Below are 125,931 nucleotides of genomic sequence, written 5' to 3'. Positions count from 1 at the left end.
GCCATCCCCTTTACCCTCCAGAAAAGGGAGGAGAGAAAAACTTAATTTCTTTGAGACGTGTTGGAAAGGATCTTAGATTCTCGTCCTAGAGTTTTGGAATATACACACCTAGGGAGATAGAGCTCTAGTCTTCTGGCATCTTAGGGGTTTAACCTAGGAACCCTGACCTGACTATAACCTTTTGGCCCTCTTGGGGAGATAAGAGAAGTTATATTATCCCTTTTAAAAATTGTGGTAAAATAACCCTTAACATATAATTTGCCATCTTAGTCATTCTAAGTGCACGGTTCAGTGACTCAGCACATCCACATTATGGTGCAATGATTACCACTGTCCACTTCCAGAACTCTTATCTGGCAGGCCTGAACCTCTGTGCCCATTAAACAATGTCCCACTCTCTCCTCCCCTCAGCCCTTGGCAACCACATTCTACTTTCTGTCTCTATGAATTTGACTACTCTAGGTGTCTCATGTAAGTGGCCTCATATTTGCCTTTTATTTCACTTAGCATAATTTTCTTAAGGTTTACCCATGCAGTAGCATGTGTCAGAATGCCCTTCATTTTTAAGGCTGTGTAATGTTCCATTGTGTGGATAGACCACGTTTTGCTTATCGTTCATCTGTCAATGGAAGCTTAAGTTACTTCCATGTTTGGCTCTTGCAAATAATGTTGCTATGAACACGGGTGTACAGATATCTTGAGACTCTGTTTTCAATTATTTTGGACATATGCCCACAAGGAATTGCTGGATACATCTTATTATCCTTTTGGATAAGAGCAATTATCCAGACAAATGGCTACAGATCTAATGGTCAGGGTATATGAAGAGTAAAGCATTTCCAGGGAAAGCGAAAACAAAAGTTCCCTATCTTTAGCTCTTATTCTCTTATACATTTGCAAGGATCGGGAGGGTAGGGTATTTCATAAGAGCACTGAGAAATTCAAGGGATTGCCGTTCCCCCCGGTCCACACGCTGGTCACAAGTGGGCACACCACAGACTTTCTCAGCGAGCATCATGGGCAAGCAACGAAGACAGTCCCCTCAGAGGAAGCAGAGTTGCACCTCTCTGCCTGTGTGCTGAGAGCTGGTCACTCTGCCCACAGACTCTTTTTCTGTCGAGGATGATCCTAAAACCAGAAAGTCAGCCTAGACTCCACTGTTCAGGCCCCATCATTCACAGACAGATACCATGGAGCAAAATTCTACCTGACGTGGCCCCAAACCCTCAGCGCAATCTGACAGACACCCAGCCAGCAGCCACCTCCGGCCCATGGTTGCTGACTCGGGAGGCACAGATGGATTTAGGGAGAGGTCATAAACCCCAGCATTTGAATCCCCTCTTGAAACAGTGCTCCAAAGATTTTACCCAATTTTCAAAATTATCTCTGACTCAAAAGAGGTTAAATCCACTCTCATAAAAGGGTGACAGTGAAAACAAGGAACTTGGTAGCAAGTTGTTAGGAACTGCCAAAAGACTGAACAGTGAGCTCCTTTGGTTGTCAGCCCTGTTTTCACTACTGTATCTCCAGCAGTCAGTAGGGTGCTCAATAAAGATATGCCAACCAATTAATGAAGAATCTGCCAAAAACAAAGAAAATGCACCTTAACAATGTAACGTAAGTCAATGAGAAAGTTCAATCCCGTTTATAGACATCAGTCTTTTAGCAAGGTGAGCCAGCATACAGCTGTTATGCCCATGGGTAAAATTACCACTGATTGATTCGTTCACTCATTCATCTACCCATTCATTCAATTATCAGATATTTATTGAGACTGAGCACCTGCTCTGTGCCAGAATCAAAGCTCCCATAAGAATTAGTCTCAGATCTTAAGCAGCTCCCAGCCCGCTGGGGCAGACAGACCGCAAATGAACCCTCAAGTCACTGGGTGGCAAGGGCAGTGACAGCGAAGGTACAAAAGACCCAAGGGAGGGACCTTAAAGTGACTCAGCTTGGAGAGGCTCAGGGAAGTCTTCAGCAAGGAAGTAACATTTAAGCCCCGTGCTGAAAGCTGAGAAGCAGGTCATGAGTGAGAGAGCCTGGTTTTAGCTTCCATTGCCCAGTGCTGGACACACACAACAGGTGCACCCTAAAGGTGGGTTGTCAAATGAAGAGTGGTCATCTGTAGGGCAGAATCTAAGTAGGGATCTCCTTAGCTGAAAATTCCAGAGCACTAGCAATCCAGGCCCCATGATTTTCCATGACTCTTCTCAATGTTTCCTATCCCAGAAAGACTGACTTATTCATTCCTGGAATTTGGAACATCATATTCCAGCCTCCCCACCTTTAAACGCTGATATCCCTCCCCAGCCAGTCTCCCTCCTTCTTCACCTGTACAGGCTGGGCCATCGCTCAAGAACCTTTAACCCCCAAAGTTTCCAGCAGTCTACCTCTCCACGGTCAGTCACCTTTCTTTAAAAAAAAAAAAAAAAAAAAAAAGTGTTTATCTTATTTCACAGCCAGATTGTAGGCTCCTGAAGACAGAGACAATCTGTTATTTCTTTATCAGGAGACAATGTGGTAGAAAGCAATGGTTCTCAAATGCTGCATGCTTCAGAATCACACAGAAGACTTGCTAAAATAGATTTCTAAGCTTTACTTCCAGAATTTCAAGATTTAGTAGATTTCTAACAAATTCCCAGGTGATGCTGCTGGTCCAGGGACCACACTTAGAGAACCTCTGGGATGGGAAACACATGGGTTCCAGACCCAACTGAACCCATATTTCAATCTAGGCTATGCATCTCACTGGCTGTGAGAGCTAAGGCAGGTCCCTTAGCCTCTCTGGGCCTCGGTTTCCCAAGGACACAATAATACTCACTTTGCAGTGTTACAAGGGAACCCAGCTGTCACCAGATGGATATTTAATAAATGTCTGTTAATTTATTGGTTAATTGCCTCAGTTACAAGCCTACACATCCATTTTTGAACCAGGTTATTTCTCCCAATTAAGGGAGCAACAACACTTCAACATTCTCTTCCCCAACCCTCTCCCACCAGGGTGCTGACAAGCAGAATTTGATTTGAGTTCTCCAGCTCCAAAGGAAAAGGTGATGCTTCTCTCCAAACCACTGGGCTCACTTTTTTTTTTTAAGATTTTTATTTACTTATTTGACAGAAAGAGAGATCATAAGTAGGAGAGAGGCAGGCAGAGAGAGAGGGGGAAACAGGCTCCCTGCTGAGCAGAGAACCCGATGCGGGGCTCGATGTGGGGCTTGGTCCCAGGACCCTGAGATCATGACCTGAGCTGAAGGCAGAGGCTCAACCCACTGAACCACCCAGGTGCCCCAGGCTCACTTTTTTTAAACAAAACTTCTCCAGGCTCTATCCTTTGCCCAAGCCCCAGATCACCCACATCATTAAACGATTGTCTTCTCAAGGGTACATCTGGCTATCCAAAAAGTTTAAAATGAAACATATTTACAATTTGAATTTTTGATGTACTCATTTTAGCTAAAAATAGATTTTTTTTAAATTTTATTTATTTGACAGACAGAGATCACAAGTAGACAGAGAGAGAGGAGGAAGCAGGCTCCCCGCTGAGCAGAGAGCCCGATGTGGAGCTCGATCCCAGGACCCTGGGATCATGACCCGAGCCTAAGGCAGAGGCTTTAATCCACTGAGCCACCCAGGCGCCCCTAAAAATAGATTTTGACTATGTGGGGCATGAGGGGAGTACTTTGGCAATGTTTCCTTCAGGCAGGTAAATGTTAGGTAGTGGCTGTGAGTCTCTTTCTCGTCCCCAATTCTCTGTCCCTCCTACCCTGCCTCCTTTCCAGGTCTCTGCTCGCCTAAATGGCAAGCTCTTTCCCTGCCCAAGCAGCAGAGAGAAGGGTCTTGTTCCTTTCTACCCAGCAGAATCACAGTCGCTGACACAGTCGCTGACATGCCCCACACTTACTTCCATTGATGTGCTAAGTTTCACCTGTACACAAGGAAGTCAGCCATATACATGAAATGCAGGCACAGGCTCAAGCAGCGAGTCTTAATAAGGACCCTGGACTGGCTCTGCAGATACCACTGCCCGACAGGTCCCCATGCACTGCCTCACACCCTCTTCCAACTAGATCACTTCTAATACCCTTCTTTGCCTTTCTCGTTTACCCCACCCCTACTCCCAGCTCACCCATTTCTCAGTAGGATGCTCCAAGTGGTAACTTGGTTCTGCTACCTAATTTGCTGGGAGTCCTTGGGCAAGTGTATTTTCCTCTTTGCTTTTTTCTCACCTGTGTAATGACAAATATACCACCTGCCTTAAAGGACAATCAAGCCAGATAATGCAATAAAGGGCTTGGCACTTTGTTCTGGGCCATTTAAGTTTTAGGTAGGAACTCAATCAATTGTTAAAAATCAGTAAGTGTTGGGGTGCCTGGGTGGCTCAGTGGGTTGGGCCTCTGCCTTCAGCTCAGGTCATGATCTCAGAGTCCTGGGATTGAGCCCCGCATCGGGCTCTCTGCTCTGGCTCGGAGCCTGCTTCCCCCTCTCTCTCTCTGCCTGCCTCTCTGCCTACTTGCCATCTCTGTCTGTCAAATAAATAAATAAAATGTTTAAAAAAAATCAGTAAGTGTTGCAGAATTATTTATAATAGCCAAGACACGGAAACAACTTAAGTGTCCATTGATGTGTGAATAGATGAAGAGAATGTGGTATATATACACAATGGAACATCATTGGGCCATGAAAAGAAGGAAATCCTGCCCTTTGTGACAACTTGGATGAAACTTGAGGAATCATCCTAAATTAAATAAGTCAGAGAAAAGACAAGTACTGTGTGATCTCACCCACATGTGGTATCTAAAAAAGCTGAACTCATAGAAACAGAGAACACACTGAGGGTCACCAGAGGTAGGGGGTAGGAGTCAGGGATGGAGGAAGGGGGTAAAGGTAGTCAAAAGGTACAAGCTGCCAGTTATAAAAAAAATTAGTTTGGGGGATGTAATGTGTAGCATAATGACTATAATTAACAACACTGTATTATATATTTGAAAGTTGCTAAGAGAATACGTTCTAAAAATTCCCATCATAAGGAAAAGAATCATAAGTATATGAGTTAATGGGTTTTAACTGAACTTATATGGTGCATGTGTATGTGTGTGTGTGTGTGTGTGTGTGTGTGTGTAATCAATATGTTGTACCTTAAATGCAAACAATGTTATATATCAGTTATACCTCAATAAAACCAGGATGGGAGGGAAGGGGGAAGAAATCAGTGTCTTGGGATTTGGGGCAAGAAGACCTCATGATCCATGAGGGGGGAATTATTCTTCCTCTTCCTCAGTTGAGGGTCAAGGAGGAAAGGCTGGTCAGGGGTAGAGCTGGGACCTGAACTTCCCCAGCACAGAGCTGGGTCCAGGAGCCTCTGCTCAGGGAACAGGAGCTGAGATCCCTCTGGGGGGAGGGGAGGAAGCTGCGACAGTTTGTCCTACAGAACCTGCCTCACCTGGCCTCAGCCCCAGCTCTGGCAGGGCCTCCAGGCCCAGGCAGCGGAGGCCCGTGGTGTCTGCCAGAGGCACCTGTCAGGAGCCAGGCTGTGCCAGAAAGAGGCATCCTTTTTGGCTGAGCCCAGATGGAGGTTCTGCCACAGTGTGGCCTCAGGTGGGGACGGGGCAGGCCAGTGAACCTCATGAGATCACTGGGCCGCTCACATGCAGTCATTCTCGTTGTCACTAATGGAAGTTGTCTCCAAAGCAAATCAGTGCAGGGTCATTTGTGTGCCTGATTCTCCCACACAAAGAGGCCCCAGTCCACGGGCCCCCCCCACACTCAAGTCCTCCCATTCAGTGCCCGTGACTGATGCTATGACTGGGCAGTTCCTTTGGTCTCCAACACGGAGAAAAGGCAAGACGTGTGGATGGACAGGGAGGGTTCCCCAAAGGTCAGTTCTTTGCGGTCTGCACTCCCTCCTCAGGAGATAAAGTCTCAGGGACAGAAGAATCCCATGTAGCCCCAGCATTCCTTTGAGAACTGGTTAACAGCTCAGTCTTTGAAGCCGAGAAACTGGATTTGGATCCTTTCTCTACCAATTCCCAGCTGTGTGATCCTGGGAAAAGATCCCCTGAGCCCTGGTTTTCTCAGCTAATGGTAACTACTAGGCAGTTAGTCTGTGACATAAAATAGGTAAAGTGTGTGGCACACAATACACACTCAGCAAATGTTGGTGAAACGAAAGGGAGACCATCTTATTCTCTTGTCCTCCCCCACCCCCCAACTCCATCTGTCCGGAAAAACGCAGGTTTGGGAAGGGAAATGAGGCATGCTTGAGAAACCCCAAGTGGGTATGCAAGCAGAAGACAAATGCAGAATCATTCTGGAAAAAAATTAGGAACGTGTTTTTTCGGAAAGGCTGTGTGAAAGAAAGGAAGAGGAGACATAAGACATACACAAGGGACAAGACCTTTAGGGGGTAAAGAAACGATGGAATTTTACTAAGTTCCTTCTGTGAGGTATGAGAATCATGTCTTTCCACCTCCCCATGGAGAGTCCGGTAAAGCCTCCGTTTCTAATCCATGCAGTGGGGAGCTGGGCCTTTTGGGGGATGCTATGAGAGAATGAGTTTGACCACATGTGGCCTCAAGGATATAGAGCAATCAGGAGGACACCCATGGAGTCACCCTTCTGGGCTAAGTTGCTATGGTGTGATCCTGGACCAAACCTTCAGTGGGCAAGAACAAGAACTTGATTAAATTTCTATTTCAAGCCCCCACTCCACCAGGCAGGCAGTAAATATGAACATGGGGCTTTCTAGAAGTTTTTTCCACACTTCCCCAGTTATGTGGTGCCAAGAGACTTGAGGAGACTCCATCCTGTGTCTGCAGCAAACACCCATGCAAGAATCTGATGGCCCTGCCCTGGGGCAAGGGAAACTTTCTTCAAAATAGGCCTGGTATGGATTTTCTGGCACAACCTACACATAGCCGTCCCCTTGCTGGGAAGCTTCCCCACTCCCTGCCTTGCCCAATATACACACATGCACAGCAGGCAGGCAGGGGGGCTGGGCACAGGTTTATTCTCGAGAACTCCCTCCCCTTCTCTCCTCCTGACGTGGAGGAGATAAAATGGAGATAAAAGGGGACGTGACTTTTCCCTCCCAGGTTCCAGGCATGGCATTTTGTCTAAAATTCAATTCTCTCTTTTAGCAATTTTGCAGTCTTCTATGCTCCCCTGTGGACACTGGCTTTGACACAGCAATTGTCTGCTTTCCACTTGGCCCCTGTTTCACAGTCACCTGTCTGACGGGGAGAGGGTAGGGGTTGGTGGAGAAGAAATCTTTTCCAGTCTGTACAGATATGCCTACTTTATTCTGCATACTTGTTGCATAGTGTGGATGTTACCATAATTTTTGGTTTTGTTTTTAATGAGCTCACTGTTGATTGGAGCTATTGAAAGGGTTAATTTCTTGAAATGCCACCCCACTCTATTCTGTCACCATTATCATCCTAATGTCCCCCTCTACCATGGTCAGGGACACACCTGACTGGCCAGATAAAGAGAGGACACTGGAGCACCTGGGTGTCTCAGTCGATTAAGCCCCGACTTTTAATTTCATGTCCTGTCATGATTTCAAGGTCCTGAGATCAAGCCCCACCACAGGCTCCATTCTAAGCCTGGAATCTGCTTGTCACCTTTTCCTTCTGCCCCTCCCTCTGCGCGCGCGCGCGCGCTCTCTCTATCTCTCTCAAATAAACAAACAAATAAATAGTTTGGGGGTGGGGGGGAAAGACAGGGCTCTAAAGCCTGAACAACCTCATGGCTGGAAGGGAGTTTTTCTCAAGATTTGCTCCAACCCTTCCCCTGCACAAAGAAAGGGAGGAGCCCTGCCTACGACCACACCCATCCAGTAGACACGTGGGTGGAAGAATCCAGGTCTCTTAAAGCCATCCCAGGTTTTCCATTTTGCCGGGAGGAAGGCGGAGCATTCTCAAAGGGGAATACTTTTGCTTGGTGCTAGGTCTTTGGTGCCTGCGGTTCTTCTGATCCCTTGCATCAGAAGCGTGCAGGCTTGTTGGAAGTGGGAAAGCGTGAGGCCAGCGCCTCCCCACAGACATGTGTAGCTCCGTGCCTCCTGCTGTAAAAATAAATGGTTTCATACTACGGAGGCTCCTCCACGTCCATGCCTTGGACATCTTTCCATGTCAAGATATATAACCCTAGTTTATTCTCTGTACTATCTCAGTATTTCACAGTATGGATATTACCATGTTTTTTGTTTGGTTTCTTTTAACCAGCCCTCTACCAATGAATATTTGAATTGTTGCCAAGATTATAATACATGCTATAGCGGAAGTCTTTCCATGCCTGCTTGTGCACCTGACTCCACACTTTCCAAAATAACTCTAGCACCCACATGCTGGGCAGTGTGATGAGTATCCTCTCTATAAAGCTAGGTATAGGAAGGTTGGAATTTGGTAACAGTCACACAGCAGGTTTGTGCTGGAGATAGCAAACGTGGTGCCCCCTCCAGTCTACAGAACTAACACTCCTAGTTAGTCCCGGCTGATGATCTCTTAAGTCCTTTACACAGGGATCCAGCTTGGGTTGAACTTGGCCTTTTGTTCATGTCAAATGGCCCTGAAGAGCAAAGTGTGTGGGCTGTGCCAAGCTTAATGTCAAGGAAAGGAGAGACCACTAGATAACCTTCAGTGACTAAGGGTGTCCCAGACGTGGGATACATCATTTGATGAAGAAGCCTGGGCTATCTTCCTGGTTTACAAAGCATATTTATGGGGTGCCTGGGTGGCTCAGCGGGTTAAAGCCTCTGCCTTCCGCTCAGGTCATGATCCCAGGGTTCTGGGATTGAGCCCCGCATCAGCCCCGCACCGCATCGGGCTCTCTGCTCAGCGGGGAGCCTGCTTCCTCCTCTCTCTCTGCCTGCTTCTCTGCCTGCTTGTGATCTCTCTCTGTCAAATAAATAAATAAAATCTTTAAAAAAAAAACACAAAGCATATTTATACCTGTGATTTCATTTTGCTCCTCTGGGGTGTGTATTATTATCTTCCTCATTTAGAAAGGAGGAAATTGATGCACAGAATAAGAACTTGTCCCACATCACACAGACTCGTAGTGGTAGAGCCAGGCCTGGGAATTTGTTCTTTAAAAATACATGTATCATCACCACTAAAAGGAAAAATAGCATTCCTGAACGTGTGAAAAACTGAAATTGCAGCTACAAAAATAAAATGGCAGCCTCACAGAAAGTTTGAAGAAAAAACGTGGAACGACAACAAAAAACTTTAAAAAAAAAAAAATCTTATTAGGTAACCATGGGCACATTATCTCCTGTCTCTGAATCATGGTCATCTCGTTCTTACAGAAAGAGAATGGTAATAACAGTAGTAATAACACGGCAATGGTAGCTAGTATATACCACACTCTTTTCTTTTAACCAGAGTTAAATGCAACAGCCATTTCCGTTTCTGAGCTCCCCCTGAAGACTTGCATTCAAACATACATATTTAATGCATCTATAATCGCAGGAAACACACAATTTTGTTTCCTGGGTTTTCACCCGACATTATCTCGTAACTTTTCCTGACTTGTCTACACGGATTCAGCAATCACCTTTTCAGAGGCTGTATCCCCCAGATTGATTAACTTCTGCTGCCGGTGCTGGACAATTTGCTGTCACCAAGTTTTCATTATTCTGACAGATACTGGGGGAAGCATCTTGTGACTTCAGAGACATTCCAGAGTCAGAGACTAACAGAGGCCCTCGGACCCTGAGCTCTGCTCTCCCTAGGCTGTTCACCAAACCCCACCTGCCCCTTGCTAGGGTGCTGAGTTCTGCTCTCCCCTCTCCCAGAGCCTGAGGCAGAGCTGAGACCTTGCCTGAGAGCGTTCTGTAAAGGCTAGGAGCCTCAAAGCGGCCTCAGAACTAGAAGCTCCTAAGGAAAAAGGCTGAAAAGAGCTTCCCTTGGTGTCCCCCTACCCCTCTTGAGGACATGTGTATTTATTCTCCATATCTCTAACTCAGGGAATTCTTCTAAAATCCAACCTAAAATCCCATTTATCCCTTCTTTCTTCATAGGATGTAAACTTTTTTTTTTTTTTTTTTTTTTTTTTTTTTTTTTTTTTTTGGCCAGGGACCTGTGAGAATCTCTCGGAAGGTGTAGGAATTCATTACATTGTCTTTATAATTCCACCAGGTCCTGCCGCTCCTCAAGCCTGTTGGCATCAGATTAAGAATACAGCTGAGGGTGACATTCTCTTTTTCCACCCCTCCTGGCTGCCTCCCTTTGTTTTCCCTGGGTTTAATTCCATAAGTGCCTCTTTTTCAGCCTTGGGCAGGGACCCATTCTACCCATTCACCTGACAGTCGTTGGAAAGTTCTTATGTATTACATGCATGCCTGAGGGAGACGGGTTGGGGTGGAAGAGGGGTTCTGAGGGGTTGGGTTCAGTTATGCTTCCCCACTTGTTGGCGGTGAGACCTTGGGTCAGTACAGGTAACCTCCCTGAGCCTCACTGCCTCATCAGAAATGTGGGAGAAATTATAACCTGTACTTAGCAGGAGTGTTGAGAGATCCCCTTTGAGAAAGCGCTGGATACACCGTAAAGCACCTATGAGCGCCCCGCACGTGGGATCGCTTTTGAAAAATATGCCAAGTGTTCCCCGAGGCAATGATCTTCACTGCTTTTCTTATCCATGTGGGGTGAGGGCTTGCCCCACCCCTGCCCCCACTTGGACCCTCTGATCTACTACATCCACCCTCGCCAAGTCCAAGTGAGCCCACCTCTCAGCCCGAGGCGGTGAGCAGCTCGTACTCCCAATCCGAACGCCCTCACTCAGGAGCCCACTCGGACCGCTCCTCTCTTCTGTCCACCCTCTCCCACCCAGACTCGAGCGTGCCCACCCACCCAGCCTGCCTTCCCTCTTTCCTCCAGCACACGCGCGCAACGGGGCACTCAGAGCGTCCTCAAGCACATCTGGGCGCACAGGCCGCCACAGCTGGAACGCGGGGGGTGCCCGCGCAGCCGGGGCGCTCGGGCTCCTGGCTTCCGCCCCCCACCCCCCACCGTCCACCCCACCCCCACCCCCACCCCTGGGCCCAGCAGGTAGCGGAGCGAGGGCGGGGTGGGGGGGGTGCAGCCCGAGCGCCCGCGGGGCGGGGCGGGGCTGCGGGGGGGGGGGTGGCGGGGGCCTGACTGCCGGGCCCTGCGCCGAGCGGCGAGGGACAGAGGCGCGGGAGGCGCGTGGAGCCAGCCGCAGCCGCAGCCGGAGCCCAAGCCCGCGCCGGCGCCGCCATGCCCTTGGCCTTCTGCGGCAGCGAGAACCACTCGGCCGCCTACCGGGTGGACAAGGGCGTCCTCAACAACGGTTGCTTCGTGGACGCTCTCAACGTGGTGCCGCATGTCTTCCTGCTCTTCATCACTTTCCCCATCCTCTTCATCGGTGAGCGCGCGGGGAGCGGCGGAGGAAGGGAGGGCACAGGAGCGGAGGGAGGAGGAGGAGGAGGCGCCGCGCGGCACTGCTCTCTGCCCCCCTCCGAGCCGGCGACCGCCGCTCGCCACTCTCCCGGGGTCCCCTCACTGGCACACCCGCGCATCCCTCAACCCCGAAAGGCCCCTGAACCCACCAAACACAGCGGACGCTCCGGAACCAGGGAACCCCCAAGTTTGCTACCACAGAGCCAGAGCTGAAATGTAGAACCGGAAAAGCAGAGGTTTTTGTAGGCGCTGGAAAGGTGGGGAGGGTCTCGGGCTGTACCCACAGTAGTGCTGGGTAGGGAGCCAGGACACCCTTCCCCCAAGGCACCCTCGCTGTCAGCCGCAGCTGGGCCCAAGGAGGAGAGCCGCCTGACCTCAGAAGCCAGGATGGAGGCCCCGCGAGCCCCTGTGTTTCCCGGGGCTGAGCCAGACAGTGGTGAGCAGCTTCTGAGGCCCCCTGGGGGGTCCCACGGGGCCCCTGGGCGAGGAGAGGCGGGATCGAGGGACTTGGTCCCCTTCCTCTGCTACCCTACCTGGGTCAGCATCCCTGCCTGGAAGCCCTCTGCAAAGTTGGGCGCCACTGTCAGGACCGTCCTGCAAGCCTCTTCAGTCTCACCTCTCTTTCAGACCTTGAATCTCCCAAGCTGGCTAGAGCTCTGTCAACTCCTATGGGTTCCCCGCCTCTGCAAAACTTATTCTCTCTAATTAAGAAAAAAAAGAAAGAATGAAAGAAAGAAAGAAAACACATTTTAAAAGTCATATACAATTTTTGGGAAGAAAGGAAAGATTGTCACAAAATTAAAAAGGAAAGGCTGCTGCACAAGCAGAGAGGCTAGTAGTTATTGACAAAGACAAAGTCAGAACTTGGGAGGAAGCAAATGTAACTTATGCTTATATGTGTATCAAAAATTGTACCAGCATTTACACTTCTGTTCTCAAACAAATGGTTCAGTGACATGATGATTTGTCATATGCGAAGTCAGCACTGACAATGAGTACGTGCGAAGGTGGGCCTGCATGGATCCGGGCTTCGTGCTGGGACATTTAGGTCCTGTGTACCAGACCCGGGCATTCTCATGCACAGGTGTACAAATGGATACCCTCCCCACTGAAGGCCCCGTACCTCAGCACCCTCCCAGGGTGCAGGCACCCCCTCCTGCTGAGCCAGGCTTCCCACCTCTTCCTGCCTCTGCTTGCAGGATGGGGCAGTCAGAGCTCCAAAGTACACATCCACCATAGCACATGGCTCCACTTCCCTGGGCACAACCTGCGTTGGATCCTGACCTTCATGCTGCTCTTCGTCCTGGTGTGTGAAATCGCGGAGGGCATCCTGTCTGATGGGTGAGTGTCTCAGGAGAGGGCATCTATCCCTGAGTGCTTCCTGGAAGGCCAGAGGAGACCCCAGCTCACCGGCTTTCCATGAGACAGTGACATTTGCTCCTAAATCCAGCCACTGTTGATCTGATATCTCCGGTGTGCCAGGTTCTCTGTGCCAGGTGCTGGACACAGGTGAGACCCAGGCCCTGGCCTCAGTGTAGCAGGGGAGAGGGAATAGGGATCTCACGCTAAGACCCAGTGAAGCAGTCCTGCAGCCTATTAGAATGCCCCAACTCCTAGAGCTCCCTTCTTGGAAAGAATAAAGATTACTCTTGCCGAAGACATTTCCTTGGTTCCCAGTTGTTTTGAGGGTCCCAGATCCTCAGCCTGGGATATGGGGTCCTTAAAGTCAGCATCCTCCACTGTCTCTAGCCTCATTCCCAAGGCCTCCCCTTACCTACCTTTCCTCCCGGCCTCACAGCACACTCTTCACACCCCTGCCACGACACAGATCATACTGTATTTAAAGTTTATGTCTGTTTAGTTTACCAAACTGTCTCCCCCTGAGTGAGCAAGTCCTTAGAGTTGGGTTTAATTCATCTTTGTCGTCACTGCCCAAAGCACACAGCAAAGCTCCATAGACATTCACTGGCTCCGTAACAGCCCAAGTGAAATCATGGTACAAGCAAGAATTCTGGGGGGAGGCAGGAAGGCAGGGCTGGTTATGTTCATGGTTGAGGGGGCTTCTGGGAGCTGAGTCTGAAGGGCTGACAAGGGTTCTGACAGCAGGGGAGTCCAGAGAGGGAGGGCCAAGGAGGCAGGAGGGAGGAGGAATAAAGGCACAGGGAGGAAAACAGGTTGGGGTGGGAGTGGTGCGTGGGGGCTGGAGCATGAAACACAGGCAGGGGAGTGATGGGGGCTGGCACTTGGAGATAGGGTTGGGGCATCTCTAGGAGGGTTTCGAATGCTGGGCTGTGTCTGGGTTGGATTTTGTCATCGGTTTGGAACAGAAGGGACACGTGGTCAGCACAGCACGGTGGGGCGGGGGTGGGGGTGGGGGTTGTCCGGGACAGACTGGAGGCAGGGAGAGGCCGGAGGTAGAAGCGACACTTAGGAGGTGATTGCTGTCGTCTATGTGAGAGATAACTGCAGCGGAAATGGTTTGTCAGCAATCGGGGTGCGGAGGAGGAGACGAAGCCGCCCTCTCACAGAGGAAGGCTCAGTGACTGCCCGGGTGAGAGGGTAGTGGAGGGTGGCGTGCATTTGGCTCAAATATCAGAGGTCCCACCACTCTGAACTTGAATCAGACTATGCCCAGATTCCCTTCCTGCCAGCTGGACAGCAGGGGGATAGGATCTCTCAGCCCAGACACGGTACCTCCCCCTCCCACCACTCAGTGTCCCTGCACGCTGGCTCCAGCAGTAATCTCTGTGACAGTGGTTTGCCTTGGGGCTCCTCCTGCTTATCAAAGTCCCCCAGAACAGCAAGACCAGAATGCACGCTGCCACATAACTAGTAGGTGACAAGTCCACTTCCCACCCCTCCTCCCATCTAGACACCCCTTCCAAAGCAGCACAAATGCTCAAAAGGAGAAGGATGCTTATGAGTTCTTAGACCAGAAATTCTCACTGGGTTATAATTAGCAGGGTGGCAGAGAGGAAAACACCCCCATCTGTGGAGAAGGTAGACCTGGGTCATCTGCTGGGCTTCTAGGATCTTGGACCAGACACTCAGCTTTTCTGGGCCTTACTTTCTCTGCCTGTGAAATGATCATCATCATCCCTGCCTTGTCCATAACACAGGGCCATGGAGGATGAAATTAGAGCACAGACGGGGTGCAGAAATGGAATGGCAGAGCCCTGGGCAGAGAGTACTTTTCCAGAATGTGGGAGACTGGAATAAATCAGGTCAGGGACTCCCTTCTGTCTGCAGTCAGCAACCCCTCTTGTGGGGGGCTGCCTCTGTATCCCACACCTCCCCCAGCTCAGTGCAAACTGGCATTCCCTCCCCAGCAGGCAGGTTGGCCCTTGAACTGGACACTTGTCACCTGGTCTTTATTGGTCTTCATCTGTAGGGACACACCCCTGGGCAGGCAAGCATAAGGAAAGGACATAGGAAGGGAGCAGACAGGAAAAGAAACCATAGATCCTGCCCTTTGGCCCTCCCAGTCCACCCTGGCCTTGGTTTGCAGACCTACCTGGATAGGTAGGGGCAGGAGGCAGTGGGGACTTGTTAAAGCAGTGGTCTTCAAACTCTAGTTTAGGGTAAGTCGCATTTACTGATTAATTAAGGCCTCTTAAAATCTGTAGGTTTTCCTCTCTTCCTTTGGGTATTATTTTTGTGTGATGCTCTGATTTTAAAACAACCAAAGCAGTACAAGTTAGAGAAGAAACACTTTTTTTTTTTTTTTTAGCAATGTAACTAGAATTTTTTCCTAGATCACCATACACTGGAAAAAGCCCATAAGACTTTTACCCAACTTCTAACCTAATTTAGTGTATGTTATTCAGTAAAGCAGCCAAGGGCTATTTTGTTAAGTCATGTCATGAAATATTTATTTCAACTCTGGTTATTCTTCATCTTATTTAATTATATCAAGTGTTTATCACTTCTACCTCCTATTGCAAAAAATGAATTTATTCAAACTTATGATACAACATTTAAGATGTCACTTAAGGGGGCGCCTGGGTGGCTCAGTGGGTTAAAGCCTCTGCCTTCGGCTCAGGTCATGATCCCAGTGTCCTGGGATCAAGCCCCGCATCAGGCTCTCTGCTCAGCGGGGAGCCTGCTTCCTCCTCTCTCTCTGCCTGCCTCTCTGCCTACTTGTGATCAAATAAATAAATAAAATCTTAAAAAAATAATAAAAACAAGGTGTAAGATGTCACTTAAAAATGTGCGAGGGAGTATAGAGCTTTTCAAAAACTTATTTCCAGGAGTACAAAGGCCCGGGTTTTGAAGATCCCTACACAGAGTATTGGCTGTTCTCAGTGACCCCATTATTGACTGATTGCCTTGTACCTCCTGTAGAAGTCTTTTGCTGAGAATATCCACCAATTAGGTTTAAAGAATATCAACATTTATGGACTCATCTAACAAGAATTTAGAGGTTGCCTCTCTAGTTGGTTTGGTGACTTAGTGATGTCAGCAGGGACCCAGCTTCTTCCCATCTTTTTGTGTATCTGCCATATCTTTCCCCATGGTTGCAAGATGGCTGCCTAGTTCCAGGTATCACTTAGGGAGGAAGGCAAGGGCAAAAAAACATGCTCCCACATGCCTCTTCTTTATGCTGGATATCATCCTCTGCAGACTTCCCTTTGCATCTCACTGGCCAGAATTGAATTATATGGGCACCCTTAGACCAATCACTGGCAAAGGGGTGTGGCATTGCATGGCTGCTTGAACCAATCACCATCATTCTCTGGGGCTGAGCACATTGCTGTTAGAAAAAAACCTGTGGTTCTTTTAGCAAAGCAGAAGGGAAACATGTTATTTGATAAAGAACCCAGAGTACCTCTACATCTATATGCTAGTCTTACCAGACTACTTAGGGCCCCCACATGGCTCTCCTCATGTCCTCCCTCTTTCTCTGTTGAACTCTTGTTCATCCTTCTAAGGCCGGCCTCCTCTCTGAAGTTTTCCTTAGCTGTCTACCTGCTCCTTGTGCTCTCAGCCTTCAGTCCATCTGCAGTATCACTCCCCCGGAGAGCAGTTAGCTCTGAGCATGGTTGCGCCTCCCTAATGTCAGCTTCTTGAGGGATGCTCAAGGGCAAGGAGGCTAGGCATCCTGGATAGAAGGAGCAATGCAAACAGGGGCATCGCTGAGGCAGGAGATTGGAGGGAACCTTCTGGGAGTGGAGGGGGTCCCAAAATGGCTTCAGCAGGAAGGGCAGGCTATGCGATGCTGAAAAAGTAGCTTGAGGCCATATCACTGGATTCCTCTGGTCCCAGGCTGAGCAATGTGAGTTTTGCTTTCTGTAGGAGGGAGCCATGGAAAAGCACAGTCAGGCCACTTATGGGGAGATTCCTCACCAGGCGTGGGGAAGCCTGATGTCTGAGAGAACTCGTCCCTACAGATCTTATCACCAGACCAGAGCCCACCCACCACAGACGCCTCTGGGAGCTACACTGGGGAGAGGATAAGCTTGTATTGGTCTCCATCACCATCCCCAGGGAGGAAACAAAAGCAATGACCTTGGGCTTGTTACTTAGCATCTCCATGGCTCCATTTCCTCAACTGTAAAATGAGGAGACTAAGAGTACCAACTTCATGGGATTTCATGAAGATGAAGTGAGTTCATATACATCACGTGCTTAGAACAGTGCCCAGCATGGGGTAAATGCTCAATAAATATTGACTACCAGTGTCGTTGTTACAGCGTGCGGAGCAGGGTGCCAGCGCTGACTTATGCTATTCATGGGAAGTGGGGCTGTCCCTGAGAGAGTTGTGGTGGGCAGGCCTCTGTACTGCCCAGGGGACCCCAGGGACAGGAACCCAGCTTTGTTCACTCCCAGAGAAGGGTTTCCAGGTTGGAGGCTCTGCAGCTGTGCCCGCCAAGGCCAGCTTCCCTATGTTGGGTTCTGCAAGTATGAACCCAGGGAGAGAAGGCCATGAGTTCCAGAGTCTAGACACTGAGCCCTCATAGCATCATCGTATGGACTCCTGGACCCCTAACTCTTGGGCAGTTTGGGGGTATGTTTGGGCTGGGCAGAGCCACCAATATAAGGAGCATAGCCATACATATGAGCCTACTATGTGCTGAACCCAAAGCGCACGGCTGGGCTGCTCTACTGGGGCACTTGGCACATTTATCTCCAATCTCTCTCTCTCTCTCCCCCCATCTCAGGGTGACCGAATCCCGCCATCTCCACCTATACATGCCAGCTGGGATGGCGTTCATGGCCGCTGTCACATCCGTGGTCTACTATCACAACATCGAGACCTCCAACTTCCCCAAGCTGCTGATAGGTAGGGGAGCAGGAGGGGTGGGAGAGGGATAGTTACCTCATTCCTTCCTCCAGATATTGTTTACTGAGCACTTACTATGTGTCAGGCGTTAGATAGTTAGAGGTTCAGAAATGGAGAAGATAAATTCCCTGCCTCCTGGTGGGAGGAGACCGGCAAGCTGAGATAGTGAATAAACAAATAGGTAGGAAAGATGTCATGAAGAAAATTAAGCTGGGCAAGGGTTTGAGAGTGATGGCAATGTTGCGGTCTATCGAGGGTGGTCAGGAAAGATCTCTGGTAAGAGTAAGCATGCATATATTTCAGGGAAGAATTTCCCATGCTAAGAAACGGCAAGTGCAAAGAAAGGCCTTCTGGTAGGGACAAATTTGGCAAATAGGCCAGTGTGGGCAAAGCCAAGGATGGGGAGGGATGGTAGGAGAGGAACAGGGAAGACTCTTAGGCTTTGGGTCTGAGTACCTGGGTAGTTGATGGTATTAATAATGGACATGACAAGGGAGCATGGGTGGGGGTTTGGGGAACTGGCGGGGGTGGGGGCGGGTTGGGACATGTTGAGTTTGAGACAACCACCTCAAGCGTCAAGTGGGCAGTTAGAGAAATGAGTCAGGCATTCGGAGGAGGTCAGGACTGGAGATATACATTCAGGGGTCAGGGGCTTATAGGTGGCATCTAAAGCTTGAGCCTGGCTGAGGTCACCTGGAGAGACAAGAGAAAGACCCCAGGACTGGAGCCTATAGTTCGTGAACATTTAGAAAGATTCAAGAAGGAGTGCCTGATTAGACCTGACATCATGTAGCTGGGGTCCTGGGCAGAAACAACAGCAATGAATGTTGATATTTACTGAGCATGTACTGTGTGCCAGGCTTGGTGCTAAGCTCCTCAAAGGCCTTATCTCACTTGATCTCCACAATCTCCATATTGGTATCGTTGCTCTCCCCATTCTACAGATGTGGACACTGAGCTCAGAGAGGTGACAAGGAACAACAGCCAACACTCATCTAACACTTGCTATGTGTCGGGCGTGCTTCTAAGCATTTTAAGTCTATTAACTCATTTAATCCTTACAACAACACTATGAGGTCAACACCACTATTACGTCCCCTTTATGCAACAGGAAGTTGAGATCCAGAGGTTAAGTGATTTACACTAGTCTGCCCAACCAGTCAAGGGGCAGAGACAGGTTTTGATCCCAGGGCCCAGGCAGGCTCTTAACCGCTTCTGAGACTGTGTGTCTAAGGGTCTTCAGACTGCTTGGGCCAAAGGTATAAATCTGGAGGTCTGCCTCTATGTTTGGTTCCGTCTGCATGTCTAAGGTCAGCGCTGTACATCTGGCTGTAGCCTCTGGTCAGACTGTGTATCATTAAGTCAGGCTATGATTTTTAGGAGTCATAACATCTAATTGACATCTGGAGTCTGGAACACTCTGTGCTCGGCCAGACACAGCACAGTGTCATGGGAAGGTGGAGGGTATTTCCCCAACTAATCACAGCTCTGCCTTCCCCGGTAAGGTGGGAGCTGGGCTCCGCCAGGATCATCCGGGGATCCCCCTACTTGGGTGACACTATGAAAGTGTGGCTGGGGAACTAGGGAGCAGCAAGTTGAGAGAGAGAGATGATAGGTACAGACATCAGAGAGCCTCCCTCTCCTGAAGCTTCTGAGGCAGCTCCTCCTCTGTAGAGAACCTCTTATTCACCCCAGGGCCTGACTGACCAGTGCCCCTAGAAGCATCCTGTCTGGGCATCTGGCAAGTTCATTTTCTCATTCTCTGGAAAGTACGTAATGTTCTTTCTTTAAAGCACAAATTACCCCCATAGATGGACCATGCTTTCTCCAAAGAATAGGGACTAACTCCCTCCATTCCCCTTTGTCAGAGCTTTCTCTGCAGAGCCAGAAATTCTAGAACAGGTCAAAGCAGAGATGATGAACCCTATGAGATGCAGGGATTAAGGCACTGAGAAGACTTCTGTCTGTCACAGTTCCGGCGTCCCACAGAAAGGTGAACCCTGATGTGGCTTACATTGTCCCACAAAATAACCTTGGTCCTGAGGCCCGAGATGAGATCAAGGAAATGTTCTGTGAAAAAGTCACATTTGAGCTGGGAACTGAAGGATAGTGGGGGACAAACTGGGAGAAGGGAGAGGAGAATGCTGCAGGCAGAAGGAACAGCATGAGCAAAGGCCCTGAGGCAGGAGAAGCCTGTTAGGAAATCTGGAAGAAAACTTGGGTCTCTTCCACCTTTTGGCTGTTGTGAATAATGCTGTTAGGGACATGAGTGCATGAGTTCATATTTGATCAGATTTATTTCTCCAAAAGCTAGACTGGAGGTGAACAAGAGGGAAAGTGGGGAATCCAAGGAGAGATAAGATGGCGGTCCCTGGGTGATAGGATGGTGACCCAGCTGGCCCAGGTGTTTAGGAAGAAAAGGAGACAGAACTTGGTAATAGGTGGGATGTGGAGAAGGGGAGGGAAGACACAGAGGTAAGGGGAATTCAGAGCCTGAACCTCGCCAGCAACCCCTATGTCATACCGCTGTCCTTTTCTGCTTTTCTCTCAGTCTCTTGGTGCTCTCAGTCAAGCACTAAGCTTTGGCTGAGGGCTGCTATGTCTGACACTGAGGAAATAACCCTGGGGTTTAGTCCGTCCACCACTAACTTCCTGTGTGACTTTGGACATGACACCTAGCCTCTGTGCATCTCATTTTCTCTACCTGGAGAGGAATAATAACTCCCTGCCTATGTCACAGAGTTGTTATGAAGAGCAAATCAAACCACATCTGTTAGGACCCATGTGGGGCATATTTTCAAGTTTGGGGCCCCATAGGTGACCCTCATGAAGACCAAAGAGGTTCTGACGCTTGGGTTCTGACACTTGAGTGTAGGTGTGAAAGTAGCGTGATGGCCTCCAGCTGTGGGATCCTTGTGACCTGGGGACCACACCAAGCTGAGAGGAATATTGTCCCAGTCCTGGGCCAGAGGTGGGCAGCGCACAGAAAACAGATGCTTCTGCCCTCTCTCCTAATGCCCTCACCCAGGGACCCAAGACAGAGGGCATTCGTCCCTCGCTGGGCAAGTGCACACCTTGGTGTAATTCTTAACCCAGACCTAGGCTGGGGCAGACCCCATGGTCTCCAAGAGATGCCCTGCATTCATGTACCGGGCCCACCTATGGATGGAGGGCAGGGTGAAAGTGTCTCCTCTGTGGTCCCACTAGAGAGGAGCTCTAGGGCATTCAGGCTGACCTCGTCTGCATATAGCTCTAGGGAGCGAGGGGGAAAGAGCTGCCCGCACTAACACATCTCCTAAAAGGGGGGCTAGTTATCATTGCTTTCTCCTGTTGCCAACGAGCAGTGGTTTAGCAGGTGGTGGTGGTGAGAATTTAGAGATTAGTTTCTGACGTTTATGGTCCCAGGGTGAAATCTGGAGACAGTAACAGTATTAACAGCTGATGTCCAAAGAGCATCCACTGTGTGCCAAATGCTTTCCATACATTGCTCATAACAACTTTTGAGGGAATACTATTATTATCCCCATTTTATGGGTGAAGAGACTGAGGCCGGGTTGGGTTAAAGGACGTATGCGCAGTCACACAGCTATTGAAGTACAGGATCTGAGCCTGGGTATATCTGGCTGCAGGGCCCAGCTCTAACCATTATACACACTATGCACACAGAACTGTGACTGACTTGTTTGTACCCCCAGCCCCTCAGGCTCCGTGAGGAACATCATCATGCTGTTGTGGGCTCTGTCCTGGGCACACTCAAGCTTGCAGGGAGCTTGGGCAGGTCACACCTTCTTTGGGGTCCCAGTTGTCTCATCTATAAAATGAAAGAGCAGATTGAAGAAACTTTAAGATCGTTCCACCTTGGAAATCCCACAAGCAAACCATTACAGGATGGAGCCACCGGCCATGGGCTCCAGGGCAGCCCAGCCTGATTCTACCACTTGTCTGGTCAGGTCCCTGAGCCTGGCTTCCTTCGTCTGTCCAGTCGGGGAGTTGGCAGCTCTCCCCTCACGAGGTAATTGTAAGAAATAAGTGAGATAGTACTTTAAGTGCTCACGTGGCACAGCACCCACAACTTAGTAAACCAAGAAAATAATTTATTAATTACCGTGAAGAGAAATTTGGCAGACTTACAAAACAGCTTGACTTACCAGATTATTAACATTTTGAGCGTACACATCTTGAACAGTTTAATGGACGTGCTCTTGCCCGCAGCCCTGCTGGTCTACTGGACCTTGGCCTTCATCACCAAGACCATCAAGTTCGTCAAGTTCTATGACCACTCCATCAGCTTCTCACAGCTGCGGTTCTGCCTCACTGGGCTGCTGGTGGTCCTCTATGGGATGCTGCTCCTGGTGGAGGTCAATGTCATCAGGGTGAGGGTAAGTGGGCCACCCCAACACCCACCTCTGCATACACGGGGCCAGAGTGGTACCTCCGATCAGTGTCCTGTCCCTGGGTGTGGGGCCCCCACCCTGCTTCTTAGCCGAGCCCTAGAAGGAGCCAGCCTCTTTTAGCAGGCCCCAAACGGGAGTTGAGACCCGTGGGAGAGGTTCAAGAGGAATATTCCTTCTGGTCTAGCTGCCCTCTACCCCAAGCTCCTAGAGCTAATGGAAATGACAGGAATTGTTAGCCAAGGTTGAAAGATTCTAGGTTTAATCTCATAGAGAGGGAAAAGGGCTTTGAGTGCTGGCTTTTCTGAGCTCTGCTCTTATTGTTGTTGTTATTATCTTGGGGGAGGGGAGTTATTTTAATGTGTTCATATAGTTACTCATATACCTGAATGACTGAATGTGGCTGCATACATGTGTTTTGTCTTGTTTCATTATCATTTTTTTTAGCCCCTTTCCGTCTCTCCCCTATCCCTATTCTACACTCCCCAGGCATTTCCCTCCCCAGGTAACCCCGATTAGCAACCTCATATGTACCCTTCCACTCTTGGTTTTATTAATAGAATACCATATGTTTGTATCTATGTAAGGTTCTTTTTTCTCAACACATGTAAGAGTAAAGGTTTTTCCTCTCAGTATTAATTTTATAACAGTAGGATCATATTATACACAGTTTCTACATCTTGTTTTTCTCACCCAGCAGATATCTCTTAGGACTCCCTTCAAGTCTGGTACGGCTAATTTAGTTTTCTTAATGGCTGCATAATATTCCGTCATGTAGATGAGCAATAATTCTTTCAGCCATTACCCAATTGATGGGCCTTCAGTTCACTGCCAAGTTTCTGCCTTCACAAATTATGGTGTATTAAACAGATTTATATCTTTATGTATCAGTGCTTTTATTTTTGTGGGAGAGATTCCAAGGAGTGGAGTTGCTAGTTCAAATGGACTGTGTGTTTTAAATTTCAATCAGTGTTGCAGATCGCCTTCCAGAAAGACTATAATCTACCAGCAATGAATAAGAAAACCCTCTCCCTGCCTCCAGTGAGCAATGGGCCAGCCCCATTTGGGTGATGAGTATGAAGTACTACTTGAATTTGCATTTCTCTGTTTTAGTTGCACCCCTGTTTTAATTGGTGATGTACAGGGCACAAAGGCCAACTAACTACATTCCCTGCCTCATCTGACCCTCACAGCACTCCAGGGATGCAACTACCACCCACTTTTTAGACAAGGAAACATGTTAGATGAGAATTTGTCCAAAGACCCCTGGCTAGTAAGTGGAGGAGGAAGGATTTGAGACAAGGTTTGCATGACTGCATGTTCTGCAAACCCAGCATGAAACATGTTCATGTCCTCAGATCTGGGATCCATGGGATGGTATCTGGAGATTTCTGCTCTTCCCCAATCCTACTTCAACTCAACCCAACCCAAATCGAGGGGATTCAGAGTAGACCTCAAGGAAGAGTTACAAGTCAGGAGGCCCCTGGCCCTGGTAGACAAGAGGTATGGAGTGATCCTTCTCCTGAGAATAGGCAAGAGATGGCCCCATATGTTAGAGGTCAGGGTCAAGGATGGGATGTCACAACTCCAAGTCTTTTCTGGGGCAAAGTGGAGAGGGGTGAGAAGTTGCATTTACCTGTGCCCAGTGACCCATGTGCCCCACAGAGATATATCTTCTTCAAGTCACCAAGGGAGGTGAAGCCCCCTGAGGACCTACAGGACTTGGGAGTACGCTTCCTGCAGCCCTTCGTGAACCTGCTGTCCAAAGGCACCTACTGGTGGATGAATGCTTTTATCAAGACTGCTCATAAGAAGCCCATTGATCTCCGAGCCATTGGGAAGCTGCCCATTGCCATGAGGGCCCTCACCAACTACCGGCGGCTCTGTGAGGCCTTCGACACCCAAGCGGTCAGTGGGGACCCTGCCACACCATCCATTCCCCTTCCTCCAGGTTAGAGTCGGGGACATACTGATGGGGACCTCAGAAGGCATCAGGTCAAGCCCCCAGTAGGGCCCACTGAGGGGAATAGGCTTGCCCTAAGTCACACAGTGAACTAGGACAAGTCCAGAAGATTCATAGGACAGTCACAGCTGAAACAGCCCTTACAGTTTAGGTCATCTGAACAAATACCCTTATTGTCTAGATGGGGAAACTGAGGCCTCAAAAAGGGAAGTGACCCCACTGAATTCCCTCATGTCCTATGTTCTTCCTTCTAGAGCTCAGTGACTAGAAAGGTGGGAATTTTCAACCATTTTAACGGGTGGGATTTAGTGGCCCAATACTTCCAAGAACTCTAGAAGCTGAACAAGGCCGGGGTCTCCCTAACTCACTGCCATGGAAATGGAGGCTCCAAGAAAGGCTGTGACCTGCCCAGAGCTGGGCAACAGCTGATAGGTGGCAGAGCCAGTCTCCCAATGCCCAGGCCCGTGTTCCTTCACTGCCTCTGCACTAGCACGGTGGGGAGACACTGAGGCAGACGCAGTCACAGGTGGTGATGAATGAGTGGGCCACGTGCCACTTCTTCATTGCAGTGCTGTGCTCATCACATCGTCCCTGACCAGCTGTGCAACCTTGATGGCGCACCTGGCCTCAGTTTCCCCATCTGGACCATGCTTGTTTTGATAGGGCCTACCTAACTGTGCACTTGGCGACTCAGTGATTTCCTGGGGTTCACCTGTTTGCAACAAGTGTGGTCACTGGGTTTCCCCAGGCAGCAGGAGCCAGGGACTTCCTGGGAGGCTGGGTCCTGCCGTGAACGGGCCCTTGGCCACTCTAACTTGGCCATGGGTTCTCTCTGGGCAGCAGAAGGACTCGCAGAGCACGCAGGGGGCCCGGGCCATCTGGCAGGCGCTCTGCCACGCCTTTGGGAGACGCCTGGTCCTGAGCAGCACTTTTCGCATCTTGGCCGACCTTCTGGGCTTCGCCGGGCCACTGTGCATCTTCGGGATCGTGGACCACCTTGGGAAGGAGAACAGCGTCTCCCAGCCCAAGGTAGGCCACCCCAAGGGGAGAGCAGAGCACCCTTTGGGAGATTTTCCCTTGTACACGAGAATGGGCAAGAGGCCAACAGGCTGCCCTGAGTCAGCTCCCCACACTCGCACAAATCCCTTGGCGATATCTCCTTCTAGAAGATGCTCTGCATCCGGTTAACAGAAATGCCAGGAGGCAAGCTGGTGCCCCAGCAAGATTTATGGCTCCCTGCTCTCCTCACCATGCCATCACTGCCATGACACCTCTCCCAGGTATTAGTCGTTCAGAAAGTTGTAGGACGTGCATTCGTTTACCAGCGCCTAGGGCTTCTCGGATTTGCTGGATATGTTGTCTTTCGTTTACATCATCCTTATGGACTCAGACAACTTCTCACGATCTGTCTTATGCAGTTCTGCATATTCTGGCATCCAAGGTCCCACAGGTGCTTCTTGGAGGCTGCTGTCAGGGGTGAAGGGTGAGGGGACCCTCCCTGGGTTTCTCCCCCAGTTTCAGATTTCACTCAAAGCTGCCCCAGTTTTATGAATATATTGGACTCTTCCATTAAAAATTCTTTGACAAAAGGATTCCATGGCTTAAAATCACTTGACTCATTGGACTAGATGATCTCTAAAGGCCTTTGCAACTTTAAAGATGCTCCAGACTGAAATCTGTTGGACCAAAGAGGCAGTATAAGCTTTCTGGGGGTTTCTTTTCCCTGCTTGGGGCCGTAGCCTCCACTCTGGGGTTGGGGGCGGGGGACTTAATTCCTTCATCTGTTTCTTTGCTGCCACTTAGATTTAGCTGGTCACAAAATGGAAAACTTCTCACCTCTAACAAGACTCAGAGTTTTATTTTCCCAGCGGGAATATCATTACCAACTTTTAACCACAAACAGTCCAAAAATGTTGCTGAGAATTGCTGATTAGGGATTGTAATGATTCATGACACCTCCCTTGCGTCCTGCTATTCATCTTACTGGCTCCAGGACCGCAGAGAGCATTTAACCCTCAGGAGGTTTATATTAATTTCTCCCAGGGGTATAATTAACTGAACACTTTTGGTCAGGAATATGAGGCACACCAAGTCTGTTTGTCTGATTTGTTCAGGAAACATCCATTGAACCCTACTGTGTGCCAGGCCCTGGTTGGGCTGTGGGAATCCAGAGGCCATGGTGATGATGGGGCCTATTAACTACAGTAACAGCCACGTGCTGACCATTAACGCATGCCTGGCTGCTTGTGGGAGTTACTGAGATGCTGTCTCCTTTCATGCCTTCCACAACCTTTTAGGGCCAGTCCTTTTATTTTATTTATTTATTTATTTGGTAATAGTTACTGGGATATTATTCACATACCAGAGAACTCATGAGGTAGGTATTTTATCCCCATTTTACAGATGAGGGACTTGAGGCACAGAGAGGTTCAGTAATTTTCCCTAGGGTTTTTCAGCTGTTGTGTGACAGACTCGGGATCTGAATCCAAGTCTCTTCCACTCCAGAGTATGGACGCTTAGAACTGTCGTGCTAAATTGACTTACTATTATCAAGCCATCACTTCTGGCTCCAAGGATTGTGAAATCCAATGGAGGAGAGAAATCTAAATAAAAGATTTTTCTACTTTGTGTTCACACTGCTGTTAGCGGGTATATATAGGGAACTGTGGGAAGAGGGAGTGACTAACTCAGCCAATGGTCATGGACAGCTTCATAAAGGGCCAAGTATTGGCATGGGGCCTTGACATAGGAGTAAGAGTTAGCCAGGCTCAGACGGGCAGATTTCTAGTTCAACAGCAACATTAGGACTCTTCTTGCTTATTTAGACCTTGATGGCTTTTGAGGCCTTCTCTAGCTTTCGAGTCTCTGAACTGTATTTGGACCAAAAAGAGAGAAGAAAGGGTGAGTTCTCTTGTCTACAAGAGTGTCACCTTCAGTTCTAGTCTGACTGTAAAGGACTCCAGAATATTCTACATGGACAATCCCACAGCAGCAAGAGCCCACTGTTAGTCTGAGGAAGGAAGCGACACTAGTCAGCCCTTCTCAGTTTGTTCATGTCATTGTCTTCTTCCTACTTTCCCCAAAACGCTGGTGGGGTTCTCCTGAGAGAACTCTGAGGCAAGATGCGCCACAGAGGCGGGGAGAACAACACTTCGAACTGTGGTTCATCTGAACATCTCTTTTTTTTTTCTCTTTATTTATATACCAACCCTGGGATTTATTGCCCTCTCAATGGAACGCTTTTGTCCAGGTTCTTTGTCAGTCCATAAATCCCCGAGATAGATGGTCCTTACCTTGGAGGCAGCAGGCCTTATCAGATCTAATATTTGTTTCCTGCAGCCCAAATGCAATCAGCAAATTACAGACATCGAAATGAGAGATGAAAATAAATATAAGTCTCCAGTGTCAGCAACAGAGAATCCTCAGTCGTGCGGTTGCCTGCCATATGGCTTAATTCTCATTTAGGCTTCTGGCTCCAGAAAATGGGGAAAGAAGTCATTTACTGAGGTCATCTGGTTCATCCCCCTGCCTCCCAGCAGCTCCCACCCAAAGAGACAGGTGCCGTTCTGGTGTTTATGAACCTACGAGGAAGCTCTCCATGCACAACCCTCTCTGTGAGAAGGCCTTTCTTTCGGCTCAGCCTCCTTCCGTGCTGTGGCAGGCTGCACAGTGGGGCGCCATTGTTTACTTCATTGTCAGTGGCCGCCCTGTCCTCTCTTCCCTTTCCAGGACACTCACAGTTGGCAAGAATCACACTGCCCTTGGCATCCGCGAGGACAAACATTATTTCTTCTTTAATTCCACGCTCCTGTCCCCTCTGCCACGCTCCAAGGAAATCTGGGACCCAGGCTGGGAGCAGCCCATGACCTCTGTCTCTCCAGCCCCCTCTCCTGCCTAACCCCACCCACAATCTGTCACCTGCCAGGGCTGTAAGTGATCTGGCTGCAGAGTCAGGGAGCTGGGTTCATAGAGAACGGCCAGACCCTGCTCAAGGCTGTCAGCTGAGCAGAGAAAGAGCAGTACGGGTTTGGTCTGAGTGCCAAAGCTTCCAAAAGCCTAACTTCAGAGGGGAAACGTGCGTGGGTTCGTGAGTGTATATGTGTTCGTTCTGAATGAGTTCTCCCGGGAACTATTTGTAATTCGGTGTATATGTCCTTCTATTTGTCCTGTGTCTCTCGGTATCTTTTTCCGTGTGTGTCTGTGTCTTCATTTGGATACACGTATTTGTAGCTATCACTGTGGGTGACTCTGTGAATTAATACGCCTTTCTGTGACTTCGTGATGTAGTGTGTGGGTTGGTCTCTTCATGACAGGGCCCACACAGCTGCTCTGGCCCGGCATGCCTCCCGTCATCTCACGAGCCCGTCTCAGCCCTAAGACTCATTTTAGACATCACCTTCTCCAAGGAAGACTCCCTCTGGTTGGATTAGATGCCCCTCTTTTGTGCTCCCATAACACCCTGGGCTTGCTCCATCGAACACCCCTTGTCTCTTTCCCAACTCGACCTGAATCCCCTAAGATAGGAACCGCATTACTGGACCTCCTCGTGCCCAGAACCCAGTTCCATGCCTGATACACAGGGGGCACAGGAGACATAATTCTTCAGGGAATCATACAGAAGTTATCACCTACTGTGTGTGTATGCTTACTAGATATTTTTATCTCCATTGTTAACACCGAATTCTCACAATAATCCTCTGGGTAGAAACCTTTCATGGTCTCATTACATAAGGACACCGTGGCTAATATAGAATGAGTCAGGACTCAAACTCAGATATAGTTAACCTCTAAGTCCAGGCTCAAAACCACCTTGTTAAATGGTTGTTGGTCCATGAATGGTCAAAGGAAGGAAGTCATTGTCAAACGGTTGTCATTGTTTTTTTCCCAGGGCCTTCCAGGGCAGGGACCTATGTGTAATGAACCTTCTGGCTCCTGCCAAAGTAAGAATCAAAAGCCCACATATTCCCTGTCCACTAAGCTCTAGAGAACAAGGAAAGGGGCCCTTTCCAGTCATACCTCTGGCCAGGCAAGGACAGTGAGCGTCAGAACAGTAGAGTCACAAGTCCTAGGTTCTAGTCCTACCTGTGCAATAAACCGGCTTAACTACGAAATGGGGAATTGTATAACTTATAAAGTAGATGAGAGAGGAAGATCATATGCATTGATTACTTTAACGTATGTATTGAACACTACTTGGGAAACCCCCGGAACCAAACACAGTTTCTTCCCTGAGAGTTTGTGAAAGTGTGAGACTGGGGCATCTGATCTTCTGCATTTAACTACCACCAGATGTCCAGTTGTAGGTCCTCGGCCTTTTCTCTCCAGCCTTCAAGGTGTTGGGCAATGTCTGTGCCTTCATACTCATTTAAAGCTTCCCAGGGCCCGCCTTCCTTGGGCAAGAACCCGAGTCTCTTTGGCTAGTCTTGTACCCACTATTTTTCTTTTTTTTAAAGATTTTATTTTTTTATTTGACAGAGAGACAGCAAGATCAGGAACATAAGAGGGGGAGTGGGAGAGGGAAAGCAGGCTTCCCACCATGCAGGGAACCTCATGTGGGGCTCGATCCCAGGACCCTAGGATCATGACCTGAGCCAAAGGCAGAGGCTTAACCATCGGAGCCACCAGGCACCCCTGGTACCCACTTCTTAATAAAAACTTAGCTATTCTGGGCTCCATCTCCTTTAAGCTGTCTCTTTGAAGAAAGGTCCGATAACATCTTAATGACTTAGACCTGCAGGGAGATTTTCATCTTAAGAGGCCACAAGAAGTTGATCCAAAGAAATACAGTTTCTGACCCAATGGTATGTGTGTTGTCAGGGGAAGGGGTCAAGGTTTTTCCTTTAAAGCTGCAAAAAAGGAATTAGTTGCTTTGCTAAAAATATACAAATAATGAGTGTATTTAACAAATACCACCATACTCTAATCAACGTCTGTCTTCAGGTGACTTTTCGAATGTCACTTCAGGTGACATTCTCCAGCCCATGTGTTTTCTGATCATTGTGAGACAGCATGTGCATGGCATTCCATGCTGCTTTGTGGCAGTCACTGTTCCCATGAGCATCAGAAAATACCCAGCCATGCCCTATGGGTGTGCGTGGCATTGACTTCTCACCTCTCCCCCTGCTGTACCCCAGATATAGAACACCTTCATTTCCTGATGCTAAATGTTTTCCTTTAGGGCAAGCTCCCATGAGGGGCTTTGTTGCCTTAACACGATGGACTCTATTCTGCAGAGCTGGGTGTCTGTGGAAGATGGTAGAACCGAAGACTGCCAAAGTGTGTTAAATAGGACCAGATCTTCCCAAGGCCATGTGCCTTCCTCTTTGACCCGGAACCAGCCACGTGGCCATGGGTCTGTCCCCTATGATCTTATAGCTGACAACAGGAGACTCGAGGTAAAGAGGCCAGGTGAGGCTTAGGTAGTGAATCTAGGGATGTTTTTGGCATCACATAGGTTCGTGTTCATGTTCATGTGTTCTGCCTTATCAGCATGTGACCTTGAGCCAGCCACGTCATCATGCTGAAACTCCATTTCCTTGTACATAAAATTAGGCCCATAATGGTATTCTCATTGGTGTATTGTAAGGATGGAGTTCTGCACCTGAGAAATAGTGTCCTGTCCCTTGCTTCCCTGTAAGGTCAGGTCTCAACCCCCACAGCCTAATTTTAAGGTCCATTTGGCTGCTTCCAATCCACCCCTCCCCCCCCCACACACACACCACCTCCTCCTCCCTTCTCCCTTTGCCTTTTCTCTGGTACTTTGGCAAATAAGCCAGAGTCAGGGACTTCAGGTCTTGGTGGGCCTTCCTCTAGGAGGCTTTAATGGTCCCTCTGTGCCTGCTTCCTGCTGTCCCCAAAAGGAAAAGTCTCCTGTCTCACAGAGCCAGGGAGAGGTATTTGTAAGTGCCAGGAAGCAGTGAGTGCTGGTTGAGCAGACCCAGTTGAACCGAGAAGCAAGGTCTTTACTACCATCCAAAAGCCCTGAGTCCACGATCCAGGAATTTCTGACTCTACGAAAGACTCCTCTTGGCCTTCTGACCCCTTGGGCCTGATCCTGGCCAGAGACGTGCCCTCAGACTCCTTCTCATCACTTTGTTCCCACCACCCTTCACCCTGCTGCAGCTCCCACACCCCACAAATAGCTTTCAGAGTTCAGGGCAGAGTCTCAGGAAGGGGAGAGTGCTGTCTTCATGGAAACATGCATGTGGTTCTGCTGGGGAGCAAAGGACTTAATCAGGATCAAAGTTTTCCTGGGAGCTGTTGATGCTGAATTTGGAAACAGACATGCTGTTGTTTTCTGGTATCTTTAGCAACAGAGTCAAAACGTTTGGGTTTCTTCCCAGTGCTTATCATCTGAGATCTTGTTGGAGGTGTAGCAAGAGGACAATTTAAAAGGAGGTCCTGGGAGCCCAGAAGGCTGAGGGGGCTTCTGAAATCTCAATCCATCATAGGTGATGAGTTTCCACCTCGCCTGGGAGCACTAAATTTTCCCCACTGGCCTTTTCTTTCCAGAAATTTCTACAGAGCTGGCTGTTGGTGAGTGTAGGGCAAGACCTCAGCTCATTCTGGATTTTTCTGTAACAGAGAGCGCACATTGTGGGATTTGTTCGAGCAGTCCTGGTTTTGGCTGCTCTGTGAGTCACTCTGTTTATTCTTGTTCCATTCAGAGTGAGCTCCTCTGGGCCTGGTGGCCACACAGCTGAAAGTCATATTTATGGACACGAGGATAGAACTGTGCCACACTCTGTTCCCCTAGGTAGGATGATGAAGAGGGTGTAGGCAACCCTCCCTGTGGCTAGAAGGATATTTAGCTGGATTTATCAGTCTGATTTAGCCCTTATACACAGTTGCACAGGCTTTGCAAGCACGGAGGGTCCTGCAGTAATGGCCACCGTGGCACAGTAGCGGGTATTAACGGCGACCGTTTTTCTGACGGTGACAGCCATCTCCAAATTCTCTTTCCAACAGATACAATTTCTCGGGGTTTACTTTGTCTCATCCCAAGAGTTCCTTGCTAATGCCTACGTCCTAGCCGTGCTTCTGTTCCTCGCCCTCCTACTCCAAAGGACATTTCTGCAAGCATCCTACTATGTCGCCATTGAAACTGGAATTAACTTGAGAGGAGCAATACAGGTACTTGGCTAATGATGCTTTCACTTCGCAGTAAAAGCCACATTATTCATCCTCTCAGGCACTTGAGAATGATTCTGCGGTGAGTTAATTTTTTGTTGTTGCCCTTCAGCAGTGCTTCGAAACAATAACTGTTGACAAAGCTGCATAGGAGAGTGGAAAGTGCCTTGGGCTGGACTCAGCAAGTGTAGGAGGTCCAGTGCTGGTTCTGCCTGGCACTGGGTCCACGATGTCACCGGCTTGGCCTTGAGTGAGACAGACATCCCTGAGGGGTCATCTCACTCTTTCCCGCTGAAGGCACATGCAGACTCAGAGTCCTCCAGATTCTGTTCCAGGGGTCTGTCACCGTCTTCTTTGGTTTAAATAAATAAATAAATAAATAAATAAGAAATGAGTTTGACATACTAGAACTAGATAGCCTCGAATATTGATTTGAGCTCTTAAATCTTGGGTCCTAACCAGAGAGATTTTTCTGGCCCAGTAAGTCTCTTGGGTCTAGGTCCTTGCTCCTGCTCCCTGTGGCTTCCTTCTCAGACTGGGTTGAGAGGATGATCAAAATCAGGAGGAACTCAGGGCACTTTTAAGCAAGGCGGTGATAAGAGTTGTCTAAGCTCTAGTGTTTTCTTTAGAATTTTGGTTCTGCTGTTAGGATGAGGACACCCAGTGTGAGAGTGGTTTAAATAGCATAAAAGGTTTTTCACACTGAGTCAGAGCTGGTGTGGCAGCAACATGTTCATTAGAGACCTTGGCTCATTCTGGAATGTTTCTTTCACGTGACTTTTGTCTTATGGCTGAAGGTAACTATTGGCATTCTCACTATTGGGCCTATACTTAAACTAGCAAGAGAAGAAAGATGGGGCAGCAGGAGGGAACACTGCCTTCTTTTAAAATCATAACAGAGACATTGTGTATATTCTCTCCCAACCCACTGATGAGAAATTGACCACAGAGCCACAGCTAGAGAGGCTAGAAAGTGTGGTCTTTATTCTTGACAACCATGTACGTCCTGCTAGAAAATCTTCTTGGGAAAAGAGAGAATGGATCCTGGGGGACAACTAGTTGATTCCGCCATACCCAGAAAATCTCATGAAGTCAATAGAACACTCAGAAGTTGTGACTACACCCAAAGACACCTCATACTTCAGGAAAGAAATGTTCTTCAGAATTATTAACACCAGCTGATTCTTTGGGAACCAGGATCAGAGTCTTTACAGAAAAGGGACTGAGAGGAGAAGGGATGGGCTGGGCTGGGTCCAAACTCTGGTTATCTTACTATAGACCTTGTGAATGGCGAATTGTGTAGTGCACAGCCTGTGCAGCTGTACACTGCCCATCTCCAGTGGTTTTCCCTGAGAAAACAGTCATTTCTTCAGGGATGTCATCATGTGAGAATGGGGGCAAGAGCCCAGGAAATCTAAGACCCTCTGAGATTCACAGAGGCTCAGAGCTAGGAGGAACCAAGTTATTCCTCAGTTCAGAAAACCTCTCTGAAAGGTTTTCTGTCCAGCTTCTGCACAGACCCTTCCATTGACTGGCAGGCACATACCACCATAGACGACAGTGAGTTTTATAGTCAAACAGTTTGTAATTAAGTCTTTCTCTTGTATGTCATAAATTTTACTCTGCCCCAGTATTTTCCAATTATATTAAAAGAGCCAAAAATGGGTTTTAAATGTATTAGCATGTAATTGTTTTTATCAAACTGTCTAAATCCAGGAGAGCTAAATTCATATGCTGCGAAAAGAAAATGCTGGCATTGATTATGGAAACAAATTAGAAAAACAAACCTTTTTTTCAGAAATTTACATAAAATTATAGATGAGAGTCCATATCCTCATGAGTTTGAGAATAACCACAGTTTTTACATGAACGTTATTAAGCAAAATTCTTGTAATAGATATATAATTTTTTACATACACCAAATATTAGTAAGATGCATATTTCTGTATATCCTGGTCTTTACTGAATAATGCTTTCTTTGATAGAATACTCTATGTTCCTACTTCACTAAAACTAGATTTATTACTATTCTTTCAAGACTGATTTCACATAACCCGGGCTGTACATAGATCTGTCAAAAAATGTCACTGCCACTATCTTAAATTTTACCCATGGTGTATATAAACTCCCCAAAAGACATAGAATAGACTCATGCTTTAAGCAAACCTGACCCTCATAAAAGCCTGGGTTTCACAAAAGATGAATTAAAAGAGCTGGGAATCCACCTTATAACGAATGTACAATAGAATTTCATTTAAGAGCAGGCATCTCCAGGGCACTGAAGATAGGAATGCGTTTTTCCTTGTTTAAGAGCACACAACCTGAAAATCGCCATCTTTCTAGGAGGCATGATCACTGTGCACAAAGAGCTTTTAGGTTCAGAGCTCCCCCACTACCATGGCTGCTCCCATCCTCCCTGGAGAGACAGAAAAAGGTGCTCAGGGTAGCTGGACTCCCGATGGTGGGGGGACTGATCGACACTTGGATGTCTTGTCTCACTTAAGATCTTCCCAGGCTGACCGCCTGTTTTGTTTCAAGGCTCAATTAAGACAGGACTTGGCCTTGGAGCATACCCCTCCCCCAGTTGAAGACAGCCACATTAATACAGACAACTGCCCCACTCTATCATTTTTATGGCTCTGAAGCATGTTCTCCACTGGCCTCTGGCAAATCAAGAATACAGCTGGACATGAAGATCTGCTTTTAAGATTTAAGAGCTAATTAAGTCCTGTCCCCAAGGGTGAGGTCTTGCTTTGCCGGGGAAGTAGCTGGCCATGCTGGCATGGATTCCTCATTTGAATTCTGCCCTTCTGACTTGCTTGATCTATAATCAAAGCCCTTTACCTCTTTGAGCCTTAGTTACCTCATGTGTGAAATTGGAACACCAATTTTCCAACTGGTACCCACTTACAGAGCTGCTCTGGGGCTCCATGGGGAGATGTGCGAGAAGGTACTGGTACATTGTAGACACATGACATCTGGGAGAGGGATTAGGGTGACGATGATGACAGATGTGGAGCACTCCACTCTCGTTTCCAGACCAAGATTTACAACAAAATTATGCACCTGTCCACCTCCAACCTGTCGATGGGGGAAATGACAGCTGCGCAGATCTGCAATCTGGTTGCCATCGACACCAACCAGCTCATGTGGTTTTTCTTCTTGTGCCCAAACCTCTGGGCTATGCCAGTACAGGTAAGGGATGTGTGTCTGCAGTGATGGGTGAAGGGTGAAGGGCACAAAGTTGGAATCTTCTGGTACATGCCCAGTGACTAGGAGCTCGCCATCTTCCATTCCATGTTGGCCTGCACCTTCCGCCCCCCTGGAGTCTCCATGGGCTGTACCCCTGGCTCCCTATACTGTCTCACACTCGGCAAATGATCTAGCCATCCCTCTTGTCGTTAAGGCTTTAAAAAAATTATAAAATAATCCTATGTGGAACACTTTTGCAGACCTTAAGTTATGTTGCAGCAATTACATTATAATTACATCAAAAAACATTCCTGATGTATATTTAAGCCAAAAAAGTTACAGAATAGTATATGCAGTGAGCTTCACACTGGATTGGAATGTATGTATATATACATATTTGCACAGACACACACAGAAGGGAGAACTAGAAGGCCACATGGTGGGATTATGGTAATTTTTATTTTCTTTGTGCATTTCTAAATTATCCAATAAGAGTGTATTATTTTTGAAAATCAAAACCATGATTATTTCTAAAGCTGGACAACCTTTGGGCCTGGCTCTGAAGGAGGTGTGTTCTCCCTCAATGATCATAGGCGAATCCTCAGCATGGCTTACCTGACCCCTGGCCTGGTCTCTCATCTGGAGCTTCTACCATAGAACCCATGCTTCCCTCTGGTGCTCAGACCAGAAGTGCAAATCCCAGAGGGCCTGCAGGCTCCATAGAGACTGCCTCATGGAGAGGATGGTGTCTGGACTATGGTGAAACAGGTTGACTCACATACTTACCCTGCCTGAGCCTCAGTTTCCTCATCTATGAAATGGACATGATTCCTACCCTTTAGAGTTGCTATGAGGATTCAGTTAGGTGATCTAAGTAAAGCGCCAAGCAGAGCATCTGGCACAGAGTGGTCACTAAGTAAATATCAGATCCCTCAAAATTGCACACTTTGGTGTGAGTGAGGACTTTATTGGTCCAGAATCTATTGTTCCTTGGGGTGCAAATTTCATAAGCCTTCATCTCAACTGATTTTTATTGGACTTTCTTATCTATAAAGCTTATATTTGAAAGACATTAAAGGAAAATAGAAGGAGAGGGTTGCACAGGGAGTCGGGTAGGCATCTTGAAGGGGAGAAAGGGCTGGGAATCTGATGGTCCTTTTTATGGGGACAGCCCTCTATGCCATCCCCATTACCACTTAACCATGCCTTCACCCTTGCCCACCCCCCTTCTCTGCCAGATGGATCAGTGACTACAGAAGCTACAGAAGGGCCTAGAGAGCCTCATCTAATACAGTTACTGGCCTTTTGTCCACAAGAACACTTTCTGTTGTGTCCCCTTAAACCAACTCCTTTGAAGGGGCTTGTCCACCAAACCCACTGTATTGTCATCATTACTATTACTTACAATGTTTATAGCACACACATCATTGCTAGCAATACTAACTAATACTAATAACCCTTGCCCCAGCCTCTCTCTTACACAGTTAACCCTCCCAACATCGGGACATGGTAGTTTTATCTCTATGAATCACTTACCTTTGCTTATTTATCATGAAGTAGCACTTGTTTTTCCATTTTTAATTCCTTTTTTTTTCTTTTCAAGATTTTATTTACTTATTTATTTGACATAGAGAGATCCCAAGTAGGCAGAAAGGCAGGCAGAGAGGGAAGGGGAAGCAGGCTCCCCGCTGAGCAGAGAGCCCGATGCGGGACTCGATCCCAGGACCCCAAGATCATGACCTGAGCTAAAGGCAGAGGCTTAACCCTCTGAGCCACCCAGGTGCCCCCATTTTTAATTCCTTAAAGGCTGTACCTTTGCCACTGAGCAGAGATTTCAGCAGTGCTCAAGACCAGTGTTCCACCCAGAGTTGACTCAGTGCCTTCGACCTGGTCAGGATGCTCTGTGCAGCCTGGCTGCCCACAGGTCACCTGGCTTGTCAGCATACCAAAACCAGCTCAGGAGCCCCACTGCTTTATCCCCAAGGCACTCCTTGATTTCTAATTTTTTTTTGTCACATATGCTTTTTTAAATTAAGATATAATCCACCCATTTAGAGTGTGTAATTCAGTGGGTTTTAGTGCATTTGGACCTGTACAAACATCGTCACAATTTTTGAACATTTCCATCACCCCAGAAGGAAACCATGCCCCTGGCACTCACTCTTCATCCCCTCCCACAGACCTAGGCAACCTCTGATCTTCACATACTTCTGAAAAAATTAATGAAACCTTCTCGGAAAAACCAATATGCATTCACACACTTTGCCTACAATTTCAGGTGCTTTGCTGGCCACCTAAAGTTTATGAACACGATGTTAAGGAATTCGGCAAGAGTGGGGACTTCTTTGAGTCCTCATCCTGCGTGCGCTCGGGGCCTGGGAAGGTTGGACCACAGTGACCCGGTAGAACACTAGTCCCAGGTATCTCCTTTCTGTGGTTCCCTAGTGACAGAGTTCCCACAAGGCCTATTTATTTGTTTGTAAGAAGAGGCTTGCCACCTGGTCTTGATCTCTAATCACGTGCCAGGTATCATTCTAGGTATATATATTCATTTAATTTTCACTGCAGTCCTGCTAAGTGGAATTAAAATCCCCATTTTAGGGGCACCTGGGTCACATAGTCATTTGAGCCTTCGGTTCAGGTCATGGTCCCAGGGTCCTGGAGTTGAGTCCCATGTCAGGCTTCCCACTCAGTGAGGAGTCTGCTTCTCCCACTGCCCCTCACCCCCCAACTCATATCCACTCTCTCTTAAAAAAAAAAAAAAAAAAAAAAACCACACACACACCATTTTAAGGTTGAAGAAGCTGAAACTCAGAAAGGTTAAGTAACTTTGCCTAAGGTTGCACAGCTAAGTGCCAGGACTACATTCAAACTCAGTCCTACAGACTCCAGGGCCTATGATCTCCCCACTACTAGATCACTTTCTTAACTTGCAAATAGGGGCTACAATAGTCCTTATTTCCCCTCTCTTGCTTTGCATACTCAGAATCCCTGATTTCTGGTCTATTCTTCCGGGGGGGGGGGGTCCCCGCAGAACCCTGCAAAATAGAGGAGTGGACAGAAGAATTTGGGGAGCATGACAAGGGGCAGGTGGAGGGTGAGAAGGAGCCTGGAAGAAGCAGCACCTGTGGCTCCAGGTCCTGTTCCAGCAGCGGCTGGCACTTGGAGGTGTGGGGGTTCGGGCACCAACCCCCAGCAGGTGCCGCAGTGGTGACTCGGGGAGTCCCCTTGGTGTCTGGCCCTATAAGCTGCTGAGTGATGCCCCGATTGCCTCCATGTGAGGACAGCTGATGAAGAGACTGGATGCCAGGGATAATTTGGGGGGTAGGATGATGTGAGCAGAGAGCTGGGCAGGAGTGGGGGTTCTTTATTTCCTAATGTGCTCCTCTGCACCCCTGTGCCAGCATTTAACCTCAGTGAAATCCCAGGAGGCAGGGGGTGAAGGGGTCACTCATCAGCCCCTAAGATCCCGCTAACACAAGAGGCATTCTGTGATTCACAGAAATTACAGAGCCGCCCACCCGCTCCTCTGTCCTTGAGGTAGTGCGAGGAGCTCACTGCCAATTTCGTGTAAGGCTCAGGGAGTGCAGGGCCAACCCAGGCAGACTTTTTTCCCCCCAATTAAGGAAGACAGCACATCTGTTCCTTTAGAATAAGCCTGAATTTAGAGCTATCTGCCTTTGAAGGCAACCTGAGAAATTGTCATCTCGATGCTTCAGGGGCTGGCAAGGGTAATTTACACTTCTCATCAATATTCAAAAGCAGGCGGTCGTTTGCATAAAGCTAGAAACAGAAGAATTTTCTTCTCAGAATACTTGCCAGATTCACTAAAAATGTGGAGACACCAGCTTTCTTGTACATATGTGGATCTATATTACAGATTATGGAGTGAATCTGCCTCTAAGAATTTTAAAAACCTCTATTTAAATCCAAAGACCACTCACTTTATAGCATGTCACACATTTAAGAGATCATTTTCATTTTCTTATATACGTAATAACTAGCTTAATAGAAGACAGTGCGTCTCTTATTTTTAAAAGGATTCCAGGAGCCTGAGAGTGAAAGTTGAATGGCCGGCCCCCCGGACTGGTTTTGTCCACCCCTGTGCTCATATGTCACTTTCCTCCCCACGGGAGGGAACTGTCAGCATCGCCAGCGAGCAAACAGAACAAAAGGTGCTGTTACAGCCATTGTGCAAGCTCAGCTCTGAGAGTCCCATCTGGAAGGTAGATTTGGAGAGAGTTACTGCCTTAGCCGGCTGGCAGATCAACACAGTTAGCGATCAGCCCCCCCCTCCCCCGCCCGAAAGCACAGCTTGCACGAGACCCCATTGTGCTAATACCTTTTTCTGAAATTGCTTTGTCATACCTCCTCCTCTGGCCCCCTGGGGACAGCTGGGAAACTTGGGCACCAAGGCATGCCCCTCCCTAGGGGACTGGGGAAGGGGGGATTTTGACAACACCCCCTCCCCCAGGGTAGCCATTGGGTCAGAGGAAACTTACCCCCATGACCCTCCCTCAGATCATCGTGGGTGTGATTCTCCTCTACTACATCCTTGGCGTCAGTGCCTTAATTGGGGCGGCTGTCATCATCCTACTGGCCCCTGTGCAGTACTTTGTGGCCACCAAGCTCTCGCAGGCCCAGCGGAGCACACTGGTGAGTGAGCATCCCGGGTGTGCTCATGCCCCCTTTCCCCATCCTCTCCCCATGCGGCTGCTTGCTCCCTCTCCCTATAGGTCAGCGAGGCTCCTCTCTCTTCCCCCAGATGCCACCAAACAGGCACACGCAGGTGCACACACACGCCCACGCATGCACGCGTGCACCCACACTCTCGTGGACCCAAAGCAGATTACTTCACGGGCCAGGCCTCAGTTTCTTTGTCTGTGGAATGGGATGAATGGAGAAGGCAGGGGGTGTGCCCGTGGGCACAGGAGCTGGGCACTGTCTGTGAAGCGGTGAGGGCATTCGCTCGGCTTCCTCTTGGGAGGGATGGAGGCACTCCTTTCTGACTTGGTGGCCCCTGGCAGGAGTATTCTAATGAGAGGTTGAAGCAGACCAACGAGATGCTCCGTGGCATCAAGCTGCTCAAGCTGTACGCCTGGGAGAACATCTTCCATGCCCGCGTGGAGATGACCCGCAAGAAGGAGATGACGAGCCTCAGAGCCTTCGCTGTGTACACCTCCATTTCCAGTGAGTGCCCCCGACTGGCCAGCCCCATGCGCTGCTGCTTATGTGCTGGGAGACGGGGTCAGGGCTTGAGGTGGGAGGAGAGGCGGCAGAGGCAAGGGACCTGGGCATCACCCAACCCAGGGGAGCCTCAAACTGTCTCTTGGAGCCGAGCCCCGAGAAGTCACAGTGTCCTCAGTCACTTACCCAGCAAATGTATATCAATAGGCTCCTGAGCCCAGGGCACTGTCCTGGCCCTCAAGACACAGCGATGACAAAGACAAGGGAGGTCTATTATACTCCATTGAACTGGTATCTTATTGGGAGGCAGCAGTAAATGAATAAATAGCAACAGCTTTGAATTCTCCCAGGTATGAGGACTTGCTGCCCTGGGGCAGCTACAAGGAAGCTTCCATCTACCTGGGATATGCTCTTAAGGAACAGAAGTTCAAACTTGAGACACTCACAGATGTAGGGACTGATTAAGTAGTTAGGAAACCCCAAGCCCAGAATATATGTGTGTGTGTGTGTACAGGAAAAAAGACCAAAACTGGGAAAATTCCTACTGTCCTCCAGACACACATATTATAACTACTTTCCAAAGAACATGGGGCTCTGCCAGGGAAAAATGTACCACCCAAGTAAGAGCCATCGCATGCAAAACGATAGGAGAATTATTCCTTCAACACCTGGAAACAATAGGACAGTCTGAAAGAGATCATAAAATAAGCACGTTCAAAATAATTGAAAAGCCAAAGGAAGGTGTGAAACCCACAGGGTAAAACAGAAAAATATCAGGGGAAGAGTCAAAAGGACTTCTGGAAATTACAAATTTAGTTATCAAAATTAATTTGGTGGGCAGGGTCAGGCCAGGGCTCATGGCGGTTAGGTGACCCATGGGATCCTGGCCCGAGTTGATCTTACGGTTGGTCTAGTGGCGTCCCACAACCCACCTTGTTATGCTTGCTGCCCAAGTGCATGGTTGGGTTGGAGATAGTTAGCGCTGGCCGACATCACACTGGTTCCCTGGCCTGTCCAGTTTCAGAGCCAGTGTGGCAGGAAGGGCCAAGGAGAGGCCCCCAGAGAGGGGAAAAAAAAACACAAAAAAAACAAAAAGGAAACAAAAATGACTCAAGTGTAAAGCTTAAATGAATTAACATACCTGAAGAGAACGTTTGTGAGTTAAAAGCTAGATCTGTGGAAGTTCCATAGAATGTGAGAGATGTAAGGAAAGTGCTTTCTGCCAGTTAAGAGAACCAGTTTACAGATGTGAAATGGGGGAGGCAGGGGGCAGTAGGGTGTCTTCCTGAGGCCACTCCTGAGGTTAATGGCATGGCTCAGGCTATATCCTCTGGAGCCTCGTGCTATTTTCCACCAATGGCTGGGCACCCATGTGGCGTGAGGAAAACTTTGACACTCTGGGGCACCATTTTCAGATGATTTTCTCTGAGTAGGAAGGAAACCAAGAATGGGTTTTGACAGGACTGGAAAGGAGGGAGAAAGTTAGGAGGGAGGCACTCGGCTGACCACCGCCCCAGCTGAAAGGGGTTCTTTTAGTGTGTCATGGAAGAAACACCGCTGTGGGGTTCACATGACCCTCCCAGATAGGGTCATGGAGAATGAGATGGTGGCTCAGGTCGTCTATGTGTTCCTGGTGTTCATATTGGCTAAAGAGAGGGTCTGGTGGGGCCAGGGGGCCAACATCTGAGCTGAAGTATCTCCCAGGGCAGGGCTTACACTGAGCACCCCAAGCATCCCACCTCGCAGTGTCCATCCAGATCATGGTGTCCTGTGGCCAGACCAGCTGCCATCCATGGCACCAGTCATGGAGCCTTTCTGTAGAGAGTCCTGCTAGGGCCTGCTTTTCTCAGAATGGAGTGGTGAACGTGGCAGGCAGCTGCAGCTTCCTGGATTCCACACCAAGACACTCCAGGTTCCTGGTGTCTCCCCTTGACCCTCAGCCCTGCCCATGCGGTGTTCGGGGCCTCTGAGCACCCTCATCTTCAATCCTGTGGAGAACTCCACAGGACTGATAGCAGAAATTGGAAAGGAACGTGTGGGGAGGTCAGAGAAACCAGTGTCTGCAGCCCCAGGCCCTCTCACTCTCCTCTCTGCCAGCTCTGCCTGCCTCTGGGCCTGGTTGTGGTAACAATAACCCCACACCGCGTATAACCCAGTGAGGACACCTGGCTTCCAGACATCTCGTCAGTAGGATCAGCTGCTGAGGTGAAGGAGGGTTTCCCCTCACAGCCAGGTGAACTCCTCTCCCAGCAACAGCATAACAGGGTGGGGTAGGCAAGCTTCCCACTGCTGCAATGGGAGATAAGGAAGGGAAGCAGCAAGGAAACTGGGGGTACTAGGCCCCCCATATTCCTTGCAGCTAAGTAGAGGCAGCCACAGATCATATAGATGGGGGCAGCTCATAGCTACTTTGCTCCTGGGAGAGGTATATGCTCGCTTCCTGCATCCCAAACCACAGCCTGGGGTGTACTGTGTATAAACAACATCGTGTGATGCCTAGGTTCCCAGGCTAGCCCACTGAGGCCTATCTAGTAGGTGTTCTTTGTCTCCTAGAGCTCCCAGAAGACAGGCCAGGGTTTTGTAAAGGTCCTGGGGCCGGGAGGATGTGGGGAAAGGAGATGCCTGGTTGTCAGGGACTGAGATGACCGTGTTAGGAGTGAGGGGCTCTGGAGCCAAACACCGGTCTGTCCAGGGCTTAGCGAACTAGAAGGATAAACAGAGCATTCCAGGCTGGTTCTTGGAAGAGGGCAGTGGGAGGGAAAGGAAGTGCCCTCTGGGAGGCCGTTGAAAGCTAAGTGCTGTTTACTTGTGTTTGCCCTTCCTGGGATGAGTCTGTTCGTCAGCCGTGGGAGGGGGGAAGCCGGGCGGGAGGGGCATCTCCTGGCTGCAGGTATAAGCTGTGAGTGTGTTTTCTCTTCTTTCCTCCTGCACTTCCTGCCTTCTGCTCCCTGTCACCAGGGATAAGGACACAGGTCATTAAGCTTGAGGTAATGGGACATCTTCCATTCTCTTTTTCCTGGCGCCAGTTATGAGGTCCTGGCACCACAGAAGAGCCCCAGAGTCCCTCTTCCTGACAGGGTCCGTCCTAGTGCCTCTGCTGGGCTTTCAGCTGGTCCTTGTGTGCCGGGCAGTCAGACGGCTGGGCAGACTAGGGCACCTCGGGCGCTCTGTTGGATGCTCTCGCCGTCAGAGCCCTGAGCTGGTGCAGGGCAGGGCAGGGTGGGGCAGGGGGCTGAGAAGGAAATGGGTACAGTTTCCCTACCATCTAAATCCAGAATTGAAGAAAAAGAGATGCGGGTCACTCAGCAGGGGTCGAGTGAGCCCCGCCCCAGGTGCCCAACCCTGTGCTAAGCCCTGGGAAGGGTACAAGAGACAATAAGTGGTGCTCCTGGTTTTCCAGGAGCTTCTGCTCTGCTGAGAAGTCAGAGCTGCCGTGTGTGAGACAGTGTGGTATGGAGCACGGCACGGCGTGGGCCAGATCTGGGCTGGCTGCCTGGCAAGTGTAATGGCACTCAGTCCTCACCGCAGCCTCGTGAGCTATGTGACTCTACCGTCCCCGTGTGCTGAGGCTCAGGGAGGTGAAATGACGGGCCCAGGTCCTCAGCCAGTAAATGGCAGAGAACAGAGAAGAAGGAAGCCCCTGTGGGCTGGGAGCTCACCGGGGCCTCATGTAAGAAGTGGCTTGAGCTGTACCTCGTAGGGTGGGCAGGATTTCAATGAGCAGAAAATAAAGTGGGGAGAAGCTGGAGGCAGTGCTGGGGTCACTCCCCCAAGAAGTTGGTTCCTTATTTCCCTGCAGAAGCAGGTGACTCTAGGTGTCCAGCCCCACCATGTATTGGAAGACAGGCTTTGCAGGAATGACAAAGGGGTCCTAGGTCCCACCTGCGGACCCACAGACATGCTGCCGGTTCATGGTGTCCTTCATTCAGCACCCATCCCAGAGCCTTCTCTCTGTGCCAGACTCTACCAGGGCCTTGTGCATTAATGAGGGACCAAGCACGATCCTCTGCCTCGCAGTCGAGAGAGACCGTGCCATGAACAGTGACCATGAACAAGGCCAGAGCCAGGGGCTCAGTTCAGATGCCCTGCTTTCTGTTTGGGGTACTTACCTGACACTGGCCTCATTTGTTTCTCTCATCACTTATCTGATAAATATTTACTGAGCGCCCATGACAGGCCAGGACCTGTGCCAGGCACAGGGGATGTGGTGCTGAGAAGAAACTGTGGTCCTGCCTGCGGGTTCTTCAGAATTTCATAGGGAAACCAGATGTGCAACTGTGTTGTGAGTGAGAGGAACAGTGGATGTATTCTAGTTGTCCATAGTGTTCTACCCAACCTAGTCTCTGTGGGTCGTGGTGTCAAGGAAACCTTGTCAGAGGTGCCCAAAGGTTGACTCGAGTTTAGCCAGATGAAAGGAAGAATGTCCCAGACACAAAGGCCTAGAGGTAGAAGGATGATGGTGTGCTCAAGACTGGAACATAATTCGGTGAAGAGAGGGTACTAAGACCAGATCGTGCAGGAGAGCCACGGAAAGAGCATAGTAAAGGACAGGTGTGTTTGCCATCTCTTTGAGTGTTCTGTGGTCAAGGGTCTTTGGTCTTCCCAGCTGGTCTGAACCACCACAGCCAGGGGGGCCATCCTTGTCCTAAAAACGAAAAGACAAACCCCCAAGCCCAACTGTGCCACAGATGGGGGCATGGGGGGTGGGCAGGATGGTGCTGGCGAACGCCTTTCTCAGGCCACCAGCACCTACCGGGCCCTGGCTATTCTTGGCGAGTTTTACCCCTGTCGTTCTCCGTGGAGGAGGCCCTGCCTCAGAGCGGGCAGTGTGGCAGGACAAGGTGACCTCCAGACCAGGTCCCGCTTCCTTCTCCAGTTTCTGTGAATTCCTTCTGCAAAGTCTGCTTTTCCTCCCAGGGGCCAGAGCAGCCACAGTGTGCGGCTGCTGCCTACCCTGGCCTGCTGGGAGGAGAGGGGGCTGAGGGAGAGCCAGGCAGGTGCGTCTGGGAAGGGGCAGAATCAGAGTACCTGCTGGCCCTCTTGCCGTGCTGCCTCCACTGCCAGCAGCGCACCCCCGCCCTCCACCTCTACCCAGGCTGGCTGGATGCGAAAGAGCCATGTGCATTCAGGATACCTATCCCCCTCCAGCAGGTGCGCCTGCTGTTAGGCCCAGCCAGCAGCCCTCGGCCCCTCCCCCGCCCTCCCCCGAGACAACCATGAAACCAGCCAGAGGCACGGATGGCTGGCTGTGCCTCCTGGACACATGGCCTCTGAAATATTTATCAGTGCGGTGGAAATGAAAAGCTCCTGGTCCTGCTGTGCCCACTGGGGCGCCCACAAGGCCAGGCAGCCTTCCTGGAGCAAAGCTGGAGGGGGCAGGAGGGAACTGCCCATCGGAGAGCCCTGCTTTTTGGTTTGGGTTGATTTGTTGTCTGCTTTGTTTTTGGAGGAGGGGGGTATGCAAAGTGGACACAACTGTTCGTTACTATGCCCCCAGGACCCAACGTAACACCCGGGGCAGAGAAGATCCTCAACAAGTCATTTTTGAAAGAATACTTCTTAAAGGGTATTTGGAGAGGAGGTTGTTAAAACAGCAAGGACCCAGATGTCTACACCGTTAGAGAAAGGCTTTCACTTCCAAAGGTGGCATGGCAGGCCTGCCTACGTGCGGTTACACTTTACCGAAATGGTACCCCACTCACACAGGATTTTCTAATCTGTTTTCACGTAGAACTTTTTTCACATTACTTCTTGCTCATTAGCATTTAGGATTTGAGCACTATCATGTTCTCCCCCCACCCCCGTACCTACCCCCCCCAGATCAAATCAAAATGAGTCAACCCACCCCATGCCAAAGTTGGAGAGAACTCAATTCTTGGCCATAGTTCCCACCACCCTCAATGTCTTATGGGGCGTTATGGGGTTCAGGAAAACAGAGGCTCAGCCTCGGGTCTTCAACTCCTGACAGCTGGGACACCCCGCTCCCTTCCCCCATCCTCACCAGGATACTGGAATGTCTGCTGAACTCAGACACATGCCCGAGCCTGCAGCGCCCCCTCATTCCAGCCATGTGCACCCCAGTGCCCAGCGGGGTGGTCTTCAGAGAGGCCTTGACAACACCAGCAGCTGGTGATTCTCTCCCCCCAACCCCCGCCCTGAACGGGACCCAGAGTTCGCAGCAACAAAGGCTGTCCTTCCAGGAGAGGGTGAGGGACGTGGAAAATTACACTGTCATTCGCTAACGTCTCCATACAACAACAGAACCAGGCAGAAATTAATTATATCATATACATTCTCCACACTGCTGCATCAGCGTTGGAAAACTCATTTTCGAATTTATTTATAGCTTGTCTCATTCCTCAAAGGGGTTCAGAATAAGGAACAAAATCGGAAAAAAATAAATTAAAAAAAATTTCACGCATAGAGAAAACATGCAGCAGAACAAAATATCAATTATCACACATTTCTGACTGCAAATCTCCCCTAGAGTTGATGTACCACATTTACTAAAACAGCCACTTGGCATTGAATATTGTCAGTTTCCTTCGTCTTGGGCGGTTTACTGCTGTGCTAGTGGTTTTGTTCTGCTGTGACAGATAGTGCTGCTGCTAACGCCATCTTGCTTCGGGGTTTGCACTTCGCCTGAGTGAGGATTCAAGAGAAACTCCCACGAGAGAGATTATAGGATCAGAAGGTCTCAAGTTCTGTGTGTCTCTAGCTAACAGAGCACCAGATTGCTTTCTCAGCAGAGTTGTACCAATTTGCCACCTAACTTCTGGTCTGTTCTTGAGCGGGGAATTGAGCCCCAGATGTGTGGGAGGGCGTCTTGGGGTGGCACTCACCAATGGGGATGGGCAGGAGAGAAATAGACGACGGAGGCCCCTGCCTGGAAGGAGCTTTCTGGAATAACTGGCCCTGGAGGGGATGCGCATGGCTACCCCAATGTTTAGAACCATACGGTTGGTGCAACCGGTCAAGGGCCCAGGCCTGCTGGGGTCCTCCTGTCCCTCCCTCTCTCTAGCCCACGATGGCTCTGCTATGTCCTGTGTCCCCAATCTGGGTCCTTTATGCTGTAGGAAAACTGATAATGTTCGTACTGCCTCCTGCCAGAGACCCTGAGGGAGGGCTATAGCACTGTGGAGGGCACCCTGAGACCATAGCACCTCCTTCAGGGAGGGCAGTTAAAGGTCAGGTATGATATCGCTGTCGATAAAAAGCCTTGTGCTCAGAGAGATTCGCAGTACCTCCCAAGGGCACCAGCTGGATCTCCTCCTCCCAGAGACTGGGAACTCTCTGATAGCTGGGACTGCTTCCCTCATCGGATTAGGAAGTCCCCCAAATGTGGGCCCAATGTGTTTCCTGTCTGCAGGGGAGCCCCCAGAGGCATGTTCCCTGTCTCCCCATCATAATGGGGGCTTCCTGAGAGCATAGTTCTGTCCCCTTCCTCAGACAAGGACCCCCCACCATGGGCAGAGGCCATGTTCTTGCCCTCACTTGAGCTCCCACATCTCCAGAATACACTGTGTATGGACTAGCTGGTATGGGATTCTTGGAATAAGTAGACAGTTCGGCTTCTGGGAATGGTGTTGGCCATCTGTAATTCGTGAGTGTCCCTGGAGACTTCACCATTCATTACACAGGGGCCATGTGCCCAGGCTGATCCCCGGGCTCCTGGCTTCTTCTGCGTTAATTTGGCTAATTATACAAACAGACTCATGTCTAGGCTGATCTGGAAGAGGATCCTGGAAGCAAGGAGAGGAGATGGGAAGATGGCAGGTAGAATAGTCATCTCTTCCTCCAGGGGGGCTGCTTTCTGGAAGTTTAGGCCTGGGGTCAGGGCTCTCTCCAGCCTCTCATGCCTTGGGTCAGAGGAGCACGCCCCATGGGGAGAGCTAAGCTGAGGTGTGATGTCCAGGCAGCCCCTGGGCTCGCAGAGCCTATACCCTGCATTATCCCCTCTTACCTTGGAGGAAGCCAGAGTGTGTGAACAAGGACATACAAGTTAACAAAAATCAGGTGAAGAAACTGAAGCACAGGAAAGGTCAATGACCTGCCCGAGGTCAGGGACTCCACCCTTCTATGACTTAAGTCCAGCTCTCTTTGCTCTCTGGGCTCCCTATGAAGGGTCTAAGGGCCACACTTGAAACAGAATAAGGAGGGGACTCCTGTTGCAGCAAACCAGCTGCCCCCCACCTGGGCCTAGCCGCTAAGCCTTAGAGCCAAGAGAGACCCCTTTTAAGCTGTCCTCAGTTACTCATACCTCAGTGTGGGGAAGGTTGAAATCCTTCCCAAGAGCCTTGAGAAGTTAGGAATCCTCTAAGCCTCAGGAGAACCTGGTTTGGAGGGATACAGGGACCCAAAGCAGAAGAAGGGGTAACAACTTAGCACCCCCAGAAACATGTGCTGCTGACCTCACAGAAGACCAGAAACGGTCAGCTCTCCAGTCCCTTCTCTCACCACTGTGCACAGGGCATCCTTCACACTGGTCACCGGGGAACAGGATAGAAGCATTTAAGCTTTTGTCTAGAGGCAGGGTCTCAGACACAGGGGACAGGAGTCAGAGGGAAGCAGGGTAAGGGGCCAGAGGGGCCCCACGGCTAGCGTTCTGCCCTTCCCCTGCCCGGCTCTGCCCTACCGGCTGGAGAAAGGACCCCCTACGCCAGCACTGCCTCCCTCCAGGCCACCCTGGGCAGCTTCATTTTTAGTGATCTCATCCCTCCCACTAATCTTCCCTTGTGCTTCCTCCACAGTTTTCATGAACACAGCCATCCCCATCGCAGCTGTCCTCATCGTAAGTGGATCCCGGCTCTGTCTCCGGCTGGGGTGGGTGGCGGAGCATGTTTGTAGTGAGACGCCGCCCAGGGTTTGGCCTTTCTGCCCAAGGACTTTGGATGATGCTCTCAGCAGTGGGACTGAAAATAGGGCAAGAGGTTGAACGTCTGTATATGGAGCAGATCCGTCCCCGACTCCAGGCCCTCCGGGCCCAGACGACCAGTGGCTTACTTAGGCTTTAAGAAATCTTGCTGTCTTTTAAAAAGAGCTATCAAGCTCTTAAATTATAAAAGTAAGACATGTTTATTGCAGAAAAGCTGGGAAATTCAGAAAGGAAAGGATGAAAAGAATTTAAATCACCCATAATCCCACTGGCAACATCTTTAATGTGTTTCTTTCCAGTCTCTTTTTAAGGCACATAATATGACATTTTTACAAAAATAGGATTGTGCCATACATGCAGTTTTGTAACCTGCTTTTTGAAATTTAAGAACATGGTATGAACCATTCTCCGTGTCATTAATATTACAGTGGAGTGATTTGATCCCAAGCGGTGTGGGAGCCCAGCAGTGGGGGCCCGAAGTGTGCCCCTCCAGAAAGGCCCAGGCCCTCACCACCCAGGGCTCCCATCCGGCTTCTGTGACTGCCAGACTTCTTTAAAAAGATGCATTTGTTTCCCCTCGGGGCCGGTGTCCCTGAGCTGTGGTGAGTTCACAGCCTGTCAGGGACACTTGGGAATTCACTTTTGACATGATTTATTGGGCTGGTCCTGGCCTGGCTCCTTGGGGAACTCTGGGTAATAGATGCTGCTGAGCCAGCCAGGTAGCCAGGGGCGGGCACAGAGAGGAGGTGGTTTGGGAATGATCGTGAGGACATTTTCCCTGACTGAGGACCGCTGTCCGAGGGGGCAGAGCTGACCTAACCCTAGGGCTCCTCTCCGGTCATCCTGACAAGGATGGGGCAGGATAGGGGGAAGTAGCCTTGACCCCCCAGCTTAAAGTCCTAAACTTGCTGGAGACGTTTCCGGGAGCTGACTGAAGATGATGAAGGGGTCTCGAACTGAAATTTCTCCTTGGGCCCCCTGTTCCAGCCCAAGGGTTGAGCATTGCCTGTGTGGGAGAGGCCCAGGCTCTGAGTCATGCATCTCACATGTGCCTCTGTCCCCAGACCTTCGTGGGCCATGTCAGCTTCTTCAAAGGGGCCGACTTCTCACCCTCGGTGGCCTTCGCCTCCCTCTCGCTGTTCCACATCCTGGTCACCCCACTCTTCCTGTTGTCCAGCGTGGTCCGGTCCACAGTCAAAGCTCTCGTCAGGTGAGAGAAGGGTCCAGTAAGGACACTGGACAGGCAGCTCGTGAGGTGGCCCCAGGGCTTGCACCTATGACCACGACAACTACAGCTGTTTGGTCCAAGACATGTTTCCCCATTGACCTGGGCCTCACAGAAGGAGGTCATAGTTGGCCAGAGGGACTTAGCCCTGTGTGGCTTCCCTCCACGCCATCCCTGAGAAGGAATCAGGTAGCTGGTTTATATACCTCCAAGGAGAGGGAACTCAATGGCACTGGCAAGATAACTCCATTAAAAAAAAAGAAGAGAAAAAAATGAAATGTTGAGGCAAAACTTGTATCTCCTCATAAATTCTACCTATCAGTAGGTGGGTCCACCCTCCAGAGCCTCCCAGAATGAGCACTGTGCCTCCCTGCATGGTATCCACTGAATCTTTGTCTTCCTCAGGCTGAACATCCCCTCCTCTTTCCACGGGTCCCAGAGCCTTCCCGACCCTGGTCAGTAAAGCAGCTTTCCCCTAAGTGCCTGCATGTCCCATCCCTCATTAGCCTGCAGCTCTGGGAGGCACCTACTGCTGGGCTTTCCCAGCGGCATCACCCTCTTGGGAATGAAAGCCTGAGGGTGAGGGGCTGAGGTTTTGGCTGGGGAGTTCCATACCTGGAGTGTGAAGAGCTCCCAGAACCTCTGAAATAGCTCCTGGAAGGCCAGGGCTTGGCGTGCCTCTGGGGAGAGCCAGCTGTGCCATCACCCATTGCCGGTGGGACCAGACAGTAACAAATGTGCTCTGTACCTGAGCCCCTTCAGCCTTGAGGAAAGTGACCTCCCTTGATGCATGAGACCCTAGTAGGTCCTATGCAAGCTGGCAAAGAGATGGCTGTTGGAACCAAGTCGCTGATGGAAGAAGCAACTCTCACGAGGAAGCTCTGGCCAGGGTTCAAGGATAGAAGGGGGCATAACTCAGCAGAACTATGGTCAAAGGAGTATATAACTAGGAAAAGCCAAAGATTAGCTCCCATTTCCAGGCTTGGCTGGGCTGATTCAGTTTAATTGGCCTTGGCATTGTGCCATCTAATGACCACCCCTCCTCTTCAGCCCAGCCCAGCTCTGTGATTCTGTATAGAAACCATGGTTTCAAGGATGCTGCCCCTGTCAGAAATCCCTTGTGCTAACCCAGAAGCATTTCCATAGGCAGACAGTCCTAATCTTGCTGACCCCAGGCTATCTGAGGCCTTCTCCTCCTTGAGTTGGGCATAATGATAACGGGATTTAATTATATGCTTATAAAGCATTTAACGCAGTATCTGGCATATAGTACATGCTCAGTAAACACTGGCTATTGTTAATAACCAATCCCAATCCTAACCAACCCTAACAATGACCAACCTTAACTCCAACAGTAACTGATAAAGCCCAACACCAATGAACCAGCTTTAACATTTAACTAACATTGAAACTAACCAAGCTCACCCCAACCCAGACCCTAACCCAGTCCCACATATTGGTCAACACTAAGAAATCCAGGTAACACTGACTGCCCACCACAGATGCCCACTGGTCTGGCCCCCTCCAGTATGGGCTTTGCAGGGACAGGGCCGTATGACCTGGAACTTTCTCAGAGCTTCTCTCTCAGGCCGTGCCCTCCTCCCTCTCCCCTCCCCTCTGCCCCCGGCAAGGGTGAGGGGTGTCTATGTGCTTCCTCTGCAGTGTGCAAAAGCTGAGCGAGTTCCTGTCCAGTGCAGAGATCCGTGAGGAGCAGTGTGCTCCCCGCGAGCCTGCGCCCCAGGGCCAAGCCAGCAAGTACCAGGCAGTGGTGAGTGCCTGGCTTCCCCCACCCCCTGCCCCAGTCACTCTCAATGTTTTTCTCTAGTGCCTGTACCTTGTGCCCTGCCATGTCCTATTTCTGCCTTTCCTCATTGGAACGGGGACACCCTTCCCTGCACAATTCCCAGACGTATGGGTCCTTACCTCTTCCTGACCATTCCCAGCCCCTTAAGGTTGTGAACCGCAAGCATCCGACCCGGGAGGACTGTCGGAGCTTCACGGCCCCACTGCAGAGGCTGACCCCCAGTGCAGATGGCGATGCTGACAACTGGTGTGTCCAGGTGAGTCCTGGACCCTGTACCCCCATGCCTGGCTCCCCAGCACCATCTCTAGGAGGGAACTCAGCATCAGAGACCTATGTGCTGAGTCCTCTGCCTTGGAGGTCACCCTGCCTGCTGGGAGGGTTCACAGAGGTCCCAAAACCAGGGACAACTCTTCCTTCTCTGTTGAATGGGGGAACGTGTAACTCTCCTCTTGGAGAGGGTGCCTCGGGCAGGGGTCAGCATGAGAAGGCCATTCTCTCTCTCTCCCCTGCCCTAGAAGTGATCCAGGGCCTGAAATCAGTGTTTTTTGGCTTTTGTTGGGAGGCGGGGAGGCAGGAGACCATTCACACTGAGAGCCCAGCTGCCCTTCTGTTCTCTTTCGGGCGGTGGGGTACCACCAATAAAGATCATCGGAGGCTTCTTCACGTGGACCCCTGATGGAATCCCCACGCTGTCCAACATCACCATCCGCATCCCCCGAGGTATGGCCTAGCTCACCTCTCCAACATGGTCTGAGGGTGTCCCCTCAGAGGCATAGTGGAAGGGTTCCCCTCCCCATGTCTACTGAATGAAGTGGGGAAAAAAAGAAAAACCAGCATGTATTGAGTACCTGCTCAGTGCTCACTCTTGGTGGGTACTCTGGGGTATGAACACTAGAGAGCGGTGGGCCGAGTCCTCCAGAAGTCCACAGGTTGGTGGGAGAGCAGCAATAAGGACAGGACTAGACAGCGGGGCCTTGATGTCCATCCATCTGCGGAAGACTTGCGAGTGTTTCACAAAAAGAAGAGCAGTCCCGAGGAGCCAGGGAAGGCGCTCTGGAAGGGCTGGGGTTTCTGGGAATGAGCAGGATCCCTGGCATCCCTGGTGGGTCATGAGGCATGGTGGGCATCCTGGCAGAGGCAGTAGCATGAGCAAAGCATGGAGGTGGGATGGGATGTGAGATAGGAGCCAGAGTGGCCTCTGTTGGGACCAGGAGGAGATGGGCTCGCCCTGGGGAGCACTAGAAAGAAGAAACAGGTGCTTAGGAAGGAGCAGGGGATCACTGGTAGAGGAAGGACCTGGGAAGGTCTCCAGAAAGAAGGGCTCAAAGGGGGATTCTAGGTAGGAGGAGAGCAAACGGGGGTCCCAGGATTGGGTATATCTGCCCGTCTGTCTGGGTGGTAACTGTTCAGACTCCCTCCTGCTCCAGTCCCATCTGCTGCCCGCCCTCCCTGCAGGCCAGCTGACCATGATCGTGGGGCAGGTGGGCTGCGGCAAGTCCTCGCTCCTCCTCGCCACCCTAGGGGAGATGCAGAAGATCTCAGGGGCTGTCTTCTGGAACAGGTACTAAATGCATCCTCTGGGCTCAATTAGTGGGGAGAGCAGACGATGGGCAGGAGGGCAGCCTTTCTTTCAACCGTCCTCGGGGGAAGGCACATCATGCACTTATCGGGTGCTCCACCAGTGCTGTTCGTTGTTATTCTCATCATCATCATTAGTACTTACTAAACCCTTACTGTGTGCCAAGTGCTTTGCTAAGTCCTCGCATGCATTATTTCACTTAATCCTTATGACAACCAGCAAGGTAAGGACTCTCAGCAGTTCTGGTTTTATCCATGAGGGTTAAACTCTTTGCCCGAATTCACTCAGCTAATAAGTGGCTGAGCTGGAACTTGAACTGCCTTCCCATGTGGGGGACTGTGGCACAACACTGGTTTCCGGCTTGGTTATCCGCAAAACCAATGCCAACCGCCCCGGGGGTGTTTTGGGGAGCCAAAGATAACACAGACAAGACGTGGGTTTCTGCACAAAGATCCCTATCTTAATGAAAGAGCCAGAACCTCAGGTTGAGTCAATCATGAATCTATTATTTATACCCACGTACTTCCAAAAAAAACCACTTGAAGCTAGTTGATAAAAGATACATATAACATAGAAGGTTTTTAAAAAGCAAAGAAGGGCAGAGAAATGAAGAGGGTGGGAAAGGTGTACAGCAGCCTGGGTAGGGCCTAGCTCGCCCCCCCCCACTGCCCCCACACCCGCATCCCAAGGCAGGGGGGACCTGACAGGTTGGTAGAGCGCATTCAGGAATAAAGTTTGCAGCCAGTCCAGCAGAGGACAGGCTTTCCCTACAATTATTTCTAGGGGGAGATTATCATTCAAGAGGTCAGGTTTTTCATAAGCCTGAGTATAGAACAGAGCACAGAGAAAGACCTTGGGTCCAGTGCCTGAGGACCTGTAGGCACCTCCATTCCCTGCTTTTCCAAAATGTCCCTGAATGGTGCCAACAGAGGGCAAGTTTTCCTCCTCAGTGGGGCTGTGGGCTGGTGGACAAACCCTTTGGGTTTCCTGTGACTTCAGTGTCTGGAGTCTGAATTCCATCAGGGGCAGAAAGGTCTCTGCCTCCACTCCCCATCTTATTTGGGGGATTCCTCAACACCGCCTGCCTGGGGAGACCCTTTGTACCAACTGTCCCTCCGGGCTCTGAAGGGAAGAGCCTTTCCCTGTTGGTTGAAGGTGTGTGTCTGCAAAGGGAAGACGGGATTGAGGAGCCTGGAGATTGGGGCTGTCCCTGGATTCTTGGGATTGTGACCCACTTAGCATGAGCCAACCCCACCACCACCACCACCCCGGGGCCTGATCCCTTGGCCCCTGTTTTTTCATCTCTTCTCCCAGCCTCCAACCCCAGGTGTCCTCACAGAATCATCAGCCCTCTCTGTCCTCTGCAGAAGCAGCAGGCATGCTTGGCTGGGGTTCAGCCCTGCCCCACCCACCTCTTCTCCAAGCATTGCCAACCCTCAGGGTCTGACTACTGCCACCTCTGTCTCTGGAAGCCTCTGCCCCAGCCCGGGAGATACAAGGGACCTCTCTAGGGCAGCCAACATTGAGCAGCCGTTATGTGCCAGGCACGGGACAAGGCCCTTCATTTACTTCATTGTCTCAGTCAGTCTGACTGCACCAAACTCTGTGAGGTAGACGTCATTAACCCCACTTAACAGATAAGGAAACTGAGGCAAAGCAAGCGACCCAAGGCCACCTAGCTCTTAAATGGCAGAAGTGGGATTTGTCCCTAGGTGCTCAAGCACATGGGCTCTCTACTGAGTGCTGAGAGAGCAGGAGCTCAAGGGCAGTGTGAAGAAATTGTTAGGCAGACAGTCCTAAGGCCAGCCGCCTGTCGTGGCCAGGATACCTCCCTACCTTGTTCTCAGAGCCACCGCTCAGGTGCTCACAGCTCGGTCCTCATGACCCTTGCTCTCAGTAGGCAGCGGGGCCCCAGCTCCTGGCTAGGTTTGAGTCTGGGGGAGTGGGTGGTACTGAAATGTTCTCACTTCTCCAGGATCCATTTTGCCCTCCTCCCCGGTGCAGCGTCCCTCCAAAGCAAAGCAAGCCACTTCCAGGGAGTCTGCAGCCCACCCTAGGAAGTTGCAAGACTTGGTTTGCCATGCAACTCAGACTCCAGTCTCTACACTGATGCATTCACTCACCCCCTGTTTATTGAGCATCTACTGTGTGCCAGACCCTTGGCACAGCAACAACAAGGCAAAGATGGTTAAGACATGGCCCCTGCTTTTATGGGAATGGAAAGGGGATCGGGGCCCTAATTGAGCACAGAGGAACAACAATGACCTCTAAGGAGAGAAGGCTCATATGGATGGGTGTTGGAGCCTTGTAGGAGGAGCGGGTTTCATCTGATGAAAGAGGCAAGGAAGGGTAGGAGAGGAAGGTGTTCCAGGCAGGAGTATCAGGATGGCAAAGGTGCGCTGATAGGGAAGAACATGATTCTGGAACCTGGAGCCCTGGAGGTGTGGGACGCCGTGGTGGACAGCAGGAAGGGGGCTGGGCTTGGCTCAGACGCCCCTATATACTAAGCCCGGGGAAGTAAGATTTAGCCTGAAGGCTGTAGAGGAATCATACTGGTGATGAAGTTAGCATGGTGGGGGGGGGGGGGGGAGCGAGGGAGTTGATGCAGAAAGGGAGACCAGTTAGGAACCCATTACAATGTACAGCAGCTAGGTGAAGGAGTCTGGACAGACATGACTCAGTTGCCTTCATCTGCTGTTTGCCTCTCAAAATCCGGGACATGCACAAGCTCTGTGCAGCCCACCTGTCGTGGACATTGAGTGAGTGAAGCGTGGGGGCTGTGTGTCGAGGGCCCCTTGCAGGCAAACTCCACACCTCAGACACTGGGCCCAGGTCCTCGGGGGAGGCTGCACTTGGAAAGCAAGCCAAGAGCAAAATAGCATTTAACCTGGCAGCCTCTCCTGCAGGCCTGCCTGTCTGCAGCCAGAGGCCGGGGCGATGGCAGGCTGCCCTGATGTTTTCGTCCACACCACCGCCAAGGCCTGGTGACCGGGCAGCCAGGAAGAGCTCCAGGGGGCAGAGGGCGGGGAGCTGGGGGATTAGAAGGCGCAGAACAGCAAATACTCTGGAGAGATGGGTTGGTTTGTACGGCCGTTCGTGTATTCTTGCAAAGAACAAATGACGAGTGTAGCTGAGCAGACAGGAGCAAAAACTCTGGAGGCAGACTGCCTGGGTTCAGGTCTGAGCTCTGCGCTTTGGGAAATTCCGTGACCTTTCTGGCCCCGTCTTCTTTTATTCCCATGGGGCTGATGTGAGGCTTAACCTAGTGTGTAGCAAGTACCCTATAAATATTATCATAAATATTATTCTTTGACAATGGACTTCTATGGCAGGTACAGAATTCCCCAGTGGCTCTTGAATGCATTCCGGCCTGTCTCTCAGGAGAGATGGTAGTCAGCTCCCTGAGCAAGGAGACCATATCTTATTTGTCTCTGTATCCGAGAGCCTTTGCTAAATGAATTCCTTTGCTAAGTGAACAAACTGGGAACAATATATGACCTTCCAGAGGCCGCCATCATATATGTGTCTTGACCTCTCTCTCCTCCAGCGTGTTCTCCTATGCTGTTCTCCTAACTCAGAGTTCCACCATGCAATTCCCCACCAACATTTGGAAAGTGGGAATCCTGTCTGTGCATGCCTCGCACTGTGGTGTGATTACCTGCTAATGTGTCTCTCCCATGACACGGAGCCCCTTGAGGACAGGACTGAAGGGTTGTCCCCCAAGTCCCCAGCACAGGTATATTTTGTGAACTTCTCTGTGCAGACTGCAAAGGAGAAGACCTACCCCAGGGAGCTCATGGGTCCTGGGTGGACAGAGGCATGCAGACGGAGCCCCAGGGCGGGCACGGAGGGTCCATCTGGTGAGGGCAGCTGCCCTGGGCAGAGCCGGCACGTGGGCCACCGGCTCTAGGTCTCAGGGAGAACCCCATGCCTCCCCACATGCCCTTACTAGCAGGTGCTCTCCAGCACGCAGCTCTCTGCTTCAGCTCTCTATCACCTGGGAATCTGTGAACTCTCCCCTTAATACCTAAGAAGAAAAACGCTTGATGAAAAGTTAATATTAGCAGATATACTCCCGTGAAATTCTTTCCCTAGAAATGAGGAATAGGGCCATTCATGACCACAGCAGAATGATTTTAAACATCCCCAGGGAGCCAGCAGGAAGCAGGGCCCCTGAGGAAAGCACTGGGTGGGGGGAACGTTCATTTCCTGAGGAGGAACTGTAAATCAGCCTCCCTGGAGCTCCTGATGCCCCTGCTCCCACCACCTGCTGTGGCATCCACATAGGAACTGTTTGTTATTCTGTCTGTGCCCACTCAGGCGGCCTTTTTGCCCTGGGCTGCCCTCAGAATGCTGTTGCCTTGTGGGGGGTTGGTGGGAAGGCTGCCTCCCAAGACCCTTGATGCCCCAGGAGGTGAGAAACAGCCTCCTTTTGTGACTATGGTCCGATCTGCTCTCGCAGTTCCTGGAGGCCGTGGGGAGTAAGGGTAAAGGGCTCAGGGGACCCCAGGTTTCCTGGAGAAGGCAGATGTGGTGAGGTAGTAAACAGACAAAACAGGGGGCCCTGCATGGGAGGTGATGAACCAGGCTTGGAACCCAGTGGTTCTGGGCCGTAGTCCTGAGTCTGCCCCTCGCTTGCTGTGTGACCTTTGGCAGATTATTTCGCCTCTCTGAGCTTTGGTGTCCTCACTGGGACAATGAGGAAAATGCTTTCCTCTCTCGGAGACTTGGTGTTAGGACCCAATGACATTAATTGGAAAGTGCTCTGTGGGTAAAAAGTAACATTTCAAGGCAGCTACAGACCTGTTGGGGGCAGGATGAAGGGACCATGGGGACCCAAAGGTTCTAACTTCCTCTCTAACCTGTTCTGCCTCTTCCCTGTTTATTGATTGCTGGGGTCTTAAGCAAGTGGCAGGCCCATTTGATTCCCCATCTGTGTGCATCTTTGGGACCAAGCATGGAGCCGAAAGGGTGATCCCCCAGTTCTGCAACCCCACACCTTGCCTCCGACCAGTTCGGAGCTGTGTTTATACCATATTCTCCCAGTATCGCTGAGGTTTGTGCCATTATCCCAATTTTATACAGAAGGAAAGAGAGGCTCCCCTAAGGGAAGGGACTTGCCAAAGATTTCACACTAACGAGTCAAGAAACTCCTCAGAGATGCGCTTCAGATCCCATATTTTTTCCAGTTCCCTGTGCTGCCTGCCGTCCTGTGCTGCCTCTTCCTCCAACCTAGAATTCCCTCCCTGTCTGCCCTTGGTCCTCCCCCACTTTCAGAGTTCATCTCAGCTCTGACTTCTTGGAGTCTTTCCACACTCTCTCTGATTTCTTCTCCCCCAAACTATTTTTTAAATTTACATTGTTCTCTGATTCTAGAAGAATGTCCATTAAATTAGAAAACTTACACAAGTATAAAGAAGGTAAAAACCACCCATTTCCAGTCTTCTCTCTATGCATTTGCAAGGTGTTTGTGGGTCCTTTCCCCGAAATTTCTAGAATACTTTCTTACCCTACTTGGTTTTGGCCCTCATAACTCTCTGACTTTTGTACCTGTCTGCTTTTCTCTACCAGACAGCAAGCCCTGTGAGGGTGGGCTCTGGGCCTCAATGCCACTTGGTGTGCACACAGCTCCTAGCTGGTTGAAGGGAAGGCCATAGGGTTGGAGAACTGGGGGGAATTGTCCTTCAGCTCAGTGCTTGGTTCCAAAGGTACGGAGAGAGGAGGGATGAAATGGTCCCAACATTTTAAGACCCAGTAATCAGTGAGAGAAAGGATGTGCCACCCTGTACCATCTTGTACTTTCAGATGGAAACATCTACACACAAAGGCTTGGGGAGGCTTATTCTAGGGAGGCTGGGACTACACTGGAAATAGGCAAAGATGTACCTGGATTCATACCCCAGCTTCCCTTCATCCTAACTGTAACATCGGGCATGTCATGAAAATTCTAAGCCTCAGTTTCCCTATCTATAAAATGGGGATACTAACACCTCTTTATAGTGTTGTCCCTGTGGATGACAGCTTCACACTGTGTCTGGCATGGAGAAGCCCTCACTGAGTGCTAGTCTCCCTCCCTCCCTTCTCCCAAATGACAAAGATGTCAGTTAATACCTCCCTATATTACAGGTCACTCATGCGTTAAGCAAGGTGGCAGCTGAAAAAAATGCTCTTCCTGCCTTAAAATCCCACTGGGGATAAAGACTCACGAAGGAGCTGATTAGAGAGTTAGTCCATTACAAGGCTAATTGAGCAGTCCAGACATGATGCGAACTGAGTTAGGGCCGAGAGCACTCACTGTGTGCTGGGATCCTCAGGGAGGCCGCAGATGTGCTTTCCTCCAGGTAAAGACAACTCAGGAAGCAGTTCTTTGCAACTCTGAAAGCAGGCAAGACAGGAAGTTTCCAGAGACAAGCTCATCTGAGCCGTGGCCATAGTTGGAATTTGTAAGCTTTGGTTTTTCATCTGTCTCACGTTATCAGCTGCCCAGAAATTAAAGCAATCTGGTGGTTGGAGAACGCAAGGGTTAGCGGGGTTGAGAGAATGAAAGGAGACCCAAAGATCACAGAACAGAATCTGAGGGGACGTGAGACTACACATTCATCAAGATCTCCTCTCAGCCCTGCTCCTCAGCAAGGGACAGAAAGGAACTCATCAGTCTCCTTTCTTTCCCTGGTTTTGTCCATCCCAGTGTTCCTGACCAATCATAGTGAAGTAATGTAGCATGTTCATTAAGAGCATGAAGCTCTAGAGTCAGACACATAGATCTATTTCCTCTGCTACTTGCTGGCTGTGTGGCTTTGGGCAAGTTACTTAACCTCTCTGACCCTCACTTTCTTTGTCTGTAAAGTGGAGACAGTCAAAGTCACCCTCCTTCATGTGATTATTTAAAGCTTACAAAAGATGATACTATTACAGTGTTTATCACAGTGCTTCTAAAAATCTCAATATAAATGTTAGCTGGTTTTAGTGTGATTAAAGTAAGATCTGTATGAAAACAGAGCCGATTGTCTTTCCCCAAATATGCATGTCAGAAACACCTATTTTCTTGACAGAGGGCTACTTCTGGAAGGTTGAGAGGTGGTCTGGGGGAGGAGAGAGAACAGTGGCAAAGTCAGTATCAAAATTCAGGTCACCTCACTCAGACTTTTCAAATTTTTTTTACTATAATCCACAGTGTGAAACTCATTTTACATCACAGTCTATTACATTCATGCATTGATAGATACGAGAAAAAATTGTCACCAAAAAATACACATCTTAATCACATGCTATGCACTTTTTTTTTTTTTTAGAGCAGCTGCAGTTCACTTCCTTCACACCCAATTACTGGGTCCCAATCTACTTGTGTGGATAAATTGATTCTGAGCTTGACAAAGTCACTTTGCCTCTCTGAGCTTTTGTTTTCCCAACTGGAAAACCATCGTGATGCCCAGCCTGCCTTGCTGTGCTCTGAGCCCGGGCCAGGAGCACGGATTTAGCCCTTGCTGTTTGGAGGGTGCTCATCTAGGTGCTGTGGGAAGGACAGAGATGAGAAAAGGGAAGCCACCTGGGGACACTGGGGAGAGGCGGGAGGGCAGGGGTGGCAGGGATAGGCTGCTCTCCAAAGGACCTTTTGTGATGGAGAGAAATGCAGTGGAGTGAGAGTAACTTGGTGTTGGTTTTTTCCCTTTTGTGCCCCAGCAAGCCTTCCTGATGAGACGGGAGAGGACCCCAGGTACAGCCTCGAACTGGGTTAGAAGTGGGTCCCAACAAAGGGAAGAAGCTGGGGGACTGGGAGGGCTTGTGAGGGTGGGATACTAAGTCCTGGACTGCAGGGTCTGCAGCTCACATCATGTCAGAGGCCCCAGGCCTCACAATAAGGCATACTTCACAACAAGGTCAAAGTCTGCTTCTTGGAGAGAAAAACCAACTTAGACACTCCAGTCTGTGGCCTTCAAGGTCATATAATATAGAAACACATATACAATATATCTGCGGTTTAAAAATTTCATGGTGAGTGCTCGCTTCGGCAGCACATATACTAAAATTGGAACGATACAGAGAAGATTAGCATGGCCCCTGCGCAAGGATGACACGCAAATTCGTGAAGCGTTCCATATTTAAAAAAAAAAAAAAAATTTTCATGGTGAATGAAATGGCTGGCTCATTCGGCAGAGCATGAGACTCCAGACCTCAGGTCGTGAGTTCAAGCCCCATGGTGGGTGTGGAGCCTAGTTAAAAATAAAATTTTTTTAATTAACTAATTAATTAAAATGTCATGGTGTATAGTCAGAAAGCAGCTACCTGCTTGCCATGGGCTGGTGGGAAGGGAGAAAGGGAGTAACTGCTAATGGGTGCAGATTTATTTTGGGGAGGTGATAAAAATGCTGTGGAATTAGTGGTGATGCTTGCACGACCTTGTGACTCAACTAAAAACCATTGAGTTGGAAAGCAAATGGCAGGGGAAAAAAAAAAAATAGGGGGGAAGAAAAGGCTCTGTCTAAAGGGTCCTAGGGAGTGCTCCTGAAAAAAAAAAAGTTGAGAAACATTGCTGTGATAGAGGAGGTGGATATCCCCCCAGGCCAGACAGAAAATGAGGCCTTACTGCTTTATGTTTAGGGTATGGGCCTGAAAAAGTCCAAGTAAAATCGATTAATGAGGCTCCGAGACCCTCACAACCCTCCCCAACCTCACAGCTCCCAAGAACATGAAGCGGCAGCATGAAGCCAGGACTAGGAACGTTGACTCAACTTTGTACATACACTCAAGCTCCCGGCCTTCTTTCTGACCCTGGAGTGTTTCACTTCTCCGTGGTTCCTCTGCCCTTTCTCCCACCTTGTCCTCAAGTGCCTGGGTGTGATGACAGGCCCAGCCTTTCTAGCCACAGTGACCATGCTTCTTGAGCCAAAAGGCCCAGCTGACAGTACGTGACAGGTCTGACCTGTGGATGAGAACAGCGGGATAGAAGGGCAACACCAGAGCGGTTGCCGGCAGCCCAGGGCACATGGATGCTGCAGCTGACAGACTCCCAGACTCCCCACATTCCACCGCCGGCGGCTGACAGGGCCACACGAGGCTTCCCATCACGCCCGAGCCCTTCTCGGCCCTCTGGCTGCCACCGCGAGAGCTCTGTCGGCGAAATGTTCCCACACACAAGCTGCAGGCCTGGCCCGGCTTCTTCCAGACAGCCCTCCCTGCCCCAGCTGTTTCAGCAGCCACGTCTGTCTGAGACGAGTCTGTACATTTGAGCCCTGATGCAGAGGCCGGTGTCTGGAGGAGCCATATGTTGGCCTTCATACTCCTGACACAGGATTACCCACACCCCCCCAAACACACACGCACACACACACACACACACGCTTACACCCCTGGTGCCTTTCCCCCATTCTCCCTCTTGGCTGGGGCCCTCCTCACACATCTCACACATACTGGGGTGACTACACAGGGTCAGGCAGCAGAGGCTCCCCCAGGACGGCCAAGCCCCACCCACACCCCTCCAGACAACATGGGTGGCTGCATCCTTGGTCCCAGGGGCTATAAAGGCACCCTCACACTGGGTTTGAAGGAGCCTGGGTGTCTGTGGAGAAGTTGGTGCGTGCATGGGAGCCCTGAAGTTACGTCTTTTCTTCCTGCTGCAGCCCAGAGCGGGAGCCAGTGGCCGACTCGGACGTCAGGTACTGTGACGGGGAGCAGCCGCCCTCTGGGCAGGCTTCCTCAGAGGGGTTCTTCCAAGGGAGACACAGAACTCTTTTTTTTTTTTAAGATTTTATTTATTTATTTGACAGACACAGATCACAAGTAGGCAGAGAGGCAGGCAGAGAGAGAGGGGGAAGCAGGCTCCCCGCCGAGCAGAGAGCCTGATGCGGGGCTCGATCCCAGGATCCTGGGATCATGACCCAAGCCGAAGGCAGAGGCTTTAACCCACTGAGGCACCCAGGCGCCCCGGAGACACAGAACTCTTGAAGGCAGCCCCCCAGGGCCCAGCCCAGCTGCGGGATAGAGGCCCAGGGGGGCTCCATGCTCCACCAGATGGTTCAGAGGCCTCAAGCTGCTCCCTTCACATCAGATCATTTTATCCCCCCCACCCCACCCCTTGTCTTTGGTCTTCAAACACCTGATCACACTAAATGTGGTTTCCTTGGCTCTGCTTATTTTTAAAAAGTTCCACTTGGACAATTACCTGTTAGTGTCAAAATCAAGTGGTTTGAGGGCCTCTCAGGGAAGAAGGAAATTAGGGGTTGAGGCATTACTTGGTTTGGTCACACTTTGGGCTTCTCCCAGTTCTGGGTGAAGACTCAGGAGAAATAGGTGACAGGAGTGGGACAGGTTGGCAGCAGGGCAGGGCAGGGCTGCGAGCCCGTTCCCCCCAGTCTGCCAAGACCCCAGCACCCAAGCCCAGCCCAGGCCGCTGGAGGCCACATAGATTTCTGCCAGGTGCACCACCTCCGCGGTCTAAGCCATCTGCCTGACAACTGCCTCTGAGTACAAGCCCCTGAGAAGGCTTCCCCTGCTCCCACCTGCTTTATTCCAGGAAGAGAGGCCCCGTGGCCTATGCTTCTCAGAAACCATGGCTGCTAAATGCCACTGTGGAGGAGAACATCACCTTTGAGAGTCCCTTCAACAAACAACGGTAAAAGCCTCTCTGAGGAGGACAGGCTGGGGGAGGGGAGAAACTGGTCAGGGGCAGCCCCAGACAACCCTCCCCGGCGCCAGAGCCCCAGCCGGCTGCTTGTGCCTCCATTGATCTCCCATACCCAGCCATCCTGCTCTCCGGGATGCTTATCTGGATTCTAGCCTGTTCCATATGGCGCACCTGGAAATGATTCAGATATGCCTGGGCATTGGGGCGGTCTAGCTCCTGTGGATGTGAGGGCGTTGTGTGGAAGCCCTAGTGCCTTCCCTTGGGGCGAAGGGGAAGGCTGACCCAGCTTCCCATGGTTCCCTACACCCACTCTGCAGCTCATGTGCTATTTTCCCTCCCATGATAATAATGGTTACCATCCACTGAGCTCCTGAGTGTCAAGGGCCATGTCCCACTCTTTCTATGCGTGGCTTCCTCTAATGCTCACAACCGCCCCAGCAGGAAGCTACTATGATTACCCTCTTTTTACAAGGCTCAGAAAGGTTAGGTAACTTGCCCAGAGCCACCCAGCCAATAAGTGAGAGAAATGGGTCTCAAATCCAAGGCTGCCTGACACCCAATTACATGTCACCTAGACACTCTGATGCCTCCATGCACCCTGGCTGGCATCTTTTCAAGCTAAGAGCTGCCCAGGGAAGTAGGAGAGGAGCAGGCTGGCCAAATATTTGATCAGCCATCATCATTACTGCCAAAGCCTACCAGCAGTGATTTTCCCTGGCCGTGCCCCCAGTGTGGGCTCTGGCCGCAGCTTCTCCCACTGCCCAGGGGCCCGGGGCCCCCTCTTATCACTTACATGGCATATTTGCTACTATCTAATTTCATCCTTCAAATATTTAACTGGCCCCAAGACTCTGTGAGGTGCTGCCCTCAGCTCTTTTCACGCTCACGTGGTGTTTGTTTGCACCCAAGCAGAAGGCCATTAAGGCCATGGCTCTCCCTGAGACCAGCTGCCCCAAAGTTAATGGCCCAGTGCATGTGGTCAGGCCCCACTCTGGCCAGGCTGACCGGCTGTGTCCGCCCCCCCACATCCCACCCTCCCCCCAACCACTCCAGGTACAAAATGGTCATCGAAGCCTGCTCCCTGCAGCCGGACATCGACATCCTGCCCCATGGAGACCAGACTCAGATTGGGGAACGGGTTAGTAGCAGCCTCTATGGGGTTTTGTGCAAGGCAGGGCCAAGCTCCCCTGACCCCCCAGCATGTCCAGAGATGATTCTCAGGGAAAGCAGGTGACTGGAAATTAAGAGAGGGGAAAGGTGGAAGAGCTGCCTGCAGTGAGGTCAGAATGGTCTCAAGCCCTGGGCTGCTGGCCGTCCTTGACAGGTTTGCCACTAGTGCTTTTGTGGGCTGGAGATGACTTGGTATCGCCTTCATTCATGCCTCACGTGTATTCTAAGGGCCCACAGGATACTACGATACTACGTGTATTCTAAGGGCCCACAGTCATCTCCTTCATCTACCCTGGCCAGGTGGGGCCCCTCCTCCGTAAGCTCAGGCGTATGGATTCTCCCACAACTGTCCTTCTGTATAATTTAAATCCCTACTTCCTGTGTCTGAGTTGTCACTGGTCAGATGGTCCCTACATGATGAATCTCCAAAGATGTGGGGATCCCGCTCTCCACTTCAGAATGAATTTAGTAAATTTGTATTAAGTCCCTCCTCTCTTCACGCGTGGTGAGGAGGGGTCAAAGAGGTGGAGAGAGCCAGGCCACCCCCCCAAAGAGCTCACAGTCAAGAAGTGAGGGCCAGGACAGTCTTTCCTGAGGGGCTCTGAGAGTGTGACCTTTCCTCTCCTTCAATCACAGGGCATCAACCTGTCTGGTGGTCAACGCCAGCGAATCAGTGTGGCCCGAGCCCTGTACCAGCACACCAACGTTGTCTTCTTGGTGAGTGTCTTAGCCGGTGTCCTCCTTGGGGCCCTCCCTGACTCACTGCCTGGACACACATACACACACACACACACACACACCACCACCACCACCACCACCACCACCACCCAGCAACTCCCTCTCCTGCCAGAGATATCAGCTAATCGTTGATAGGGAAACTAAGGCAAGGATAGTGCAAATGACCCTCTGTGGACTTTGCACTGAACTCTGCAGCAGCCGTGAAGGGAGACGTGTGGTAATTACAGGCTGCCTCCTTGTAGGACAGCCCCAGACTGTCAACACTTAGTTAGCCCCGCTAGAACACGTGGAATGTATGTGCCGCTTCCCACCCCATGCCCAGAGCAGACATTGCTAATTGATCACAGCAGTAATAATAGAAAATTCAGCATTATCAATGAAAGCAATTCTGTGAAACCCCACATTAAGTTTCTTTGGGAAACTTAACTTGGCCTCAGAATCCTTCTCAACACAGCACTCCAGATAACCATTAACAGTCAAACATGAGAACCCCTTATTAGCTATATCTGCCCTATTTCATGCCAAGTTCTGTGTTAGGTGCTTTGGTTGACACTGAGGAATTCGGAGAGCTAGGTCTTGGCCTCAAAGAGGTAGAGTCTAACTAGGGAGATAGATCTCACCCACACTTGAGAGCCACAGCCCAGTTGAAAGCCAAACTGTGGCACAGTCTATGAGGAGACTTGTCTAAGGAGACCACGGTGAGGGCTAGGATAATCAGGGAGAGCTTCCTGGAGGAAGAACTTGAAGAGGGAGTCAGTGAAACAAGGGAAGAGGAAGGCCATTTGGGTAGGGAGTCAGAAGAAGGAACATCGGGTCTCTGAACCTGGTTTTATTCTTTCCCCCGCCTGCCCTCAATACACATAAATGCTCCCTACAAAACACACTTCAAAATGTAAAGGTTCGTAGTCTTTGTTACCCTCTGACATAGCCCTTTACAAAGTACCAACCTATTCATGGTCTTATGTGAGCTTTTGTTAGAAGAAGTAAAGTGGAGATTGCCGTTTATTTCAGCAAAGTAGTATTAAGCTCTTATTCTACCTGGCACGGGCATAAGGAGTGTCGGTTCTTGGGGTCCTCACAGGAGTGGACAGATAAATATCACAACTGGAATTGAGAGGAGGGAAGGCTAGGCATTGAAGTCAAGAAAGGACACAGGAAGAGCTAGGATAGAGCACTGAGGGATGAGTCACCAGGCAGACAAAAGGTAAAATGGCACTTTGGTCAGAGGAAAAATCGTAGGTTAAAAACCTTGGAGTGGCAAGTTCTCTGGAAACCTGGAGTACAGGGAGCTTGGACAGGTCAGATAAGTGAGACCAGACCGACGGAGCAGGTAGTAGAGCGCCTAGATCATCATGTTAAGGAAATTGGACTTCAAAGGCAATGGGGAGCTATTGAAGGTTCAGGAGTCAGGAAGTGCCTATGATTAAATCTGTTTGAGAGCAGTAACTGACAACAGCCATATTTTAAGATGAGACATCTAAAACCCAGAGAGGTTAAGTACATTGTCCAAAGCCATATAGCTAACCAGTGTCAGTCCCTGGACCAGAGCTGGTATAACTCTGAGGGGTTTTATTCTCACTGTTTCCCCTCCCCCTACCCCCTGCCCCCACTTTCTCCCCTCTGCCCAGGATGACCCCTTCTCAGCTCTGGATGTGCATCTGAGTGACCACCTGATGCAGGCCGGGATCCTTGAGCTACTCCAGGATGACAAGAGGACAGTGGTCCTAGTGACACACAAGCTCCAGTACCTGCCACATGCAGATTGGGTGAGGGGCCACAGGAGGTCAAGCTATGGCGGGCTGAGGTGGGAGAGGCAGTAGGACATCTTCAAAGGAGTCAGTGTCTCCATAGCTCTTCCTAAGGGTCGCAAAGCAGAAGAGATCCATGCTGAATGGCTCCAAGCAGGCAGGGTCGCTCAGGCAAGTCCTATACAGGCCAAGGATTTGGTATCCTTTAGAGCTGCAGATGTTCCCTTCCTCACCTGGGGCCCCTGTGGGTACATGCCAGTCTGGCACCAAGAAGTCTCAGAAAGAAGCAGACACTCCATTCCTACCTTCTACTTATGGCTTAGTTTGATGATTCATCTCCCCTCGCCTCGGGAATGCTTATTTGGATGGGAGAGCCATCTTCCTGCCCTCTGACCCACTGAGGGTTGGATGCATTTAAGTCAAGATCGGGTGGAAAATACGGAAACAAATAATGCAAGTCGTAGTGGAAACTTCAGTGTTATCAATAGAATGCAATTTTGTGAAACCCCATCTTAACTAAATTTCTGTACTCCTCAATATGGAGACAACAGTTACTTCTCAATTAATTGGAAAGCATTTAAAGATTTTTTATTTGTTTATTTGCCAGAGAGAGAGATCACAAGTAGGCAGAGCAGCAGGCAGAGAGAGAAGGGGAAGTAGGCTCCCTGCTGGGCAGAGAGCCCAATGTGGGGCTCGATCCTAGGACCCTGAGATCATGACCTGAGCCGAAGGCAGAGGCTTAACCCCACTGAGCCACCCAGGTGCCCCTAATTGGAAAGCATTTAAACTTTAAGATTGAAATCATGTGAATTTAAAATCTGGGCCTTGCAAGACTCCTGTATACATTTGCCCCTGAAAATTGATCTTTAAGCTTGTGCTAAATGGGCCTACATCTTCCTTCTACTTTTTAAAACTATTATGACAGGTGCAGAAGGTCTGTGACTGAGTTTCCATAATGACCTTGGCAAGGCAGTTCGGGACAATCTTTAGTCCAAAGAAGGCAGACAAAGGCATGACTGGTTCCTTGACATGTCAGACAGCAAGACTCCTGGCATCGCACCTCACATCCCAGAAGCAGCTGGGTTGGGGGGGGGGACGGAGATAAAGGAGCTGGGGAGGGTCTCTGAATTAATGACGAATGTCTATGAATGGGAAACATTGAGTGTTTCAAATAAAATCAGTTTTATGATTTCGAAGAGGTATGGCCACACACCCTTAGACCAATAGGTACTTTGTCAACCACTGGTGGAACCTACCAGACATGCAGTCAGGAAGTGCTAGAGGTAGCATGCAATTAGCTATTGAGTGTGTAAAAACAGCTGCCCCTGGTGCGATCCTAGCAAGGAATCAGATGGCTTGACCAAGAGCCACCAATTTGCTCTGCAAACCTTCTTAGCAATCCTGGGACAGCCACTGAGAATTATCTCCCAGAAGCACCGACCTCTAGACCCTGGGAGTGTGTCAGTGAGGACCATAGTGGGAAAGCCAGCAGCCAGTCATGGTGGGGGAGAGGATGAGTATGGGTCCTTCCCAGACACCCTGGTGAGGGGTGGGGGTGTGACCGCCACTTCCCGTTCCCGTTCAGCCCCAGGGCTGGATCTATTTCTGCCTTTCCAGATCATTGCCATGAAGGACGGCACCATCCAGAGGGAGGGCACACTCAAGGATTTCCAGAGGTCTGAGTGCCAGCTCTTTGAGCACTGGAAGACCCTCATGAACCGGCAGGACCAAGAGCTGGAGAAAGTGAGTATGTCCTAAGGGCAGGGCAGCCTCCCTCTGAGGAGAAGTTTCTGTTAGAACCTGAACACATAAAGGCCTTCCTGCCCTCATTGCCCTAGGGAACCCCCCAAAGGACAGATGTGAGAGCTGAGCGTGAACTCCCTCCTACCAGAGGAGGGCCGGTACTTATTCTAGCTACTCAGGGCAGACTCAGGTGGATGCTTTCCCCTTATTCTGAAATAGTCAGAAACCATTCAGTTATAAAATTCCAGGGAATCAACTCAAACTGGCAAAGAAGAAAAGGAGAGAGGTAAAGACTTTCTGGCTCATGAAAGTAAAAAGTATCAGCTTCAGGTACAGCTGGATCCAGGTAGTTATCTGAAACCTGTTTCTTTCCTTCCTTGGCTCTGCTCCCCTCAGACCATCCTCATTCTCATGGTGGCGAGAGAGCTGTCAGCAGCCTCGGGCTTACATTCTCCCAACTCAACACCTCCCTTTGCAAGAGAGTACCTCTGTCACAACAGTACATCAGAAATCCTCAGGCTAACTCTCCTTTGTCCACTTTGGTCCTGTACCCACCTTGACTAAATCACTGTGTCCAGGGATGAAGAATGTGAGATAGGCCAGCCCTGGGTCTCGTCCCCAGCCCCAGAGCCAGGGAGAATGATCAGTCCACCTGAGTCACAGGGACTAAAGAATAGGGGAGAGATGGTCTCCCACAAGAACATTTGGGATATCGTTAGCAGATAAATGGGGAGGAGTAAATTCTGGCAAGAAAAACTTGTGTCTATCTGGACCTTCCCACAGGTGGGGGCACCCTGGAAACATGATATTGCCGGGGGTGGCTGCCCTCTACTTTCCCTTTTTCCCTCTGCACATTCTGAGGACATTGACCAGGTTCCCTCTGTCTTTCAGGAGACTGTCATGGAGAGAAAAGCCACAGAGCCATCTCAGGGCCTGCCCCGAGCCATGTCCTCAAGGGATGGTCTCCTGCAGGATGAGGAAGAGGAGGAAGGTACAGACAGTGGGACTAGCAGTGAGATCATGGCCTGAGGTTTGATGGACCATGGGGAGACAAAGGTTCAGTGTTCTGGGGGTGGTGAGATAGCGTGACTTCCACCAAATCCCTTCCCTTCTGTGTGCCTCGGTTTTCCCATCTGTAAGTGGGGATAACATGCCCCAGTTTTGCCCTCAGAGGGACATGAAATGGAAAGCCACAGGGTGGGTTCTTGTGGCCTGCAGAGGAGGGAGCTGAGAGCGACGAGGAGGACAACCTGTCTTCAGTGCTGCACCAGCGGGCCAAGATCCCGTGGCGAGCCTGTGCCAAGTATTTGTCATCTGCCGGCGTCCTGCTCTTGTCTCTGCTTGTCTTCTCCCAGCTGCTCAAGCACATGGTCTTGGTGGCCATTGACTACTGGCTGGCCAAGTGGACCGACAGCGCCCTGACCCTGAGCCCTGTGGCCGGGAACTGCTCGCTTAGCCAGGTGTGGCCAGCTGCCCTAGGGCTGGGGCCAGCGGGGGGAGAGGGCTGAGCCGCGGACACCCCCAGGACCCTGCCTCATTCTCTGCCCGGCCCAGGAGTGCGCCCTTGACCAGACGGTCTATGCCATGGTGTTCACTGTGCTCTGCAGCTTGGGCATCGTGTTGTGCCTTGTCACGTCTGTCACAGTAGAGTGGACGGGGCTAAAGGTGGCCAAAAGTTTGCACCGCAGCCTGCTGAACCGGATCATCCTGGCTCCCATGAGGTACCCTCTCCCGAGCCATGCTGGGCTGTGGGCAAGTCACTGGTCTCTGGGCCTCAGTTTTCCCATCTATAAAGTGGACATATGCAACCTCGGTCACAGGCTGGAGGGGGTGGGGTTCAAGGAGACAGTGTGTGTGAAAGTGCCCTCCTTGGGGCAGAAGGCAAGGAAAACGAGCATTTACTCAGCCACACACGCTCATCTAACTGTCACGACAGCCCTTCAGCAGAGTGAGCATCTGCAGGCTCCGTGTCGATGTAAGTTTCCCTTCCCCGGGCAGGTATCATCTGCCCGTCGCCACCCACAGATTCAGCTCTCCCCCTCCTCCCTCAGCCAGCCTGCAGGTTCCTACACTGGGAACATGGGGACATGATTTCCTCTCCTGCAATGGGATGGATAAAAATCCCAAAGGCCACTTGATGTGAAACAGTTCTAAGATGGTCCCTGCCCAATCGACCGGCTGACTCGGTTTTAAAGCACGACAGGCAAACAGGTTATTTGGCCCCTTGTCAATGCCAGGCCTCACCATCTGACGACACTTTTTACTTTTCAGTCTCATGAGCTTTCTGTGGCCCACACACATGACCCCAACGTTTAGTCACCCTCTACTTGTCCCAGATCGGAGCTTCTGAAATCCTCTGGTTAGGGGTGGGGCTGTTCTGGGTCATGGCCAGAGTGATGACAACCAGAGTAGCCTCGCAGGGTCAGCCAGATGACAGGCTGTCCCCAGGGCCCGGTTCACCCTGGCAGATCGTCCCTCTGGAGAAGACTCGGTGTCCCCAGCACAGCTGCTGAGCGAGGCAGGCTGAGCAAACAGCTGAGGAAGGGGGCCATGGTCATACATGGGCTTGAGAGCCAGAGAAGTTAGTCAGCGGCGGCACCCCTTGGGCAGCTGTAGGAATTCTCAGGGACACAGGCCAGACAGGTATTGACAGACTTGCAAAGGGAGCCGCCCCAGGAAGCCAGACCCAGAAATGACCCCAGAGACACTAAAATGAAAGAAATAACTACCCTCATTCAATAAACAGGAAGGAAATCAATAAACGGATGACTAACTTCTTCTGGTTTCCTCTTAGGTTTTTTGAGACCACGCCCCTTGGAAGCATCCTGAATAGATTTTCAGCTGACTGTAACACCATCGACCAGGTACACAAGACTGTGACCCATTTCCCCAGTTCAGAAAGACGCCAGCCCCACACATCTCTTCTCTGGGGCTGGCTTCCCCAGATCTGGTGCTCAGAGCCCTGTGAGACCAACCCAGTGGGTTCCAATCTGATTACAAGGCTGCCTGAGGGCCTGGGGCTGCCCCTGTGAAGCTGTCGAGATAAGACTGAGGGAAACCACAGCCCTTTGGCTTCCATCCAATACCCCCTGGCTCACATCAGTAAGGTTCCAGTGTAGTCTGAACCAAGGTGACTGCTTTTGTGGCGAATATTCCTTTCGATTCAGCTTGTGTTTTTGGTTTATCATCGTACTAGATGGTGAGGAAACAAAGTCCTGATTCCTGCTTTCAGGGAACCTACAGTGTAGCTGGAGAGATGAGACGTGTGCCTGTAAGAGAGCAAAACATGGTAGCAGGTAACACACTGAAGAAAAACACCACAACTCACCTCCCTCTCTCACCTTCCCCTCCGACAGCACATCCCATCCACGCTGGAGTGCCTGAGCCGCTCCACCCTGCTCTGCGTCTCAGCCCTGGCTGTCATCTCCTACGTCACGCCTGTGTTCCTCGTGGCCCTCTTGCCCCTGGCCGTGGTGTGCTACTTCATCCAGAAGTACTTCCGGGTGGCGTCCAGGTGATGGCAGGCTTTGCCAGCCTCAGGGGAGGGGGGATGGGAGGTGCTCTTCGATGGGCAGTTGGGTACTCTTACTAGAGTAATCATCAGACAGTAGTAGAGTTGTATTCCCCCTGGAAAGGAACATAGAAATGAAGGAAAGAGAGATTCATCTTCCACCAGCCTGATGTAACCATCTGTAAGAGCGCATGTGCGATACCAGCTCTCATCATGCGCGCACGCATACACCACACACACACACACACACACACACACACTGCCGTTAATATCAAAACTATTTCCTTAGGAGGTACGGTCAGGAGTGGAATTGCTAGGTCAGGATGTATACACATCTTTATGCCCTTTATTTTTCATTCATTTTTGCCAAAATCCTTCTCAGGAGGGTTGTAGGAGTCCAGTGACTAGGCTGGTTGCTGATGCATGAAATCAAGGGCACCTGATGGCAGGCGTGTTATGGCAACAGTACCTGCCAGGCCGAGGTACCTCCCAGCCTGCGGTGGCCAGAGCGTGCCTGGGAGCCTTGACTCGAGGGAGCCTTTCACAGTGATCACATTTGCTCTCAGGAGCCGTCGACTCACACGGGCTCCTTTCCTACTCAAAATTTTCTAAGAACAGTCTCCAGAAGTTCTTTCTGGGAGTGATTCTGTTAAATTCATAGGTCCAAACGATTGTCAGGAGAATCTGAAAGAATTTCTAGACCAGCGATTATCAAACTGCCAGGTACAACCTATCCAGGGGTCATGAAATCAGTATCATAGATCACAGCCAGCATTTGTAACAAATGAAATTGGACAGAGCGTGTCGGGCTGTGTGCACAGAATATCAGTAAGTTTTGCTTCATGAAACCTTTGGAGTGTATGTGTGTGTGTGTGTGTGTGTGTGTGTGTGTGTGCGTGCATGCATGTGCACTGATTTGGAGTATGAAATGCATTTCTTACCGCAGGTTATGATCAAAAGCTTAAGTACCTTTTCCAAGTGTACATAGTTGATTAGTAACTGGAGCCAAAATGCCGATTATCAATACAAACAATTAAATTTAGATACATTTTGACCACAATTACATTGCCCATGTGGATCACAATTTGTATGCTGGACAGTGCAGCGCCCAGAAGGAGCCCATCAGTGTTCACAGATCACTGTGGCTTTGTAAGCACTGTGCAAGCTGTTTTACAAAGTTCATTCCTTCTGCCAGAGAAACCACACTGTGCCCCAGGCATCCACTCTGCCCTGGGGACAATCTGTTCAGGAACGCTTACTCCTGCATCCTAGCCTGATCTCCCTGGCACTGATGTGCTTGTCAACGAACAGCTGTGGAGAGCAGGGGGCAACCTTGTTGCCGTGGAAACCTCTGGCATTTCCCCTTGTAGATGCCGGCCCGTGATGTGCCTGAACTGATTGTGGTTAGCCAGAAGGGACTGGAAGCTTTGCATTAGGTCTTTCTGCTCCTTTCGCTAGCGTCTCAAGGTTCAGGTTGGTCCCTGCCACCCCACCCCACCCCCCGTGAGAGAGAACCCACCATGCCTGCCCTGCCTTACTGCAGAGTGAGGGACAGACACACATGGGAGGCAAACGGTGCCCGCAGTCACAGCGCCTGCCCTGGCATGCTGTTTGAGCATTTTGCTGGGGTGGCACCGCTAGCTTCCCTCTCTCTACAGGGGAGATGCTGAGACCTGGACAGGTGAAGCCATTTGCTCACACAGTGGTTGGACAGGGGGAGCTGGGATTCAGATCTGGGCTGAGCCCTGCATCCCCCTCCTGACCATTCTGCTCTGCTCCCTGCACAGGGACCTGCAGCAGCTGGACGACACCACGCAGCTCCCCCTGCTCTCCCACTTTGCTGAAACCGTGGAAGGTCTCACCACCATCCGGGCCTTCAGGTACCAGATTTACCCCAAGGTGGGGGGGGGGGGGGCCGGGGCCATGGGTCATGTGATTTGGGTGTCAGGGCTTGGCTTAGGAAGGCCTGGGACACCCGTCTCCCAACCCCTCTTCAGGCCCTGCAGCCTTGACAATGTCCCCCAGTGGGTCAGGTCCGGTGGGCTCCACTGTTTGACCCAGAGAGGAAAATCTCAGCCCTGCAGCCAAGTCCAGAGCCTCTGTGAACTAAGGCAGGACATGAAAAGGAAAAAAGCTGGAAAGTATTGCTCACATATCCACGCTTGAAAGGGTTTTCCATCATGCGAGCCAGCCCTGAGGCCGTCTGGTACTGAGAATCGCCAGTGACTTGGACACTGTAATTAACATGCCAGTCTCATTCATTCTGCACTGCAGTCCAAGACAGTCAAGGTGGTTATTCCCATTTCCAAAGTAAAGAAGCTGAGGCTCAGAGGCACTGCACAGCCCCTCCTGTGTAAGGTCCTCTAAAGCCTGGACTTGAATCTGTCCATTCATTCTGTAAACAGGTACTGAGCTAAAACCCAAGCCAGGTACTAAAAAGACAGAGATGAGTCAGATGAGCCCTTGTCCTGGAGACATTTATAATCCCAGCTCTGCACAAGTCAGGAGAAACCCATGTGACAGGTAGAGAGAAAGGGGAATGCAGACTATGGGATCATAGAAGGGAGGCACTCACCCAAGGCTTCATGGAGGAGATGTTGTTGGAGCCAGCATCAAAGGGTAAAGAAAAGTTCACCAAGCTGGGGGAATTCCCCCCCAAAACTTCAGTGCCCCTGCTTCCTACCCTTGATCATGACATTGGCCTGGACAGGAGCATCTGAGGTCACCTGGGGAGTAGACAGGCTATTGCTCCCTGCCCCAGCCTCCATCTGATGTATTTCAGCATCTCAAAAAACAGGCCAGAGGCCCCTGGCCCAGATAGTTGGACTCTGGTCTTTAAGCCTCACTCAGAGAGTGATTCCAGATTATTTTTAGGATGACACAGCTGTGTAGGGTGTGACAGTAAGCATGCGACACCAAGTCCCATGTCCAGGAGTAACCCTAGGGCTCAAGGACCAGCCAAGAGAATTCCTGGAGGCTTGTGTCTCCTCCCTCCAAGCCTCAAAGCTCTAGGAGAGGTGCCCAGGCCCCCAGTGCTGCACTTGTGGCCCCATTCACTCCCTGGGCCATCTGTGCCAGTGAAATGTCCTCTTAGGGGTCTTGTCTGAGTAAAGCAAAGTGACACAGAGCTCTGCCCTGGCCTTGGCTCTGCTCCCTGGACGGTCCTATGCCGCCTTCCGCACAGAAGCCCCTTGGAACCTGGCATGATGCTCAGGTCTCCTCCAAGCCCCCTTCCTGCACTTCCCAGGTCCTTTGACTCTCAGGGCCACTCCCAGGCCTGGCCTCTACTCAGCCTTAGTACTGTTGCTCTTACGCAGGCTGTCCCAGCAGCCTTCAGGCTGGGCCTGGGGCGGAGGGATTGTGCCTCTCCTCCAGAGGGCCAGACTCTCTCAGTAGGATCTGAGTGGATGCCACCTCCCGCTGCCTGTGGTCAGTCAGGGGAGCCGCTGCCCGGTGAGACCTCCCAGACCCTCTACACTGACACACTGGGAGATCTTTACATGTGGATGAAGGATGTTTTGGTCCTCCTTGTGTGTGTTTAATTCATTGGCTTTTGCCCAGCAGCCTGCCCTGTTGAGAGCTGACTAGCATTTACTGATTGTGCGCCTAACACATGCCAGGCACTGTGCTAAGGGCTATATGTGTGTTATTGCACTGAATGCTCACAGAAGCCCCCTGACATGGCTTCGAGCAGCCACGCTCAACAGACAAGCCTGAGTCACCAACCTGAGGTCACACACATGGTCAGAGCCAGTGCTAGGCCTGGAACCCAGGCCTCTGGGCCCTTCTGGCTTCTCTAGCAAGCCATGTCTTTTCCCAGGAAAGTTTCCAGAGTACCTCAGCCCCCGACTCAGTGTTGGGCTCAGAGGCTGTTTCAGCCCAGGTGGGAACAATTACTGTCCCCATTTTACTAATGAGGAAACTGAGTCTTGGTCCTGACACACAGCCCTTAAGTAAGAAGGCTAAGAATCCAAAGTCTGCACGGCCCCACGCTGGGACTCTCCACGTTCCTCACACCATCACACACCTATCCCCAGAGCCACACCTCCTACACACCCTCACACACACCCACCCCTCAGGCTTGCCCGCCACACACACGTGCACACGCAGGCAGACAGCTTCAGCACGGGCTCATTCACAGCCTTCACAGGAGGCTGCACACTCGCCTCAGCCACATCACACCACCGTGGCTGTGCGATCGTACACTCTCTCACACCTCAGAGACTCACTGGGCTGTCCTCAGACACATGGGTCAGGCACAGCCCCTCCACCCAGAAGTAATCAAAGCAGAGCAAACACCTTCCAAGAGTGAAAAGCAAATGCACGGTTAGACTTGTCTTGAACCCTCCGCGTCCCCCGTTGTTTCCCTGAGGCCAGTGCTAAGACAGCTTTGGCTTCGATTTGTTCCTTCACTCATCATGAAACAAGTGCTCTCTGCCACCTCCTCTGGGCCCAGCTAAGCCAGCCTGGGGTGAGGGGGTGGCCAGGGAGAGTGAGGCCAGGAGCCCAGGCTATGGAGAGAGAAAAACCAAGTCCATTCAAAGTAATGCAAGCAGAACGTGATAAGGGCCCAAGCGAAGGAAAGAAGCCTCCAGAGTTCCTTCCTTGTACCGAGAGATCCCAACTACCTTGGAGGGTCAAGGAAGCTTCCATTTATTCATTCAGCAAGTATTTATTGACAGTGCCAGGTGCTAGGGATGCCCTGTGAGCAAAACAGCCGTGGGTTCCATTCCCATAAGTTTACAGTCTCGTGAGGGAGATAAGCCCCTAGAGAAATGAACACATGAACAGAGGTTATAAAACAAGCAGGTTGCAGAAAGGGAGAACAACGGTCCGGGAAAGGCCACCCTGGGGAGATGTCATTTGAGGTAAAGCCTGAAGGCTGAGAGGAGTCAGCCTTGTGAAGAGCGGAGGAGAAAGCATTCCAGGCCCAGGGGACAGCGTGTGAAAGGCCCTGGGGTGAGAAAGACCTTGGTATTGTGACAAAACTGAGAAAGGGCAAGTAATAAATTATTGTAATTTCTGTGGCTGCAAAGCAGTGAGCAAGGGGATTTGTGGCATGGAAGGATCTCCCACAGGCTCTCGGCAAGGAGGTGGCTCTTTGGCCTCGGAGCCATTGATATTCTAAGCAGGAGTGAGATGGGATGTAATTTATGATTTATAAAGATCATGCCGGCTGCTGTCAGCAGAGCAGGGGAGACCACAGGTAAACCTACGGGGAAGCTGACGCAGTAGGCCCGGTGAGTTTGTGGTGGACAGCAAGCAGGAGAGAGGCAGGCAGAAGCAAGGCCTACTTTGGAGGCGGAAGTGAGAAGTCTTGTAGAGGGATTGGTTGTGAATCCAGATGATTCCTCCGTTTCTGGCCTCGTCGTGTAGGCAGTCGGAAGGTGCTTTACTGTAATAGCGAGACCCTAGGGAGAAGAATGGGTCTTGGGGTGAAAGCAGGATTTAAAGTAGGTGGGAGTCTGGGCAAGTCTGAATCAAGCAGCAAGTTGCTGGAAGGGCCGACCAGAGGGGAACGGCCTACATAACGTCAGACACATTTTCTTGGTAAGTAAAGAGAGGCCTGGGGGCCATGTGACCTTCAGACCCTCCCCATCCTCCCTCCAGGTATGAGGCTAAGTTCCAGCAGAAGCTCTTGGAATATACGGACTCCAATAACATCGCCTCCCTCTTCCTCACGGCTGCTAACAGATGGCTAGAAGTCCGCATGGCAAGTCCACCCACCCCCACCCCGGGCCCCAGGACAAGGGCTTCTGATAGGGGTGTGGAGTCAGAGCAAGGGCCAAACATGGACGAGAGGGCAGGAAGAGAGGGTGGGATAGCAGCTCGTGTGTGCATACAGGGCAGGCATCAAGTCCTCCTGCTTCTCCCAGCCCTGCCTTCCCTCCCTGTGTCTGACCAGAGCCTCCTCTTCCCCATCCCCGCCCAGCGGCTTGTGCACCTGAGGTGTGTGCCAGTAGCCAGAAGAGCTGTGCGTTTCACTGTGACGAGTATGTGTCTGAAGTGGGCCATAAGACCTGTGTGGGCCAGCTGGTGAGGCTGCCTGGTCAGGCCTGCGCAGATGGCTGGGGGTGGGCACCAGAAACATTACACATGTTGTCTCCTGGGGCTCCGGCCTTCAAGGCCTCCTGCATGTCTGATGACATGTAGGTGTGTTGCTGGGCTGGGGTAGAGTCTCTGCTGAGTTTCTCCCCTCCCTGAAGGGAGTGAGGTGCATTGGGGGGCCCCTGTGGCTTCGACCCCTGAGGGCTCATACCAGCTCACTTCCCTCCACAGGAGTACATTGGTGCCTGTGTGGTCCTCATCGCAGCTGTGACCTCCATCTCCAACTCCCTGCACAGGGAGCTCTCGGCTGGCCTGGTGGGCCTGGGCCTTACCTATGCCCTAATGGTGAGTAGCAGCAGACCAGGACAGAGGAGGGCTCAGATGTCAGCACTCGGGGAATCTCAGAGACGCCCTCCAGGCCCTACCCCAAGCTCTTGTGAGTCTGATGCAGGCGGGACCCTGTGGGTAGGAGGGCTAACCCAGGGCCAGGGCCCCAGACGGGTGGTGAGTCAGGATCCATGTTCTTTGTAACCCCCTGGGCCTCCAAGGGAGACCCCTAAAGAGCCAGTAGAAGACACTGAGGGCCCCTGGCCCACTCAGAAGAGCCATACTGGTGGCCGGGGTTGGGCCAAGCGCTCGCTGACTCCCCACAGGTCTCCAACTACCTCAACTGGATGGTGAGGAACCTGGCGGACATGGAGATCCAGCTGGGGGCAGTGAAGCGCATCCACGGGCTCCTGAAAACAGAAGCAGAGAGCTACGAGGGGCTGCTGGGTGAGAGGCCCAGACGAGGGGCGCGTCAGGGGGAGGGGGGGCCCTCCTGGTTACCAGCTGCCGCCTGGATCTGCTGGCTGAGCCCCGGTCTGGCCCCCAGCGCCCTCGCTCATCCCGAAGAACTGGCCCGACCAAGGGAAGATCCAGATCCAGAACCTCAGTGTGCGCTATGACAGCTCCCTGAAGCCGGTGCTGAAGCACGTCAACGCCCTCATCTCCCCGGGACAGAAGGTCAGCGGGCGGCAGGGCAGAGGGCGGGGCGGCCGCCCGCAGTCAGCCCGTGGGCCCCTCACACTGACAAGGCTCGGGCCACCTCTCCCCCACTCCCTCTTCCATGCTCCTTCCGCTGCCCTCACTCACCCACTTAGGAGACGGACACCCCAGACTCCTCTGGCTGAGAGGGCTCTCCCAGGGCACTGCCCCTGAGCTTCAGAGCAGGTCCTCAGGACAGACAGTGAGGCCCCTCGCTTGTCCTGCGGAGGGAGCCTCGGCCTGGCACTCTGACCCAACTCTCTGATGGATTGCCTCCTCACGCCCCACCCCTGCTCTGACAGGGCCCCCTTCCGTCTGTCTCTTTGTCTCTGTCCTTCTGTCTTTGTCTGTGGCTGTCGATTTCACTCTCCCTGACCTTTAGATCTACCGCTCTGCCTGCCTCTGGCCCTTCCCATCTGTCCCCTACCTCTCTTGTCCTTCTGGGTCACCATTTCTGTCTTTGTACTGGTCCCTTATTGTCTTTTCCTTTGGTACCCGTGGGCCGGGAAGCCATGGGGTCAGAGATGACCTCAGTTTAAGGCATGGCACACAGATACACCCCTGTAAACCCCAATGAGCCACCCCCGGGTCCCCCTCCCTTACCCATACCCATAGACCGTGCACCACTGTCCCCAGCTCCCCTGCAGCCCCATACCAGGCACAGCAAGACTGACACCCAGGCCCAGGGAAATGGACATCTCGCCCTGCACTTGCTTGTGGGTCCCCATGGGAGGTCCCTCTGGACCCAGAAAGCAAGCCCAGAGCCAGGACCCAGCCCTAGCCAAAGAGAAGCTAGTCAGAAAGGCAGGACAAAGAGATGCTGTGACCTCCGGTGCCTACACAGCCCGGAGCGAGCACCAGCAGCTCCCCCTGGTACTCACCGTGTCCCTGCTCCTCTTTCCAGATTGGGATCTGTGGCCGCACAGGCAGTGGGAAGTCCTCCTTCTCTCTCGCCTTCTTCCGCATGGTGGACATGTTTGAAGGTGAGTGGTGTTACAGGCACCTCACGTGTGCCCGCAGCCACCACGTAGGACCCCAGTCCCGGTATATGGTCAGATGTCACAGGAAGCCCAGCAATCACTGCCCTCTCCACCCCCACCACATCCTCGATGGGACCCACGCTCCCAGGCTGAACCTGCCCCTGGCACCACCCACTCCCCCCACTCCTTCATGTCCCACCTGTGTTACTGTCTCCGCACAGGGCGCATCATCATCGACGGCATTGACATCGCCAAACTGCCACTGCACACCCTGCGCTCCCGCCTCTCCATCATCCTACAGGACCCCGTCCTCTTCAGCGGCACCATCCGGTGAGCCCCAACACTCCTGCGGTCCACCACCCCGTCCCAGGCCCGGCGCCTGGGAGCTGGAGTGCGAGGAGGGCTAGTGGGCGAGGCCCCCTGCGCTCAGCTGGGTACCCGTCTCAGGGCAGGCAGCCCTGCTCAGGCTCTGGGCACCATGGGCTGGCCTGGTCCCTCACACTTCCACCTTTGGGCCTCTCTCTCTCCTGTGAGCCCCAGGCGGGCGCTGGTGGAAGCAGCTCCCCGGCTTGCAGGCCCTCCAAAGCCATCAGTTCTCACTCACTGCTCCCTTCCCCAGCCTTGACCTCTGTCGGCCCCCGGGGATGAGCCAGCACCCTGCTTCCCTCTCTAAGGGGGCTTTCTGTGACCCCCTCCAGATTTAACCTGGACCCGGAGAAGAAGTGCTCTGACAGCACGCTGTGGGAGGCGCTGGAGATCGCCCAGCTAAAGCAGGTGGTGAAGGCGCTGCCCGGAGGCCTGGGTAACTACTCGGGGAGGAACAGGACGGCACTCGAGGACATCAGAAGGCTAGGAGGGAAAACTCATGCCCGTGTCTGAGGTTTGCCCAGGGTTTAGTCTAGGGTCTGGCAGGACCCCAGACACTATCCTGTGTGCCCTTTTACCTTACGGAAGCCCAGAGAAGTCACGTGAGTTGTCCCAGGCCACACGACTGGTCAGTTCAGGGGCTAGCTTCTCCCAAGGAAACTGGGGTGAGGGGGCAGGGGTGACAGCAGGTGTCACTGTGAGACACAGCTTGCAAGTCCAGTGTATTCGGCCCTGCCCATGGCCACCACCAGCCTGCCCAGCTCTGCCCCAGGGAAGGAGAGGACAGAAGGGGACATCCCAGGAAGGGGTCACTCCTCCAGGGTGCAGGGAAGACTCTGCCCCCGCCACCCTGCAGAGGACAGCAGAGTCTTGATGTATTTGCCACAGCCCCCGCGGCAGTGAGGGCCGGCCAAGCCTTGGCTTCAGAGACTCGCGCCACTGGTGCCCTCACACAGCTCCAGCACCCACACACTCAGTGCACACGCCCCCTCTCGGAACGATGCGGGGCCACAGCCGTGCACCTCTGCAGAGAGTGCTCTTCTCTGTAATTCTTGCAGATGGCACCTGTGTCATTAGGTCAAGTGCAGCCGCCCTGCATACCCCCAGCCTCATGACACACCCGTGCATATTTGCCCTGTACATACATTTCCTAATGCCCTTAAGCCATGCTGTCTACTAAACTCCCAGCACCAGACTAACTCAGCCCCACTCTGCCTCCCCGGGGCTGTTTTCAGATGCCATCATCACGGAAGGCGGGGAGAATTTCAGCCAGGGCCAGAGGCAACTGTTCTGCCTGGCTCGGGCCTTTGTGAGGAAGACCAGCATCTTCATCATGGACGAAGCCACGGCCTCCATCGACATGGCCACGGTCGGTCAGGAGCACAGCCATGGGGTGGGGTCTTGGAGGGGGTTGTCATAGGGTCTTAGGGTGAAATATGCACAAAGTGGTCCCAAAGCTCAAGTCATCTTTAACATCAAGGGCCACTTGAAAGGCAGAGGGCTGGGGCACATTTCTAGCTCACAAACACCCAAGAAACCCACAGAGACTTCGCACTCATCACCTGCCACACAGCCCAGCCAGACACACACACAGCACACACACACACAGAGCTGAGCCCCCAACAGCCTGAGCCCAGCCCCTGAATGCTAGAACTTGATTGGTCCTATGGGAACAAGAACCAGACAGATGGAGGGAGGCATGGGCTAGGATTGGGATCCCATGGGAGCCAGACTGCAGCCATAGGCCCCCATCCCCAAAGCCAGGCCAAACCCTATCCCCGAGGCAGATGAGCCAACCAGTATTGCTCCCACCTGGCAGGAAAACATCCTCCAGAAGGTGGTGATGACGGCCTTTGCAGATCGCACCGTGGTCACCATTGCGGTAAGGGGCCCCTTGCTGGGGTGTAGGGCCACACCCAGAGAGAGGGCTGGCCGCTAGAGGCTGCCATCAGAGGGCAGCCACCACACTCACCTGGGCCTGGTAATCAGGAGAAGCCCCTGAAGTGATGGTGCAGAATCTAGAGGGCTTGCAGGGAACCTGGACCACAGGAAATAGGATGGGTAAGGACTTCCCTTAGATCCCCCTCTCTTTCCCCAGGTCCCAAGGCCCGTCCCTATCCCAAGGTCCCAGGAGCTAGGCTAGGCTACCTACTCTATAGGTAGTGGGGGTTGGGCTGTGAGGTGATCTCTGAGTCTTGAAGCCCAGAGGTGAGAGCAGAGCTGAGGCTTGGTAAGGGGAGAGGGTATCATGAGTGGACAGAGTGCTTGGGGTCACAGCCACCCCAGGGAAGGGCAGTGGCCACAGAGATGGGACATTCCATCCACATGCCTCCTCCCCCAAACTGCAGGAGGGACACCCTCAGCTGCCCCTCCCTTTACCACCCCCCACCCCGCCACCCTGACCAGCACCCCCTGCCCCACCCAGCACCGCGTGCACACCATCCTGACTGCAGACCTGGTGATTGTCCTGAAACGCGGTGCTATCCTTGAGTTCGACAAGCCAGAGAAGCTGCTCAGCCGGAAGGACAGTGTCTTTGCCTCCTTTGTCCGTGCGGACAAGTGAGCCCCTGGAGCCCAAGTGCCACCCCGCGCCCCAGCCTCCCCCACACCGCCTTCCACCGGGGCTTTCTAACTGTAAATCACTTGTAAATAAAGAGATTGATTGTTTCCTACTGGAGGCCTCAGGTCTGGTGGGCAGGGACAGGGTGGCCTGTAAGTCCGGTGGACATGAGTCTGTATGAGTGTGGCCAGAAGTGCATTTTCTTATCTGTGAAATGAGGTTTGCAGTAGTCTGCTCAGGCATAATAAAATTGCGGCCAAAGAGACGTAAACAGAAATGTCCTCTGAGAGATCTGGAGGCTGGAAGTCCAAGATCAAAGTGTCATAGGTTTGGTTTCTCCTAAGGACCTAATTACCTCCTTACAGGCCTTATCTCCAAATACTGTCATGGTGGGGGACATCAACAGGAATTTAGGGCTCTAACAAATAGATGGGGGGGCAGACACAATTCAGTCTGTAACAAGGGTTATCACATTTTTTGTGATTATCTCATTAGACAAAATAGCCCCCTTCCTTCTCACTATATTTCTTGGATTAAACTTGTGGGGTACCCTGGATTAGTACCACTTCCATGACAAATGACAGGAACCCAACTCAAAGGGGCTTAACTAAAAACTGGAATTTATTACCCTATGTGATGGAGAAGGTCAGGAGGTGTACTACTTCAGGCATGGCTGGATCCAGCCATCTGACCACAAGCATGTGTTTCCATTTCTGGATTCTTTCTTCCCCTCCCTCCATGATGACAAATGGCCACTAGCCCCTCCAGCTTATACCCTACCACTCTGAAAAAGAGTCCCAGCAAAATTCTTGGGAGCAAATTTCAGTGGGCCAAGTTAGGTCATACCCCTACCTCTACCCAAGCACTGTGGTCAGAGGGATGGGCTACGCTGACTGGCTAGGCCTGGATCACATGTCCCCATCTGTGGCACCCATGGAGAGGCATTCAGAATGGAAGAAGGGTGGTCCTTCAGAGGGAAGCACGATGCATATACCACAAGTCACCCAGGTAGTGTCTGGAGATGCTGAGACCCAGACACTGGGGAGATCAAAACAACAGATACCCTTAGATTCCATCAGCATCGTGAAGCAGGAATGCATAGCTCCCCGAGCCCAGAAATGGCAGGTGCTCATTTACATATCACGTTTTAATCATTTTCACATTGACTCCAGTACTGGCTATCCCAGCTCTAGGGTGCAGACCCAGGAGTCTTGGGACTGTGTCCCTCTCAGTTGCTATGGGATCAGAGCAATGTAAGGACAACCCTCCAGTCACTGGAGAGAGGCCCAACACAGACCTTTTGGATATTCCAAGAGCCAGAGGGGATCAGGAAGTGAGAGTTCTGTAAGACCTGGTAGGCTGTCTAGGGGAGGCAAGATGTGAGTTGGGCATGAGAGAAGTGGGAATGAGACAGGCAGAGTTAGAGAAAATGGCCCATGGGGCGGGGGGCTGGGGACATAGGATCATAGGGCCTTAAATGCCAGGATAAGGAGTCTGGGATAAGCCTATGAACAAAGGGGAAGTGGAAAAGGTTTCTGACAAATTCAGTATTTGGGGGAGTTGAATATAAGAAGGTAAGGATGGAGGAGGGCTGGAGGCTGAGCTCTCTGGGTAAGGGGCTCACCCTCCTAGAAAGGGCAGAGCAGGTAATAGCTGAGGCCTCAGGACCACACTGTGAGGCAAGGCCTTGCCTTTCCAGCTCTAAGATGTCTCTAGGGGCCACCCTCTCTACTGAAGGGCCTCCTAAGAGCAGAGCCTGGGAGAGGAGAAGATTCCTAACCCCACCCCCACCTTGTGCCCACTACACCCCACGGGATTGAAGGGAAGTAGCAGGGATAGGGCAATGTCTATACTGAAGTCTTGCAGAGATGCCCAAGGCCATTCTGGCCCAAACCTCTCTATAGTATCCCTGATGGTCTGCCAACTTTGACTTGGATACCCCAAAGATACGGGTCATCTCTGGTTATTAGAACTGACTCTTTCATATGTGAAATCACAACCTGCCTCCTTTCCACTCAGTGTCTGTACTGGTTGTATACTTTGGGCCACATAAAACTATTAGTTCACCCTCCTTGGACTCCTGGGGTTTCTGCACTAGTGCCCAAACTCCATAGGGGGCTCTCTAAGGCTCCTTTTCCGGTGGCTGAACAGATGTAGTTACACAGAGAGTTTTCCTGTGTAACCTTGTCTCCTTGAACTCTCCCACTCTGATCATCCTATTCTCCCCTCCCCACTCTAGGGACTGCATCTCTGTTAATACAGCCCAAGCTCACACTTACCCTGAGTAACAGTGTTGACTCTGCCTACAGATGAGTATGAGACGAAAGGAAAACTCAACATGAAAATCATATCTGCCCCCACTGTGGCCCATATCCCCACTGTCCCTATCTTGGGGCCCTGCCTCATGCTCCCACTCCAACAAATGAACACACATGGGTCAGAGCTACATAAATATCTGAGCCTCAGAGAGGGGATGGGGCCATTACTGTCCCAACAACAGAGACCCAGCAGGTTTTCTCTCCCAGCTGAGAACTGGGGCCCAAGCCACAGGGCAACCCTAGACTGATGCCTGCAGTATCAGTATCATGAGCACCACTCATGTTCAGGTCAAGAGCTCGAGTCCCCCAGTTCCCCAAGCCAACCCTAATACAGCCCCTCAGACCCACATTCCTCCCATTACCTAAGGTTTAAGAGACCAGGCGGCAGGTGTAAGGAGGTGCAAAGCAAGTTCCGTAGCTCAAACTCTCTTTAAAATACAGGGGCGTAGTTGTGGAATGATTAAGAAGATGCAACCACCCAGACTTCTGGGCTTTTGCGAATCTGTGTTCCGACAGTGGCTAGTTAAGATCCATTATTTTCTGGGGAGGGGGTCCGTGGCTTTCATCAAATTCTCAAAGGATCTACGACTCAGAAGAGATTAACAGCATCCCCAAAGAGAAGAAGCAGTCAGTTGAGGAATCTTCAGGCCACCTAACCTCTTGCTGTCACCGGTTTGGTGACGCAGCTCCTCAGAGCCTCCTCTCGCTGGGAACCTGCAAAGCCCAATGCTGCACGAGAGGTGCATACTGGCCCCCCTGAGAATGGGAAATTGGAGGAGGAAAGGCAAGCCAACAGGGGCTGCAGTCCTCAGACTGAAAGGGCGGGTCGCGGCGCCCCTCCCTGTCCTCGCGTGGGCAGGAGGAACCTCTTTTTGTCCCTCTGATTGGGCAAACCCTCCAGGCCACACAGAATCTGGAACAGGAAGGCGGGGCGTGGGGGGTGTGAATGACAAGGGGCGGGGCTTGAGTCCGTGCCCGCCCCTCCTCCAGCTCAGGAATAGGTCGGGCTCCCCCTGGCGGCTCCGGTCCCCCACTCCATTCCTCCGGCGCCCCCGCCCTCAATCTTCTGCCCCCATCTAGTACAGGTCGGTCTCAGCGGACCAACGGACAGACAGGCGGACGGACGCACGAACGAAAGGACGACCCGCTGAGAAGCCCGGGCAGCAGTGGGGGCGGGGAGGCCACGGCTGCGGCTTGAGGAGCAGGAGCAGGTGCCGCGGCGACGAGCGGGCGGGGCAGGACGGAGCTGAGCGCCGGGCGGGGGCGCGGCGCCGGCTTGCTTTGGCCGGCGAGGAGCCGAGAGGCCGCGACCGTGAGTGAGCCCGGCCAGGTTGCGCTGTGGGCGAGGGGATCTGGAGTGGAGTCGGGTGGAGTGGTGACTCTGGAGGGCGCAGGATCCCAAGGAGACAGAAAGGACAGAGCTGGACGGGGATCCGACCGGCCGCGGGGGCGCTGCGGAGGGTGGGGTAGAAAAGGGGCATACCTGGAGGCGAGACCGGGGGTCGTCAGAAAACGAAGCTGGAGCTTGGAAGGGGGCCCGGGAGCAGAAGTGAGTGAGACGGGAGAAACGGTGGGGGTTGTGTGAGGTCTGGCGAGTTGGGAAGATCCAAAGGTGCTAAGTTCCAAGGTAGAGGAGGTGGGTTGAGAAGGAAACCCAGGTGGGGAGAAGGAGCCTCAGCGGGAGGCCCAGAGAAAGTCCGCGGTGGGAGAGAGTTGAGCTGAGATTCAGGCGAGGTGGGGAGCAGGCCCAGGCCGGGTAGGAGGCTCACTAGGCAATGGGCAGGCTGGCCGAGGTGTGAGGCTGGTTTAAAGAGGCAGAGGCCAGTCGGAGGTGAGAAGGAGTCTGGTTGAGGAGGCAGCTGAGAAGTGAGGCCAGCAAAGACTGAGGGTGGACCCGCAGTGGAAGGGCTCTCCGGGGAGGTAACCCCACCGTGAGGCCCAAGGCTTGGACAGGGGAGCGCCCCCCATGGGGGAAGCCTCTCCCCGGTGGTTGCTGGAGCCATGCTGTCCCGAAAAGGCATCATCCCTGAGGAGTATGTGCTGACGCGGCTAGCAGAGGACCCCACGGAGCCGCGGTACCGAGCCCGAGAGCGGAGGGCCCGCTTCGTGTCTAAGAGCGGCAATTGCAACGTAGCCCACAAGAACATCCGAGAGCAGGGCCGATTCCTGCAGGACGTATTCACCACGCTGGTGGACCTCAAGTGGCCACACACGCTGCTTATCTTTACCATGTCCTTCCTGTGCAGCTGGCTGCTCTTTGCCATGGTCTGGTGGCTCATTGCCTTCGCTCACGGTGACCTGGCCCCTGATGAGGGCACTGTTGTGCCTTGTGTCACCAGCATCCACTCTTTTTCCTCTGCCTTCCTTTTCTCCATTGAGGTCCAGGTGACCATTGGTTTTGGCGGGCGCATGGTGACCGAGGAGTGCCCGCTGGCCATCTTGATCCTCATTGTGCAGAACATTGTGGGGCTCATGATCAATGCCATCATGCTGGGTTGCATCTTCATGAAGACGGCCCAGGCCCATCGGCGGGCCGAGACCCTCATCTTCAGCAAGCACGCTGTCATCGCGGTGCGCCATGGCCGCCTCTGCTTCATGCTGCGCGTGGGTGACCTCCGCAAGAGCATGATCATCAGTGCCACCATCCACATGCAGGTGGTGCGCAAGACCACCAGCCCCGAGGGTGAAGTGGTGCCCCTCCACCAGGTGGACATCCCCATGGAGAACGGTGTGGGTGGCAACAGCATCTTCCTCGTGGCTCCTCTCATCATCTACCACGTCATTGACGCCAACAGCCCACTCTACGACCTGGCGCCCACTGACCTGCACCACCACCAAGACCTCGAGATCATTGTTATTTTGGAAGGTGTGGTGGAGACCACAGGCATCACCACCCAGGCCCGCACCTCCTACTTGGCCGACGAGATCCTCTGGGGCCAGCGCTTTGTACCCATCGTGGCCGAGGAGGATGGCCGCTACTCCGTGGACTATTCCAAATTTGGCAACACCATCAAAGTGCCCACGCCGCTCTGCACGGCCCGCCAGCTTGATGAGGACCGCAGTCTGCTGGACGCCCTGACCCTCGCCTCCGCCCGTGGCCCCCTGCGCAAGCGCAGCGTGGCTGTGGCCAAGACCAAACCCAAGTTCAGCATCTCTCCGGATTCCCTATCCTGAGCCCTCGTCGCTCGGGCCCCCACACTGCTTGTGTGCACAGAGGCCGTGTGTATGGTATGTAGGGTGGGCGTGGTGTGGGCCCCTTGTCAGGCCAGGTCCTGGTGTGAGGCTGGGCCCTCTTCAGCTCAGCCTCCCCCCTGCTGTTAGCCCATGGTGTTACAAGGCACTTGTCACTACTCTATTTCTGGCCTCAGAGGAAGCCTGTGCTGGGTTATTTTTGTCTCTGCTCCTCCCCAGCTTGGGACTGGCTCACTCCCCCCCACCCCTCTCCCCAAGGCTGGGGAAGCTGTGGGAAGTGTTGGACCCTAAAGTTGGGTCTCCCGCCAGTTCTGCCTCCCCATGATCAACTGACTGCAGGCTGGACAGGGGAGGAACAGTCCCCAGATTGGCAACCTACTGCTCTGTTTTGGTGACCCCAAGAGATGACCTGCCACTCTTGGTCCCTGAAGAAGTGATGGCCTAATGGGTGGGCCCTGCCAGCTGGGGAGAGCAATCAATGAAGGAGTATATTCCAGCTGAAGGATTAGAGGTGTGGAACTGACACAGACAGGGAAGGTTGAGACTGATCAGACTCCCCTTCCTGGGGCTGACTCAGGTGAGGAGGAAGTGGTGTGAGGACATGCAGCCCTGCTGAACCTTGGTCAGGCACAGGAAAGAGGAGATGGGCCCCTGTGCCCCTGCCCTGTTCCCTGACAGCAAGGCTTCGCTGGGGAGGGGCTGCTGAGCCTGCCTGCTCCCATTCTGTCTCTGCCCCAGGAGGCTGGGATGGATTGGTGCAGACACTGGCATGTCAAGCAGAAAAAGGCTGAGGAAAGAGGTCGAGGGCCCACATACAGATTGAACTCTGGCTCCCCACCGGTGGCTGTCACTCACTATCTGTCCAGAGGGGGCTGTGAAGGGTCTTTGGGTCACTAGAAAAGGAGATGTTGGAAAGCTCAGGCTGCCGGGGGTGAGTGAGACCTCTGATGCAAAGAGGCCTTTGGTCCTTATGGGCTTGACCCCAGACAGGGCTCCTGGAGCAGAGCTACATACACCTGCTGGGGATTCTGCCTTCTGTGCTGTCAATAAAACCTCCCTAAATGCTGGGCAGTTCTTGCTGGGGAGGGAGGGGGCACACTGGTGGACAGGACAGCACACTGCTGGTCCACTTTCCAAAAGTGCCACAGATCCTAGCCAGGCGGCCAGAAAAAGGACATGAGGCTGACCCTTAGCACCCAGTTCAGAGAGACTTTAAGCTTTCTGCCTCAGCCCGCCCAGCCCTGCCAGCCTGTCTGGCCATCTCAGTTCTGGAGCACCTACCAGGCTTAGAGCCCTCGGCTTGACCTCCACTCCTGGGATTTGCTGGAAGGTGGGTGCTCAGGGAAGAGGTGGGCCCATCATATGCATGACTGTACGGGGATATTGCCGGTTTGGTTCCAGACCACCACAGAACAGATACCGCGATAAAGAGAGTCAAATGAATATTTTGGGGTTTCCCGCCGCATATAAAAGTTATGTTTACACTATACTGTAGTCTGTTAAGTGTGCAATGGCATTATATCTAAAAGAAACAATGTATGTACCTTAATTAAAAAACACTTTATTGCTAATAAGCGTTATCGATCATCTGAGCCTTCAGTGAGTCGTAATCTTTTTGCTGGAGGGTCTTGTCTTTTTTTTTTTTTTTTTTTTTTTTTTTGGAGGGTCTTGTCTTGATGTGGATGACTGCTGACCAGTCAGGGTGGTGGCTGCGGAAGGTTGGGGGAGCTGTGGCAATTTATTTTTAAATTAGACAGTAATGAAGTTTACCACATCAATCTTCCTTTCACGAATGAAAGAGATTGTGACATCCCCAAGTCTGTGGCTACTTGAGGTCAGGGACTATATCTGATTCAGCACTGTGCCTGGCACTGAGTAAGTGCTAAGTGAATGAATGAATGAACGAATGAATGACGATAGGACAATAAGCCAGCATCACTGTTGCTGTTTGAGGTCTGCAGTGGGCTTTAGCAGGATCAGTGAGAGCTTGGCCCGGGCTACTCCAGAGGCAGGGCTGAAGAGCCAGGAAGTTGCTGCTGCTGGTCCAAGCTCTAAGCTGCCCCATCCTGCACCCACACAGTCCCCTGACGTTAACCAGTTTGTGTTTTAGGAGGAAGGAGAAGCTACTCAGAGTCAGCCCAGAGTTCTGGAGACAGTGCCCGGTTTCTGGGACTCAGCTTGGCTGTCCATAAGACCAGGAGAGGGGCCAGACTCCCTTAATGAGAAGCTGCTCAGCAGCAGCTTTCTTGGGACCCCATTCAAAGTAACCTTCCTCCACCCCCTCCACAGTAAATGGCTGGTGACCGTGAACCCAGAGAATTGAGGGCTCAGCGCCACCTGCTGGCCACAGTATGCTGGCTACTGGATCAGAAAATCAGAGCCACTGATCCCAGTCTTTCCACCCCTAAGAGAGACCTCCTAGCTTTAAGGCTTAGCTCGGGGAGGAACCGGAAAGTTCCAGGCATGGAGGGAGCTGCTGAGCTCAAAAGGGAAGGGAAGCCAAGCTACCATAGTCCTAGAGTGAAACTGAATTCCTGGTCTGGAAAAACTAGCCCACTAGCCATGCTGGAAACCTGCCCAGGACTGACACCGGGACCTGACAGCCTTTCTGCTGGAGAGGACACACCCAGCTTTTATAAGACCCACTTTCTCTCCCCAGGTGGCATCCTTCCAGCTCCATCCTAAACTTGAGATCCTCCCCAACATCCTTCCCTAGGGGTAGTGAGGAGTAGAGTAGCCCCTGGCTCCCCACAGCTCTCTGAGCTCACCTCTGAGGTCTCCCCAGCTTCAGGTATCAGACACCCTATGTTGTGTGAAGACACAAATTCTGCATGTCAAAGTTATGTTCACCCCAGATAAGGGCAGGTCTAAAGCACAACAGATCTGTCCCAGCTTGAAAGGAGCTGGGAAAAGGCAGAGTGATGGGGTTAAAGTCAATTGGGTTCCAGAGAGTGGATTTGTTGCACTTATTGGCATCCTCTTTGCCATGTCCACCTGCCTGGGGCATCATAAATACCTTCATGGAAAGGGAAGAAGGTGTTACCTCCACGCTCCCCCGTTTCCACTCTGGGAAAACCCCACTCTGGATTGGTATGAAAGGCAGAGCGCCTAGACTGGCCAGCTTGGGTGCAAGGAGTGCGAACTTCTGCCTTTCACTTGAACTTGTGTCCTTCCAGGCACTAATACAAATGAGTGGAACAGGTGATAAAAGTACTAGGCATCTGTGTAATTTATGTCCTTCATTGGGAGAAGCAATAATGTACAGGAGTACGGATCAACAGCACGCAAAGCCTTCCTTAGCTTTCATGAGTCATGTGCCTCTACTTCATGAAAGTACCGTTCTTTGCAGCACAAAGTCCCAAACTCCTCATCCCCAGACCGTTGGCACTCAAGGTGAAACAAAACAGACCACATAGCCCTGCCTCTGTGTATTCTTCTTTACGTCATTTGATCAAGTCCAGTTTTTCTCATGACACCATCATTGTTGGGGAAGGGAAGTTACTCCCGAGAGAAATAAATGCAATACAGTTCTGATTGAGATTTTCATTTGTTGTCAAATTCCTACTATGTCCTTGATCTCCCGTACACCTTGGAAGTAGAATGAAAATCATGCCATAGTTCTGCCTCTTTTGTGCCTCTTCAGGTCTTAAAAGGTCTGACCAGCACACTCATTTCTGTGCCTAATAACTCCTTAATGCACTTTTTTTTCTACATCATAGATTCCCTTTCAATCATTAATGTCCATTCTACAATCCCCTACATTTTACATCTGATGTTTTATCTCCCTATACAAAGATCCCATTTGTCATTTTCCCATATAATTTTATTTTTCCCTTATATTACTTTATTACTCTATTATAATCTCTATAAGACTATTATACTTTCTTTTAAAATCTCAACTGCCTTGCTACTTTTTCCAAAGGGTGTCATTATTTTTGATCCCTCTATTTCAATGACTGTGGACTGCTTTGGGCTGCATCTTTTGTTCCACAGTCCTAAATGTTACCCTGTTCTTCCTTCCAGATCTCTACGTCCTGAGTTTCATTGGCTCCTCTAAAGATACAGTCCTGAAATAGGCACCAACTGAACCGATGCCGCAATCCCCAGTACCGCCACTAGAGGCCACTCTGAACCACCCTCAGGTAGAAGCTCAGCGATGGGGATTTCTACCTCTAGTCAGTCAGCCCTGGAAGCCAAGAGTCTTCAACGTCAGTTAAGCCCATGAATGTGGCCTCCCACACCCTCCTGAGTGACCTAAAAGCTGCGTTTAGGGTCATTTCTTTGACTTTCAGTAAAGATGTGAACAGGGCTTCTCTGCCCTACAAAGATCCTGAAATACAACTGCACATTCCCTGAATAACTACATTCAGAACCACACTGTACCTTACCCATGACTAACACCTGGCCTGAGACTCCCCACAGCCTTGTCAACCTCTGTCCTGAATGAGGTGCCCGTGCACAGATCCAATTAGGAATAGCATCACCCACCTTGGTTCAGTTACAGAAAATGAGGAAATGATTAAACCAACCAACAGAACTGTCCCCTAAGAACAGACAAGAACAGTATAGAGTGAGCCTATCCTCTAGAAGGAAGGATCCAGCTTATCTTTCACACCCCAACCTCACCCTGGATCTTCCTTGGCAGTATGGATCAAAAATCCAAGCTCTACTCTTCACTAGCCATGAGAATGAATAACTCAAAGAATAACTCAGAGATATTAAGTTAAAAGTGCAGCTGCATATTTATTCTTTTTTTTTTTAAGATTTTATTTTTTTTTTTAAGATTTTTTTTTTTTATTTGACCGATGGAGATCACAAGTAGGCCAGAGAAGCAGGCAGAGAGAGAGGAGGAAGCAGGCTCCCTGCTGAGCAGAGAGCCCAATGCGGGGCTCCATCCCAGGACCCTGGGATCATGACCTGAGCAGAAGGCAGAGGCTTTAACCCACTGAGCCACCCAGGCGCCCCATACATTTATTCTTCTATTAGCATGAATAGGTGGATCTCATTAAGTTAAGAAGTAGAATGTGAAAGGAAACAGTTCACAGTCTAGAAATAGTAAGTGTAACTTTGGAGGGAGGGGTATAATTGACATACAGTAGATCAGTTTCAGGTGTATAACATGATCCAGTAGTTGTATATATTCCAAAATATCACCACGATAAGTCTAGTTAACATCTGTCACTATACATAGTTATAAAAATATTTTCTTCTCAAAAGTTTTTCCAAACTTTTTTAAAGATTTACTCTTAGTAACTTTCAAATATGCATTACAGTACTATTAACTATAGGCACCATGGTGTACATTACATCCCCACAATTTATGACCAGAAGTTTGCACCTTTTGACCACCTTCACCAATTTCATCCACCCCACTCCACTCCTGGCACCCATCCTTGTGCTCTCTGTTATCTGTGAGCTTGGGTTTTTGTTTTTGTTTTGATCTCGCCATATGTGAGATCATATGGTATTTGTCTTTCTCTGTCTGACTTATTTAATTTAGTATTATACCTTCAAGTTCCATCCGTATTGGTCCAAATGACAAGGTTTCATTCTTTTTTTATGGATGAATAAAACTTCATTTTATATATATATATATATGTATATATATACATATATATATCTCACATTTTCTTTATCCATTCATCCATCAGTAACACTTGTTTTCATATCTCGGTTATTGTAAATAATGCTTCAGTGAACATAGGGGTGTATATATCTTTTAGAGTTAGTGTTTTCATTTTTTTCAGGTAAATACCCAAAAGTCAAATTACTGGATCACATGGTAGTTCTATTTTTAATTTCTTGAGGAACTTCCATTCTGTTTTCCATAGTAGCTACCAGCAATTTACATTCCAATCAATATAGTGCACTAGGGCTCCTTTTTCTCCACATCCTTGCCAACACCTGTTGTTTCCTGTCTTTTTGATACAAGCCATTCTAACAGGTGTGAAGTAGTAGCTAATTGTGGTTTTGATTTCCCTGATGAGTGGTGATATTGAGCACCTTTTCATGTGTCTGTTGGCCGTCTGTATGTCTTCTTTGGAAAGCACTGCTTTCTTTTTCTTGGATAAGCTGATTGGCAGGAGGCCACCAAGAAAGCAGCTTGAACAGTCTGTTCTTGAGCAAGTTACCTAAGGCATTGGGAAAAGTAATTTCGGTTACAGATGCATTCACTGAGAAACCTTGTTGTTACTGCTGTTTCTGTGTAAGAATTTCCAATGTTCTTCCAGTGGTTCCGCCATCGGAATAAGCCACAAATACATCATAATGAAAGCACCTCACTATAGTTCTTCAGTCCTTGTGTCAATTTGAGTGTCCTGAGAACAGGCTTTCAAGACGGAGAATAAGGGATATCTTCGGTGTGGCACCTGTAAAAGATAAAGGAGAGAGGGCACCTGAGCATGCAGGCAAAGCCTTTAGACCACGATACAGGTGTAATATCTGTAAAGGGAGGAAGAAGGAAGGGTAGCAAGAGCCCCAGACTCCAGTGTAAGTCTGAGAAAGTCTCAGGGGAGCTACAAAGACACCTGCATTTCTCAGCTCTTTTCTGGGGCTGTCCAGGGAAAGCATGGCCTCGGCTCTAATACTGAGGCAGGTCCCTGACAGGCCACAGCTAGAGCATGCTGGCTGGGTATGCTCCAGAGCAGGCTCTCTCTCTAAAGGGTCTCAGCAGCACTTTTCCAGAGCAACCATACTTTCTAGTCAAAACTCAACTGCCTGAGTTAGATCAGTTAATCAGTTAGATTTTGCTGTGTAAAACCTAGCCTAAAACACAGTGTGGCTTTGAAAAAGAAAAAAAAATGTATTTCTCATGCACTGTGAGTTGGCTCTGTTGAGTGGGAGTTGTGGGCCATCATGTGATCTAGACTGGCCTCTCCAGCACAACTAGTGCTGGTGTCACTCGGCCCCCAACAGACAGAACTTGGATGCATTCTCCTCTTATTAATATCAGAAGCACCAAAGAAAGCTAGTGGAAACACACAAGTTCTCTTGAGACCTAGATTTAGAACTGGCGCTCTTTCACATTGGCCTCATTCTGTGAACCAAAGCAAGCCACAGGGTTGAGCCCCAAGTTCAGGGGCAGCCCATCACTGGAGGACACTACAAAATTACCTAGCAAAGGACATGGGTGTGAGTAAGGGTGAAGGCTTAGAGCCAAGACTGCACACCACCACAGAATCCAGGCTAATCACAACGGCTTGAGTCTCTTTTTCAAAAAATATCACTGCCAAATGTGAGGTTATCATGATAACCGCTGGATTATCAGAAGCCAGGGGAAGGCAAGAAATAGAACATTCACAAGTATCGCAAGAACATTTGAAAAACACTTTTATCTAGTTGTCTCATTGCCCTAGGTCCCATCAGAAGAATTAATCCCATGAATCGGTTGGTGAACTTTTAAATAAATAAATAGCCTTTTTTCTTAATTAACCGATTATTGTCCTTTCCCTAAGGCATTTATAATGAGGTGTATTAGCTACTGCACAGGTTCTGCCTTGGCAGGTCAATAAATAACTGAGGGCAGTTTGTTAGGTAGAACAATTTTTTTTTTTAAGATTTTATTTATTTATTTGACAGAGATCACAAGGAGGCAGAGAGGCAGGCAGAGAGAGAGGGGGAAGCAGGCTCTCCACTGAGCAGAGAGCCCGATGCGGGGCTTGATCCCAGGACCCTGAGATCATGACCTGAGCCGAAGGCAGAGGCTTAACCCACTGAGCCACCCAGGCGCCCCTAGGTGGAACAATTTTAACCAACATGCTTACACTCGTCTCTCAGGCCTCTACAGTTTGAGTTGTTTTGTTTGCTATTTGGAGAATAGTGAGGGATAAACATGTTTGAAAACGTGTTTTAGTTTGGAAACACTTAGGGAGGGTTAGAAATCCCTGGTTAAACCAATGAAATCTGTTGATAAGTTATCCCATTGAGCTATTGACAAAATATGAGCACCTGGCAGAAGGATTTCATACATCTGAGCCACAGTGTCTGCATGTGAGAGCAGCAGAGCAGCCCATATATGGTTCAAAAACCTGGTCTGAACCGATAAGGTAAAAGTCTGAGACACAGTGAAACAGGTCTATCAGGAAGACACAGAGGGGATTTATGCTGCATCTTCCCAGAGTCATAAACCACCACATGGAGATCAGAAAAGGAAAAGCCACACACCGGGCACTTGGGTGGCTTAGTCTGTTAAACATTTGCCTTTGGCTTGAGTCAGGATCTCGGGGTCCTGGGATTGAGCCCCGCATCGGGCTCTCTGCTCAGCAGGGAATCTGCTTCTCCACCTGCTTGTGTTCTCTCTCCAATAAATAAAATCTTTAAAAAACAAAAAGAAAGAAAGAGAAAGCCACCCACCACAAACACTCACCACACTTAGAATACCCCCATATCAATCCTAAGAACTCCTTGACAGCGTCCCCGGCCAATAATCTCTGAACTCCCAAAGCCAACTCCAAAACATAGGGCTAAACTTTACTTTGGAACCACTTACCTGTTTCCAAAAAATAAATAAAATCAGTACAATTACAAAGGTTATTCCAACACAGAGTAAAACGTATTTCAGAGTACAAGCTGTCTTCTCAGATTCTGCAGAGAGAAAGAGGAAAATAACATTAAGGAAAAAACCTCCTGGCCAGAGCCAGAGGCCATACAACCACTGCTAGGATTTGTGGTTGTATGTCATTTTCCTGGTTCCTGAGATCCTCTGCCACATGTCACCCTCCTTGGCACCCTCCATTCCCATCACACATACCTCACCATCAAACAGCATGTTCAGCACTTGCCAGAAGATGCTGGAATATCAAACATCACATACCACTCACACATGCAATGCGATGTGTAAAGCTTCCAAACTACTACACCATCTTGCTGCAGTACATTGAATATGCATGTCCCTCAAAATTCATACACTGAAATTCTAGTGCCCAATGTGATGGTATTAGGAGACAGGGTTGGGGGAGGTGCTTAGGTCAGGAGCATGGAGCCCTTGTGAATGTATTTAGTGCCCTTATACTAGAGGCCCCAAAGAGATCCCTCATTCCTTCTACCATGTGAGCATACAATAAGAAGTCTGCAGCCCAGAAGAGGGTCCTCACCCAACCATGCTGGCACAATGATCACAAACTTTCAGCCTCCGGAACTGTGAAAGATAAAGTTCTGTTGTTTTTAAGCCACCCAATCTATGGCAAATTGTTACAGCAGTCTGAATGGACTAAAACATACATATAACCCAGACAAACCCCCTCATACCATACACTCAAAGCATATTTCAATTTCATACTCCCCATGCCCCACACATACTCTTCACACATCTCTTCACACACACACAACCACCTACACACATTCTTAGCCCTTACTTCTAAGAACAATTCCTCTCTCCCTCTAGGACCATCCTGGATACCCAGACTACATCCCCCAGAAGCCTGGTCAGACCCTGCCTTCTTCACCCCTCTTAGCTCCAGGCAGATGCAGTAGACCAGCAGGGTCATACCCACCCAGGACCATACCCATGACCTTGGAAGCCAAGATATGAGCTCCATGGACCTCATCCCACCAGCAGGAGGGATTCTGTAGTGACCTGTAGATCTTGAGCTAAGGATCCCATGTCCCTGGGGAAAGTCCTGGGCATCGGCAGGACCATCCTACTATGGCTCCCCATCTTGGGCACAACCATGGGTTTAGAGACAGAACTATGGGTTTAGCCTCTACCAGCCTTACCAGTTTGTGATGCCACCTCTACCAGCCACCAGTGATCTGGGGCCTGAGCAGAAGACTTGCTGGCAGGGTGGAGTCCCTGGCCCCTGATAGACTGTTATCTTGGATAGGATCCTGTCCCCTCCCTCCTTATTGCTAGCAAGTTTCACACTCCAAGCCATATAGACCACCCAGATCACTTAAATTGCCATGAACTGAGAGTAGCCCTGTTTCCATCTAAGGACTATTGTCACCACTCTCCATCAACCAGACCATCTGCCCTGCCTTAAAGACCTAATCTGTACAGCTGACTCTGGGGCTAAGTTATGCCAGACCAAACTTTCTATCTTTCCCACTGTCTCCTGTCTTCCCCAAGACTGCCTGGGAACAAAAATTTAGGTTATCTGACCTCAAGGTAAAGAGCAGGAGAAATGTTCAGGAGGCTTCTTACCGATCACAGTCAAGGTGAAGTTGAGCCTCTGGGAGGTAGGCAAGGATTTATGCCATATCACACACTGGTAGATGGTCATACTGTCTTCCAGAGAGGGCTTCAGCCTTAAGAAGCTAGTGACATTCTTATTGTCGGTGGTATAATTAGTGAAGACGCCCTCAGAAAGCTCCACATACTGGGGATCCTTCTGGGTCCACTTTTTCCATGTAATGGTAATGTTCAAGGGGTAGAACCCACTTGCCATACACGAAATAAGTTGTTCTTCATTTTCTTTCACCATGGCTTGCTCTGGAAACAAGCTGGGGACTGGGTAAGCTGCCAAGAGAGAGAAGTCATGTTTCAAGGGCAAGTAGGGACTAGTTTATTATCAGCCTAATGCCTGACCCACAACAAGCAAGCCTTCAGGAAAGGTGAGCATACTGAATGGGATTCTGCTTAGGCTAAATATTCTGGATATGTTGGTTTCACTGTCAGCTGATATGCTGTGGTCCCCTACTCTCACAGCAATTTTATAGAGCAGAGTTTCTTAAGCTACTTTGTATCATACATAGACACCTTTGACAATCTGAGAAAAGCCCTGGAACACCACTGTGGTAGAGATTACTAACAACCAATTTCCGTTCTTCCATGACATACCCCAGTTAAAGCTACATCTCTCAACCTCCGCATAGCCATGTGAACTTAGGGCCTCGTCATTTAGAGGTAGTCAGAAATGATGATAGCAACTTCCAGGAAGTATCCTTAAATAACAAGGACGCCTTAAAGAAAAGGACTGTGCCCTACTCTCCTCTCCCCCTTCCTCTTTCCTGCAGAATGGCTGGAATAGTGCTTGACGGCTAGAGAAGGAAAAGCCACTTCCAAACGTAAGCTGGCAGCTACCTGTGGAGAATGGCAAAGTAATAAGATAAAAGGATCCTATGTCCCCTATAGTCACAGAACTGCCATAGCTACCTTGGGTTAGCTACACTTTGTAAAAGACAATAAACTACCTTTTTGAAAAGCCATTGTTGACTTCTGGTTTCCCTTCTGAAATGTAAAGACTCTGAAAGCCATAACAAGAGAAGAGCTGAGCTGAACAAATGATAAACCAACAAGTTTTCTTAGCTCTATGAGAGAATGAAGGTGACAGGGCACCCCAAAAACTAGAGACAGGCAGACTGAGAGAATCACAGCCAAGACTGTGTCACCTTGAGCAGATGCCAGAGCCCTAAACCAGTAGAGGCACTTAAGCAGCGACTCTCACCAACTGCTAAAGGATGAGGATGGACTGATTGCTGTGGGCCCAGTCTCACGGGGATCACCACACTTTCATGCGTTTTACTGCCAGGAAACCCACACTGGCTCTCACAGTGAAGATTCAAGAAAAATCCCCTCCTATTTTCAGGGGAGAGGAAAAGTAACTAAAAATATACCCAGTGCATTAACCACATAAAGGATGCTCAAGAGAAAAGACTTTGCCAGAGCCTTCTAAGACCTGGGTAAAGGATGATCAGCCAACTCGAGCCTGCTCTAGCCTTCCGGTGTCACCTACAAAAGCTTCTGAAGGTCACAGCCTAGGGGCTCGGAGCTCAAATTCAAGATTGAGATTTAATAGTAAGATTGACTGCTTCCCCTCTGCAACCCATTGTCACCACAGCAACAGGGCTCCGGGTGATATTATTAGATGAAAACTGAGAGGGCTGCAAGGCACACTCTGTTTAAAGAGGGAAACTCTTAAGAAAACAGGTTGCGGGCGCCTGGGTGGCTCAGTGGGTTAAGCCGCTGCCTTCGGCTCAGGTCATGATCTCAGGGTCCTGGGATCGAGGCCCGCATCGGGCTTTCTGCTCAGCAGGGAGCCTGCTTCCCTCTCTCTCTCTCTCTGCCTGCCTCTCCATCTACTTGTGATCTCTCTCTGTCAAATAAATAAATAAAATCTTTAAAAAAAAAAAGAAAACAGGTTGCCAGTAATGAGGACCTGCCAGTTCTGATGGGAAATCCTTACAAGGAGCTTCTTAAAAATGTATCTTGTGTGGAAAATGTGTAGATTATAAGAATGCACAGTTTTTGTCCCAGTTTATTTCTGCATTTACTGGATGCATTTATGGAAGGCACATAAGTCTGTGAGAGAAAGCAGAAAGAAATCACAAAAGCAATGAAGAGAGCTCAGATAATGGAGTTTATGCCAGGTACAGACAAAGATCCTGCATATCTCAAAGACCCTAAAGTGTGTAACATCAAGTATCAGCAGTAAATTATATGTTTTATCATCAATAAACATATTTTTTAATAAAAAAAAAGGAGGGGGGAGACAAAAAGAAAAGAAGCAAAGAACAAGTACACCGAGTAGAATGGTACATACTAATCCTGATAGGCCCCCCCAAAAATGGGTCCATGATTAAAGAAGTGAGACTGATATAAAGTGAAGGTCAAGCAAAGCTTTATTCCGCACCAAGCATCAAGAATCAGACCAAATGTTCGGGGCCGCACCTCTTACAAGAGAGGGCGAACTTTCTCTGTTTCACAGACTAGCTTTTAAGGGCAAAAGCCATGCGGTTGGGCCTGGCCACGCACAGGTGGCCAATGAAATTGTAATACACAGAGAAAGGTGCACAGTGATGCTAGGTGACCAACTGAATTACAATTTACCCTAGTGTAGACATTTGACCTAGCCAATCACCTTGGTTAGAATTGGCGCCCAAAAGTCTCCCAAAGGGCGGGGCCCATACTCCTTGGTAGCTAGGGAGACAGTATGCAACCCCCCCACTGATCGGCCCCCCACCTGGCCTGACCCACCCTTGTATCTGGGCTTTGTTACCTGGGGCTGGTTTCTGGGACTTGTTTTTAAGTAAGTCCACTGGGGGAAGGGGAGCAGGGACAGTTTAAGGGTTAAACAACAAGGTTATTGTTTAACCTGTATGGAAGCCTCTGGTTAAATAGGTCCTTACAATCCAACTGTATGATGAAGGAACAGAAAGCAAGCTGAGGACAAAGCAGAAGCTGACACCCCACAATCCTCCCCTCATGGGGTATGTGTCACATTCCTCAGGCACTCCTGGCTGTCCTAAAGCTAAGGGAAAGAAAAACAAAATAGAAATCACAATCCTGCAAGACATGAGTCTCCTGCAGTTTACAAATGTCTTGTGGTCTACAAGAGCAAAACATTTCCTTTTTTTTTTTTAATGTTTTATTTATTTATTTGAGAGACAGTGAGAGAGAGAGCACAGAGGCAGACGAACAGGGAGAAGCAGACCTCTCCTGAGCAGAGAGCCCCATGCTAGGCTCGGTCCCAGGATCCTGAGATCATGACCTGAGTCAAAGGCAGATGCTTAACTGACTGAGCCACCCAAGCTCCCTGAGAACAAAGCATTTCTATCAATAACCTAGCTTCCAGAAGGAAATGTAGATACAACTAAATGTCCTTATAATCTGCAGCCCATTGAGAGATACCTGAAGTGGGCAGAGTATAATGTTCCTCTGGCAAATTCCCAACTATCTTCATGTTAATGAGTGCTAGAAGGAGAATCATCTTAACTTGACAATGGCAAGGCCTCTAGTATACTGTGAATTTTCTTTAACAGATTAAAGATCTTTCTTGAAACCTCCCTTTTTCCTTACCTCCCCCAACCCCATGGTTTATAATCAGCTGCTACTCACTGAGGCAGTGAGCAGGATTACTGCTAATCCTGAGGCAGTAGCTCTTTCTGCCCACAGGTACTGTCCCCATGCTTTAATAAACCACCATTTTACACCAAAGACACCTCAAGAATTCTTTCTTGGTCACTGGCTCCAGACCTCAACCCATCGAACCTCATCTATATTCCAAAACCACATCATATATACCTAATCACTTTAAATGAATGGTCTAAACACATCAAGACAGAGACAGGGGAGGGGGGGTGCTGTGGCAGGAACTGGGCACCTGGGTGACTCAGTCAGTTGAGCGGCTGCCTTCCTGCTCAGGTCATGATCCCAGGGTCCAGGGATCAAACCCCAAATATCTGCTCTGCAGGGCATCTGCTTCTCCGTTTCTCTCTGCCCCTCCCCTCCCCTCCACTTGGTTCTCTCTCACTCACTCAAATAAATAAAATCTTAAAAAAAAAAAAAAAGAAAAAAAAAGAATGTCAAAATACATGAGGCAAAACCTGAAAGAACTACAAGGAGAAACAGACAAATCCATAATTATAGTTGGAGATTTTGAGACTTATCTTTTCTCAACGGAAAGACCAGCAGGCAGAAGAGCAGTAAGAAAATAGTGGAAAGGAACATTACCACCAATCACCTGGATCAAATTATCAACAGGATACTCTACCCAACAGCAGTATATACATTCTTCCCAAGCTCACATGGAACATTCACCAAGATGAAGTGCCTTCTAGCTCATAGAACACATCTTTAACGTTTTTAAAGAATAGGAATCAGGCAGGATATGTTCTCAGACCACAATAGAGTTAAACTAGACATTGATAAGCAAAAGGATGGCTGGAAAAATTCCAAATTTCTTGGAGAATAAATCACTTCTGGTCTAAATAATATATGGGTCAAAGAAAAAGTCTCAAGAGACATTTTAAAATATTTTGAACTAAATGAAGTTAAAATGAGAATACCACTCATGAAAATTTGTGGATGCAACAAGAGAAATAGAGGAAATGTATAGCATTGAATATAAATTTTATTAAAGAGGAAAGATGTAAACGTCAACTATCTTAATTAATAAGCTTCCACCTTCAGAAGCTAGATGAGGAAGAGCCATTTAAGCTTAAAACAAGCAGAAGAAATGAAATAACAAAAATTAGAGCAGAAATCAGTGAAGTTGAAACCAATGGAGAAAATAAATGAAACCAAAAACTGGTGCTTTGAAATGATTACTAAAATTGATAAGCTTCTGGGTAAATTAAGGAAAAAAGAGAGAAGACAAAAATTACTAATATCATAAATGAAAGAGGCATCACTACTGATACTATGAAAAAAAGAATAACAAAGAAATAGTACGAGGAACATTGAACTCACATATTTGATAACTTAAATATAATGGATCAATTCCTTGAAAGACACAAATTACCGAGATTCACACAAGAAAAAATTGGTAAATTGATGGGGCGCCTAGGTGGCTCACTCAGATGGTTAAGTGTCTGCCTTCAGCTCAGGGGGCGATCCCGGGGTTCCGGGATCCACTTCCATATTGAGCTCCCTGATCAGCAGGGATCTTGCTTCTCTCTCTGCCTCTGCCCCTCTCTCTATCATGAATAAATCAATAAAGAAAGAAAAAAATAGATGATTTGAATAGACCTGCATCTATTAAAGAAACTGAATCAATAATTAATAACCTTTAAAAAAAGAAAGCATCAGGCCCAGATGGTTCCAATGGTGAATTCTATCATTTAAGTTAATTATGATACCAATTTTTTACAATTTCATCTAGCAACTAGAGGCAGACGGAACACAGCCCAACTCATTCTATGACCCCAGTAATACACTAATACCAAAATCAGATATAAAGGTATTACAAAAAAGGAAAACTACAGACCAATATCTCTCATTACACTGAATGCAAAAATCCTCAACAAAATATTACCAAATTGAATCTAACAATGTATAAAAATAATTATACACAACAACTGAAAGGGACTTAATCCAGATATTCGAGACTGGTTCATCATTCAGAAGTCCATTAATATAATCCATGACATCAACGGACTACAGAAGAAAAGTTATATGAGCATACCAATTACGTGGAAAAAGCAACTGGCAAAATCCAACACACACTCATGTTAAAAACTCTCAGCAAAATAGGAATAAGGGGAATTTTCTCAACTTGAAAAAGAGCATCTACAGAAAACCTACAGCTAACATTGTACTTAATGGTGAGAAACTAAAGACAGGACCAAAGCAAGGATATCTCCTCTAACCAAGCCTATTCAGTATCATGTGGAAATCCTAGCTAGTAAAATAGGACAAGAAAAGGAAATAAAATATACACAGGTTAAGAAGGAAAAATGAAACTGTCTTTGTTCTTGGACACATGATCTATATAGAAAACTCCCAAAGACTTGACCAAAAAAAAAAATTTAAACGCTATAACTAGTAAGTGATTACAACAGGCTACAAGGACACAAGGATAATATATAAAAGTCAATTGCTTTCTAATAGACCAGCAATAAATAATTAGAACTTCAAATTAAAAACCCAATACTATTTACATTAGTGCCCCCACTCCCCCACAAAAAAGGAAATACTTACATTTAAATCTAACAAAATAGGCACAGAATCTATACGAAGAAAGCTACAAAACTCCAGTTAATGAAATCAAAGATCTAAATAAATGAAGAGATCGTCTCTGTTCATGGATAAGAAGAATCAGTATTGTTAAGATGTCAATTCTTCCCACCTTGACCTACAGATTCAACGAAATCATAAGCCCAGAAAGTGTTTTGTGGATATTGACGAACTAACTCAAGTTTATGTACACAGGCAAAAAAGACCTAGAACAGCTAACGCAATAGTTAAGAACAACAAAATTGGAGGACTGATGCAACCTGACTTAAGGACTTACTATAAAGCTACAATGTCAAGACAATGTGGTAAAAGACGAATAGACCAATGGAACAGAATAGAGAGCCCAGAAACTGACCCACACAAATGTATTCAACCGATCTTTGAAAAAGGAGCAAAGGCAATTCATTGCAGATAAGGCAATTTTCAACAAATATGCTGGACAATTGGACATCCATATACATAAAGTTTGAACACAGCATCTAGACATACAACTTACACTTTTCACAAAAACTGACTCAAAATAGATCATAGACCTAAACATGATGAACTTTTATTTATTTATTTATTTGTTTATTTATGTTTTTATTTTAAATAGGTTCCATATCCAGCATGGAGCCCAACATGGGGCTTGAACTCTGAGATCAAGACCTGAGAGGAGATGGAGATTAAGAATCAGATGCTAAACTGACTGAGACACCCAGCTGCCCCTCATGATGAGCTTTTAGATACAATGCCAAAATCAGGCTCCATGATAGAAAAAATTGGTGAGTTGGACTTTATTGAAATTTAGAACTTCTGCTCTCCAAAATATACTGTTAAGAAAATGAAAACACAGGCCATAGACTGGGAAGAAATATTTGCAAAACTCATATCTGATAAATAACTTGTATCTAAAACATACAGAGGGGACGCCTGGGTGGCTCAGTTGGTTAAGCAGCTGCCTTCGGCTCGGGTCATGATCCCGGCATCCTGGGATCGAGTCCCGCATCGGGCTCCTTGCTCGGCGGGGAGCCTGCTTCTCCCTCTGCCTCTGCCTGCCATTCTGTCTGCCTGTGCTCGCTCTCTCTCCCTCTCTCTCTCTGACAAATAAATAAATAAAATCTTTAAAAAAAAATAAAAAAAAAATAAAACATACAGAGGACTCAAAAAAATAAGATAAAATATACATTAGACTCTGAAAACTCAACAACAAGAAAACAAAGAACCCAACTGAAAAATGGACAAATGATCTAAACAAATTATCTTTCAAAAGAAGACACACAGATAACAAAAAAAAGCAAATGGAAAGATCCTCAACAGCCTATGTCACTAGGGAATTGCAAATCAAAACAACAGATGAGATATCACTACACACCTATTAGAATGGTTAAAATATAGGGGCACCTGGGTGGCTCAGTGGTTTAAGCCTCTGCCTTCGCTCAGGTCATGATTTCAGGGTCCTGGGATGGAGCCCTGCATCGGGCTCTCTGCTCGGTGGGGAGCCTGCTTCCCCCTCTCTCTCTGCTTGCCTCTCTGCCTACTTGTGTTCTCTCTTTCTCTGTCAAATAAATAAATAAAAATCTTAAAAAAAAAAAAAAAAGAGGGGCGCCTGGGTGGCTCAGTTGGTTGAGCAACTTCCTTTAGCTCAGGTCATAATCCTGGAGTCCTGGAATCGAGTCCCATATCAGGCTCCCAGCTCAGCAGGGAGTCTGCTTCTCCCCCATTCATACTCTCTCTCTCTCTCTCTCTCATATGAATAAATAAAATCTTAAAAAAAAAAAGAATGGCTAAAATATAAAAAATTAACAATACCAAATGTTGACAAGGATACAGAACTACGGAACTTTCCTTCATTGGTGGTAGGAATGCAAAATGACAGAGTCACTCTGGAAGAACTGGCAGCTTCTTACAAGTTATACACAGTCTTAACATATGATCCAGCAATCACACTCCTAGGTATTTACCCAATTAAGAGGAAAAATAATGTCCACACAAAACCTACACCTGAATGTTTATGGCAGCTTTATTCCATATTGCTAAAAATTGGAAGCAATCAAGATGTTTCTCCATAGGTGAATGGATAAATGAACTAGGTATATCTATACAATGGAATGTTACTCAGTGATGTAGTAACACTGATGTTACAACAGTGATGCAGACTTTTTTGGTGGCTGTCAAGCCACCAAAAAAAAAGAGACACAGAGGTATCTTTTTGTTTAAGGTTTATTTATTTATTTTGAGAGAGAGAGAGAGAGAGAACATTCGAGTGGAGGGTAGGGGCAGAGGGAGAGGGGGAGAGAGAATCTCAAGCAGAATCCTTGCTGAATGTAGGGCCTGATGCAGGGCTCAGTCTCAGGACCCTGAGATTATGACCTGAGCTGAAATCAAGAGTCAGACACTTAACTAACTGAGCTACCCAGTTACTCAGGGACACAAAGGGACCTTAAATGTCTATTACTAAGTGAAGGAAGCCAGTCTGAAAAGGCTACATATTGGATGATTCCAATTCCAATTATATCACATTCTAGAAAAAGCAAAACTATGGAGCATCTTGTAGTGCCAGAAAGTAAGGAAGTGCCTAAAGCAAAACAAAAACCCCACAATGATAAGGGTGTGTCAAAAAGACACAGAGTCAACTGAGAATACTCCCAATGGCCAAAGCTGGAAGAATTTGAGCAATAAAATAAATAGTGTTAAATTATAACCCACAGTATAAAATTATTATCCTGAGTCCATCCTGAATTTAAATAAATGATCAAATAGATTAATAAGTGGGGGAGAGAAGACAAATCTCTTGTGCAGAAGAATTCCAAATAAATTATGTAGCTACTCTATTCTAAAGGGCTAGAGTAGAGTGGGCTGCACAGAGTGACTTCCTTTCAAAGAGTATAGCAGGACAAGGAAGGGGAGAAGAGTACCTTTATGGTAGAGAAACCAGGCAAATACTACTTAAGCTAAATGATTTAAGGTCAACACCAAGAATCATAAATCGTTCAATTAGATGGGACGGGATGAAAATGGCACTTTACCTCTATGATCTTCCTCTTCCAAAACCATAACTCCTGTGAATTATGAATAACAGCAGAGAAATGCCAATAGAGTGACATCCGATGATATACCTGACCACTACTCCTCAGAAGGTCAACGTTGTCAAAAACAAGAAAAGTCTGAGAAATTGTCAGTCAAGAGGAGCCTAAGGACACATGAAAACTAAATGCAATGTAGTATTCTGGATGGGATTTTGGAATAGAAAAAGGACACTAGATTAAAAACTAAGGAAATCTGAATAAATTATGAACTGTAATTAATAATAATTATCAATACTGGTTCATTATTTATAACAAATATACCATACTAATGCAAGATGTTAATAATAAGGGAAGTTAGGTCAGAAATGGGAGTAATATGAAAAATCTGTACTGTCTTTATAATTTTTCTGTAAATCTAAAACTATTCTGGGATGCCTGGGTGGTTCAGTCAGTTAAGCATCTGCCTTTGGATCAGGTCATGATCCCAATGTTCTGGAACTGAGTCCCGCATTGGGCTCCTTGCTCAGTGGGGAGCCTGCTTCTCCCTCTGCCTGCCACTCCCCTTGCTTATGCTCTGTCTCTCTGACAAATAAATAAATAAAATTTTAAAAAGAAAAAATAAATAAAACTATTCTTAAAATCTAAAGTCTGTTAATTTTTTTTTTAAGATTTATTTATTTGACAGACAGAGATCACAAGTAGGCAGAGAGGCAGGCAGGGGTGGGGGTGGGGGAAGCCGGCTCCCTGCTGAGCAGTGACCCCAATTCTGGGCTCCATCCCAGGACCCTGGGATTGTGACGTGAGCCGAAGGCAGAGGCTTAACCCACTGAGCCATCCAGGTGCCCCTAAAGTCTGTTAATTTTTTAAAAATACTTTTATTTTGGGGTGCCTGTGTGGCTCAGTTGGTTAAGCATCCCACTCCAGATTTCAGCTCAGGTCACAATCTCAAGTCTTGAGTTCAAGCCCCATGTCAGGCTCCACATTAAGCAGGGAGTCTGCTTGACACTCTCTCTCTCCCTCTCCCTCTGCCCCTCCTCCCACTCCATGCACACATGTGTTTTCTCTCAAATAAATAAATAAATCTAACAAAATAAAATACTTTAATCTTAAACTTTCTGTCAGCTGCAGAGGAAATTAATCCTAATTCAACACCCCCATCACCCACATTAATATGTATAAAATATTAAAAGTCCTAAGTACAATATTGGGGGGCTCATAGACACTGTCCCTTTTTTATAGGCTGAATGTGGCTTCTTAAAATTCATATACTGAACTCCTAACCGCTGTCCCTCAGAATGTGACTAAATTTGGAAATAGGGTCTTTTTTAAGGTAATTAAGGTTAAAATGGGGACATTAGCTTGGGCCTTAATCTAATAGGACTGGTCTCCTTATAAGAAGAAGAGTAGGACACACGTGCACAGAGGAAAGAATATGTGAAGACACGGGGAGAAGATGCCTATCTACAAGCCAAGCAAAAAGGCTTCGGGGGAGAAAACAACCCTACTGATACCCTGATCTCAGACTGCTAGACTGCAGAATTGTGAGAAAATAAATTTCTGTTATTTAAGCCACCCAGTGGCTTAATTTTGTTACGGCAACTCTAGCACATGAATATGCGCCTCAAAGCTCATCTATATATTATCAGACCCATCATAATAAAGTAAAGCTCAAAGGGGTGTTCAAAGGATAGTGTTGCTGTTGCTGCAAGTCTTCACTGGGTACGGACCTCACAACAGTACCCAACTGGGCATTGTATTTGTAATGTATTTATTCATACATTACTTAATGGAATCCTAAGTTCTGAGACAGGTATGATTTATCAACCCATTTTGTACAGGGGAAAATTCAGACCCCAAAATGTTAAATGGCTGGCCCGATCACCCAGTACGGAAGTAGCAAAGCTAAAACAGGATTCAGATCTATGGAACCAAACTCCAGCATCTCTCTCCTTTCCCAGCTACCTTTCAGAGACACCTCTTCAGTGAACACGCACTGTCCACAGACTAAGTGAATTATAATTAATATAGCTATCATTCACTGGGCACTTACAATGGGCCAAGCACTATGCTCTGCTACCTGCATTTTTCATAGACTCTTCCCCACAATAAATCTCCTAGGTAGGTATTATTACATTTGTTCAGAAGGAGGTTCTTTTTTTTTTTTTTTTTTTTTTTTTTTAAAGATTTTATTTATTTATTTGACAGAGAGAAATCACAAGTAAGCAGAGAGGCAGGCAGAGAGAGAGGAGGAAGCAGGCTCCCCGCCGAGCAGAAAGCCCGATGCGGGGCTCGAACCCAGGACCTGGGATCATGACCCGAGCCGAAGGCAGCGGCTTAATCCACTGAGCCACCCAGGCGCCCCCAGAAGGAGGTTCTATGTGATTAAGAACTTGCCCAAAGTTGTCCAGCTGTCCATGGAATCCCAGGACTCAAACCCATATCTGTCTGACTCACTGGTCCATGCTCCAAGCCTCTGCTCCGTTTGGCCCACAGATCCACCTCAAGCCTCAGCACCATGGCAACCTCAGGGCCCTGCCTCCAGGCACTCACCCACAATCTCCAGCTGGGTGGTTCCCACTACTTTGTTAGGGGTCATCACCACCTCACATTGGTACTCTCCTGCTTCCTCCAGCTGGATGTCTGGCAGCCGCAGGGAGGCATCCCCTCTTTCCAGCTTTGATAGAGACACAGAGGCTCCAGGTCGCGTTATCATTTGGTTGCCTCCAAAATACTGAAACACTGTAACTTCTGTTGTTGACATATGATGCTTCCTCAACCAGGTGACACCCATAAGCGTGAGGTTCAGGGGACGGTCACTCTGGACTTCGCAGACGATAGTGACATTGTCATTCAGGAACACTGTCTGAGTCTTCTTTGCCATTTCCATTTGCAGAAAACCTGTCACAATAAGAGAATTTGGTTATGGGAGACCTTTGAAAAAACATAGGTGTGGTACTCTCAAACGTAATTGGAAACAAATTCCTTCTTTTGTGGGGGAGGGGGTGTCTCAGAGAGGCTCCTTAGTTCATAGCCCCACATTAATCTACATAAGATCCTTCAACTTTATTCCTCTTTTTTCAAGTTTGTTTTCATTATTCTGTATCCCTTACAATTTCATAGGAATTTTAGAATTATTAGTTTATCAATTTCTACAAAGAAGTCTACTGAGATTCTATTAGGAAGCGCACTGAATCTTTAAATCAATTTGGGGAGTACTGTCATCTTAACAGTGTTGTCTTCTAATCCATGAATCTGTTTTTAGGATACTGTATGGACTGAATGTTTGTGTCTCTCCAAAATTCCTATGTTGAGGCCTAATGTCCAGTGCAACATTTGGAGATAGAGCCTTTGGGAGGTAATTAGATCATGAGGGTCGAGCCCTCATGAATGGGATTAGTGTCCTTTTTAGAGACATGATAGATCTCTTTCTCAGCACCAGAGGACACAGTAAGAAGGTATTCCTCCAGAAGCCAGAAAAGAGGCCCCTCTCCAGGAACCAATCAGTCAGCACCTAGATCTTGAACTTCCCAGCCTCCAGAACTGTGAGAAATAAATCTCTGTTGTTTAAGCCACTCAGTCTAAGGTTTTTGTTAGGGTCACCTGAAAAGATTTAAGACAGGATGTTTTTCCATTTCACTTATTTAGATCCTCTTAAATTATCTTCAACCTCGAATATTCTCACTGTCCTGATTTTGTAATAATCAGAGCAAGCTAAGCATTTGCTATATTAAGATCATGCATGTGTCCCCAGACTTAGTTCTTTCCCTAGGCCTGCTTTTATCAAAGCTGGTGACAGACTGAGTCTGATTAATGATGTATCTTGTGGAAATGTCTGTGACTCTGGGTATCTGATGATCTTTGAGAAATGACAGCAAAGTTAGTGTAGTAATTTTAAAGATAGCCATTGCTAATTTGATGATTACCAGTTGCCATTAAATGAACTATAAAACTAAAAAAAAAAGCTTTGTAGTTTTCAGAATAAAAATGTTATGCTTCTTTTGTTAAACTTATACCTAAGTATTTTATTCTTTCTGATGTCCTCATAAATAGAATTGTTTTCTAATTTTATTTCTGGATTGTTCATTACAAGTGTATAGAAATACTATTTATTCTTTTTCATTTCCATCTCCTCCCCACCCCAACAGGCAACCATTCCAAGATGTTTAATCCTTCATGTTTTTGTTCTCTTTACAACTGCCTTGTTTTGTGGGACATCTGGGTGGCTCAGGTCATGACCCCAGCCAGGATCCTGGGATGAGTCCCAGACCAGTCTTCTTGGTCAGTGGGGAGCCTGCTTCTCCCTCTGCCTCCCACTTGCCCTGCTTGTGCTCTCTCTCTCTGACAAATAAACAAAATCTTTAAAAAATTTTATTTATTTGACAGAGAAAGAGAGGGAGAGAGAGTGTGTGAGCACAAGTAGGGGGAACAGCAGGCAGAGGGAGAAGCAGGGTCCCTGTGGAGCAAGGAGCCCACCACAGAGCTTGATCCCAGGACCCTGGGATCATGACCTGAGTGGAAGGCAGGCACTTACCCGACTGAGCCACCCAGGTGCCCCTAAAATCTTAAAAACAAAACAAAACAAAACAAAAAACCTCCTTCAATAGGGTCTTCCTTTAAAAAAACAACAACAAAAAAACTGCCTTGTTTTGTTTCTCAAACTTATGAAAATAGTATGAAGTTAGATGTTAATGCTTCTCCTCTTGGCACTGTTTCAAACCCTCTCTCATTGATATGTATACAGCTAGTCCATTGGTTGAGGTTAGTGACCAGCTCTTCATATGCAAATCCACCTTTGGCTCATCCATAGCCCTAGTGATGGACACGCCAGGGTCTCCTAAATGCCACATCCCCACCCATCCAGCCACCACCACCTGGCACAGCCCCGCCCATTGATATCAAATGATATCTTACGGTTTTAACTTCTATTCTATGACTAGTAGTGAGTTTAAACATCTCTTCATATGCCCTTCTGCCTTTGGTTTCCTGTTCGATAATTAAACCTCCATCATTGCCCCCCCCACCCCCCACCACCAAAAAGTACAAGAGGACGTTTGAACGTCACCACGAGGGTGAAACTCCCTCACACTCTCGGCGAATGCTCCCTTCAGTAAAGTGCTATACTCCCTTCATTCGGTAAAGTGAAATATCCCCTCAGGAGCATCCGGGAAGTACTTCCCTTACTTCCACTCCTCCCCACCCACCCACCCTTACCTAGTTTTTCTTCTCCGTGCCAGCCCCCAAAGTGACAAAAAAGCGGCTGTGAAAAGTACAGAGAATTCTGGGTTCCGAATCAGAGGAGGCACCCAGTCTCAGGCTCCTACAGGTGCCCCCTCGGTGCCCAGCAGCCATCACTAAAAATTGAATGAGTAAAGGGCGGCCGCGGCCTTCAGGTGGGACCCCCGCTGCAGCGGCCCGGGAGAGGAGCGCAGCCATCACCCCTCCCCCGCCACCACCCGTTCCTCCCGCGCAGCGGGCTTACCTGCGCTGAGTGGCCAGCGCGACAGGACCAGAAGGAGGGACGCTGGCCCGAGTAGGAGCAGCCGCAAGGGCGCCATGTCCACCGCCCGCGGGCCCGGGCGAGCGACAGTCGGTGGGGAGATCCAGGGCGTTCACCTGAGGGGTGAAGCGGACTTCCAGGCCTGCGTGTCCCCCGTGATAGTCGGAGAAGTGAGTCGGGATGAGTCCGGTTCACACCAGGACACCCGGCCGCACCCCTGCGCTTTAAGCGCCGGCAGACGCTGGAAGGGCGGGGCGACTGGGAGGTGGGGCGATGGGGTTGGTTGTGGGGGAGCGTCCGGGGCTGGCAAAAGTGGAGCTCCGCGCAGGCCTTGGGGTCTTGGGCCCAGGTCACTTTGTAAACTGAGGCTGGGAGCTGTCAGCAGTTTACGTCCAGGCGCCGCTCCAGCCAAGCGCGGCGGAGGATGGCGGTCATTGCTGGTGAACGGAATGCGGGAGGGCGCCGCGGAGGGCGCCGCGGAGGGGGTCTCTGCTCTCAGGGTACAGCACGTGACTCAATCAGCTGAACTTCCCATTCTTGATTTTGGCTTAGGTCACGATCTCAGGGTGGTGAGATTAGCCCCCCAAGGTTCCCTGCTGAGCGGGGAGTCTGAGATTCTCAGACTCCCTCTGCCCCTCCCCTCATCCTGAGCGGACGCCAAGCTCTCTGGAAAAAAAAAAAAAAAAAAAAAAAAAAAAAAAAATATATATATATATATATATACACACATATATGCATATAAGGTAGATAGACAGAAGCCTGGGTGGCTCAGTTGGTTAAATGTCTTCCTTTGGCTCAGGTCTTGATCCTGGGGTCAAGGATAGAGTCCCATATCGGGCTCCCTGCTCAGTAGGGAGCCTGTTTCTCCCTCTTCCTGCTTCTCCCCCTGCCTGCCCCTCCCCTGCTTGTGCTTTCTCTCTGACAAATACATAAAATCTTTAAAAAACAAGACAAAAACACACAAAAAAGTCTGTGTGTGTGTGTGTGTGTATGTGTGCATATATATATGTATGTGCATATATATGTATATATCTTTAAGGATATATGGAGACACACACACATATATATATCTTTAAAATAAATTTACATTCGGAATGTTAAAATCACATTCTGTACCCCCAGAACACTTTAGTCAAACATCAAAAAGCAGCCCTTAATTTCCCTTATGAACCAAAATGTGGCTTCTGACCTCCTTCAGCAAAACCTAAAATGTTCACTCAGTAATCATTATGTTTTACCATCTCCAGAACAGCTCTTAAATGAGTTTTAACTACAAAGTTCAGAACACAAGTGGCAGTGCATACTATTATAATAAATGCATACCTCTTGCCCCAGCATCTTGCATTCCAGGACTCTCATTGATCCTACTTAATTTTTTCCTTGCCTCATTAAAGACAATGTATGTAATCTATAGAAAATCACAGACAGACCTGGACTCAAGACCCAAGTTCCAGCTATGCCACCAATGACTGTGGGACAGTGGGTGAGTTACCTCAGTTTCCACTTCTCTAAAATGGAGATGGTAAAGTCTTCCCTGCAGGGCTGTTTTAAGAATTACAGGATCAGGGACGTGGGTGGCTCAGTTGGTTGGACGACTGCCTTCGGCTCAGGTCATGATCCCGGAGTCCCGGGATCGAGTCCCACATCGGGCTCCCAGCTCCATGGGGAGTCTGCTTCTCCCTCTGACCTTCTCCTCGCTCATGCTCTCTCTCACTCTCTCTCTCTCAAATAAGTAAATAAAATCTTTAAAAAAAAAAAAAAGAATTACAGGATCAGGCAGGGTGTGAATGAAGACTTCGCGGTACTGTCAGTAACCAAGCAAATGTTTACACTCTCATATACCTGCAGAACAGCATGCAGAGGGGAAAGAGCATAGAACTGGGAGGTGGGCAGGCCACCCACACAGATACCAACTTGCTGAGGGATCTTCAGAAGGTCAGTTTCTGAGCCAGAGTTTTAACAAGGGATCTACAAGGTTAAGTCCAGCTATAGAATTCTATAATCCAACTGCTACCTCTTGGAGGGAGTCAACCTGAGGAGAAGTCCTCTCCTGGTATTACTACATCATTAACTTCCCCCAAAGGAAGTTAGTTGGTGAATCTCCGTATTTGCCCAGTAAACCACTCTGCAAGCCACTAGGATTTCCACTTCTATGCTACAACTGGAAGCAGGGGTTGGGTACTCAGAAATGCTGGAAAAGGAATTCCTTCTTTGGTACATGATCTCTAAGGCCCTCAGATTGTACAACTCTATAACTGTGTTTTGCAAACAACCCATTCTTTCAACATTGCCAAGTTTGTCTTTTTCCCCCAGAAAATTACACAAAATATTACATTATTTTTTTCTGATTTTACTTTTAGCATAATTAAAAACAAAGCTATACAAATGATGACTAGAATAATATTTTCTGACAAATATTGCACCGGGAGAATTTTTACAATGTAACATCAAAAAACAAATATAAATACAACAAACTTGTATAAAGTCTCTGTGTCTTCCTGATCAAATTAAAATCCAGTTATTTATTTGTAGGGTTTGTTTTTTTTTTTTTTAAAGATTTTATTTATTTATTTGACAGAGATCACAGGTAGGCAGCGAGACAGGCAGAGAGAGAGGGGGAAGCAGGCTCCCCGCCGAGCAGAGAGCCCGATGTGGGGCTCGATCCCAGGACCCTGGGATCATGACCTGAGCCGAAGGCAGAGGCTTTAACCCACTGAGCCACCCAGGCGCCCTGTAGGGTTTTTTTTTTTTTGAGTGACCCAATTTTCTGAAGAGACCAAAAAGAATTAAGTCTAAATACACTTCAGATTAATAAAATTTCTGTCCAAACTTTAAAATTAACAGAACACTTTTGGCCATATATTTAGAAAAGGTTACATTTTTAATTCAATGTTTAAATTGAAAAAAATTCCACAATCCCCCAAATTTAGCAATAAAATAGGATGTATACACCATCATTATTCAACGTTTTTTAAAACATAAAAAATATTGATAAAATACGGATTTTGCAGCACTGGTTTCCTTCATGGAAACGAAAGGCAAAATTCTTTTCACTCTTTAATTCCAGGACACAGTTTTTTTCAGAAGACACAGAATAACTAATGGTTCCTTCCACACCTATTTTAGGCATAAGCTTTCATATAAATGTACACATATTGCTCCTGAAATATGATCTTTCAATTAGAGGCATAAAAATTGGTACACAGACATTTTGAAAATTGCAAGGGCTTATTATAACCTTCATGTGTGCTAACACATCCTGGACTAACAGCTTCAAAGAAAGAAACACCTTTACTGAAAAGGGGCTCCTTCCTCCACCTCTTCTAAAGTACTGGGCCCTCCAGAGCTCTTCCATTCTCAGGCCCTGAAACTAGATGGAAAGGTGTAAACAGAGCTATCTGGAAGTCACCAGAGCCATCCCAAAAGAATGAAACAGTTGCTCTGGGCATTAACTGGCTGAAAATTACCCTTAAAATAAAATTCTTAGCCTCTACTGTATTTCACATAAATCTTTTATAAATTAATCCTGTTTCAGTAAAGTCACCTCTACATCTACATTAGTGGTAATACAACAGACTCCCTTGGAGAAAAGATGAATAGTTTGGGATTTTGAGAAAAGGGCAGAATTCGTTAGAAAGGCCTGATAATATACCCCAAAAGCTGATGGCAGTGGTGCTAATAACTTTCTATATCACTCAAAGCTTTCTCCATCGACTCAGGAGATGCATTAGAAACACAGCTGCGGGAAAGTCAGTACAAGAATGGAAAATGGGAGAGTTCATAAAGAGAAAAGAACTTAATCAAAGCTTAATCAAAGCTCAGATCAGGGCAGCTGGGGGGCTCAGTCTGTTGAGCATCCAACTCTGGCTTTCCGGATCTGTTCTAGTGGGTTGTGGTCTCAAGACGGCAGGATCCACCTCAGCTCCATGCTCAGCAGGGAGTCTGCCTGGGGATTCTCTACCTACGCCCCTCTCCCCCTAAAATAAATTAATAAATCTTAAAAACAAAAAACAAACAAACAAAAAGTCCTCAGGTCATCTGGGCAAAAAATTATGCTACTTCTCTTCTAATCAGAGATTGCAAAATTCATGTCATGGTCTTTCTATTACAAAAAAAGAATACTTTTCTCCCCTTTTATTAACAACTGCAAGACAGAAAATGTCTGCTGGAATGCACAAAATACTTTAAAAAATTATTATCACTTAAGGAGGGTACAAAAAAGCAGAAGAATTGGACAACAGACATTCGTCAGGGTCTGAATGCTATGCATCTGCTCTATAGCTGGTTCACTCTGTGGAAGAGGAGTCAGGAACTCTACTCATTAGTTAGAAATTTTGTTTAGGATTAGAATTACTCTCTCCATTACTTGGGAACCCCTCCAGGAATGACTGCAGCTTGCCCAAATAGCTCTAGAAAACCCCTCTAGAAATGACTGCCTGCTTGCCTAAATAGCTCTGCCTTTCTGCAAGTATGGTTTTTCTTTTCCACAGTATCAATCATGAATCTCAATGAAACATGCTGTAAATATTAAAGAGAGTGAAAATACATACACCAAAGGAAACAAGAAATGTATGTAGGATTAGAACTGAGAGTTAATCAGAAAAAAAAAATTAAAATACAAACATCCATTGCTCAATACTATAGAATAAGAAGATGAGGGGCTCCTGGGTGGCTCAGTTATTAAGCATCTGCCTTTGGCTCAGGTCATGACCCCAGTCCTGGGATCCTTGCTCAGCAGGAAGCCTGCTTCTCCCTCTCCCACTCCCCCTGCTTGTGTTCCTTCTCTGGCTGTCTCTCTGTCAAAAAAATAAATAAAATTTAAAAAAAAAAAAAGATGATGATGACAGGAGTTTTAAATTGTTGTGTTTGACAAAAATGCTTCGATACTACCACAAAAATGTTTAAACACTAAGAGGCATGGCAAATGTTTTAGAAAAGGAAAAAAATCTCTAAGACATCACTACACTAATAAGGAAATATTTACCTTTAAATATTTACCTTTAAATATCTATCTTGGTATTGCTATACCAAGAGCAGAAAGGGTAAAATTCAAAAGTAAAACAAACTCAAATCACTTTAACCACTGAAGGGTAATAGTGAACAGTAAAATAGGTAAAATAACATCTTATAAGACAAATACAGAATATGGCACAGAAGGTACATGGGTTTCATACTCTATACACAAGGACTCTAAAATGAGGGTAGGGATTTAGTTAAATGACACATATTTTCATATCACTAAAAATCTACATTTCAGGTGGACTAAAATTGAACAAAAAATAACATTTTGATACAATGATTCATGGGAGAAAGCAAAGAGAACTAGATGGAATCTTATTTCTTCTCTCTCACTTTTAAAGCACTGAGACAAGTCATAGCTTTAAAATCATGTGGATATAAATCATTACCCTTTTTAAATTTCATGGAGCAGCAAAACACAAGAATTGTAAAATAAAATATTTTAACATCTTAATGACAAGATCTATATTCACAGTCCTGGAAATCTTGGAAAATACACTTATTACTAAGAATAAAGCAAAAAGAGATAAGGAAATTTGCACAGCAAAAGTCAAACCTATTGCTTGCAATAAATTATAAACACAACCAAATTTGTTTACAGGCATGCACAGCTCCGAAATTAAATAGAAGGGTAAGCTTTTAGGGAAAAATACACTTGTCAAGAGCTGGCTAACAACCAAGCTGGTATGTGGCATTCATCAGAATAGGACTAATGCCAATTAAAATGTAAACTAAAAGTTCTGCATGGAAAACTGTAGACATCTATAAACATGAAATGTAGGTTTTTTTTTCCTACATAACTCTACAGGTAATGTTGGGGGAAAATCTAAATACCTAAAATTAAATGAAAAATTTTATTGGTTTTGCTTCGCTTTTGTCTTAATAAGGAGGCTGGCAATACTAGCCAGTAACCATAAATTCAAATTTTTCAATTTGGTGTCTTTACCACTTGCTGCTGCTGCTTGTTCTGGCTCACTTCTTGGATTGTCTAAGAAAAGGGTATTAATCCATAGCAAACTATTCCTTCAAAAAATAAACTAAACACGAGTAAGGAAAAATTGGAATCCTGATGACATTGTGGGGGGCGGGAAGGGAAGGACAAGACCAGATTTCCCTCAAATCTTGTAAGCAAGTTGTCATTACAGTCTTTCATTCTTTCACCTGCAAGGAGCAAAAAAGTACACTTTGCACTTTACTCAACTCCCCTTAGTCTCCCAATTAAAAAAAAAAAAAGAACTAAAGTATTAAGTTGAGGCACCAGTGGTTAAGGGTGAAAGCAGACTTCTTCAGCAGGTTCTTCAAGGGATAATAAAAATCTCACATGAAAACGATGAAGCTCATCATCTAACTCTGGCTCTATTTCAACTTTCTTCTTCATTGTACCGCACAGCTATAAAACAAAGATTACATTTTAGGCACTAACCAGAATTAGGCTTGTCAAAATTTCTGCCTCAAGAAAATAGATTTCTCGCCCCCTCTTTTATTAGCTAGGCTATCTTAAAAACCACATTCTCACGAAACTGTACAATTTCCTTTATAGATTTCTGTGAAAAACAGATGTGGATTTAGGTTTTGGTAATATAATCTGTTCAATTAGCATAGAAAATTATGCTGTTAGAAACATACTTTGGTTAAAAAAAAATGTAGAGCCACATAGCAAAGTATTTTTTTTACCACTATTCCTATACTGCAGTTTCTTTAAGCAAGAGTCAAATATTCTAAAGGACTATCATCTTTTAAAATCTAATTTTAATTATATATACCTAAGTATACCTAATTATACATACCTAATTATTATTATATATAATATATATAATAATATATACCTAATTATATATACCTAAGTATAAAATGTATATGCTTCATGAAAACTCATATGTGAAACGAAACCTGAAATTACTAATACATACCAGTAGGTCAGCTAAATCAAAGAATACTGAATACCTGGGGCACCTGGGTGGCTCAGTGGGTTAAGCCGCTGCCTTCGGCTCAGGTCATGATCTCAGGGTCCTTGGATCGAGCCCCGCATCGGGCTCTCTGCTCAGCAGGGAGCCTGCTTCCTCCTCTCTCTCTACCTGCCTCTCTGCCTGCTTGTGATCTCTCTCTGTCAAATAAATAAATAAAATCTTTTAAAAAAAAAAAAAGAATACTGAATACCTAAAAAGTATTAGGAAGAATGGTATAGGCGTACCTGGGTGGCTCAGTTAGTTAAGCATAGGACTCTTGATTTTGGCTCAGGTAATGATCTCAGGGTCCTGAAATGGAGCCACATGATGGGCTCCACACTCAGTGGTAAGCCTGCCTGAGATACTCTCCCTCTCTTTCTACCCCTCCCCACACTCGTGTGTGCTCTCTCTCTCTCTAAAATTAATATTTTAAAAATAAAAAGAAGAATGGTATAAATGAAACAGGACTAATACTTTCTAACAGAGCTGTAAAGAATACTATTAGCAACTCTGTTAAGAAATAATATTCACTCATAAATGCCCAATACTCATAAGAATTGGAATTCCTTAAGTCCATAGATAAAGTTGGACTAACAATTTTTTTTCCATTTTAAATATTTTTATTTATTCATTTGAGAGAGAGAGAGAGCACAAGCAGGTAGGAGGGGAAGAAGGAGCAGGGGAAGCAGACACCCAGCTGAACAGGGAATTTGACATGCAGGGCTCAATCCCAGGACCTGGAGACCCATGACCTGAGCCCAGGGCAGACACTTAACCATTTGAGCCACTCAGGTGCCCTAATTTTTTTAATAATATAAATTATAAAAATTTGCTGAAAACTGTGAGGTATGTCTACAGTAATATCCACCCATTATTACTCATTCCAAAAGGTCATTTTAAGAAATGTCTCTAAATGATTCTCCAATTATATTTTTAATTGAATATATTTGACATATAACATCATGTAAATGTAAGATGTACATGTTACTTTGATACATTTATATATTCTCATATGATTACCCTGTATCCATATTTATATTATGTAATCATAGTACAATACTGTTGTCTCCAATGCTTTTTTTTTTTAAGATTTTATTTATTTATGACAAAGAGAGATAGCAAGAGAGGGAACACAAGCGAAGGGGAGCTGGAGAGGGAGAAGCAGACTCCCCACTGAGCAGGGAGCCTGATGTGGGGCTTGATCCCAGGACCCTGGGATCATGACCTGAGCCAAAGGCAGACTCTTAACAACTGATCCACCCAGGCACGCCTCCAATGCCTTTCTTTCTTTTTTTTTTTTTTTTAAGATTTTATTTATTTATTTGACAGATAGAGATCACGAGCAAGCAGAGAGGCAGGCAGAGAGAGAGAGAAAGAGAGGAGAAAGCAGGCTCCCTGCTGAGCAGAGAGCCCGATATGGGGCTCAATCCCAGAACCCTGGGATTATGACCTGAGCCAAAGGCAGAGGCTTTAACCTACTGAGCCACCCAGGCGCCCCTCCAATGCCTTTCTGATTGAACCCCAGTCCACCATCTAAAAAAGTTTACCTTGGCTGAATCCCTGTCTTATCACAGTTTCTTGTCACAGATAAGAGTCATCAACAAAAGGATAAGCCAGATCATTTTTAAATGTTTCCTACAATTTAAACAATAGAGATAGGAATCCTTCTCCATCTCTAAAGAAACAAGGCATTACTCTGTTGAGTGATTTTTTTGTGTGTTTTTTTAAAGCTATATATAAGTAGAACTTTCCCAGATTGCTACATTTAATTTTGGGATCTGTGATTTAAGGGAAAAAAAAAAAATCTGAGGTATCTTTGTAGTATGTAGTCATTATTTTTAAATTTTGTAAAAATGAGGACCAAGAGTTTTAAAAATTATTAATGTGAAGAGACACAATGTAAAATTGTGTCTCTGAGATGTTGGGCATCTGAGTGGCTCAGTCAGCTGAGCATCTGCCTTCAGCTCAGGTCATCATCCCATCATCCCAGGGTCCTGGGACTGGGTCCTGCATCAGGCTCCCTGCTCAGTGGGGAGCCTGCTTCTCCCTCAACCCCTTCCCTTCCCCCTGCTAGTTCTCTCAAAAATAAAGAAATAAAATCTTTAAAATTATGAGACGTTACAACAGATTGGCTCCCTCAACAGCTTTAAACATGCCTTCTTGTAGTACAGAGGTAGTAAAGTTAAATACTAGGCTTTCCCAACCACCCTTGCAGCTAGAGTTCCAGATATGATTAGCCCAGTCGACCAGATGCACTCACTTGAGTCTTTTGCTCAGAACCAAGTTACATGGGGAGAGAGGCAGCCCATGAGGTGTCTGTCAACTTTTGCCACCACAAATCTCAGCAGAGGTGATTCAGTTCTGGAGCTGGGAACTTTTCTCTGCTGCCTCTGAGGAGGCATCTTGAGCTGACAGGCAGCTTCTCAAATTGTTCCAGAAGCAGCAGCTTTTCTGGCAGCCCACTCTTGTGATGTAGTTCTGAGAAACTCAGCCTAGGTTCTGTTTCATCCGCCTTCCCAAAGATTCTGTGAGCTCTCTGCACCCCTTAATCAAGCCCCTTATGTTTAATAGCTAAAGAAGATTCCATTATCTACAACCAGGAATTCTGACCTAGACAGAATTTGGTAGCTAGAAGGTACAGCTAGTAAAAGGATCTAAAATATGGAGTTAGCTTAGGTGAGGAGGCAGGGCTTTGGGCAGTGAGACCTCATGCCACTAAGGTTAGAGTATTAGAGGAAGTAGTGGTAGAACATCTGAGTACTAGCATGTGGGCTGCTTCTAGCCCTCAGCAAAGTCTTACAGGAGAGATGTGACTCAGGCTAAGGCTAACAAGACAGTTGGAAAGGAATATAGCATTGCCGAGGGAACAGCTCTCTACAAAACAAACTGACAGGTCCCAAATCTGGAGCCCTGAAAAATTGGAAGTCAGCCACTACCATACTTTAATCTGAAAGAGTTATCAGTCAGGGTTCTAAGGAAGGTATGAAAGAATCCTCAACCTTTTGGCCTTTTCTTTTTCTGCCTCAACCTTTTCTCAAGATTTTTCTGTCAAGTAATGGCAGCCATCCTAAGGAAAGAGATCAAACTCAGACTGTTGTCAGCCCATCCAAGCCCAATGGTCCCAAGTGGGTACCGTTCATTTAAGACCCAAAGGGAGAGAGAGAGAGCACAGAACCCAGCAAGTAAAAGATGATGTTCTTATTAAAAACTGTGTCTTGGCAAGATCTTTGTGGTTACTCATTGTAATAATTGAGAAAGACAGACCAGAAACATACTTAGTTTCTAGGAAATTTTTTTTGCCAAAACCCAAAACCCAACAAATACAAACCCCAAACCTGGCCTGCAACAGCCTGTAACTATTTAAAACATGCCCAAGCCCCTAAACCCAGCATAACAGGAAGTAGCCTACTAATACTGCCCAGCACCCTTTCCCTTGCCCACTCAGATGTATCCCTGAAAATTAATGGACAAGAAAAACTTCCTAGAAGGCAGCGCCAAGGGCCCCTGAGGACATTCGACAAGGGAGTTCCTCCCACAAAAGTGAATCAGGGGTTGCCTAATGCTAAAATCAAGGAATATATTCACAGACTGATCAGAGAGACCTTGTTAATTCTGCCAAGCAGTACCTTTTAAGTGTTATGGATCAGGGGTTGCTATTTTCCTCCCTTCTGAAAGGTCGATTTTATTGCCGTTATCCTGTACCTATCCCACAATTATGCATTTGGTACTCATGAGGCAGACCCCTTGCTTAGTCTGTAGATGGGCAGAACAATAGATCCATAGCCTAACCTGATAGTGGGAACTATACAAGGATATTATGGTCTTTGAGCTATATGCAATAATGGATTGGATGTGGCAGATTTCCTTTTGGGGCAGGGCAAGTGAGTGTTTTCTATGTTTCCGAAGAGTGTACACAGATATATAGGTAGCCAATAAAGCTGTATGGGTTAAAACTCAAAGTTGTGTACGAAACATAACCTCCTTCTTCTTTAGTT

General features: G+C 48.8%; 3 protein-coding genes, 1 long non-coding RNA gene and 2 other non-coding genes across 11 annotated transcripts; 4 read left to right on the top strand and 2 right to left on the bottom strand.

Annotated features, from left to right (window-relative positions):
• The first annotated feature begins 11,163 nt into the window (after positions 1-11,163).
• On the top strand, positions 11,164-84,675 carry ABCC8 (ATP binding cassette subfamily C member 8). Of its 4 annotated transcripts, none has more exons than XM_047690449.1 (39): positions 11,164-11,388; positions 12,623-12,764; positions 17,585-17,706; positions 21,919-22,085; positions 23,763-24,005; positions 24,904-25,089; positions 32,029-32,193; positions 35,230-35,385; positions 39,904-40,038; positions 40,410-40,572; positions 49,320-49,360; positions 50,509-50,654; positions 52,332-52,437; positions 52,613-52,729; positions 53,118-53,193; positions 53,929-54,034; positions 61,737-61,766; positions 63,670-63,705; positions 64,563-64,661; positions 65,727-65,811; positions 66,480-66,560; positions 68,210-68,347; positions 69,947-70,072; positions 70,964-71,063; positions 71,291-71,532; positions 71,627-71,793; positions 72,867-72,936; positions 73,429-73,586; positions 75,371-75,463; positions 79,194-79,296; positions 79,863-79,976; positions 80,285-80,405; positions 80,506-80,636; positions 81,562-81,640; positions 81,859-81,967; positions 82,336-82,439; positions 83,239-83,372; positions 83,823-83,885; positions 84,429-84,675. In XM_047690449.1, the coding sequence occupies exons 1-39, from the start codon at positions 11,241-11,243 to the stop codon at positions 84,564-84,566; spliced, it is 4,740 nt and encodes a 1,579-aa protein (XP_047546405.1). In that variant the 5' UTR covers positions 11,164-11,240; the 3' UTR covers positions 84,567-84,675. The 4 variants fall into 4 exon arrangements, with proteins under 4 accessions (XP_047546405.1, XP_047546404.1, XP_047546406.1 ...); XM_047690448.1 differs by having other exon boundaries at positions 24,901-25,089; XM_047690450.1 differs by lacking the exon at positions 39,904-40,038 and having other exon boundaries at positions 24,901-25,089.
• LOC125080202 (U6 spliceosomal RNA) lies at positions 62,049-62,155 on the top strand. Its single transcript, XR_007121239.1, has one exon. It is a non-coding gene; the product is annotated as a U6 spliceosomal RNA (small nuclear RNA).
• On the bottom strand, positions 72,786-88,487 carry LOC125078218 (uncharacterized). 2 transcript variants are annotated; one of them, XR_007120828.1, is made up of 10 exons: positions 88,365-88,487; positions 83,976-84,041; positions 82,582-82,663; positions 81,837-81,932; positions 81,539-81,611; positions 80,297-80,368; positions 78,878-78,994; positions 78,212-78,350; positions 73,414-73,699; positions 72,786-73,341 (listed from the first exon to the last, which is right to left on the bottom strand). It is a non-coding gene; the product is annotated as an uncharacterized LOC125078218 (long non-coding RNA). The 2 variants fall into 2 exon arrangements; XR_007120827.1 differs by having other exon boundaries at positions 78,212-78,994.
• Positions 88,208-94,903, top strand: KCNJ11 (potassium inwardly rectifying channel subfamily J member 11). The gene is made up of 2 exons (XM_047690462.1): positions 88,208-90,109; positions 94,097-94,903. The coding sequence occupies exon 1, from the start codon at positions 88,883-88,885 to the stop codon at positions 90,053-90,055; it is 1,173 nt and encodes a 390-aa protein (XP_047546418.1). The 5' UTR covers positions 88,208-88,882; the 3' UTR covers positions 90,056-90,109; positions 94,097-94,903.
• Positions 94,904-95,494: 591 nt separating this feature from the next.
• Positions 95,495-115,553, bottom strand: NCR3LG1 (natural killer cell cytotoxicity receptor 3 ligand 1). 2 transcript variants are annotated; one of them, XM_047690465.1, is made up of 6 exons: positions 114,954-115,553; positions 112,025-112,372; positions 100,215-100,529; positions 98,562-98,656; positions 96,351-96,441; positions 95,495-96,204 (listed from the first exon to the last, which is right to left on the bottom strand). In XM_047690465.1, the coding sequence occupies exons 1-5, from the start codon at positions 115,027-115,029 to the stop codon at positions 96,355-96,357; spliced, it is 921 nt and encodes a 306-aa protein (XP_047546421.1). In that variant the 5' UTR covers positions 115,030-115,553; the 3' UTR covers positions 95,495-96,204; positions 96,351-96,354. The 2 variants fall into 2 exon arrangements, with proteins under 2 accessions (XP_047546421.1, XP_047546420.1); XM_047690464.1 differs by having other exon boundaries at positions 95,495-96,441; positions 114,954-115,551.
• On the top strand, positions 113,141-113,272 carry LOC125080274 (small nucleolar RNA SNORA72). The gene has a single exon (XR_007121297.1). It is a non-coding gene; the product is annotated as a small nucleolar RNA SNORA72 (small nucleolar RNA).
• Positions 115,554-125,931: the final 10,378 nt, after the last annotated feature.

Source organism: Lutra lutra, chromosome 10, assembly GCF_902655055.1.
Source record: "Lutra lutra chromosome 10, mLutLut1.2, whole genome shotgun sequence".
Classification (NCBI taxonomy): domain Eukaryota; kingdom Metazoa; phylum Chordata; class Mammalia; order Carnivora; family Mustelidae; genus Lutra; species Lutra lutra.
The sequence above is the reverse complement of the archived record's forward strand: the minus strand, read 5'-3'. Positions and strand labels throughout refer to the sequence as shown.

Coding starts and splice junctions, on each gene's coding strand:
- NCR3LG1 (XM_047690465.1), bottom strand. CDS start 115,029: ATGGCGCCCTTGCGGCTGCTCCTACTCGGGCCAGCGTCCCTCCTTCTG. Junction 112,373..114,953: donor GCGCTGGCCACTCAGCGCAG/GTAAGCCCGCTG, acceptor TTATTGTGACAG/GTTTTCTGCAAATGGAAATG. Junction 98,657..100,214: donor CTTCACCTTGACTGTGATCG/GTAAGAAGCCTC, acceptor TTCTCTCTGCAG/AATCTGAGAAGACAGCTTGT.
- ABCC8 (XM_047690448.1), top strand. CDS start 11,241: ATGCCCTTGGCCTTCTGCGGCAGCGAGAACCACTCGGCCGCCTACCGG. Junction 35,386..39,903: donor TCTGGGCTATGCCAGTACAG/GTAAGGGATGTG, acceptor ACCCTCCCTCAG/ATCATCGTGGGTGTGATTCT. Junction 53,194..53,928: donor CACCATCCGCATCCCCCGAG/GTATGGCCTAGC, acceptor CCCTCCCTGCAG/GCCAGCTGACCATGATCGTG.
- KCNJ11 (XM_047690462.1), top strand. CDS start 88,883: ATGCTGTCCCGAAAAGGCATCATCCCTGAGGAGTATGTGCTGACGCGG.